At 47.1% G+C, this 143064-nt stretch overlaps 3 protein-coding genes across 3 annotated transcripts; 1 reads left to right on the top strand and 2 right to left on the bottom strand.

Annotated features, from left to right (window-relative positions):
* Positions 1-22285: 22285 nt before the first annotated feature.
* On the bottom strand, positions 22286-122198 carry PSMD1 (proteasome 26S subunit, non-ATPase 1). Its single transcript, XM_051999498.1, has 25 exons — positions 122043-122198; positions 112174-112217; positions 111328-111401; positions 111049-111218; positions 108365-108570; positions 104953-105096; positions 103643-103869; positions 101260-101320; positions 96157-96285; positions 94194-94282; positions 93395-93473; positions 91033-91206; positions 90111-90222; positions 88768-88964; positions 86683-86778; positions 86377-86441; positions 48796-48910; positions 47235-47351; positions 45956-46058; positions 43160-43329; positions 41799-41891; positions 40187-40273; positions 30474-30620; positions 25279-25438; positions 22286-22508 (listed from the first exon to the last, which is right to left on the bottom strand). The coding sequence occupies exons 1-24, from the start codon at positions 122056-122058 to the stop codon at positions 25292-25294; spliced, it is 2862 nt and encodes a 953-aa protein (XP_051855458.1). The 5' UTR covers positions 122059-122198; the 3' UTR covers positions 22286-22508; positions 25279-25291.
* On the top strand, positions 61572-76450 carry HTR2B (5-hydroxytryptamine receptor 2B). The gene is made up of 3 exons (XM_051999499.1): positions 61572-64731; positions 73067-73267; positions 75268-76450. The coding sequence occupies exons 1-3, from the start codon at positions 64404-64406 to the stop codon at positions 76158-76160; spliced, it is 1422 nt and encodes a 473-aa protein (XP_051855459.1). The 5' UTR covers positions 61572-64403; the 3' UTR covers positions 76161-76450.
* A 2688-nt stretch (positions 122199-124886) lies between the features above and the next one.
* Positions 124887-140868, bottom strand: C4H2orf72 (chromosome 4 C2orf72 homolog). Its single transcript, XM_051999497.1, has 4 exons — positions 140684-140868; positions 140043-140518; positions 133151-133261; positions 124887-129975 (listed from the first exon to the last, which is right to left on the bottom strand). Exons 1-4 carry the CDS (start codon positions 140866-140868, stop codon positions 129884-129886), a joined length of 864 nt encoding a protein of 287 aa, XP_051855457.1. The 3' UTR covers positions 124887-129883.
* Positions 140869-143064: the final 2196 nt, after the last annotated feature.

Below are 143064 nucleotides of genomic sequence, written 5' to 3'. Positions count from 1 at the left end.
CCCATCGCGTGCCATTCTTTTTTTCTGAGTCTCAGAGAAAACTAGACATTTTTGTGCCCCCTGAGAGTTGATTTGGCCGGGATCCTCGATCTCCCTTCAATTGTCCCTTCTCCTTTCTCCCCTTTCCTTCCTCGTTCCCTGATGAGTGAAATGTATTTCTGTATGCGTGTGTGTGTGTGTGCGCGTGCGCACGGGCAAGGGTATTCTTCCACCCTTTAGATGAGAATGAGGTTCCAATGTGGCAACCTCCGCCTCCTCTTCCTTATTTGAATAGATGTCTGCTGGTCCACTTTAATTACGTGAAATCATTTCCCCGAACTTTCCTTTCCCTTCCTTCCCCTTCCAGTGTTTTCCTTTTCCAGTCTTTTTCCATTCTTCTCCACATCATCAAGAAAGACATGACAGAACCACTCCCAGGCCTAACCTAATTAGAGCCTTTGATTGCTCCTGATCCCCGAGGACTGGGAAGCTGGGCCGCTCACGGCCTTCTGCCCCGGACTCGGCCTAGGTTCAGGCCTCGGGAAGTTCCCTTTTGAAATACGCTTCCGTTTGCTAAACCGCCCTGCGGCATCCTGGAGAACCGTGTGCTCATTGCCCTTGTGAAAAAAGATGACCACTTGTGTCTAGGGTTTTCCCAGAAAGGGAATGAAAAGGCAGCCCCTGCGTCTCGGAATCAGGTACGGGATGGGGCATTTATTCCTGCACACGGACCTTCCCGCAGATGCTCCCACAGCAGCCATTCAGGGAATGACTCGAGACAGAGCCCAGAACCTCACTTACTATGCCCCGGGAGGAGGCTCCTGGAACCCCTTCAAAAGCTCCAACCTTGTAGCCCTGGGACTTAGAGCATGTAATCGAAGGGCTTGTGGGCTCTGAGAGGCAGCTGATTGATGAGGATCCAAACTGGGGTTGAGACCTCCTCCTGGGCCTTGCTACATGCACGAGCTTAGACCAATAACACAAGAAATTTGGACTCCAATCCCTCCCCAACCAGGGTCCATGAGACTCTACCAAGTGTTTGTTGTCACTGTTAAGTCACTTTCAGTTGCGCTGGACTCTGTGATCCCTTTGGGGGGTTTTCCTGGCGAAGACACTAGAGGAGCTTGCCATTTTCTTCTCCAGGTCCTTTGACAGATGAGGAAACCGAGGCACACAGAGTTAATGGACTTGCTCAGGACACCGCTAGTAAGGACAGTGTCTGGGGCCAAATTTGAACTCAGGAAACAGAGCCTTCCGGTCTCCCGGCCCAGTCTTTTATCCGCTGGGCGGTCCTGGGCTCTGCCGCTCTGTAGGTCCCGGAACATTGCACAGTACCGTCTAATATACTATAATGTCTAATCCAGGGGTCCTTAAACTTTTTAAATAGGGGGCCAGTTCACTGTTCCTCAGACTGTTGGAGGGCCGGACTATAATAAAAAGAAAACCTTTGTTTTGTGGGCCTTTAAATAAAGAAACTTCATAGCCCTGGGGGAGGGGGATAATCGTCCTCAGCTGCCGCATCTGGCCTGCGACTGTAGTTTGAGGACCCCCGAAATGGAAGGACAGACTTGCTGGCTGGGAAACCTCGGACTTCACCTTTCTGTAGGGAAGCTGCCCCAATGATTCCCCCAGTCCCCTGCAGCTCTCAGACCTCACAGACCCAGTGGGACCGGCTGCAGCTGTTGGCACAGCGGCAAAGGCAAGGCGGCGGGGCCGAAGGCCTCTGGGACTGGAGGCACCGGCCGTTCACTCCTGCTGAGGGAGTCCAAGCAGACCCACAGGCAGGAAGAACTGGACTGGAGTCCTGGGGACTGGGGCAAGCGACTCCGCCTCAATGAGTCTCACTTTCCCTGATGATAATGAGGAGGTTGGATCAGGCCCAGACGACCCTTGAGGTCCCTTCCCTCCAGCTCTAAGATTCATTACTGAAGAAGAGCTGGAGGGGGCAGAGGGGCTGCTGGGTGCGCCTCCTTATTGACTCTGTGTGAGTGTATACAGCAGGCGGCTGGTCCCAGCGGGTGGAAGCGTGACAGCATGTGGAAGTTGGGACCAGGATGCAGCCCACCCCGCCTTGGGGGCCTACGTACCCGCTCAGCTCAGGGCTGCATCCAACCCACTCTCTCATCTAATAGTAATGATGGCCACTAACATTTCTATCACACTTACTATAGGCAGTGCAGCAGACAGAGTCTGGGGCCTGGATTCAGGAAGATCCGACTATAAATTTGGCCTCAGACTCTTGCTAGCCGTGGGATTCTGGGCAAGTCCCATAGTGCCTCTCTGCCTCAGTTCCTCATCTGTAAAATGGGGATACGCTGCAGAAGAAAAGGGCAAACTACTCCAGTGGCTTTGCCAAGAAAACCCCACAGACATAATGACAACTAGGTGCCCGGCACCGTGCTAGGGGCTTTTCCAGTGATCTCATCTGGTTGTTTCTATTTCTGCTCCTCTCTCCTTTGAACCATCCTGATGCTTTCCAAGTTTCCTTGCTTTAAAATGCGTCTCCACTTCCTCTCATCATTAATTCCCTCTCCACCCGCCAGGGTCGCCCTCTGGGCCTCCCCAAGCGGGGCTGCCCGCCTGCAGCAGATCACACAAGCCGCAGAGAACAATGGCCGGCTTGCCCATCCCTGGGTGGGCGGCTACTCTCCCTGCACATCGCATTCGGAAAGGGAGCTCGGCCCCATGTCCCATCCTCCCCCTGGCCGAGGCCCGTCTCCGGCTTCTAATATAGAAACGAGATAAAGTCACAATGGGAGAATTGTCGCCCTGGGATGGGGCCGTAGACAGGGTCTGACCCGGTGCCCGGCCACGGAGGAGCCCTCCGGGTGGAGTTCTTGGCTGACCGCCGCCCCACCTTGCCTCTGCTTTGGTGATCTTGGGCTCCCATTGTCTCCTTATCGATTAACAAGTATTTCCAAACCATATTGTAGAGAAAGATTGCTTAGGAAGAACCCCATCGGCACAATGAAAGTCAGGATTCAAATGGAACTCGCTCCCATTTCCCGACAGAGAGCGGTGATGAATGTCAGTCTGGGGAGAAACGGTCATTTCTGGCCGTGGTTCATGAGGGAATTGTTTTTTGAACTATGGAGATGTGGTCTTTGATTTTCTCAAAAAACTTTGCTCTTTGGGGGGAAGGTGGGGAGATGAACGAAAAAAGACCTTTTTACTTGGAAAATAAAAGCAACGAACTCTTTTGGAAAATAGCATGTTTTGTATGAGACTGCCTGCCATCTGGGGGAGGGCGTGGGGGGAAGGAGGGAAAAGTGGGAACAGAAGTTTCTGCAAGGGTCAATGTTGAAAAAGTCCCCGTGCGTGTTTTGTAAATAAAAAGCTATAATAAAAAAAGAAAATAGCATGTTTATATATATATATATATATTATTTAAAATAGTATATTTATAATTATATATTTGGTTTTTTTTAAAACTAAAGTGCATTTACCACTTTAAAATCATTTCCACTAATTGGCCCCAGTTGTGTTCACCAAATGGACGCAAAAGGAGCCCGATCGGTCGTCCACATGGAAGCCTTGACACCACGTGAGGGCAATGACGGCTCCTTCCCAGGCTCCTTCAGCCCTCTGGCGCAGGCCCTCCCAACTCCCACCTTGATTACTACTATAGGCTTCTGGGTGGTGAGTGTGGGGGGAAGTGCTCTGCCTGCTTCCAGCCCCTCCCCACTCCGTTCCATCTCCGGTCAGCCAGCAGAGAGATGTTCCTGAGGCACAGAGCTGACTCCTCCCCCTCTCCCCCCAACCTGTAACCCCTGGTGGCTCCCTGTCGCCTTAGAGCAAGTACATAATGCTCGTTTGTCCTTCAAAGCCCTTCATAGCCCAGACCCGCTACTTTTGCAGGATGCTCAGCCCTCACTCCCCAATTCACTCCTCTAGCTCTGGGACAACGGCCAGAAGAACCGCCCAGAAGGGAGAACCGGGGTGCCCTGTGGCTCGCGGACAGCGGCGGTGATGGCCAGAGTCCGGAGCTAGCGGCGGATCCGCACCCGGGCCTCGGAGCTTTGCGACCCTGTGGTCCCTCGGTCTTGGGGGTGAAGGATGAGACACTGATCAGGCTGTCACAGACCAAGGCCTGAAGGAGACCTCCTCCTCCTCCAGTGGCCTTAGGAACCTTGGGGACCAAATAATCCAACCCAGAGGAGACTTCAGTCTTAACCCTCATTGACAGGAGGAAACCAAATCTGGGGGGGACCGTTAAATGAGTGGTCCAAGCTCGGCTGGGAGCAAAGGTCAGATGCCGGATTCCAACCCTGTTCAAAGGGCGTTTTGGTTCAGGTACCACAGAGATAGAGGAGCCTTCACCAGTCAAGAAACACGAAGTTGTGAAGCACAGATGGCGGTTGTGCTGGGCCCTGGAGAGACTGATGATCAATTCTGATGGACGTGGCCCTCCTCAGCAATGAGAGGAACCAAATCAGTTCCAACGGAGCAGGAATGAACTGAACCAGCTACGCCCAGCGAGAGAATCTGGGAGACGACTAGGAACCACTCCATAGAATTCCCGATCCCTCTATTTTTGCCCGCCTAGACTTTTGGATTTCCTTCACAGGCTAATTGTACACTATTTCAGAGTCTGATTCTTTTTGTACAGCAAAATAACTGTTACAATATGTCTACTTATATTGTATTTAATTTATTTCTACCATGTTTAACATGTATTGGACTACTTGCCATGCAGGGGAAGGGGATGGAAAATTGGAACACAGGGTTTTGCAAGGGCTGATGTTGAAAAATTGTCCACGTGTATGTTCTGAAAAATAAAAAGCTCGAATAAAGAAAAAGAAAAGATTGAGTGATGTTGGCAGCCCATCTCTGGGCGTTCGACCAGTGTGGGGCCCCCAGGCTCTCCCTCACCTCGCCTTTCTCCAATCCCGCATTTCCTCGCTGCCTTGGAGGCTATTTCTTACCTCGGTGTCCGATCGGTGACAGGCCGGGCCGTCAGATTTAAAGGATGTTTTCGTTCCTAGAACCCTTTCCAGCCATGATCTCATTTGTCCTCCCAGCAGCCCCCGGGAGGAAGCTAATGTGAGTAATTAGCCCCATTTTCCATCTCTGGCTCTGGGAGTGATCAAATCAACATAATCATGACTGGAAAGAACATATCGATCAAGTCATTGTCTGCTGGCTCCCCGGCTGTGCTTGCCCAGCCCCGGATACCAGCCCCTCGAGCCCCGTGCCTCAGTTTCCCTTGCTTTTCCCTATGAGAATGGGAGCTTCTTGAGGGCAGGGACATTTTTACTTTTGTACCCTCAGCATTTAGCACCTTCCTGGAGCCTCTTGAGCCCTTAATAAACACTTGTTAAGATACATTTTCCAAATGAAGAAATGGGGAGTCGGACAAATCCAAAGGTTTGGTCCAGTCCACCCGGCGAGGGGCAAAGCAACGGCCCCGGGACCTCTGAGTCCCCTCCGGCCTTTCCTCCCTTGCGCCGTCCCGAGTCTACCCCCACGTCACCTCTTGTTGGAAAGGGCTGAAAACGGGCAGAAGCAGCGCCAGATTCAGAACCTCAGAGCAAGGGAAGACATGCTGAGCTAGCGCCCGGGAGTCTGGCCCTTCCCCGTGGCTCGGGGCCTCTCGGAGCCGGGAGGGGTCCCTCTTGTCCGCCCGGGCCTGGACAGGCTTTCCATGTGCCCCGTTTCCGCCCCTGGCTGTCCCGGTTTCACCCGGCAGGATCACCGGGGGTTTCCCTCACCCCTCGGGCTCTGATAAGCCACGGAAAAGAGCCACCCGTGAGGACCTCTCGGCGGTGGCGTTCTGAGGGCTCCCACCGCTCCCCTCCCCTTCAGGAAAGCGTGACCCTGGGGACCAGGCCTCTGGGCGCCCGCCCGCCCCACAGTCAGACAGAAAACATTCCCATTCGCCCAAGGAGAGGATAAATCTCTCACCAGGGGCCTGGCGAGACGGCTGGAGCCGGGCCCTGGCCCCGAGGCCCAGAGGAAGGCGGCCAGCCCCCAGCCCCCAGCTCCCGGGAGATGGTGCAGACCTTGGAAGGCTTCTCTGGCTCTCGCGGCCGCCTTGCTGCCCCGGGCGGATGCCGACCGTCTCCGGTTCAGAGCCCTTGGCCAGTCCTGCTTGAGGAGGAGGCTCGGGCCTGTGGGGCCGGACGGCGTGCTGGACGGAGTTTGGATTTCTGAACTAAAGAGACTCCTTCACTCTCCAGCCCCTTTTCATCTTTATCCCTTTCCTGGGACAGCGGAGAGTCACTCTGCACCTCAGCCCCCTGTCTGCAAGATGGGGGACCGGGAGGAGGGGATGGTGCTCCCCAACACCGTGGGAGCGCTGAAGTCCTCATCCCAACTCGCACCGACGGCAGAGAGCGGTCCGTCTGCCTTTTAGGCGTCCAGAGGTAGCTCCGGAGGGCTGTGGGCAGCCTGGAGCCCCCATCGGCACGTTCTTAATGACAGTCACCAAACTCTCTTAGAGAATTCCCTGCCATAAAATGGAGTCTCCGGGGCCTCTGAGAAACTCCCCAGCTTTGAGCCTGTGGTTTATGAAGCTCCCTGAAAGAGCTAACGTGACCGACAAGGTGCAGATCTGACAAGAAGAGAGGGAACAACGGCTCGCCCCGGGCCAGAGGCGCAAACTGAGATTCTCAGCCCAACCCGGGAGCACAGGGGGAGCACGGGGGTGGGGCATGAGGGGAGCACAGGGGGAGAACGGGGGGAGCACAGAGGGAGCATGAGGGGAGCACAGGGGGAGAACAGGGGGAGCACAGAGGGAGCACGGGGGGAGCATGGGGAGAACACGGGGGGAGCACAGGGGGCATGAGGGGAGCACAGGGGGAGGATGAGGGGAGCACGGGGGGCATGAGGGGAGCACAGGGGGAGCATGAGGGGAGCACGGGGGGAGCACAGGGGGCATGAGGGGAGCATGAGGGGAGCATGGGGGAGCATGGGGGGTGCACAGAAGGGAGCATGAGGGGAGCACGGGGGGAGCACAGACTCAGGCTTCGAGGGCCACAGGGCATCTGCGCCTCCCGTTAGAGCCACTGCCTGGTTGAGCTGCCGGGTGATTCACTGCAGCTCGACAGGGTGTCCCCGCAGTCTCAGGGCAGAGGGCAGCCACTACAGCGAAAAGTGCCCCTGGAGCTCTGAGGATCCTCCACAGATTCAGCCCCAAATCTCTCCTGAACTCAGGCCCTCCCGGCCAGCTCCACGTGCCCTGACCCCAAGGCTTCCTTCCCTTCCACACAGGGTGTCCTTCTTTCAGATCTCCCGTTGCAGGGAAGGAATTGAGACCCAGACGGGTCTTCAGGGCACAGATGCAGCTCTGGAAAGGGCCTAAGAAGCCACTGAGTCCAACCCTCCCATTTTACAGATGGGAAGACTGAGCTCCGACATGAATGGCCAAGGTCACCCAGAGGAGGATGGGAAGGATGGCTCACGGCTGAGGAGCTCAATCGGCCAATCAGTGCTGAATAAGCGTCCCCCATTGCCAGGTGGGGCCACACTGGGCTTAGTGCTGAGACTACAAAGGCAAAATCAGCCGACCGACCAACCAACTGACATGGATCATGTGGCCCCTGTGCCAGGCCTGCGCTGGGTGTTGGGGATGCTAAGAAAAAAGGAAAAGGGGGCAGGGGGGGATTTAAGGAAGAGGCAGCTTTGGAAAGAGACTTGATGGAAATCTTCCAGAGGGAGTCAGAGGAGACGCGTGGAGGAATGGATTCCAGGGACCGGGCAAAGGCTCGGTGGTTGGAGGCGGCAGTGGCAGAGTAAGAACGAGAGGAGGCAGACGGACGGGAGACTGGGTTTTGCGCCTGGCTAGGGGGAGACCCCGGCCTCTTCTGGGGGCCTCGAAGGCCGGGCTAGAGGCTGTCTCTTTCCCCTCTCCTCCCCTGGGGGCCCGCTGGTCCTGATCCTGCCCGGCCGTCACCCCAGACGCCGCCCGGAGCGTGACCAGCCCTTTTACTTTGTGAACGATCCCAGAAGCTTGCTGGGCACCCGCCGAGATCCAACCAGCCTGACCATCAGGTTAATGAGACCAAGCTAAGGGGGGCTTGTAACTGGGTCCGGGCTGCCCAGGGTGGGGAGAGGGCTGTCCCGGGTGCCTCGCTGCAAAGGATCGTGGGGGTTACTTGTCCCCCATCAGTCTCAGCTTCCCTCGGGTCAGCCGGGGATGCTGGGGAGGAAGGGCAGGCCCGGGGAGCCCGGACATGTGACCTGGAGGCCCTGGGCAGCCTTGTCCCACCAGAAGAGCCCCTCGCTGACCGGGTCCTGTCCCGGATTAGGAGCAGGATGCAGGGGATGCTCCCCTCTGAGAGAATCCCCCCTTTCACTGTCATTGGAGACCCCCGAACTACTGCGGCTCCTCAGGAAGGTGGGGGAGAGCGGGGGGAATCTCTCTCAGCCAAGGGGGAGGAAGAGGAGGAGGGAGAGTGGGGACGTCGGCCCAGAAGGCTTCCCTAAATTGGCTGATTCAGAGAGTGCTCCCAAGGCTCCGGTGCCGTGAGCGACCATGGGGCCCGTGGCCCGGCAGCTCTGGAGGGGCCAGCCCAGCCCAGGCAACTCCCAGGCAAGGAACTGAGGCTCAGTCTGGCCCAGCTCTTGTGTCTTCCCCGAGCCCATTTCCCCACCATTCTTTCATCCCGGTTTTCTCTTCTGGGCAGAGAGAGGCCCATCCCTCGCCCGGGGCTCCCAGCAGGGTCCCGGCCCCCCCGTGGCTACTGTCCCTGTTTCCTTCCAGGAAGGACAGGCCTTCACCTCATGGATGCCTCCCGGACGTTCTTCCGTTCAGCCCAGTCCTTCCTAACTGGGGGACCAGAAGGCCCACGCTCCCTCCAGGCAGACTCGAGCCCGGGCAGAACCAGGCGGGCTCCGGGAGCCTCGGCCGCTGGGGATGAGTCCAAGTCACAGCTGCTTCCTGACTGTCCCCCACACCACCCTCCTAACCCCAATGGCCCTGGCCGGTGACTCCGTTTTCCTGTCCGTTCTTTTATCTCCAAGACTCCTCAGAAAGACATCATCACGGATGGGGCCATTCCTCTGGGAAAGGTCGTCTCTAGTTCCCAAATCCCAAAGGGGCCGAGCCAGGAAGGGGCTTCCTCCCCACCGCAGACTCTCCCACCACAATCTTCAGACCAAGAGACGCCATTACTGAGCTCAAGGTGCCCACGGCAGGAGGTGCAGGGGGCCCATGAGAGCCCAATCATGCCCTCAGTGGGAGGATGCCCCGCTGAGGCTCAGGCCCACAGACGCCCGGCGCCCAGGATGCCACGAGAGAACTCGGAAAGCGCTCTGCCGCGGGCAGCCATCACTGCGTCGGGCCAGGGGGCTGGGGGCTGGCTGTGTGACTGCTGCCATCTGGCTGGGCACCCCCAGCTCCCGGCTCTCTCATCACTTCTCCCAACCTTGGCTGAGAAGGCAGTGGCCGGGCAGGCCATGGCCCAGGGAGGAGCCAGCCGCCAGCTCACAAGTCTTTCCTCTGGGCTCTCCATCTTCTCTCCAGGCATCTTCTTGGCTCTGTGAAAAGACTTTCTTTCTCTCTCTCTCTCTCTTTCTCTCTTTCTTTCTTTGTTTCTCTCTCTCTCTCTTTCTTTGTTTCTTTCTCTCTCTCTCTCTCTCTTTCTTTGTTTCTCTCTCTCTCTTCTTTCTTTCTTCTCTCTTTCTTTCTTTCTTTCTTTCTTTGTTTCTCTCTCTTTCTTTCTTTCTTTCTTTCTTTGTTTCTCTCTCTTTCTCTCTTTCTTTCTTTGTTTCTCTTTCTTTCTTTCTTTCTCTCTCTCTCTCTTTCTCTCTTTCTTTGTTTCTCTCTCTTTCTTTCTCTCTCTCTCCTTTCTTTCTTTTTCTTTCTCCCTCCCTCCCTCCCTCTCCCTTCTCTTCCCTTCCCTTCTCTTCCCTTCTTTTTTTTCTCTTCTCTTCTCTTCTCTTCTCTTCTCTTCTCTTCTCTTCTCTTCTCTTCTCTTCTCTTCTCTTCTCTTCTCTTCTCTTCTTCTCTTCTCTCCTCTCCTCTCTCTCCTCTCCTCTCCTCTCCTCTCCTCTTCTCTTCTCTCTCTCTCTCTCTCTCTCTCTCTCTCTCTCTCTCCCCCTTCCTCCCTCTCTCCCTCCCTCCCTCCCTTCCTTCCTTCCTTCCTCCCTCCCCCGCTCCCCCACTCCCGCCCCGCCTCCATCTCCATCAATCTTCTGGAGTTATTATTGCCCATCCAGGAGGGGGCGGGCTCCTCTGTTTTTGGGAAGTTACAAAAATATGACTCAACAAAATCTCTTTTGTTTATCTTGAGTTCCCACTGAGGAATGTCCCAGTGATTTAAAATAGAATCTCTGCCCCTCCTCCCCTATTTGCCCTTCCCCTTCCCTCCCCATTTGCCCCACTCCCTCTCTTTCTTCTCCATTTCTGCCTCCCCCCCAACTCATCACCTTTTCTCCTCTCTTCCTTCTCTCTTTCCCTTTTCTCCCTCCCTCATTTTTCCCCTTCTTTTCTCCTCTCTCTCTTTCTCTCCTTTCCTCTCTACCATCTCTTCTCTCCCCCTCCTTCCCTCCCTTTCTGTTTTCCTCCTTCTCTCTTTCCCTGTTTCCTTTCTCTCTCTCTATCTCTCTCTCTGTCTCTGTCTCTCTCTATCTTTGTCTCTGTCTCTGTTTTTTCTTCCCTCCCCTTCGGGTCCTCTCTCTGTTTCTCTCTGTCTCTATGTCTCTGGTCTCTCTCTCTCTTTCTTCTTTCTTTTTCTTTCTTCTTTCTTCCTCCTCCTCCTCCTCCTCCTCCTCCTCCTCCTCCTTTTCCTCCTCCTCCTCCTCCTCCTCCTCCTCCTCCTCCTCCTCCTCCTCCTCCTCCTCCTCTCTCCTCCTCCTCCTCCTCCTCCTCCTCCTCCTCCTCTCCTTCTCCTTCTTCTTCTCCCTGTCTCTCTGTCTTGGAGCACAGCCTCCCTCTCAGCAGCATGGAACCCTCAGGGACTCCCCCAAACAATGGACAATGTCCTAGAAAAGACTCAGTACAAATGGCAAAATAAAGCGGCAAACTCAGCTCCTCCAAGGAGTGGAGACTGGGGGGTGGGGAGAGGAGCCCCTGCACCTGGGGCACTCCAGGCCGAGCCTCTGTGGCCCCAGCGGCCTTCTCCAGGCACAGCCCGGGCTCCCCGCACTTTCTGATGCCGTAGGAACGTAAACATCTGAGCTCCTGCAAAGGGACGCGCCATCTTCTCTCGTTTCCCTCCCTTAGGAGTGGGGGCGGGCAAAAGTGGGGTGGCTCAGTGCTTTGTGCATAGCAACGACTGGAGGAGCAGGAGGTGGAGGGATGATGGAGGAGATGCGGGGGACCCCAGGGAGAGAAAGCCACCTCTTGCCCTTCCTGTGGGCAAGGAAGTGCCAAAGGTTGCCAAGGATGCAGGAGGCAGCGAATTTACAGGGAGACAGGGGGACAGGGGGACAGGGGGACAGGGGGACACAGGGACAGGAAGACAGGGGGACAGGGGGACAGGGGGCTTCTTGCTGGCCTGGGGCTGCACCAGAGACGCCGGCCTGGGTCTGACTGTCAGACTGGGGTGTACAACAGAAGGGTGGCTCTTTATCAGAATCCATCGACAAGTGCCCCCTGGGCCCAACAAACGGCGGGAGAGCTTTCCCTTGAAATAAAAGGGACAACAACGTTTAAAAAAGAAATCAAAGAGACCCAACTAGCCCGAAGGCCGCCCATCGCACGTTGGGACGGCGCCCATCAGTCGGAACCCATGTTTCTTGTCCTCAGGACAAAATCTGCCCCAGAATCTGAGCATTTCCTTTTGGCCACTGAGGGTGTGAGGGCAGTTCTTGGTCTCGGTCTTGGCAGATGCCCTGCTGAAGAGGGTTCAGTCCCTGTGAGCCCCCTCCCCAGGCTGGGGGGTTCGCAGGCCCCCGACTCGAATGAACCAGTGATCGCCATAGCCCAGCCACAGATCCCAGGGGTCACGGCGACCAGACGCTCGGCAAGGCTCCTGCCATTGTGTCCAGACTGCCGTGGCTGACCTGGCACTGTCCTCCGCGTCACCTTCAGTAAGATCCTGGCCAAGCCAGGTGCCTGAGCACGTCCGAGAGCTGGCTGCTCCTGGGGGCGAGAGGAAGAGGAAGAGGAGGAGGAGGAGGAGGAGGAGGAGGGAGGAGGAGAGGAAGAAGAGGAGGAGGAGGAGGAGGAGGAGGAGGAGGAGGGAGGAGGAGAGGAAGAAGAATAGGAAGAGGAGGAGGGAGGAGGAGAGGAAGAAGAAGAGGAGGAGAGAGGAGGAGAGGAAGAAAAAGAGGAGGAGGAGGAGGAGGAAGGAGGAGGAGAGGAAGAAGAAGAGGAGGAGGAGGAGGGAGGAGGAGAGGAAGAAGAAGAGGAGGAAGAGGAGGAGGAGAGAAGAAGAAGAGGAGGAGGAGGGAGGAGGAGGAGAGGAAGAAGAAGAGGAGGAGGAGGGAGGAGGAGAGGAAGAAGAAGAGGAGGAAGAGGAGGAGGAGAGGAAGAAGAAGAGGAGGAGAAGGAGGGAGGAGGAGAGGAAGAAGAAGAGGAGGAAAAGGAGAGATAGAGGGAAATACATGGCAATCATAACTGAAAATAAGTGGGATCAGCTGGCTCATATGACAGAAGCAGAATGGATTAAAACCAGAATCCAGCAATATGTCATTTACAAGAGAGGCCCTTGAAAAAGAAAGGCGCCCGTAGAGAAAAGAAAGGTCCGGAGCAGGATCCATTACGCTTTAGCTGAAGTAAAAAAGGCCGGGCCGGCAATTCTGACTCCAGACAAAACAGACGCAAAACCAGACCTAATTAACGGAGAAAACCAAAGAAACTACTTTTTGCCGAAAGGTACCACAGACAATGACGTAATATCAGAGATTTTATAGCAATTTTGAGAGGGGGATAAAGCCTCATTTCTCAAATCTATCCTCGAACCGAATCACATTCAAAAATAAGCCATTCCTGACCTGACAAATGGTCAAAGAGCATGAACAGGCGGTTTTCAGAAGAAGAAATCAGTTATCCATCGTCATATGAATAGGACGCTCTAGATCGTTAAGAATTAAAGAAAGGTAGATTAAAACCTCCGAGGCACCGCCCCAGAGGGACGAATTCTGGAGACAAAGACAGGTGCGTTAATGACCCGCTGGAGGAGGAGTGAGTGGGTCTGGCCCTTCTGGAGAATGATGTGGGACCTTGCCCAAAAGAACTTAAAACGGCCCATCCAGCAATCCCACCGCAGCCAAAGAGGTCAGAGAAAAAGGAACAGGACTTCTCCGGATCGTATATTCACAGCAGCACCATCTGGGGTAAAGGCCTGGGAATCAAGGGGAGGGCCGGCAGTCAGGGAAGGGCTGAGCGAGCTGGTTGCCTGAGGGGGTGGAGTACCAGGGGACTGTGGGAAATGATGAGGGGGATGTTCTCAGAAAGGACACGGCGAGACCCGTGGACAAAGGGCAGCGAGAAGGTCTGGGAGATCGCCACACACAGGCAGGGCCGCGCTCCAGGGACCGCCAAGAGCCCAAGCTGGGCTGCTCTGATCGATGAGGATCCCAGAGGTCCCAAGGACTCGTGATGAAAAGAGGCCCTCCGTCCCAGGAGGAGACAGAGGCTCGAGTGAGAGCTTCTCGTTCTCTTATTTTTCTTGTATTTTGTGAAATATGGAAACATGTTTTGCCTGATCTCACTTGTGTAACTGAGAGGTAGAGGCTGCGAGGGAGGGAGAGAATCTGGAGCTCCAGATTTCAAAGGGATGTTGGAATAATAAATTAAAATGTTTACTTCTCTATGTATATATAAATGTGGCTGTATCCATATATAGAGACAGGAAGAGATACACAGAGAGTGACAGAGACAGAGGGAGGAGAGACAGAGAAAAAGAGAGAGAGAGGAGGAGGGGAGAGAGAGACAGAAAAAGGGAGAGACAGAGACAGAGACAGAAAGAGAGATAGATGCTTGCCATCTGGGGGAGGGGGTGGAGGGAGGGAGGGGAAAAATTGGAACAGAAACGAGTGCAAGGGATAATGTTATAAAAAAAATTACCCTGGCATGGATTCTGTCAATATAAAGTTATTATTAAATAAAATAAAATAAAATATTAAAAAAAAAAAAAAGAAAGAGAGACAGAGAGGGAGAGACAGAAAGAGACAAGACACAGGAAAAGAGACATAGGAAGAGCAGACAGAGAAAGGAAGAGAGACAAGAGACAGACAGAGACAGAGGGAGTCCTTTATATAAGTCTTGGGTGTGAACGCTCGGTTCTGGCCCAACAGGTAGTTAAGCCTTTTGTGATCACCAGGAAACAAGGAGGGGGCCCTGCGGCTCTCGGGGAGGCTGGGAGACGTCCCCCCCGACGGCGGCCCCTGGCATCCTGGTGGGCAACACTGGGCACGGCGGCTCGTGCTGCGCTGAGGCAGGCGTCTGGGTGGGAGGGGGTCTCCGCCCTCAGCTCGGGGCTGCGCGAGGACAGACGGGCCCAGCCTTGGAGGACAAGGAGAGAGGAAGAAAAGACCCGGACCCCTTACACAAGTCCAAGCCAAAAGAGCCAGAGCAGCCTGCCAGGAAGGGACATGGGCAGCAGCTTGCCCCCCGGCCTCCCTCACCTTCCAGGCTCCTGGGAGACGTGCAGGGAAGGGGACGTTAAGGCTCCGGACTCATTCTGGGTTCCTCTCGTTGGGGCTGAGTTCTGTGTCTCTGCTCTAAAAAAGACGCCTGGGGAGCTCTGGCTCTCCCTCCACCCGTGTGGGAGGAGGGCTCAGGGGTGGAGAGGGGGCAGCTGCCTCCAAACCTGGGCTTCCTTCCATCTCCTTGGGAGCAGAGGCTGGGGGGAGCCTCCATTTTCCCACCTTGTGCTCAGAGTCAGCACCGATGGCACCCAAGGCCCCAGGCACCTCTTCCTTGGCTGGCTCCGTCGCTGGCTCCGTCCCTGGCTCCGTCGCTGGCTCTGTCGCTGGCTCCATCCTTGGCTCTGTCCCTGACTTGCTTCTGGGCTCTGTCTGTGGACAGTGGGGGCTCAGGGGTCCACGTCCAGCCCCAGGGAAGTCCCCGACTCAGTGACTGGCGTTCCTGGAGCTGGTTCTGCCTCGGGCAGGTGCAGGGGACGCTCTGACTTCCTCTTGGGCCCGGCCTGGGTTGGGGACCTCGTCCCGGCCCGTTCGGACTCCTGACTTCATGCCGGGAGAGATGGCAAAGCCCCAGCGGGAACAGGGAGGGTGAGGCGCGGTGGGGCTCAGAATGGCGCCCAAAGATCCCCCTGCCCACAGGCCCCGGAGCCACGGCTGGGTGTGGAGCAAGGGCTGGTGAGGGAATTGTGGCAGGAGGAGGGGGAGGGGACTCAGCCGGCTCTTCCCCTGGCCCTGGCCGGCCCCCCCACATTCCCCTTCTTCCCTGCCAGCCCCCGCCTGACTGGGAAGTTTGCTCTCCAGGGGCTGCAGAACCGGCTCCCCCAGACGGGCTCAGCCCTCCGCGGGGCCTGGTGCTGAGGGGGCACCTGATGGCTGGGATGGGGATGGGGAGGAAGCTCAGTGGGACAATGAATGGGACCCGGGGCCCTGCCGCAGCCGCCCCATTTATCCATCCTTCCATCCTTCTATATCTTCCCCAAGTCTCAGGTGGCAGACAGGACGCCGGCTCAGAGGCCAGGGTCTCGCCTGGGCCCGGGCATTAAGGCCTCGGAGCCGCCTTCAGCACCAACATTCCGCCATGCTGATGGTGGGGCTGTGTCCCACTCAGTTCTGCCCAGCCCGGGGCAGGCTCCAGAACCTGTTGTTTGTGCCCACCCGCTGCCCCCGCTCCAGCTCCCTCCGGAGCTCCCCTGGGCTCCATCTTCTCTTTCCCTGCTGCCAAACTGCCGGGCTGCTCCCCGCGCTCCAAAGTGGGCCCGTGTCGGGAACAGCCCCAGGCCCCTGGGGAGGGTCAGGGAGAGGCCGGCAGCCAGGGAGTGACCCTCGCGTGCAGGAGCCAGACCGGGCTCGGCAGAGACCTGCCCACAGGCAACCATTACTCACCGGGGTCTCTGATAGAAGATTCCGAGTGGGAGTTGTGGAAAATCTCGGTGGGGCTGCTCGGAGCCGCGATCCGCAGGCAGTACGGGCGGTGGTCGGGGCACCGGGGGCAGGGCGGGGAACAAGGGTCCCCCAGGCCGAGCCCCACCTTGTGCCATCCCAGATGCGGCTCCCTTTCCAATGAGCCCGCCCTTTGCCCTTTGGGTCCTTGTGGGTCAGGAAACGGCTGAGACAATGAAGCATCTTATCTTGGGTGAGGGAAGCTCAGGCTGGGCTCGGTCACCAGACTTGGTCCTTATCTGCCGGGGCAGCTTGGCTTACGGGGGCAGAGCCACGCTCGGGCCTTGTCTCCGTCTCAGTCAACCTGAGGACTCTGCTCCGTGTGCAAGGAAGATGCACGGAAATCTTTTATTTAATGTTATTTTTAGGTTATACGTGTACGTTCATTTTGTAATGTTTTTCCATATGAGTCAGGCTGAGAGAAAAATCAGAAAAACCGAGAAAAAGTGACAGTGGAGTTGCTTGATCCCCCTTCGGTCTCCAGGGCCTCTCTCCAACTGGAGTGGAGTCTCCATCCAGTTTCCTGGGATCGATCGCCCCATGGCCGAATACCTGGGAAGAACGAGTCCCTCAGCCCATCTCGGGGGGTAAATTCGCGCACTCCCGGGCACACTCCCGCCGTGGCCGTGGTGGCGTTTTCCTGGTTCTGCTCCTTCATTCGCCATCAGTTGGTGTCAGTCTTTCTAAATGGGGGTTTACCATTTTTAACAGAACCACAAAATCCCGTCCCTTTCATCGGCCCTCATTCATTCCCAAACTGAGGGGACCATAACTCTTCTGCACTCACCCCATTCCCAAATATCCAGAGCCCATGGTGGGGGGAAGGGGGAAGGAAGGATTATCCAAGAACTTGCCCCTAAACCTGGGGGAATTTTCGCCAGATCCAAGCTGGAATCCTGGTCCCACCTTTGTTGTTCTGTGGAGGAGGGAACTCAGCATGGCGCCCAGGACCCTGGAAATGGAGGCCAAGGAGTCGAGTGCAAACGATGGCTCCGCTACTCCCGTGACCTTTGCCAGACGGTGACATCTGCTCGTTGCAAATGGAAGGGGAGCCCCGGGTGACCCCCAAAATCCCAGGGAGCTCTCCTTTCACCTTTGACCCTTTGGTTGCTTTTGCAGGTGTGGCTTTGGGGCCACCTCCTTCCTAGGAATTCTAGGACTCCCTCCTCCTTTCCCCAACATCCTCCCACAGCTGTTACTGAGACCCCAAGGTGTGGCCATGGCTGCCATTCCCTCGAGCCCTGCTCATTAGCCGGGATCAGCGAGGAGCCCCACAGGCAGGCCCCCTGAAGTAGGACCGCACCCACCCCTTCCCACCTGGACCCCTCCCCGTTCCCCCACTCGTGGGTGACCCCGGGCCCGGACTCCGGCCTCTGGATCTGCGAGGACCAGGGCTGACCTTCTCATCATGACCCCAGGGTGTCCCCCCAACCTCAGAACACAACTCACTTTGCGCCCCCCAGAGTCTCCCCGGGAACCTTGAGACGCCACATCTGTCCGGGTCTCTGGAGATGGCCCCGGTGGCCGCCGACCTTTGCCAGCCCTGGGCTGCTCCTCCTTCCTTCTGGCCAGGCCGGACGGGTGCTCAGGGGTGGGTGCGCAGGGGTGCGCGCTCAGGGCTCAGGTCTGGGTGTAAGCGTGTTCTTAAACGCTGTCGGGGGCACTGGCAGACACGGACACAGACGGGGAAAACCTTGCCTCCCCCAGAGGAAGAAGGAGCTTACCCAGGGTGCACCAGCCGGCCAGGAGCTGACCTTCCCGAGGGGGAAAAGCATCACAAGGCAATGGGAGCAGCCGGGCACGGAGCCGGCGGGTGGCAAGGGATCTCCCCAGAGGCCCTCGGGGACTCCCGAGCCCAGGAGCAGCGCCCCCCCACCCCGAGTCTCGCTTCCTCTTCTGTAAGAGGGGGCAGCAGCACGTGGCCCCTCACAGGGATGTTTGGCAGGTACTTCGGGACCCTCCTTAGAAATGGGGGTTGTTGAGGCTCTCCCTGGGGCCTGGCAAACTCCCTCCCGTCAAGCCCAGGGGACGCTGACTTTGCTCTGAGTCCTGCCCTGGGCTCCCTGGGTCACTGCCTCTCCCTGCCAGGAGGTAAGGTCTGAACCGGAGCTGGGGCAGGGCTGCGGCCAGGTGCCCAGGAGGGAGGGGCCGGCCCAGGAGTTCCTGGTCACCTCCAGGCCGCACCTGCCTGTGCAGACACAGGCATCTCAGTATTCAATGAGTCCTGGACACATCCCTTGAGCTCCGGTCACCTCCAGGCCGCCCCTGCCTGTGCAGGGGCACCAGGGGGCTCCCATGACTCCCTGTGTCTCCCGCTGCCCACCTCCTTCCTGGGCCCTGAGTCCCCGGCTTTGCCCCGTCTCGGGTGGGGCCGTTTTCTCTCCACGCCCCCTCATCACTGCAGAGCCCCCCGGCTCCAGATAAGTAGGTTGGTGCCCCCCAGGTTGGGTTCCGGTTCCAGTGCCCCCCGCCCTTCACCATTTCCTCCGTACTCTGGCTTGTGGGGCTCTATTTGTCTGCCTCGTCTCCCCCACTAGGCTGTAAGCTCCCGGAGGGCAGGGCCTTTTTCTATCCCCTGAGCCGAGCACAGGGCCTGGCACACAGTTGGGTTTAATCAATGTTTATTATTGTTTGCTGCCTGAGGTCCAGAACTTCAGACCTGGTGTCAGAGTCAGGAACCAGGCACATCACATACTCCCCTCCTCCTCCCCCTTCCCCTCTTCTTCCTTCCCTCTCCCGTCACCCCCAAGGCCTCCTTGCTGTTATTCTCCAGCCCCAGAGCCCAGCCCTTCCCCTGGCTTTCCCCGAACTTACCTGGACCTTCTCCCCCTCCTCATTTCTGCCTCCTGGCCTCCCCACCTCCTTTAAGGCTCAGTTAACTCCCCCTCTCCCCACATGGAAGCCCTTATTGGGCCTCCTTGGTCCTAGAGCCTCCTTTCCGCCATCCCGCATGTCCACTTGTTGGCATGTTGCCCCCGCCCCCCGGGCTGGCAGCTTCTTGAGGGCATCCCCAGCGCCCGGCCATGGGAGCTGCACAAAGGTTCTGGATGGGTTGATTCAAGGGGTCGGCTGATTTAGACAGAATATCCTTTATGAGGTGGCAGGGGATGGCCCAGAGGGCGACTCCCACCCAGACCCTTTTTAGAAAGAGAATCGGGGCCGGAGCGAGAGCTGGTCTTCCTGTGGATGACTTGAGACACAAGCAGGTCCGATTTCACCATCCCCTCGGGTCACGGCAGGGCCCCTGCCAGGGGGCAAAGCTTGGAGGGGGGAAGGGGGAGAGGACTCCGAATTTCCTCCCGATTTCTCGCTCTCTTGAGGCTGAGGAGCTGTCCCCGCGGGCTAGGGCTGCTCTGGCTGCTGGTCTCCTCCATGAGTGTTCTCCGCCTCGCAGCATCGGCTTAGTTGTCTGTAAGAAATGCTGGTTTACTCGAAGCCTTCAGATAATGGAACAAACCATCATCTGTAGTTAATGGTGCTGTTCTGATTGGGAGGCATCACACACAGTAGGTGCCTAATGTTTGTGGCCGGCACGAAGCCGAGGCTGTTCTTCCCGCTTTGTGCTTGTGAAAGGAGTTCGTCTTGGCTGTTTCCCTCACATCTGACTTGTTTTACTTTTGTTCAAAGATTTAAAAAATAAACATTTATTGCTCAACAGCTTCCAGTGTACAAGCAGTTTCTCGATTCTGGGGACCCCAAGACAACCATGAAAACCAGGGCCTCCCTCCCGCTTATGCTGTCCTAGGGGAGAGGGAAGATGCGAACGCAGGGAACAGAGGAGGGATCAAGGAGGGCTGGGGAGGGGGAAGAGTCCAGAAGGCTCGCTAGGACATGGAAGAGGGGAGGCTTGACTCCACCCCTCGCACACGTGCTCCTTCCTAAGAAATCGATTCTGCCCCAATTCCGATCCCTGATCAGTGGCTCGTGAGCTCCTCTCAAGCTTATTTCAGATCCCCCGGATGATGGCAGGACAGAGACACAGCATCCAATCACCGATCTCCCCAGCAGGACGGAGATCCTCTGATGCCCGAAGCTGCCACGCCTCCTCGGCGCCAGGTGCGAGGATGGATTTGTTCCCATCGTTTGGCCACGGGGTTGTTCCTGTCTGGGAGGACTTCGTGCTGAAGGGACAGGTCATATGAAGCATCTCCCGAGGTCAACGATTGAAAAAGGAGCCCCCAGACCCCAAAATATCCACAGCAGCCATTGTGATACATGAATATAACGGGATATTACTGTGCCGTAGGAAATCATGAATAGGAAAGTCTACGTGGGAAGGCTTATGTGAACAGATGCAAAGGGAAGGCAAGAGAACCCAAAACAAGAAACACAGTCACCTCAATGGCGCCTTAGGCCAGAGGTCAGAAGTTATCTTCCGGAGTTCGGATCCGGCCTCACTTACTAGCTTCGCCCGGCCTGGCCTCAGCTTTCTCATCTGTAAAAATGGGCCGGAGAAGGAAATGGCCGCCGTGTGGTGTCTCTGCCAAGAAAACCCCAAGGGGGGTCATGGAGGAATCATACATGACTCAAGTGACCGAATAGTGTAAGTGGAAAGATCAAAACTGAAGGTTGCGAGGTGGAACGATCCAGCTTAAGGACAAAGAGGAAACATGAGGAGGCACCCGTCCCGACTTTTTTGCAGAGAGGGGGAACTCTGGGTGTGAAATCCCATACATTCATGTTTTTAGTTTCTTGGCTAGTCCAGCTGTGCCATTTCCCTTCCCCCCCTTCCTCAGCCCTTTTTATAAAATTCGTTGTCATAAGGGAGAGATCTCTGGGAGGGGGACGCCCAAAGAAATGCCAAAATACTCCTAGGCCCCAGTTAGACAGAGCTTTCAGACCTGCAAATGGTCTCATCGGCCCCCGTAGCAATCCTCTGAGTTACTATGATAATTTTACAGGTGAAGAAACTATGATGCTGGAGGCTCCCCAGCTCTTAAGTTGTGGGGTGATATTCAAATTCATCGTCCTGACTCCAAACCCGGCGCTCCGTCTCCAAGCCCCCCATAATGCCCTATCTGTTCTCTCCAGGACTGAAAAGTGAAATTTAGGCCCACATTTTCAAAGCCAGGCTCTTAGGGGTGGGGGTACTGGCTATTTAAAACTGTTTCCAGACGGACTGGCCCTGGAAAGCGAGACTGCACCTTATGCGACGCAGGGAATAAATTACTTTTGGTAGGTTAGTTCAAAAGGCTGCAATACAATCAACGGATTTTAAAAACCCCGAATGCCCCATTTCCTCCGCCTCTCAGTTCTGAATGGGGACCGTGTCAGTGGCTTCGGTTTATGGACGTGTCCTCCGCGATAACACTTTCTGAAGGGCAAAGGGGTTAAGGGTCTGAACAGGAAGGACACGGCTAATGAGCGGCTTAGGAAATGAGATCAACTCTTACAAAAATCATCTGATAACGGAGGAAATGAGGCTTTTAGAAAGAAGAGGTTACAATGAGATTAGCCAAGCAGCGGAGCCAAGTTTAGTCTCCTTTGGGACTAATAGGAACCTCTGGAGGCAGAGCCAACGCCATCCCCCGATGGCGGCCAGATGCGTGACCCACAGCCGGTCGTGCCAGGGCCTGCCTCAGACAAGAAGACCTGCAGGCCCGAGGAGCCGGGGGCCCGCTGGGGAGCTTTCCCAGACACATGGGATGTCTCCAAGTCCCAGAAAATGCCCACAGGAGCCCTGAGCTGTCAGGGCTTCTTGGCACACTAACCAAGCCACTGGGGCTGAAATTCTTCCTGCCCTCCTCTGTGCTCATGCACGGCGCCTCCATTTCCCCCTCCCCCCCCTTGCTACCGGCCCCTGCCCCTGCTTCTTCCTTTCCTGGGTCCTCTGAGGGGTCACCCCAAGCCTCGAGCTTAGTGGCAAACTCGGGTGAACTGATCGGGCCTGACCGACCACAACTCACAGTGAGTGAAGCAGATCCAGAGGCCGAGGGCAGAAAAGGTCGAGCTTTTACAACAACCCTGAGGCTGGCGCCCATGGGCAGAGGTTACTGGAGGAGCCTGACGCCGGGGTGCCGAGATCCCCCCATGAAAGAGACTAAAGGTCCAGCCCAGAAAATCTTGAACCTGGTGGGCTGGGAGGCGGGTTAAAAAGATAACATCCTGGGGCAGCTGGGTGGTGCAGTGGATAGAGCACCATGCCTGAAGTCAGAGTTCAAATCCAGCCTCAGACACTTAATGCTTCCTAGCTGTGCGACCTTATGCAAGTCACTTAACCCCAATAATTGCCTCAGCAAAAAAAAAAAAAAAAAAAAAGATAATAGCCTGGAAAACCCTAAAACAAAGCAAGACAAAAAGTGAAAAACAACAACAAAAAAACCCCAGCTGGAGATTTTGACGTTTATTTGAAAACCAACGTTTTGTTTGTGTAGAGTATACTAAAGAGCCGTCCAGCTTTTCTTCAGCCGAAGCCTCGGAGACTGGCTTCCCGAGGGCAGCACAGAGGCAACCATGCATGCAGTGAATGGCAGGTCTCGGCAGGAACTTCCTCATGGATGTTATTTCCAATATCAGACGCGGCAATCTTCTGGAAATGGGTGAGTGAGATTCTGGAGAGGGAAGGAAAAAAGACACATTTGTTCTTCTTTCCAGAAGAACTCTGGCCTGTTTGCCCAGCTGCGGAGGGCCAAAGCTGCACCGGGCTCCCGAGGGCCTCCGCGTTGGGGACTTAGCAGGTTTCGTGATGGAGTTTTGTAAGAGGAATGAAAAAAACAAACAAACAAGCAAAACATCTCAAGCCAGTGACTGCTGGTTATAGGGGAACCCCAATCAATCTCAGGTTAGTTTATACAGTGAACCTCGAAACTGCTGGACAGTCATTGCCCCAAGGGTGACTTTCTGAAGAGAGTTGGGTCACTGAAATGATGGGTCCTGTCATTTCTTCAGAAACAGGCTCATGGGCTGAGATCATTCATCACATTCTGGGTAAAGGAAGCTCAGGAAAACACAGCAGGAGAGAAAAGTTTCCACCAGAAACATCAGGATTAGGAAGCGCCCGTCTCTTCCTCACTTTATCTAGGGCCAGATCCAGCTGCGGTCTCCTGGCATGTATTTTTCTACTAAATAATCATATTCGTGTGTGGGGTTTATCACCACTGACAGCTGCAAAAAACCTCAAGCATGAACGCACGTGCGACAATCCCTGGTCTAGTTCTACAACTGGCTTTGGAAAATGCTAGATTTCTTATTTTCTCCTGTTAAAAAAAAATCCCTAACTTTGACTGGCGACATTTAAAAAAATTTAATAGTATTCTCTTTTCCCAAATACACACAAAGTTAAATTTTCAACATTCATCTTTGCAAAACCTTGTGTCCTTCCCTCCCAAAGACAGCAAACAATCTTATACAGGTTAAACATGTGCAATTTTTCTAAATTTATTTCCATATATGTTATGCTGCGCAAAAAAAAAAAAAAAAAAAATCAGATCAAAAGGGGAAAAAAACATAAGAAAGGAAAAAATCAAGCAAACAACAAGGTGAAAATACTTTGTTTTGATCCACATTCCATCTCCATAGTTCTCTCTCTGGATGCGGATGGTTCTCCATCCCATCCATCGGAATTGCCTTGAATCATTTCATTGTTAAAAGGAACCAAGTCCATTAGAGTTGATCATTACACACATTTTGTCGTTGTTGTGTACAAGGTTCTTTTGGACTTGCTCATTTTACTCAGTTTCAGTTCCTCCAAGTGTCTCCAGGCCTCTTTAAAATCACTCTGCTGATCATTTCTTACAGAATAATACTCCATAACAGTCATTCCCCAATTGATGGGCATCCACTCAATTTCTAGTTCCTTGCCATTACAAACAGGGCTGCCACAAACACTTCTGCCCATGTCCCTTTCCCTCCTTTAAGATCTCTTTGGGATACAGGCCCAGTAGAAACACTGCTGGATCAAAGGCTGTGCACAGTTTAATAGTCCTTTGGGCATAGTTCCAAATTGCTCTCCAGAATGGTTGGATCATTTCCCAACTCCATTAACAATAATGTATCAGTGCCTCAGTTTTCCCACATCTCCTCCCAATATTTATCATGATCTTTTCCTGTCATTTTAGCCAATCTCAGAAGTGTGATAGTCTTGATTTGCATTTCTCTAATCGTGATTTAGAGCATTTTTTTCACAATTAGAAATGACCTTTAATTTCTTCATCTGAAAAGTGTCTGTTCAAATCCTTTGATCATTTATCAATTGAGGAATGGTTTACATTCTGATAAATCTGAGTATATATATTTTAGAAATAAGCTTATATTAGAAACATTGAACATAAATTTTTTTCTCCAGCTTCCCTTCTACTCTTGGCTGCACTGATTTTGTTTGTGCAACCCCTTTTTAATTTAATGTAATCAAAATTATCCATTTTGGATTTCATAATGCTCTCTAGTTCTGCTATGGCCATAAATTTTTCCTTTCTCCACAGATCTGAGAGGTAAGCTATTTCTTTGTTCTCCTAATCTGCTTATCGTATCACTCTTTATATCTAAATCATGTGGATCTTATCTTGGTATAGGGTGTTAGAAGTTGGTCAATTCCTAGTTGCTGCCATACCATTTTCCAGTCTTCCCAGCAATTTTTGTCAAATAGTGAGTTCTTATCCCTGAAGCTGGAGTCTTTGAATTCATCAAACAATGGATGACTAATGTCACTGACCACCGTGTCTTTTGAACCTAACCTTTCCCATTGATCCACCACTCTATTTCTTAGCCTGTACCAAATGGTTTTAATGACCAGTTTTAGGTCTGGTACAGCTAGGCCACCTTTATTTGCAAATTTTTTTCCCATCATTTCCCTTGAAATTCTTGACTTTTGTTATTATTTTTTTCTAGCTCTATGAAGTAATTTCTTGGTAATTTGATTGGTATAGCATCGAATAAATAGATTCATTAAAGTAGAATTGATGTTAAGTAAAGTGAGAACCAAGAGAACATTGTACACACCAATAACAAGTTGATGTGATGATCAACTGTGATGGACGTGGCTGGGGATGGATACAAAGTGAAATGAGCAGAGCCAGAACATTATCATACAATAATCGTACAGCAATATGTACAATGATCTAACTATTCTCGACAACACAATGATCCGAGGCAATCTCCAACTCATACTGTGACATGCTATCTGCCTCCTGAGTCTGCATATGGATTGAAGCATGTGATTTTTCACTTTCTTTTTTGTTTGTTTTTTTGAGTCTTCTTGTACAGAGTGACTAAGATGGAAATGTTTCACACGACTGCACATTTGGGACCCGTATCAGATTGCTTACTGTTTCAGGGAGAGGGGAGGAAGAAAGGGACAGAATTTTAAAAGTTAGGCAGCCGTACCCAGCTCCAGTCCTCAGTCGTCGATGTACTCAAAGGGCTCCGGCGGCTCCGGCTCCTGTTCCTCTTCCTCGATTTTGGGGCCGTGGGCAGCCACCGGCTCTACCAATTCTTCTAAGTCCTCGCTGGTGTCCTTCATGATGATAATGCCTCCGATGGAGAGCTGCAAGGTAAACAGAAGGCTGGGCAGTGAGAAGGAAGCCCAAACTGGCTGAGTTCCCTCCCCCGCTGTAGAAGATCTCGGCTCAGGCTCTTCCCTCCCACCATCTGCAGCCTCGGCTCCTCATCTATATCACTGGTTTGAGACCTCCTCCCAGGCGCTGACCGAGCTGTGGCCATTCATACAACAGATACCCCTACCCTGCCTTGTCTGGGTCCCTGTGGGTCTGACCAGCCACCAGCCTACCACCATGAAGTCTTTTCTCTCATTCAGTGCTAACAATGGCTCCATCGAGACAGGAGAAACGGCTCTGGCCATGTGACCCAGGAGGGAAAGCCCAGTAAGACTACAGAGAGGAAACTGTTGTGACTACCTTAATACTGACTGAGGAAACCAGTCTCTGTTGGCCTTTCGTATTTAAATGTTTCCTCCTATGTGTGTGCACACACATATGTGCCCTGTGTAACATGGGAAAACCACTCTACAACCCCAGAGGCATCGGATATCTGCTTTTCTACTGTGGGCAGATCCCTGGAGATCCCATATTCTTACTTGCTCATCACACACAGTCAGCACACAGACTTTGGCAGGGATGGTGGGGAGGGGGTGCAAGGCAAAAGATTTTCAAAGAATCAAATTAAGAGAGAAATCAACCCAGCTCCCCATTAGCCCACTCCTGACAGAAGCTTCCAATTAAAATAACAAGCCACTCATTCACGGGCAGTCATTTCCCTAATTCTCTCTGCTTGCCTGTACCAGGGCACACTGCCTTTAGCAATAATAATAATTCATTCAATAGCTGCAGGCACAACTAGAGAAGGGAGAGAAAGAGCCAGAGGGTACAGCTGGGGTCCTATGGCCCAGCCACATGTTTCTGCCCCCACTTAGATGGGAATTGTGAGTATCCCTCAAAATCTGCCTTGGTCCCTTTCCCCAGAACACAGGTCAGCGTAAGGAATGGCTCCCAGCTTCTTCTGGAGAGTGGGACCCCGAGTGTCCTCACTGTACCCCAGTCCAGAACAAAAGGGGATTGGGAAAGTGATTGCAGCCCCAAACCAGCAAGGCCTCCGTGCTCACCGAGCCGCATCTTCTGGGCACAGATGAGGGGGTCTCCCTTGAGCTTCCCTCCCTAACCAACGAGTGGAGGAGGCTTCTAAGGCCGGGCAGGGAAATTTCACTAATACACAGCCCTTGGTGGGAGCCTCGTTGCACTGAACGGCCTCCTCTGTTCTGTGAGAAGGCTGATATGACTCCAGTTCCGAGTGAAAGAGGGAGGCCTTCCTGCCTCCTGGTTCCGCACAATTTCTTTCTGCGCTACATTTAGGATTGGTGGGGGAGTCCAGCAGCGTCGTCCCCCCTCCTGAAGCTTGGTGCAGTCTATACTGTTAAAAAGGCTCCTGGGGGGCCAGCAGGGCTTTTGGCCCAGGGCTCAGCCTCCCACACTGTCCACAGCACCCCGGGAGGCACAATGCACCTCAGAGAACGTTGAGAACAGCCACCAGCCCATTGCTCCCCTTTCCATTGGATAGACAAGTAAATAAATGGAGGGTCCAGCAAGTTAAATGAGTCAATGAAAGGGAATAAACATCAGGACTGGGCCCCGCATCTCTTGGGCCCTCCATGACACATCACTCATGAAGCTCTGCTACGTTCACAGAAGGTGTACTGTGCTGGGAAACACTGAGGTTGCTACTAGCCTCACCCGGCAACCCCTTCCCTGCTAGATCCAGAAGCCGCTTCTGTCTCTCTCTACCCAGAACCGCTCAGGGTTACTCAGCTACCGGGAGATCCCGGCAGCTCCCAACTCGAGGAGGACAATTCTTCATCTGCCCATCCTGTCTCGATCTCTGCTGACCTTTTGCCCCACCTTCCCACCATCTCTAATGGCCTTTCTGACATCTTGAACTGGATGTGCGGCAGGCCTCTTAAACTCGATGACCTACAACAGACTTCTCTCTCTGGAGCCCTCTTCTCCCATGCCCTCCCTCCACGTCCTTATGACCATTCAGGGCAACACCTTCCTCCTGATCCCTCAGACTCCCAGCCAGGTGTCTCTCTGCATCTGTCTCACACTTGCCCAAAGCCACTGTGGCACTAAGGCCTGAACTTTCACGTCTGCAGACTCTCAACAATGGTGCAGGACCCCACCCTCTCTGCAACTTGCTGCTGACCTAGTCCCCGGTGCTGCTGCCACGTCTCCCCTGTAATCCACTCCCCATCAGGCCTATGAAGTGGTTCTCCTAAAGCGCAAACCTGACTATGTGATACTCCTTCCAGCTCCAGTGGTTCCCGATTGGATTGTTTGGCATTCAAAGCTCTTCCTGACCTGCCTACCCCTACTTTTCCAGTCTTCTTGCACCTCATTCCCTAACAAGGACACCGGAGGTCGGTCTGCCAAGCCCCTCCCTCTGACCCTTGAGGCATTTTCTCTGGCTGTCCCCCTTCCCTAGAATGCTCTCCCTCTTCTACTCTGCCTGAGCTTCCCAGCTTTTTTTATAAAGTCCCAAATAAAATTCCACCTCCTCCAAGAAGCCTTCCCTAAGCCCTCTTAGTTCTAGTGCCTTCCTTTTGCCAACTATTTTCTAGCCATCCCATCTACAATATGTCTATTTATTTACTATCTAACTCCCTGAGGATCAGAAGCCCTCTGAGAGGAGACTGCTTCCTGCCTCCTTTTATACCCCCAGCACTTGGCACAAATCTGGCATGGGGGGCACTTACTACATTTTTATCAACTCTCATTTATGACTCATTCTTTGTAAATATACAACTGAACTGGGCTAGGCCGGACAGCAGAAAATGTGCTTTTGATGCTGGAACGGAGGGACCGCTCCTCCTGGTAGGACACCTGTTTTCCATAAATGTGTCGGCAGTATCCCCTGCACTGGCTGGAGGCGGCTGGCTCAGTCTCTCTTCACCTCCTACGGCCTTTCGCCAGCACTAAATGAATGGTTCGGAGCTGCTCTGGGGCCCTGGGCTGCCCTGAAATACCACTCCCTCGGCCTCTTGTTTTTCCCAGTTGGGGCAGCATCCTTCTTTGCTTGCTCACCCTCCCCGGGATTGGCAGCTCTGGCCGAAGGCTGATTTATCCACTTGCAGATGCTGCTGCTCTTCATCCATTCATTTCCCAATTAGGTTCCAGAAGCATCACTTTGATCGCGTTGATGCAGCTCACCTCCTGCCTAAACCCTTAGGCCCCAATTCCTTAGCTAGGGATTCCCAGAGGTTCCCACCAACTCTCCGGTCTTCCTGCTTTGCTGTCTCATTTTCTAGGCTTCAATTAACTAGAATTTCTCGTTGTTCCTCAACAGCACATCTCCCTCTCTTGTTTAGACTTTTACCTCTTTTTCTGGCTTATCTACCCCATCTTAACCATCCTTCTTTATTTTCTTCCAGTTCCTCAGTTTTTAGCAGCGAGGGCTCATTTATTAGGTCAGACTGAATGTCTTGTTCTTTCTTCTAATCCGATGTTGTTTAGAAGGTTTTTTCTGCAAAGTGCTGTAGAGGTTTGACTCATTAAAAGGGTCTCAGCCTTCACAATCTACAAAGGAAAAGCTGAATGAACGTAATAAGTCTATCGTGAAAGGGGATTACGTACGTCTAGTTGGATGGTCAGTGCACGGAGCTAAAAGTATGTGTGGCTATCTGGTCTGGGCCTGCGGACGGCTCCAGCACTGACTAGGAGGACGAGAGGGACTCCGAGAGGCTGTTTTCAAGATCCTGAGCTGCTCCTGGGCAAACGAACCAAACCCGGATCATCCTTCAAACACTAGGACTTTCTGGTGATCTCCCATTTCTCCTTGTGGCTGAGTAATCAAAGTGGGGATGACCCAGTGGCCAAAGGGCAATCATGCGGCAGGTGCCTTTTGAGCTGATTAGTGGGTAAATTGGATTTAAGTGGGGCAGAGTTGCACAAAGTCGTCAGCCTCGCTCTCTCTGCCAGAGCCACCACTATCCAGGACAGGACAGTCAAGATGACTAGTGATGGTCTGGGATGTAGTAGATGACCTTGACAGCTTCAGGGTCTAAGCGACTTCTCAATGCTCCACGGCTGAGTGGTCTTTAGGACAAATTGTTCTCATCCGCCCACTCCTCCAGAAGTTCTCAGGTGTGAGATGTAGACATTTCCCAGCTCATCAAGGAGTTTGAGAGCCTTTAATTGTTTAGCCCGTCTGCTGAAACCATTTACCAGAGGGTGGCCACTGTGCTGCAGCCTCTTGGAGCCAAAGATAGTAGATCAGCTGGACACCATAGATGGAAGGCAGTCCTCCCCCCAGACATACTAGTCTTCCCTGAATAACCCTCTACCCAGATTATCAACAGTGACGTGTGTGTGTGACATCACCGGGTAAGTATAACATGAAATAAGGAGGTGGGCGGGCCCGTGAGAGACAATCACCCTGGGTGCTCTTGGTAGGAATAGACTTCAAAGCTCCCCAGGGCACTGAGCAGGTGCTGGCTGGGTTAGGGGGGAAAGAACGTGCCCAAGAACTGCACAGGATGGGAAGGCATGGATGGGCTGCAATCTGTTTCTGTGGAGGCAATATTCACTGCCATGGAATTGCAGACCTGGGATGGACTGATGTGAGCCCACGGAGGGGAGGAGCAGGAAGACCACCTCTTGCCTGTGACAGCCGTGTCCTTGCCCCTCTCTGCCCCTGGTAATGCTGCCCTGAGACTTCCCACCCATGGACGACCACGTTGCTGTGCCACATGGTTAAGCCCTGGATAAGACTAAGCTTGGCAATAAATGAGGAGAGGGAAGGGGCTTTGGAGCCTAGCTACTCCCTTTGGAAGCTGGGACAGAAAAGGGCAGATTTTAAAAGTGGTTTAACTGCTTGAATTTCTTGGTCTTCCTTTGGGAACAGGAAGCTCCCCTCCATTCTCCCCTGCTGGCCACAACTTGGGGTTGGCCTCCAATCTCAGCCCCCCACAGTGGCCAAGAGGGGCCTCTGCGTACCGGGGCAGAGGCAGTTTCTCAGAACTCACCGGCTCCCAGCCCATCCCCCCACCCTTGCTCAGGGCCCCTGTGACTCACGGGCTTGAAGGGCTGGTAGCGGCAGGTGTCTGTCATGGAGAGGACCTTGAGTTGGGCAGGCATGACTCGGGCAGGGTTATCCAGCAGCTGGAAGCTCGGCTCAGGCTCCTTCTTCTTCTCCTTCTCATCCTTCTTCTCGGTTTCATCCTAAAAAACATAAAAAACCCAGGTAGATTCAGTTCTCAACCACAGAATCAGCCCAGGATCAACCTCTCACCACCCACTTGTCAAGCCTGCTGGGGCCTACGTGGGTGCCATGGGAGAGATCCACGAGGATGTGACTGCGCCAAAGCTCACAACGGAGCCAGCACATGCACAGCGGCCAAGAGCCCCCCAAGAGCTGGGGACATCTGTCATTATCCGCAGTCTGGGGTGGGTGAGGTCACGGCGTGCTAGGCTGGCCTGGTAAGGGGACACTGAGGAGGCAAAACGAAATGGGAGAGCCCTGGATAGGGGTGCAGGGCACGGACCAAAGGAGCTCGTGGGCTAGAGTGGACAGAACAATTTGGCTGCAGCATGGGGTTCAGGGGAAGACCAACAGGAGATAAAGCAGTGAAGGTGAGCTGGAGTCAGATTGTAGAGGGGTTTGGGTATCAAAGATCTCTTTTTTTAAAATTTAAAACAGAAATTTTACAAATCTTTAAAAAATTTTTTTGAAGATTAGTTTATTCTCTAAATACAAGTAGAGATAGTTTTCAAGATTCATTTTTGTGAGACTTTGTGTTTTTCTCACTCCATCCCTCACCTCCCCCCTTCCTCCCCAAGACAGCAAGCAATATCATATAGATTAAATATATGCAATTCTTTTAAATATATTTTCATATTTGAAATTCTTGTCAGTCCATGGCTTTCAACAATGAGATGCTTCAAACCAGTTCCAATTGTTCAGTGATGAAGAGAGCCATCTGCACCCAGAGAGAGGACTATGGGAGCCGAGTGTGGATCACAACATAATATTTTTACTCTTTCTGTTGTTGCTTTCTTGCATTTTTGTTTTGCTTCTCTTTTTCTTTCTTTTTTTTTTTCCAGTTTGGTTTGATTTTTCTTGTGCAACACGATAATTATATAAATATAGATTCACATATTGGATTTAACATATACTGGACTACTTGCTGTCTAGGGGAAGGCACGGGGGGCAGGGTTTCACAAGGGCTAATGTTAAAGAATTGTCCATGCATATGTTCTGAAAAATAAAAAATCTTTAATAATAATTAAAAAAAGAAATTGTTGTCAGTCACTACGCTGATCTGTGTTACTAAATTTTCCGTAAAGGATGACTTTGCAAACATTGCTGTTCTGGAGCTTGCTCTCCTAGTTCTTCTCACTTCATTTAAAGCTCAGATTTTGCTGAGATACTTCCCTTCATACTTCCAATACAAAACCATTTCATCACCCTCATATACCATACTTTGTTTAATCGTTTCCCAATTGAGGAGCATTTTCTCCGTTTCCAATTCTTTGCTACCACAAAAAGAGTTGCTATATTTTTATACCGATGGATCCTTGTCTTCTTTCTTAGATCGACTTGGGATACAGACGTAGTGTTGTTGGGTCAGAGGGCATACACGGTTTAATAACCCTTCGGGCATAGTTCCAAATTGCTTTACAGAAGGGCTGTATCAGTTCACAACTCTATCAACAGTACATTTCCCCACATTCACTGCAACATTTGTTTTTTTTTCTTCATCTCAGGCCATCTGAAGGACATGAGGTGAAACTAGAATTACTTGAATTCACTTTTCTCTAAATCATTAGTAATCCAGAGCATTTTTTCATAGAGTAATTGTTAACTTGGATTCCTTCCCCTGAAAACCGTCTTATGTGCATTTATCAACTGGAGAATAGCTTTTTTTTTTTTTTAAATGTAAATTTGATTCATTTTCTTATGTATTTTAAAAATGAAACCTTTATGTAAGACTTGAAGTAAAAACTCACTCTCCAAATTTCCTGCTTTTCTTATAATGTTAACTGCAATGGTTTTCTGCAAAACCTTTTTTAATTTTATGTAATCAAAATTTATTTATTTTACCTCCTATGGAACTTTCTATCTCTAGTTTGGTCAAGAACTCTTTCCCTACCCACAGATTGAAGAGCTAATTACTTCTATGCTTCACTAATTTATGACATCATCCTTTATATCCAAATCATGTACCTTTTATGAGCAGATTTCAATAGGCACATGGTACAAATGCTGATCTATGGCTAGTTTCTTCCAAACCACTTTCCAGTTCTCGCAGGAATTTTTGTCAAAGAGCAAGGTCTTTTCTGAAGTTATTTGAACTCATTAAACATGAGGTTATTATTAATGCTCATTTGTTTCTCTATATTATGCACCTAATTTGTTCTTCTTTGCCAATCTCTCTATTCTTATTATTGATATCAAATTATTGATAATCACAGCTAGTCATGTTTGAGATCTGGTAATGTTAGACCCCTTTGTATTCCATTAAAAATACTTGATATTCTTGACCTCTTGCTCCTCCAGCTGAATTCTGTCATTTTTCCTAGCTCTATTAAAGTAATCCTTTGCTAGTTTGATTAAAATGACACTGAATAGGTAAATTTATTTAAGTAGTATTATCATTTTTATCACATTGGCTTGGTCTACTTATGAGAAATTAACATTTCTCCAATAATTAAATATATCTTTGTGTGAAGTATTTTGAAATTGTGTTTATAAGACTGGGTAGATGTGTCTTGATAGACAGATTCTTAATTATTTTATACTGTTAATAATTATTTTAAATGGAATTTCTCCTGGATTCTCTGGAAGATACACTAATACTGATGATTTGTATACTTTTATTTTAGATCTTGCAACTTTGTTGAAATTGCTAATTCTTTCAATTAGTTTCTTAGTTGATTTTGGAGGGATTTCTTAGGTAAACTATCATATCATCAGCAAAAATGATAGTTTGGGGACAGCTAAATGGTGCAGGCCTTTCAGGGGGAGCCGAGTTCAGATTTGGCCTCAGACACTTAACACTTACCAGTGGTATGACTTTGGGCATGTCACTTAATCCCAATTGCCAAAAAAAAAAAAAAAAAAAAAAAAAAGAAAGAAAGAAAGAAAGAAAAAATAAAAGGGGAAAAAAGAGTTTTGTTTCCTCACTGATTATTTCAATTATTATTTTTTATCTTACTACAATACTGAATGACAGTGGTGATAATGGACTTCCTTTTTTACTAGAAGAGTTTTTAGTTTATTTCCATTAGAGATAATACTCATTCTTTGTTTTATAAATGGATAGAACTTATCATTTTAAGGGCAGTTTCATTTATTTTGGTGATTTTGTGTTCTTAACAGGAATGGATGTTATGTTTTATCAAACAGCCATTTCTGCATCTATTAAGACAATCATGTGATCTTTGATGTTTTTTTTATTAGTATGATCAATTATGATTATAGTTTTCCTAATATTGAGCCAGCCCTGCATCCCTAGCATAAATCCAGTCTGGTCACAGTATATGATCTTGGTGATCTTTTATTAAATTCTTGTTAGTGTTTTACTTAAAATTTTTGCACCAATATTTGTTAGAGAAATTCATTTCTCTATGGCTTTGTTTCTGTTTTGACTCTTTCTGATTAAGGTCTCAAGTTTGTATTTCTATCAGAAAATATTTAGTAGGACTCCTTTACCTATTTTTTCAAACATTTTAAGTAGCACTGAAATTGTTCCTTAAAGTTTGTGAGAATTGGTTGCCTGTGTTTGAAGAGATCATGGGCAATGCTGTAAGTGAGGCAGAGCTGCACAAAGTTGTCAGCCTTACTTTCTCTTTCAGAGTCATCCAAGTCCAGGGCAAAGTCAAGATGACTAGCGATGCACCAGAAAGCAGTAGATGGTTTAGGGTCTGTGTTGCCTGACCAAGCTCTCAGCCAGTGCCTGGTTCAGATGCCTTCATGGACGTTGGAACAAACTGCTCTCTGCCCATTTTGGGGCTAGACAAAGTCTTCACATGCTTATCTACCCCAAGCATGGTAGAATTAGCTTGTAAATACCTCTGGTCCTATTTTGTTTATTTTCTCCTGGAAGGGGCTCATTTATGGTTCATTCAATCTCCCAGCAGTTTACTTTGTGCTTTCTCCTGTAACTCATGTAATTTTTCCTTTAAAAATGTGGTTGCTTTAGTACATGTTACTGATATTAATTCACGGATTATAGTACCTTTTAGCAAAATGTTGTTTCCCTGTTAATCTCTTTTAATTAGGTTTTTTATTTTGTGTTTGTTTTGCATTAGATTGTGATGACTCCTTCTGCCTTTTTGTACTTCAGCAGAAGCACAATATGTGAGCCTTCTATTTTAACTATTTCCCTTTCTTTCTGTTTCAAGTGGGTTTCCTATAAACAACATACTGTTGGATTGTATTTCAAATCCATTCTGCTATCCACTTCTGTTTTGAGTGAGTTCATCTAATTTGCATTCACTGTGGATTTTCCTCCATCCTATTTTCTTCTGCTTATCCCTTTCTTTCTTTCTGTTCAGTTCTTCCCCTAAAATCTCTTTTACCTGTAACTACAGCCTCCTTTAATTTGTATTATTTCTCTTAACCCCTTTCTCACTTAAATCCCTATTTGGCAAGAAGAATTGTGTGTGTGTGTGTATTCTTTCTTCCTTGAACCACATTAGATGAGTGAGGTTCAAGTACTGCTTCCCCATACCCAATCTCTGCTGCACTGTATAAATTCTTCCTTGTGTGCCCTATTTATGTGAATAATTTCCCCCATTCTTCCTCTCCTTGCCCCTCTATCTGTATATTCTTCTTTCTCATGCTTCCATTCCTCTTTTGAAATCATTCCAACATACCCAGGCTCCTGGTCTAACAAGACTCCCTTTAAGAGTCCTGGCAATGATTAAGTTCTGAGAGTTTACATGTATCTTTTCTCCACATAAGAATGTTCACAGTTTAACTTTGTTTAGTCTCTTATGATTTCTCTGATCTTTATCTTTTTGTGCCTCTCCTGAGCTCTATGTTTTAATGTTAAAACTTTTATTCAGCTCTAGTTTTTTCATCAGAAACATGGGAAAGTTTTCTATTGTGTTAAAATTCATCTTTTTCCTTGTAGAATTTCTTATTAATCAGGGAGTTCTGAATTTTGGCCAATTGCTTGTGGGTAATTCGGTTTTTTTTTAAATAATTAAAGCTTTTGATTTTTCAAAATATACACATAGATAATTCTTCAACATTAGCCCTTGCAAAACCCTGTGTTCCAATTTTCTCCCTTTTCCCCTCCCCTAGATGGGCAAGTAGTTTTTGGGTAATTCAATGATAATATCGCAATCTTATTTTCTAGATCAGTTGTTTGTCTTGAGATATTTCATATTTTCTCCTATTTCCCCCCAATCTTTTGACTTTGTTTTTACTATTTCTGGATCTCTAATGGAGTCATCAAGCTTCCATTTGGAGTTGTTTTCCTCAGTAAGCTTTTATCAGTCTCTTTTACAAGTTGTTATTTTTCTTATAACTTTCTTACATAGCTCACTTTTCCTAATTTTTCCTCTTCCAATCTTATTCGGTTTTTAAACATTTTTTTTTTTTGCTGTTAAAAAAGCTTTTCTTTATTCTTTTGGGAATTCTTGTTGAGGTTGTGCCCAATCTGCCTTTTTCTTTAAAGTTTTGCTGGTAGATAGTTTCAAGCTACTGCCTTCCTTTTTCTGTGTCTAGAGTTTTCCTATCACCCAAAAAACTTTATGGTCGGATTCATTTTTTGTATGCTCACTTTTCCAGACTCCTTCTTGACTATGAACTTAAAAAATTTTAAGCTCTGCTTCCTTCTGAGGTGGATATCTAATCTGAGCATTTTTCCTAAGCTATTTTCACAGCTTAGTCTAGATCTGCAAGTTTTTGTGTTTGTGATCTGGGAGAGGACTATTTACTGCCCTCTTGGCCTGACTTCAATAAGTCCTAACCCAGGTTTGATGTTAGATTATGTATAGTTGAGTTTTTATAATGCTGTTACTCTGCTGGGAAACTGTGCAGGTTCAGTGACTGAAATGCTTAACCTTGTTTTAGTGCTGCCTTGTCACCCTGATTAGTCCACTGTTTGGCCTATGTATAGGTTTAAAAGTTAGAACTCTCTTGCTCTTGGGTTCAGAGGCACACAAGGTTTTTTTGGGGGCACACAAGTTTTTAGAACTTTTTTCTTGCTCTATACAGAGTCACCCTTGCTCACAATTGCTTCTCTCTAACCTTGAACTGGGTAACAGGAGACAGAGAGGCTGGATGGCATCTGTTCTTGCTCTCACACTGGCTTGAGGATTTCCTTCTGCCCCAGTGATTCCATCTCTCATGTTCAGTTTTAGTCTCATCACTGTCACTGAGTGTCAGAATGCTCCCCTTTCTTTGCCACTGCTGTGCTCCTGGCTCAGTGTTCCCAGATGTCTCGGATTATTTTCCTGAGCTGCCCAGGATCGGGACAATGACTTGCTATGATTTTTTTCTTGGCTTTTCTGATCAGAATCTGGCCCGGTGTGTCTCTGAGGTTGTCGTGGAAGAGATATGTGGGGCAGAAATGTTGACTCTCACTCTGCAATCTTGATTCGATCTACAGAACTACATTCTTCATCTAAACAGTTTGGAAAGGAGATGAGCCTCTAAATCATATTGGAGTTCTCATCCATAATTTTGTCCCTACGAATTTATTCTAGAAACTTTAAACATCAAAGAAATATTTGATTGCAGATGATAAGAGGCTATCCAGGAAGAAGGTTGCTAGGTAACTACGCAAAACATCCCATCAGGCAATACAACATCACAGGAAATAGTTAATTCCATAGGAAAAATGAGATAATGTGCATTGTGTGCAAATGGCCAAACAGGGACCAGAGCAGGCTTAGTGAGGAGTGACATTTGATTAGAATATATGAGCAACATTATTGTGAGATCACATTGATGGAGTAGGTCTTGGGCAAGGCACATCATAAATAAGTCAGCGAGCGGCGTTCCCTGGTTCAAGTCAAAGTCTCTCTCGGCAGAGCTGTGGGAACCAGAGCGCCAGATTAGGTAGCACCCCAAATCATTAGCGGCACCGCTAAGTGGGACTAAGTGGCCACGGGATACATGGCACAGTATTAGCAGGATAGAGAACAGATCTGATCTCTGGCCTAGTGAAGTTTATAATTGAATGAAAAAGTGAAGAGAGCCGAGCAAGTAATCAGCTTAGAGCACTCTGAGAGAAGACTGAACTGGAAAATGAATATGAGCTTGGCGTCTGGTTTGTATTAGTGAGTTTCTAAGCACAAGTTAGCCTTCTTGGAAGCCACTAAGCAACATGGCCACAAGTAACCGAATTAAAAATCAAAAGCTTCACAGTGAAAAAGATCAGCAGCTGTGGGTGCTGAAGACACAGATCACCATTCACTGCAAACATTCAAGGATTTTTGCAAAATGTGTGTTTTAGGCAATTCCGCCAAACTCGGAACACATGGATGTTTCCATCAGTCCTAGAGGGAGAATGGCAATGTAAATGCCCCGAAAGCAGATGCCATGCTTTGATTTATCTCGGTCTCTTTCTATACTTGCTGCACCCAGCAACAGGCAATGGCTGCCAGAATGAGCGACCTCTGCTCAGGGCTCCTCTGTCTTGACCCCCTCTGTAGCACTTCACCCAGATCACAGCCCGTTCCTGGACGCTCTCATTTCGGGGGCTCTGCCTGGCAGCCTTACTCTCGGTTCTCTGCCGTGCCTTCTCGAGCCCCTCTGATGGATTCTCATCCAGGCCGTGCCCATTCATAAGCCAAGGCTTCGTCTCGGGGCCTCTTCTCTCTCTCTTGGCGATAGACCTCATCAATTCCTAGGGGTTCATGCAGATGACTCCTGACCTAGTCTCAGCTCTCAGTCTTTTCCCTGAGCCTCTAGGACCCACATTTCCAAATGTGGTATCTTCAGCTCATGAGCTCCCAAACCGAAGTGAGTATACAACTTTCTCCCAAGGGCAGCTCCCGTTTCTGCCGAGGCTTTGAGCATCCTTCTGGTCACCTGGGTCTGCAACCACATCACTGGGATGCACATACAGTGTTTACTGCTTCATTAGCTCATCTGCTTGTCCCATCAGTGGCTGAATCTCCATTTCTATTCTGAAGGCACTAGAGGCACCTGTTCTTCTCCACTCACCCCATCACTGGCCGAGCTAAGGCCTTTGTCCCCTCATCTAGAGCTCTTGCCTTAAGTGACTCCCGGCTTTAATCAACCTTGCCCTCAGTTGGCGCTGACCAGCTCACCCCCTCTGCTACAAGGCTCCCTTCCAAAATTACCAGATGCCTCGGCCCATCCCTCCTTTTCCACCTTCCTCCCGTGGGTGACCTCTGGACTCAATGTCCACCAAGTTTGGAAGCCTCCCCTGCCTTGTCACTGTCTCAGAATTCCAGGTTTCCTTTGGTAGGAGACGACACCTAGCTTGTCCTCCTGCTGAGACGACCTTGTAGCAGCTTTCTATGCTGGGCCCTGAACCCAGCACCGCTTGGCTGCCAGTCTCAGCACTGAGGGACACTGGCCACGTGACACAATGCCCAAAGCCCCAGGCCACATATAACTGGCTGACAGAGGCAGGCCTGCATTGATGGGGGAGGCTTTCCTCAACTTGGAATTCCCTACAGAACAGAAGTCCCAAGGTTAGTTCTTACCCCCAGTCACACATTTCACACACATATTTCTCAGGCTGCCTCCCACTTCAGAGGAAAAGCTCCTTGAGGGCGGGCACTTTTGTTTCTGTCTGTGTTCCTAGAGCCCAGCACAATATTGGGTCAAGGCTTGATCGCCTGGACAAAATGAAGTGAGTGAAAGTTACAGGAAAGGGAGCTTTAGCTCCACGGCACTCTCAAAAGGCGGCCAGGAGCTCCTTGTCAAGGGAAACGTTCCAGGAGAGGATGGATGATCGTTTGTTAGGCAATTAGACCGGACAGCCTCTAGGGGGCCTTGGCAAATCAAAAATTCTTTGATCTTAGGAGTTTAAAAATCAAATTTTCATTAAAAAGAACTTTTAAAAATTCTTTAAAGGGAATGGAATAAATATTTATTGCAGGAACCACCTGTGTGACATGGGGGAAAGACACTGGCTCTGGAGGTAGAGAAGATGAGTTCAAATGGCCGTGTTTACCATGTACGACTGCCTTGGGACACAGGAAAACCCCTTAACTTCAATGGGCCTAGTTTCCATTTCCACAAAATGAGATTTCTGTGCTCTGGGCAGAGGATCCCGTGCTTTTGTTGGTAGTGAGCTGCCCATTGCAAGGAAGTGATATGCATGTGTTTCTAAATCCATCCCCAGCCCCCTCAAGATTCTTAATTAACAAGTAAGAAACTATGAAAAGTGTAACAGAAGAAGGAACAAAAGCCCCAACAATGGGAGGTGATAGAAAGCAGGGGCCAGAGGAAAATCCATGGCTCAGGTACCTTGAGAAAGGCCCACAGCAGAGGTCACTCCCACATAGGGAAGGCATCTTTGAGTGCCCAAGGGTAGCCAGGCCTTGGGAGCCCACTTCCTCCTCTATGAAATAAGGGGGTCTGGCTGGATAATATCAAAGTCTGTACAAATGTGGATCCAGGATAAACACATGTGGAAGTAGCTATAACCACTCTCTGAGACTATGACCATCCGCACTGGCACCTGATACAGGCAGGAGTGTGGGAGTGAGGGAGTGGGGGTGCCCAGGAGAGCCATGTAATTAGGGTTTGTTAATTCTATTCAGGTGAACAGAGAAAGAGTCGTACTAACCACTTCCATTTTCTCTTCCTCTTTCTTTTCTTTCTCTTTTTCCTTCTTTTTTGCCTTGGCGGTGATCGAGAGCACAGCAGTAGAAACCTAGTGGGATAGACAGACAGGATGAATGTTTTGGGGGGGATCCTACTGTGAGGACACTAGCTCCCACAGCCAGGCCAGATTCTACCCTGTCATGATCTTAGGCCACTGGAAAATGTGATGTTTAGGACCCCACAGAGCTGGGTCAGAGCAGTGGGAGGATACCCACTTATTGGAGTACTTTTAACTTCTTCTATGGAGTGCTTCAGTACCCCCAGTAATCCAATTAGTCTATAAACAGTGGTAGCACACTAAATAGTGCCTGCCCCTCCTTCCCTTTACCCCCTGGTCCCCTTTCTCCTTCCCTTCTGAGGACAAAATAATACTGATGGTTTAATCTGAATGAAAACTCTGCAGCCTTCCTAGAACTTCAGCACTGAAGTCTCTCTCCATTCTTATCTAAGGCCTATATAAGTCAGGACGTACTCTTACGAGACACAGAAAGTAAGCTTTGGATTAATTCAATTAACAGAAGTAGCTCTTCAGTTCTCCTTTAATAGGAAAAAAGGAAAACCCAGAGAAAGGGATTCCTAAGTGACTGAGTAGCTTTCAGAAAATGATTCTCCGTCAATCTGTGTACTAAATCAAAACCAAAACACACATTTTATCCTCCTTTTGATTAAGGAATTATTTTTGTTCTTAAAACCCCTATAAACTACAATTCCCAAATGGCCTTGCTGGAGATTTTCAAAGGCAGGATGCATTTCCGTCCCTGAGAATTTTCTCTGTCTAAGTCGAATAAGTTAGAATAATTTAATTAATAAGCTGTCTCTGGAATATCTGTGCCTCAATTCAGAGGACAGCATTTTCAGAACAGTAACTCTGCTAACAGATTATATCCCCATTCCATGTTCTTCCCAACAACCCTGTGAGAACCACTGTGTCACTGACCGCCCCGCTACTGAAAGACAGCTTCACAGGACGATCGGCTGTCATAGGTGGAGTACAAGAATCACTCCATCCATTCCAGGTAACAGAGCTTGTTCTTAATGAGGCAGATAGACAAAGACAGTTTGTAGGCGGCTGCTCTGAGCAAATGCCCACAGGGCTCCTCCCAAGCTCCTACCCTGACTGGAAAAGTGATGACGGCACTGGGAACAAGTGAGTGAGGAGAGACTAAAGGCAGAGGATGTGACTACCATGAGGTGTCCATCACACCTTGTAGGCTTTGTAATCTGTCTATCCAAACCCCACCGGGAGCTATCCAAAGATGTCTTGGTTTTGGAGTTGGCAGCAGCAAGATCTGGTTTCGAATCTCACATCAGACACTTATTAGTAATGTGACCCCGGGTACATCGCAAACTCTCTCGGCCTGTTTTTCTCATCAGCAGAATGGGAAGGAGGAGTGGGAGTGTGGTGGATCTCAATGTTCTCCAAGGCTGCTTCCAGTTTGAATTCCACCATGCTCCAGCACTTAGCAGGTGCCAGGAGCCATGCTCTATGGGATGATGGGGGTTCCCAAGCTGCCAACAGCTGTGCGTTTCCTCCCCATTTATTGAAGCACCCTCCCCCAGCTGAGGGCCCTCACCTTTTCCTTCTCCTTCTCTTTCGGCACCTCCAGGGGTGCGGGATATGCGAACGTGGACGGCTTGCAGTTGGACTTGTACTGGACTTTTGGCATCTGAAGAAATAGAAGAAACAAAAGAGATGCAGGAGAATTCAAATGAATTCAATAGGACTGAAGAGCTCACTTTCCAGAGATGTGGATGTGAATGAACACAAAAGAAACACATGAGTCTGCACTTGAGTTCAACACTGCCCAGCCATTTGGTCCACTAAACCATGGCCCAGTCCCCGCAGATTCAGCACAGAACTGCCAAGTCCCAGTGTTTCTACACATTAGCACGAGCTAAAAAACGTCTAGGGCCAGCCCAAGCTCTTCATGACTAGTGTCAGTTTCCAAGGTAGCAGAGGGACATCGGTCCTGGCCTTAGTCTCTATTTTATTGGCGAGCCTTTCTCCAATCAATCATTCACGCTGCACACAATGATCGAGGGCCATCTTCTACCCCTGAGTATAGGCCTAAGTATATAGCTAAACTTCTTTTTTGTCAAGTGGAAATAATAAGACTTAAATACACAGATTTAAAGCCAACTCTCGCTCCTGGTATTGACCAGCCAGTTCCGTCAGGCCAAAGGGTCTGGGATCACTGCCACCCTAATAAACCTGTGGCCTCTGAGCTCAGGGCCATGCCAGAGACCCCACTGCCAGCGTCACATGCAACAGCTGCTCAATCCACTCCCTGCTTCCCATTCCACCTGGGATATGTAGTGACAGACTGACAAAATATCCTTTTATTTACAGGTCCGTCACATCACCTGTTGCTCTGGAGTCTAAAGAAGTCCCACTATTTGTTCCATAAAATAGAACTCCTTATACTGACTACTCCTGCACCCGTGACTGCCCTGCCAGCCTTTAGGGACCCACTACACCCCATACAAGTGCAGCTCTCTCTTGGCCCCAGGATACACTCTTGTTCAGGCCTACAAAGAGTTTTTCCTGAAGGGCCAGTTCAGGTGCAAATTGCTTCACCAGACCTGGGAGCCTCTTTCCCCTTGTGCCAACTGGATACTCTTCATATTCTAAAGGACAGCACTGGGCACGTTTGTCTCAGCCCCAGGTCTCGTTGCATGATCCAGGCTTCGCCCAGGACCCTCTTCCTAAGGCTACACCTGTCTGAACCACTTCTATCCTAAACAAGGCTGCGATCCCACCTGGGGGCCTACTTAACAGCTGCAGCTCTAGTCTGAAGGCCACAAGCAGGAGTCACCAGCAGACACCACTTCCTTCTCATATCCTAATCTCCCAGGGGAAGAGAACTGGCCCCATGCCAACTCCAGGTTTCTGGGCTTGGCTCCCAAGAGATGTGGCCATGACTGGGAAACCTACCTTGAGGTCCTTGTTAAGGCCGATGACACAGGTAGGAGTGTAAGCCAGGGACAGGAAGTGAGATAAAGGGAACCAAAACCAGAACTGGGTGAAGACCAGGACGCCCACCACAGAAGGCATGTGGGTATGCCCGGTCCGAGACTGCAAGGAGATGGTGACGTTATGGCCCCCTGAGGAAGAGAAAAGAAGCAGTGAGCACTGAGAAGAGCGGGGAAGGCTGTGTGTGAGTGTGTTTATGTGACTGTGTGTGTGTTTAACAAAGGTGAGCTCACACTTTAACAAACCAGCCCCAGCCCACATGTTAGTGCTCTGACCCACACACTGAGAAGTCACTGTCAGACACAAGTCCAGAATCTGGTATTGGGGTAAAAATTTTTGTCCAATAAAAATTATTTTTAAAAAGCCTTAGGAGTAGCTCATGAGAGGGGTCATTATCAAGTAGGCAAGTGACTCAATATCTCTGTGAACCTGGAGGGAGGCTCTCAGTCCACATGTGTCAGAACAAAGACTCGTGCTATGACAGTCGGCCTATTGGGTTCTCCTTTCATCTTGTGGATTATCCAGACTTTTTATTTCCTTGATCTCCCCCTCCTGCAGCTGACCCCATGGGCAAACCCTTATGTAATATTTCCTCTAAAAAGGGGACAAGAAAAGGGAGTTTTTCAAAATGTCCCTGCTTATGAGCAGCCCCAGGCAAGGGATACTTAGGCTGAAGCTACACGATTCGAGCCGATCTGTGTGACTCACTTGGGCAGAGACGAGTCCTTTATAGGTTAAGGCAGCTATGCTAGCAAAGCCGTATCATGAAAAGGGAAAGGTGAAACTTCTGAGAAAGCAGTCACCTGATCCTCCACAGCCTGTGTCTCTCCTGTGTGTGCTTAATCCAATCTATCTGGAATTGCTTTGAGTTTATTTGTTTTTGAGTTTAATTAATTTTTATTTTGAATTCAATAAATACCAAATAAAACCAGCATTTCCATATAGAAGGTAGAGCAGAAAAAGGATTGCACAGAAAACTTCTAATCCTCTAGGGTACAGGATAACTCCAACATGTTCCTTTCAAAGCTGTCTTGCTCGATGGTGCTCTGTTGTCTTCCTCCTCTATTCTGACAGCCTGTTCCAGCCATCCCCTCACAGCCTCCAACACCGAGGGGACCAGACTACCAACGCCACCTTGCCAAACCAAACAGAGCCCGCTCGGCCCACCTCACCCATCAAAAAAAGGTCTTAAGCCCTCACACTTACAAAGTTTAAGGACTTCTTAAACCTTTCGAAGAGACTTGTTTTGTTGTTTGACATTCGGTTCCCTTGCCTCTATCAGTTCATAAAATGATCCTCGCTCTCTTGGAACCCTTCCTTGGGTTATTTCTTAGGGTGCTGAAACATTCTATCTTGTGCATAGAGATTTGTGGAACTATCCCCCAACTGCTGAGCCCCACCTTAATTACCACTTTTCTCACTTGCTATGATTTCAACAGGCAAGCTTTGCCGTGACAGGGATTGGAGGGGGCGAGACGGGGTTGGTGCTAACAGTACCGTGTCCTCTCTCAAATAAGGGCCTGTGGCCATCAAAGGGCATTTTTGTGTGTGTGGACTCTGCTCAGTCATCCGGCAAAGGCGTCAAACAGGGCGTCACATGCTTGGCGAAATGCAGCCCCTGGGCTAAGGAGGGACTCCCCATATGTGGGCAGCTCTTCACAGGCTTTAGCTGGCAGCTGACATTGTGCTGGTTGTACCAAGCCCCCTGGACAGAACAGCCTATTGGGAATGGATCTGTAACATTTTCAAAGACCCCTGATCAACCTTGCATAAAGAATATCTACAACATTTGGATGGAAAATGTATATAGCTCAACCTGAAGTCATCTTGTACACAGGAGACAAAAAATACAGATGATTGCGGGGCCAGTCCTGGAATCGAACATGAGAGCTGGATGCCCTGTCCACAGGAAAGGTCCCTTTCATGACCCCAGGTCTCCCATGGAAACAAAGACCTATCTTTTTCAGTTCTCACAGTCTATCAGTGTTGCTAATGGCTACAAGACATGCATAAATAACACCCACAGGGCAATGCAGCAATCAATCCCTGAGGAAATTCACAAAAAACAAAACAGGAGTTTGAAAATGGCATAAAGAAAACATATGATAAGAGGGGAAGATGGCCTTGTTACATGGGAAAGGTGAAGGATGGCAAGCTAACCGTCAGAATGGGTAATGGAAGGGAATAAGTATTTATAGAGCACCTACTATGGACCAAGCTTGTGCTAAGTGCTTTACAAATGACAACAATCCAGGGAGGTATTCTTGTTATTATCCTTATTTTAAGATGAGGAAACTGAGGCAGAGAGAGATGAAATGACTTGGCTAGGTAAATGCCTAAGTCTAGATTTGAACTCAAGTCTCCCTGGCTCCAGGCCTGGTCCTCTGGCACTGTAGTGCCCCCGGCTGCCTTGGTATCCCCTTGGTACCTTCACCAAGTTGGCAGAGAGCAAAAAAAGGTCTCTATTATACTAGGAAGATTTCCTGGCAAGCCCTGGATATGTTGTAGACCAGCCAGGTCTTGAAGAGTAGTGATCTGCCTTGCTGGAGGGACTCCTAAGGAGATGAGAGTTCCAGAGCAGGACATTTCCCATGACCCCGGCCAACCCTAGAGCTATAACCCTTGAACTCCCTCCATAGGGACCAAAGGTTGGCATTGACCCTTGAACCAAGCTGCCCCGATGCTGCAGCTTGCTGCAGGCACAGTGCATGCCCCGTGAGAAGGTCAAACTTCTCCAAATAATCCCAAGGTATTTACCTGCATCCAAGATGCCCTGGGCCAGGATAGCACCAAACTTTGCCATGACATCATCATGCTTGTCGTTGATGACTTTGGAATACAGCTGTCTGAACTGGTTGACCTGTGAGGAACACCAGGAGACGTTGGGGTACCTGTGCTCAAACCAGTTACCCCCGCAAGTCGCGTACCTTCCCAGCCCTAAAGGCATCAGTCAGGTCTGGCACAGCCCTGACCTCCTTCCTCTTTTGAGCTCCCCTGACAAGGCCTGGTCCTCAGCAGCCCAGTTCTCGCAAGCACACAGGAAGGGCTGCAGTCTTTGCCAAGCGCAGGCGCCCGTGTTCCCCTGCCAGCCGTCACTCCCCAAACCAGCCCACACTGCCGCTTCAGGTAAATGAGCCTTTCAAAACTGTATAAAGGCTGTCTCTGGATTAAATGGATCCAATTAGACTGCCAGCTTATATCCGTGTGGACACATACACACACACAGACACACATACGCACACTTTTGAGCAGCCTGACAGCTGAAATAAGGTTGATTCCATCAGCTGAATTGACAATTTTTAAGATTCAGGGCTGACCTGGCCCAGACTTGAGCTGCTGAGACCCCCAACTGTGCCTCAGTGTCAAAGTTCTTGAACATACACTCCTCTGACTCGCCCTCTCCTCCCCTAATGCCCTAGGACCAGCCTAGCCCACTTCAAGCTTGTGATGGCAAAGTCCTGCCAGCTGGGCTCTGGGCCTGCAGGCCAATCAGAGGACATCGGGCTCAGAAAAACATTCCCTGTATTATCGCCCTGCTCCCTCCCACCACCATCAAAAAAAAAAAAGAAAAAAAAAAAACTTGATTTCTTCTAATTTCCTGACTTTTCCTCACTCTCCCAGGGCGGAAGCTGAGAAGCAAAATTCCGTAAAAGCTAGCGGCTTGGGGGCCCACATTATCAGCGTTCACATCGATGAGCAAATGTATTGGTATGACTAAGTTTCATTTACAACCAAACATCCCAATATCATTTTCTCCTACAAAATCTATATAAATAACTCTTGACACATCCTGAACAAAACTACTTTTTATTTTTCAAGACTGCTTGAAAAATCCTGGATGCTTTCATTGTCCCTAAATTTGCACATCTCTTCTTCCGACCTTCAGAGCATGTACTTTTCCTTCCACTCAGTTCAGCATGTTCAGAAATTTTCCCTCTGACGCTGAGCTACGCCGACGATGAAGCTCGAGGAGGACGAGCTTCAGGTAAAAATCTCAGCCCCCCTGCTCGGGTGCCCTCCCTCTGGCCCCGCTCACCTTGGGACAAGTGATTTCCGTCTGCTGAATCATGATGAGAGCTGACGCGATGAGCGCGCCTTGCCGCACGTAGTTCACAGGGTCATTGGTCATGGGCTCCAGCAAATTGATGGCTTCCTAAAGACATTTTCAAAGGAAACTTTCAGATGAAGTAAGCCTCGGCATATGTTATTCCAACACCAAGCAACTTCTGACCAGACCTCAGGGGACGGAACATGGGTCGGTCGGTGCTTTCACAGAAATCTTGGTTCAGCGAGGAATCAGGAAGCAGAGACAGGCTTGGACCAATGTGCAATGGCACAAACATTATTCAAATGTCCTCTGATGCTATTTACTCAGAACGGAGGAGCACAAGAAGCATAACTCGATTTCCAATTTATAAATTAAGAAATGAGCATCGCTCCCAGGCACATAACCACGTATGTTAGAAACAGATGTTTCAGATCCCTAAGAAAGAAAAATCCTTCAAGCACAGACCCCAGGGCCAGACAGGCTCCGTTATCTAGATCAACCCAATGACTAAGAAAGCAAGCAGACCGGCCTAGCACGAGCAACAGAAAATTTCCACTGGATGTGTCCATTGGAGAAGTCTCCAAGAACGTTACTTTCAGAAGACCATATGGAACATGGAAGAATTCGAAAGGAAACCCCGGCCCCCCCACCTCATTTGCTTTCAGTGTACGTAAACGTAAATACATCTACTAAGGGTGTCAGGGCAAACAGCCCATGTGCAAAGCCTCCTTTTAGAGCGGACGTGCTTCTGGGCAGCCACAGGCTGGAGGGGATTTTCCAATAAGTTTTCTCCCAGATGCTCATAATAAAGAGAATTAGCATGAGGGTCCCACGGAGCCAGCCAGGCGCACATGGGGCCTGTACCCTCAGAGAGATGCCCAATCCTGAATGCCTTCCATGCCATCAGCTCCTGAGGGGCAGGGATAGGGCTGGGCACACAAGGTGTCACAAATGCCTGGAGATGGCTGGCTGCCCAGCAGTGTCCTAATACAGGGAAGATCGGTATTCAAAATGGGGAGTGTGACTTTGAAGGGGTCAGTAAGAGCTGAAGGGCAGCAGGGCTCCCAAGCTTCTGTCTTCTCGGCCTCTTCCTGTGGGTGACCGTGGGCAAGGAAGGGAGCCTCCTGGAGCTGGGGTCTGGATGGAGAGGGGGTTGTGGCCAATATTGTGAGGAAGGAGATGGAGGCCATATCCCCACTTGGCATAGTTTCCCCTGTCCTAATTTTTTTTCCTTGATGTCCGCAAGTCTAACGACATTTAAAAATATCCAACAATGCCATGCTTTGGAAAACCTGAAGGGGTGGGATCAAAGCCAAGGAGAGACTGCACATCCCTTAGATTCCTAGAAATTAGTTAAGCAAAGAAAATCTCTTTAATTTTACTTGAACATGAAAAGAGAACTCCCAGCGCCAAGCCAGCAGCCATTTCACAGGGGTCATGGGGAGAGCCAACCAAAGGGGACCTCAGGGAGGGGGACGAGGGGACGCCCCAGGGGTAGCCGCCACGGCCCACATGCAGGACAAGCAGACCTCCGGCCACGGGAATCTACCTTGTTTCCTGTGCCAGCACAGCAGATACCCAGTGCCATTGCAGCTCCATAACGAACATGAGGGTTATAACTCTCTGACAACAAGGAAACCACGCTTGGGCACTGTTCAGGTGTCCTGGTCAAAAAACAGAAGAGGAGAAACACATTTTAAATACAGTGGCTAAAAAGTCTCCATATGGCACTATTTAAGATAAAAAAAATACTGTTGTAGACTTCAATGGAATCCAATAGACAGTCCACACCAAGCCCAGGAACAGAGCATTGGCAGTACAAAAGTAAAAGCTAAAGGGAAAGGACAGGTCATTCCCCTGCTCAACAAACTCCAGTGGCTCCCGATTACCTCTGGAAACTGAGAGAAACTCCCCTGTTTGGTGCTTAAAGCTCTTTGCAATCTCACTTCAACCTTCCTTTACGTCATGCATTTTCCCTTTCAAATAAGTGACTTACAATTCAACCCAAGTCACTCCCCATGGTCCTTATCAGAGTCTCCCAGTATGTTCCCTGTGCCTGGAATGCCCTTCTGGTGTAAAGCTCCTTGTGGAAAGGATTAGATTTGGTCCTGTTGGTTCTAGAATAACTGGACAAAGGCAGAGAGCAGTAAATCTGGGCACGACCTAGGGATAACTTGCCCAAATGAACCAAGATGCGCCCAGAAGTAGTGGGGTCCAATGTGCAAAAAGGGAGGCGGTTAGTGACTAGAGCCACTGTAGCAACCTGTCTTGTTCTGAACTAGATGGTCCCTAAAGATGCCAAGATCCTGAAATTACACTCTAGAATTCTGTGAGTCACTCATATTCCACTTGGTCCCCAGTCTCCATTTAGTCCAAAGAGGAGGAAGTCACTTAGGGAGCGACTCGGAATCCGTGTGACTGCTCTTAAGATAATTTCATTCCCCTTGGTTAAATACCCTGGTTGCATATTAGCCAAATAAGGGTAGGCAATGAGCTAATTCTTGGTTTTAATTTTCATGGAGATTTTGCTTTGACACAAGAGGAAGGTGAAAGAATGCTAATTTTTTTTTCTTCAGTAAAGGGAAAAAAAATCGTCCCCAGAGGCAGCGGACGTGAATCCTCTCAGACAGGACTCAAAGCCGAATGCAGCCCACAGAATTCCTTAACCCTCAGACGTTCTTGGGGAGCTGCATTCCATCCTCACCCCTCAAGTGGAAAGGAAATTCCTATTTCAGGGGGACTCGAGCCAAATTTATGAAAACTGGCCCAGAGACCTGGAAACCGGGGTAAGCCTGCCAGTGCCTTCTCACAAAGCCTTCAACGTTGGCTTGGAAAGCAAGCTCGAATGGGTTAAGACCATCTCTTTTAGCTTGGCTAACACAGCGATACTATCAACAGCAACAGGATCCTCAATACTTCATGGGGGGTCGGGGGGAGAGGGAAACAAACCAGGAACGTAGGAGTAAAAGTGACAGGGGGAACTACGTTGGATGGAGGAGCTGGGAGGGCAAGGACTCTTGGGATCATCCAACCCACTAAAGTTCATTAACTCTGTAAGGAACAAATTGACACTCAGAGAGGGGCTTTGATCCATCTCCTCTGCCTTTTCCTAGCTCCAGATAGTCTGCCTTGCTTTCCCTGAGGAGGGAAGTGGTGGGGATGGCTAGGTGGAAGCAGGGTCAGTGATCTAGCAGAGGGGGCTATTTGTGGGCTTGTGGCGTGGGTGATGGGGAGGAAGGAAGGCCCTTCTCCACACTGACCACTACCCTCAGCGACAGCTGTCAGCAGCAGAACCACAACTCCGGCTGGTACGCTCACCTTGCCTGGGACCAGCGTCCATGACTTCCTAGACCTTTCCCAACCGGGCTGTGGCACACACCCTGGCAGAAGGTGAGCTTCTTGCAGGCTTGTTGGCCCTGAAATCCCTAGCACTCAGTTCAGTGTCTGGCTCTTTCATCCAAACATTTTCTTAGAAATGGCTGTGGCTCTGCTACTCGGTAACTGGCTGATGTGGGAAAGGTGCCGTCAAGTCGGCGGCCTCCCCCAGGTGAGCTGCAAGGCTCCTCCTGGTCCTAAGCTCTAGGATAAGCTCTGCTACAAACAGAAGCTCGCAATAAGATGAGAAAGGCCTAGCCAGCTTGGCTCAGCACTGGGCTGAGCTTATGTGCTTCCTCCATGTCTTACTTTAGGAGAAACCTGTTAAGTCCAGTTTCTCTTAGACCACTAGTACCAGCAATCCCTGGGGAAAGCACGGCCCTCACTAGTGGGAGAATTGTAACGAGTCTCCTGATACGAGTCTCTCGTGAATCTGGCTGAAGAGACAAGGCCTGCCCAGTGCCATTGAGGGAATCTATGAAAACAACAATCGTGCCCATCACTGTAAGCCACCAGGTCTGACCTCTGGACGTGGCTCAAATCACTCAAAAGTGGGATGACCGATGCTGTGGGTGGTGGCTAAAGCTAAGGGCCTTTGGTGAAGGCCAGTGCCATGGACACACAAAAAGGAGTGTCTGGTTATACAAGGCAGTAAATGACAGCTTGGAGAGGGATGTGGGCAGCGAGGTGGCACAGGTCTATAGTTAGGAAAACAATTTCCTGTTCTGTAAAATGAGGTGGAGAAAGAAATGGCAAACCGGTCCAGGAACTTTGCCAAGAGAACCCCAGAAGAGGTCACAAAGAATCAGACATGACTAAAAAACTATTGAACAAGAACAAAGTAAGCGAGGATGAAGATAATTGGCATTTATGTAGTATTTCAAGGTTTGAAAGGTACTTTGTACAAATATTATCTCATCTGATCTTTGCAAACTCAATAACCCATTTTACAAGAAGCAGAGGCCAGTGGGGGAAGTTTCTGAGGCCAGATCAGAACTCAGGAATAGGTCTTCCTGACTCCCAGCCCAGCACTCCTCACTGTCAAACACGAGTGCCCTGTTCTCTAGAAGGCAGAGAACAGCCCAAGGACTGGAGTGATCAGGGGCGATTTGGAGAAGGGAGATCCAAGGTGTTCCAGGTAAGAAGAATGGGGAGAACATAGACATAAGGGAAATCTGGGGGGACAGTACATCTACTTGTCTCACTGAAAAAGTATTCTGAAGGATGGACTTGGCCTTGAACGTAAGATGAGGTGGGCTGCTCGATGGGCGATGGGGAATATCCTTGCTACTGTGACTCATGGGAAGAAGCTGGCTAGGAGCCTGATTTTCCCAGCCCACCTTTGCCCTGAGGCTTGCGGAGGGATCCACAGAGGACGGAGGTCCCCGTGTTCTTCCTCTGCTTGCTTTGTGTTTCCCTGTCTACACGAACTGACCAAAGGTGGTCGGCAGCAACATTCCTGAATCTATTAGCCCACGTGTGAAAAGAAAAGAAATACAGACCAACATCACAGCGGCCTGGAGCGTAAGGAAAGAAGGAGCACTACAACGGAGAGCACGACGGGTCAACGAACTTACTTTTTTAATATGAAGAAATTGCAGCATTTTTGCTGAAGGCAACGTGAAGTAAATCTGCTGTTACCGAGACGGGGAACTCTAATTTACTGTCCCCAAAGGATCTCTTGGCCCGCTGAGAATGGCCATGGGGCCGAAGTCTCTGTCAGCACAAACCTCCCGCCAGCAGGAACTGGGCAAGGTTGTAAGCATGGGTTGCAGACTCCAGGTCTATCACCCAACTGGAAACTGCACAGATGATTTCCTCCCTTTCAACTCAGAGCCTTCTCCCAATGTTTCCTTCTCTACCAAGCAGCACAAAAGCACATATATCAATCAAGGAGGCCTCACAGACCGTGTTCTCTGAGCGCCAGCCTTTCCCTACCTTTTCCACTTGAGCGAAAGTCCTGGAAAACAAATACAGCTAAATAAAGATACCGAGTGGGCAATCTGAGGGGTTCGGGTCAGCCTGACAGGAACCAAGAAAGCTGAAGGAAAGGAAAAGCACTAAACTATCCCTCAGACAAAACTGCAAGAAACTCCCCTGCTCCTTTAACATTCTGAATTTCTGAACTCATAAGATTCGGAATTAGAAAAGGCCTTAGTTCCACCGATTAATTTTATAAGGGAGAAACTGAGGCTCAGAGAAGGAGAAGTTTCCACACCAAAAATCATCAAAGAGATCCCAGATAATCTGCCCAACGTTACACAGCTGAAATCAAATGGATCCAAATGTTCATTTGGAACATTTCCTAGAAATAATACCAAGAGAACAGATAATGCTAAGAACCAGCACGTCCACTGAGTATGAATTTGGAAGAGCAGCATCAAATGAGGTCCTGGGTAAGCCTAAGGAGCTGGCGCCTAACCCCTCTTTAGTAATGAGACAACTTGGCCTAATGATGAGCTGCCATGCCCAAGGTCACACCACAAGGTGGGGTAGGCATTGTTAGCAAGAGATCTTAAACCCCCATACACAGGAATGGCAGCCCTGCTTCTGTGTCCAGTGGAGCGGCCAGACCGCAGGCTCCTTCCCATGAACTTTCGGGAACACTCGTCATCTTGTTCTCTGGCTGTCTGAACGCTCATTCTGGGCATATGTACCAAGGCTCTCAGCTGGCCAGTCTTGTTTTTCTCTTTTCACTACCCCTCCTGATGACCCCATCAGCTTGCACTGGCTCAGCCCCTTTCTCCGTGCAGATGACCATCCCAAGAGAGTTACCCTTCCTCTGAGTCCCATTTCTGTGCCCCCGACTGGATGTCTTTGCCACTAGATGTTCCACAGATGAAACTCAATCCCTTCTCTGCCCCTAAACAAGCCCTCTTTGTGCCAAGAGGAGGGCCATCATTCTGGTCATGGAGGTTCACCAGCCTGGGGTCCTTCTGCACCGCACCCCATCTCCCAGATTGGCTTAGCTGCCAAGTCTTGTCCATTCTACCTCTTCGACACCCCTCCCATTGGCCCTTTTCTCTCTGCTCCCACAATCTCTCTCCTGTCCTACAATCCATCCTGCGCTGTCAAGACGCAAACTCCAGCAGCTCCCCATCACCTCTGGGGCAAAGACCAGCCCTTCCCACCTGTGGTTCAGGGCAGGAATGACTGTTCCCGGAGTCAGGCCATCCAGCTGTATATGAATACACCTCCATTCTATCATCCTCTCATAGCCTGTGAGACAAAGGGCGCACCAACTCCTGTGATTTGGTCTGGCTGCTTCTGACAATGTTTTCTGGTCCATCGCTATCCCTCGAGCCCCTGGACAGCCCAGAAGGCTGCGAGCTCCTGTAGGACAGGCTGCCTGCTGCTGCTTTGTATTGGTAAAGGGGGTGGGATGGGGTTCACAAACACGCACACTCACACATATGTGAGCGCATGTTTGCTCTGCTGAGTCCTATAAACCAAAGCAGGTAACGACCCTGAATCGACCCAAATCATTCTTCAGCCCTTCTCAGATAATGTTATGGACTCTCCCCACCATGTCCAGCGAGTATTAAAAGCCCACTCCTAAATCTGCCCTATTCCTCCACACATACTCTACACTGTGAACTAAAACTCTCTGCTCTAATTCAGCGATATGAGACGCCACATGATGCTGCCACAGATAATTTCCATTAAACAGGGATTAGTGAATAGGGAGTTGCTTTGTCCCTCAGGTTCCTTGAGTCCTGAATAATATCTGGGCAATGACCCACCAGTTTATAGCCTTCACCTGCCCCAAATACTCCCATTCTCAGCAGGGAGGAAATCAATATTCAGCTCATTTTAACACTCTCTACTCTGACCCCCGGGACTCTACTACAAAGCTTAGAAATGTTGAAGACACACTTTGATGGAAAACAGGACAGTATAATATTCTCACTGCAACCCCGAGTCAAGCCTCTAATTTAGTGAAAAGGACTCCTAAAAAGAGGAAGGAGAATTTTATTTTAAGGTTACTAATGGTTCCTCAAAGTTTAGGAAAAAACCTCTTTGGGAATGTAAATAGTGGAAAAGCAGAGTTCTAGAACAGTCAGGCGGCTGTGAAGCCCATAAACTCCAAAGCGCACATAAAACTTCTTGTCAACTTCTTATTCAAGGAACAGACCGAACACATTCTTCAGGAAGAAAGATGGAGCTATTAGGGAGACGAGCGCTAGCAAATGTTAGTAAATTAACCTGTTTTCACCAGCGCCACATCTGTATGCGTTTCCTCCAATGTTCCAGTCAGTGACAATATTAAAAACATAGAAGAATCATCTGGGGAAACAAATAATTTCAAGATTCTGTGAACCTCCAAACCCTTGCAAATCAAAAGTGCCCAGCAAAATCCAGGGGGGAGGGGGAGGGCGGGGGGAGGGAAGAACGACACTGAATTTCTAAAGGAAAAGCCAGAAATCTTAGCAACAAGAACCTCAGGGGAATTCAAGATGAGAATATGACGTTCCTGTAAATTTTCACCCCAGAAATCAATATGCATGTGTGTGAGGATTAGAAGCAGAAGGGGTCTGATGCCCTCACTGTACAGAAGGAGGAAACAAAGTGGGGACTAGTCGTGACCTGTTGAGGGTCACTTGATTACTGACTGGAAGAGCCAGAAAAGGGCCTGATGCTATCATCAATACTTGCTACTATCTTAAAAAAAAAAAAAGTCAGGATAGTTGGGGGAGGGTGTTTCTGAAAATGTTTGGGGGCTCTCTGCAGCTCAGGTCTGTTCCCTCTCTAACAAGGCTGGATTACAGGCTTCATCCTGGGTCCTCTGGAGACATGACTGATCTGTGCTTGGATAAGGTTCCTAAGTCTTTAAAAGGTTTTTTTTTTCTCCCAAATCATGTTACTATTACATAAATTGTCCTCCTGGTTCAGCTTACTCAACTGCATCAGTTCCTAATTCTTCCCAAGTTTCTCTGAAATTCTTTCTTCCATTTTTACAGCACAATCATATTCCTTCATATTCATTTATCACAATGTGCTCAATCACTGCCCACTGGAGATATGCTCTCAAGTCAGTCCTTTGCTACAACAAAAAGTGTTCTGCTAGTTAATTCTCACAAGGCTTTTCCTTTCATCTCTTTCCTTTATCTCTTCTTATCTTTTATGTCAGAGAATAGTATTTCTGGGATAAAAGATAGAGTTTTGTAATTTTGGCGGAGTGTGGTGGTGGAGGGAACTCTAAATTTCTTTCTTGAGTGAATGGATGAATTCCCAGGTATTTTCCCATGTGCCCCATGAAAACTGGTATTAAAAAATTTCCCCCCAATTTAATAGGTGTGAGATAGATCCTTGGAGTATTTTCTTATTACTGTGTAGAACATTTTTCATGTTGGTGTGGAGAACCTAAATTTCATGCTGTAACCACGGTACACATGTGGTGTCCAAGAGAGAAAGAGGGTGTGTGCTTGTGCACGTGCATTTACACACCAGCTGAACGATATTTAAGTGCTTAGAAGCAACATGATTGAGCCCTTTACTTTTAAACCACAATTTAGTGAAACAGAGAGAGGCAAAAGCCATTGTCTAGATGCACTTAATAATATAATTAAATGGACGCATAGGAAGGCATCTGACTCTCTCACCATATAGAAGGAAGAAACAAAGTGGGGACTGGCTGTGACCTGTCCAGGGTCACCTGATCATTGACTGGAACAGCCAGGAAAGGCCCCGATATTCGTTCTGCTAGCATCAATGCTCGCCCCCATCTTCTCTCCATATTAAAAAAAAAAAAATCCTGTAACAAATTGGGATAATTTGGTTATCCCGATAAAGGGATAATAGATCTCTTAGATCTGTTATTTAGATTGAGTAATAAACACTGCCTTCAAAATGATTTATCCCCACATCACTGGAGTCCTGACATTTTTTTAGCCCATCCATCATTCTGGCTCTGTTATCCCAGTTGCTGATCTCTTCAACTTCTAGAATTTGTTTGATGCTATAATTGAACGACAAATAAAATGTTACTACAGAATAATATAATTTTAGGCTCTCATAGAACTTTAGAGATCGCTTAAGACCACTCCTCTTTTTCACAGATGAAGACACCCAGTCTGACAATGTACACACCTTTCAGGAGATGGCTATAACCAAAAACCAAAACCAAAACCCAGTCTTGTTGATGTCAACAGCACTAACGATATTAATTTACATGAGAAATACTAAAAACCATGCATGTATGCTCTGACATATACCGATATCCTCCCTTGAGTGAAAGTAACCTTTCTTTTAACACTGCCCCTAACTGTAGTTTATTTAAAATGACCAAGAGATTGCTACAGGGAATTTCCTTTGGGAGGTTTGATTTTGCAGCTGATGGGCATGGTTGTGGTACATAATTGTGGGTATTTATGAAAGGAAAGGATGTGTCGGCCTTTAATGGGGGAGAGCCGGAGTTCTGCTAGGATCTGAAGTTCTTTTTTGTAATGCGGTGGGAAGGGCGCAGCACAGAGGGCAAAGGAAACAGCAAAAATGAAGTTGGAATGGGGGGGATGCAATGCTGGTTAATTTTTCAAAGGCTATTACATCCTAACCCTCAAGAACATCCCTCTAAAGGGCCAAGCTATTGACAAACATTATTGTGCTTTACAACAGAATGCCAAATCTAGAGATGTCTATACACCCAAAAGGCATCTGGAAGGAGAATAACCAGGACCCCTGTGGGCCACCTTATTAGGAAAACTTGTAGGCGCGAGTCAGACTGAAAGAGTGGTGGGACCCCAGTGAGCACACAACACATCTAAGCTCTTCAAATGGCAGAAGCCATCCCTGCAAGGATCGAATGAGGCTTGAGGAGGTGGCTTCCAAATACTGAGTGAGCCGTTTCTAAGCAATGAAGCGGACCCTAAGCGCCTCTGACTCGAACCCCAGCCCTAAATGAATTATGCCCCAAACTCACCGTAATGTACATTCTGTTAACCACTCAATTACAACGTGGCTCGTAAGGAGCAAAGGCCTCTGGTTGACACTGTGTCTCTGTGGAGCTGTACTTTTAAAAGCTATATTTAAGGGAATCTCACAATCTCATGCACAGTCCTCTTTTCTGCTTTCTGTTTACAGAAGTGCTCAGACCCAGTAAGAGATGGAGAGCTCATTTCAGGTCAGGACTCCCTTGGTTTACCTCTGATGGCCTCTGAGCCATCCTGACCCTGGCCAAGTCCCTTAACCTCAGAGAGTTCCAGGCAGGCAGAAGGTGTTTAGCAAACTTTCTATTCTGATGCAATTCTGATGCAATCACAGGGCTTTTTAAAGAAAGAAAAAAGATAAAAACGTTTAACTTCTAAGGGCCCCACTGCCAACTCCCATTTCCATAGTAGGAAGTTTTCTACGGAAATGCCCCCAAATCACATATTACCCTGGGTTACTGGAGTGCAGGAAATGGATGCTGGGGGCCTGGACTTCCTGCCCTGTAAAATGGAAGGTGCTGGAGAACCAAGAGCCGACTTCCTTAGGGGCAGACTCCACAGCTCAAGCCCTGCGCTTGACAGAATTCGTCCATTCTGTTTCAGTCATCTGCCCAGATGGGATGTCACATCACACACACATCTTTAACTCTGTACCAAGTCTCAGCTTCTCCAGCTGCCTACGGCCTATTCTACTCTAATGACAAGGCAACATGTTTAAAACCAAGTGGGTCATTTTTCAGTCTTCTTTCCTCCCTCCTTTTCCTAGGGCTTCCCCATATCTGGGAACAAAACATTCATTCCCTTGGAGTGATCCTTATCAATTCCCGCTAATTCCTACCCAAATACGCAGCCTACCATCAAGACATGTCGATCCTTTCTTTTCTGCCTCTTTGTGCTGTCCCCTTTGATCCACATCACTTTAATCCATGCCGTCATTGCCTCAAACCTGAAATATCACTCAAATCTCAGCCATGTTCAGGTTAATCATGATGGCAGGGGATTAAGTTAGAAAAAATAGCTAGAATTATGCTCTAAACAGATACTAACTAGTTGGAATGGTGGTCCAAATCCAACAACATTTAATAGCGATGAATAGTCACATCCTGTAAAAGCTGTCAGATGGTTCTAGAAGAGCCAACTGAGACTACCAACCCAATAGAGGAATAGTCCCAGAATGGCCTGCTTCAAGAGATAGCACACTTGCCCAGTCTGCCACTGGGATCTGCCACTGACTTCAAGACAATCCGCCCAAACCTTTGAGGTCATTTCCAAATCCAAGCTCCTTCAATCTTCTGGATTTCCAGAACAATGAATGTTGGAAGCAGTCACAAAGGTAGCTGAGTTCATGCATCTGTGGCAACTCTCTGTGACCAACGTAAAGGGCAGTGACTCTCATCCCCAGGATGGTCAGGTCCTCCTTGTGCTCTTTTTTAAGCCAGGCAAGTTAAAAGTAGTGGGACTTTTGACAAATGCCTTCATTAACCAAGAGACTTAAAAGAGAGAAATGGAAAAGTGGGAATGATGGTTGCCTTCCTATATATTCTGGAAGGAGCGAGAGAACACTGACTGTAAAATTCTTTTGGGGTTCCCAATCCTTGGCGTGACCTTTGCCTTGGAGTGGATGTCCAATGAGGAGGGCACACTGAGGCTCTGACACGTCATCTCTTCTTAATATTCAGTTCAACAAATACTTGCTATATCCATGAAATAGACCCTGGCTTCAAGGAGCTTATATTCCCCTGGGGAGATAGGATCCCAATTACACATAGACAAAGGTGCTCTCTTAAAGGACATGGTGCTGCAGAGGGAGCTCCCACCTTGGCAAAGCTGGAGAGGGGAAAGGCTAAGATAAGGGGGGGATGATTTTCAAGCATAGGGGCAGGGGACCTGTCAACTTTGGGCAGAAAGAAGTAGGTAAGTTTGGTCTGACTAGGGAATACAAAAAAAGAGAATATGAAATAGAGCTCCCCAGGTCGGCGGTCCCTTCTCACCCATCAAACTGGCAAAATGAAAGATTGGAAATAAAGCTGGGCCGACCTGAGAAAGGCACACCAATAAATCCCAAGAAGAGCTGTGAATTCATCCAGCATTTGGAAGTTTATTAGAAAATGACTCAATTGTACCTTCTGACCTGAAGGTGCCATTGCTGGCCATAAGCAAGAAGGTTAAAGAAAAGAAAAAGTCTTAAATATGTCAAAATATTTATAGCAGCACCTCTTCTGGTAATAAATTGAAAATAAGGTGGAAGAAGCGAGACTCCACTGACTAGGGAGCTGCTGAACCGTTATATAAGGATGTTTAAATTTTTTTATTTTTCTTCAATTAAAATGCTATTTTTCTCCTTTCCAAGCACTCCCTGTAGGGAGAAAAACCCCACAAACCCTTGTGGCAAATATGCATAGTCAAAGGACAAATTTCTGCACTGGACATGCCCCAAAGTTATATATTATCTATAAATAAAATGCAATTACCGTTCCATTGTTTTTCAGTCATGTTCGACTCTTTGTGACCCCATATGGTGTTTTCTTGGCAAAGTAATACTGGAGTGGTTGGTCATGTTCTAATTCAGCTCATTTTACATCTGAGGAAACCAAGGCAAACATGGCTAAGTGACTTGCCTAGAGTCACACAGCTAGGAAATGTGTCAGGCCAGATTTGAACTCAGGAAGATGAGTCTATCTGTCTCTAGGCCTGGGCTCTCTATCCAATATGCCACCTAGCTGCTGCAAAATGAATTATATTATATATATGCTTATTTTTTATATCATAACTTTCTATGTTCTATGACATGCTATTTAACTTACATTAAACATACAATAGTTAATCCTATGCCATATAATTCATATATAAATATAATATAATCACATATGTATATGTAATTTTGAACTTAGCCAATACAGAGATTGGTGCAGTTTGTTAAGAATCAGTTCTCTTAAGGGAACCCCAGCTTAGTTCTCTTACTTGGAGGAGTTGGGGGACTTCCCCAACAATTATTTCCTTCCTCTTTAGGGAACCTCTCCAACTCCACATTTAAGGAGCTCCGGGCGGACCCCCGGACTTGCAGTGAGTCCTGTATACTTTGCCTTTCACCTGTAGATTTCCTGACTTAAAGCTCCAAGGAAAGGCAACTTTCTTTATTCCTAAGATGAGAAGGCAGTCAGCAAGAAAGCCAATTCCCAAGACAGATGAAAGATAAGGGGAGGGGACAGATCTGGGAGCGGGAGGGGAAGGGGATGACAATGGTGGCAGGGCCGACAGGAGGAATCCCATAAGAGTGCGTAGCAGGCAAATGCCAAGATCTAGAGGCGTTTCTCCTGAGACTGGAGAGGAAAGAGGGGTGCCATGGGCCCCCCGACGGCAGACATGTGGAGATGGTCCGGCTAGTCGCTGTCCTCTCTGGCCTGGTCAGGGCTAGACTGAAGCAACTGGGGAAGGTGCAGAGGAGAGTCCACAGCTGGGATTGGGGGGGGGGTGGGGGAGAAAGGAGGGGCGGGAGGCTACTGGATGCCAAACAAACAGGGCCGGCCTCTGGTCTCTGCAGGGAGCCAGAGGGAGAAGCAGCAGAGTCCACTGGGCCCGTTCATGTCACCCTGAGCCAGGCAGCCTCTCAGAGACACCAACAATAAGACACCGGCCTTTCTCTGGCTGGACAGACAGGTGTCACATCAGCAACGATTTTGAGGAGCACATGATACAGAAAAAGGAAAAAAACAAACCCCAGGTTGTCTCCAACTAAAGGGAATGGGGAAAAAAAAGGGTAGGGAGGAAGTCAGAAAATAGCACTGTGTGCAGAAGAAACAAGCTCAGGAGGACGCTGCCCCGAGTTCAAATCTGCCCTCAGACACTGTTTGCCTCAGTTTCCTAATCTGTAAAATGAAGGCAATGGGGTCGTTGGGAATCCTTCTGCTGACCGCAGTGCCTCAGATGAGGGCCAGCCACCTTCTCCTCCCCAGGCTGGACGGCGGCCCAAACCGTGTCCGGAGCTTGGGAAAGGGCCTTGGCCGTCAGGCGGCTCCCTGCACAGGCTGAATGGGGTTGGCCTGCAAAGGGCCCTTACCTGTTTGACAATCAAGACAAATCAGACCATTTCCCTAAGTCACTTAAATGATACTGGAATATGTTGATCTAGAAGACTGTCTTGGACATTCACACTTCAATTGCTTTCTCAATTAAACAAAAATTAAGCCAGGATTAAAAACAATAAACCAAGGTAGACACTGCACTCTACGCGAAAGAGCCTTGCAAATCTCAGGTGTGCCTGGGACGGGAAGGGAGCCCAACTCAATCCCTCACGTCTGAGATTCTTCCTGATTTTCTGCTTCAGAGGGGTGCGTCCAACCATGGCACGGAAGCCATTAGGGTGAAAGCACAAGCGTGAAGGCGGACAACCCTCCGCCGGTCCTGGGCGGTGGGGGTCCGGCTTCACGTTCGATTCTTTGGACATTATTCTAAATTCGGTTCTAGCAACAAACTAGTCTCTGAAATGCAGAAAGCACCCCTCACTGTATTCTACATCAAGCTCTGGAACTCAGGCCAAAATCTATTTCCTCTCCCTAGATTATGCTCTTCCTCCATGTAAATCCTGTGAACAAGCTGATAAAACTAGAACAAAGAGACAAAAAGCTTCCCCAAAAGCATGTGTCTAAGTTAGCCTTGCTGGTGCTCCATATAAGGCTGTAATTCAGAAGGCCTGAGCCAGGAGGCTTCACGGGAGAGCTCTATGTATGTATATATATATCATATCATGTGGATGGGCCACCGGCAGGGACGTGGGCCCTCCAGGCCCCCAAGGACATGGGGGAGAACGCTCAACAAGTTTCCCCTTAATTCAGAAACCCAGCCTTTATCATTAGTCCCCCTGGAAACATTCTCCTATCCCCCAGGAGCCCGGCATCTTCGGGAGCTGAACTCTGAGGACGTGTAGGTACCGGGAACCTCTCAAGCCATGTTCTGAAAACGTAGGAAAGCAAGCCGGAGCTGGCCTGATAAGCTTTACTGAGTTACTAACAATTATGAAGGATGCCCCAACTCTCCCACAATGACCAGATTCAAAAGGAAATGACCTTGCTGGCACTGTGACAAGCACACACAAGATTCATTTGTCTTCTAGCTTTCAAGCACTGCACCGAACACCCCAGAACGACTCCATCGGGGAAGGAATTCAGCTGCCTCGGTGAGCGTGACCGCCGAACCCCAACTAGCCCAGGATGACTCGCTCTAGAAGGCAACGAGCGTACAGAGGAGACGTGTAAGTCAGCTAACGAAGGACGGAAACTGCAACCGACACTGAAATTCTAATTTGTTAACAATCCTTTCGTCCCATTCTTCCTTTTCCACGGTGGTTTTAAAAAATACAAAAATTCTACACTGAATGACATTTAAAAATTGCAGAGTTCTATGCTGTGAAAAAACCAGATTTTAAAATATCAAGGTTGTTATTCTGGAGGCTGAGGGGAATTTTAGATAGTTACTTTTTTTGTGGGGGATAAAACTTTCAAGTTCAGACAAGTGAACATCTTCTATATAGTGCTAAAATGATTTAAAACACTCCAATGCTATTTAAAAAAAAAACTTAATCTGTAGTTCTGGTTATTTGCTTTTCTTTTAGTTATCTCATATTAAAGACGATCTACAAAATTCAAAGAGAAAATGAAGGTGTTTCCTTTCATATCAGTTCTCTATAGCAAATGAACAAATCTAAGAAACACACCCAAATCTGCATGTGGTTTTTCTGCCTTTCTGAGACCTTCTTTTAGAGCCATTTATCTATTAATATCTATTGATGGGTGGGTTTCTCTTTGGACGGGCCAGTGCACAAAAGCTCTGCTCCAAGTCAGTAAATAAATTCTCTGGGATACTTCGGACTTTCCTATTCCCCTAAAATAATACTCAAGCTTCATCTCAATTTTATACTTAGACACGAAGGCATTCCAATATCAAAAAACATCTCTAGTTTTTTTCTTGAGCCAGTTGCTAACATTTTGCTAGTCTGAAAAATTAGAAATTAATAGCTTAATAAATCTATTTAATTTAAATTAGGGTTTCTTTAACCTTTTTTTTTTTTTTTTTTGGTATCCTGGACCTCTTTCTTGGTTTATTTTTAAATCAGCATGAGATAAAATAGAATTACAAAGGAAATCCTAAGCCAGTAAAATTTATGTACGTTTGTGAAAATTCTATATTTTTTTCTCATCTAAGTTCATGAACCTCTGACCCTAATCAACTGTCCTATTCATGTATCTCTGACCCTAATCAACTGTCTGACTACATGATGATTATTAATAATCTAGGTCCTGCCACATGACTGACTAGCTGTGTGGCGTTAGGTAAGTCATGTCCCCCTGTGGGCCTCATCAGTAAAATGAGGGGGCTGGGCTACACGAGCCCTTCTAACTCAAAATGCGTCTGCTCGGAAAGTCTTCAATGCAGACCAGAGCTCTGGAGCAGGGAGGGGCTGGGGCTGCACGGCTCAAGTATCTGTTCTGTTCTTTGTAAATTAAAATGATGTAAGCCCCATATTTTGTATCAAGGGGGAATCCTTTGGCATTCAAGTTCCTCGACCACTCTGGGCTTGATACAGAAACCAGCCGACTGCCTACATGTCCAGACTGCGGGCTCCTGTCCTCAAACTTGGGGAAAGCTGAAGTTCTTCCGAGCAACAATCAGACAAAAGGACTTCACCAAACAGAGATGGCCCCAAATTGGTGAAAACTGATTTTTTTTTTAAAGAAAGGGGTCTAACTTGGCTCGGAGTATTTGGCACGGGTACAATGTCTTAAAAAAGCCAATGACTAGCTGAGCGACTGACCATGTTGACCATTCTCCAGAAGCAGGCTGGACCACAGAAAAACAGCGAATGGCTATTTCGTACAGACTTCTGGAACAAGGCACAATTCCAGATTACCTTCTGCAGGGTTCTAAAATGTCTGATCGCTTACTCTCATCTAATGGGTCCGGACTGCCGACTGACCCGACACCAGGGGAGAAGAAACTGCGCTGGGCAGCCCTCCTGATCTTCCTGGTGATCATCCCCACAATTGGGGGCAACATTCTTGTAATCCTGGCAGTGTCCCTGGAGAAAAAGCTGCAGTACGCGACCAACTACTTTCTGATGTCTCTGGCGGTGGCCGATCTGCTGGTCGGGCTGTTTGTGATGCCGATCGCCCTCCTCACCATTATGTTTGGTAAGTGAACATTGCCCTTTGACCACGGTACTCTGATGGGTTAGAGCCATAGTCGTTCCCATATATTTTCTATTTGGCCTAAAAGAAAAGTGAACTAAAAATAGTTACAATTTTTTACTGCTCTCATTTCTGCTTGTGCGTCCCAGCCAGAAAGAGTAAAAATGATCTAGATAATGATGGTAAAGACATTCTCCAAAGTGAATAACATTTAAAGATGCTGTAAAGCCGAAGGATCAAGAGGGCTGAAACTCACTTTTGTCCATCACACTGAGTAAAGGCATGGTTTTGGGGTTTTTTTTTTTTTGGCTAGTCTCTTTATCATGGATGATATGCTCTCCTGATTTGATACCACTCCTAATTTAAAAAAAAAAAAACAAACAACTTGTCCTACCCAAATTCTTGTAGTTTCCATGCATTTTAGAAAATTTCCTCAGCTAATGAACTCAATTCTGTTCATGGTACAATTATGAAAAATCTTCAACTAGAGAAGGAAATGGTCCATCTGTTATTCAGCTTCCTGATTTCTGATCACTGGTACCTGGATGGGGGGAAATTCAGAACTTCTAACTGACTAAATTAAATGGAATAATACCCAGGTTACTGAGATTAATAATTAGTTTTCTGTTGATTTAAATCAGTCTCTTAAAAAAAAAGATTTCTTAATAACTTAACAATCTTAAAATAACTCTCACAAATATTTTAGTTATAAGGAGGAATTTTTTTGACCCATGGATTCCACTCCTCTCTCCCTTTTCAGTTTCTTAATCTCTTGTGTAATCTAGCTGTAACCATGGTTAAAATATTTAAGGAATCTTAAGTTAGAACAGAACACAACAATAATACCTTTAATACTGTACAAAGTTAAAAGGACTCATGGGATCAGATTTATATAGCGCTAACCTGTGGGGAGGATTCAAGAGCGTTTCGCTGACACTTGACACAATTCAGATCAAATACCATAGCACGGAGTCAGAAATTTAAAAAAAAAAAAAAACACAGAATAAAAAATCATCATCCTAAGAAAATCACTGCTGAGAAGCTGAATGTATAGACAGATGAATGAATGACCTTCTCGGTAACATGGTTTAAATATTTACCCGGAAAGCATTCCTCCTCTCCAGAACTCTTGCATCGCCACCGATCAGCCCCAGCCAAGGAACAGTCACAAATGAGCAGTTCAACATTACACACCAATAAGGCCGAGTAAATCTAACTCACACTATATTTCAGTGACAGACAGGCAGGATGCATTTCTGATGACGAGGTAGCAGAGAGAGAAAGAGAGAATGCATATAAAAAGCCAGCCATGGCCCTGCTCTCTGAATTGTAAGGGAAACAAGTGGCAGAGGGATGACCCCTTGAATTCTCCTAGATCAGAGTGAGCACGAATGACATGGTCTTAAGTTCAGTTCTATTACTGATAGAGGCTGTTCCAGCCATAGACTGAAGCACAGAAATAAAAATCACTGAGGCTCTTCTCTTATTAATATTGAATAAATTAAATTGCTGAAGATTGGGCAGTTAACTTCAAACTAAATCAAATAAGTATTTCCTGACTGCTTGGCATATGGGTCAGCTATTAAAATTACATTTATCATTTAGAATAAAATAGGAAGGTTCCATGGGCTTAAACAGACGACAGCCATGAAAGGCTGCTGGGTCCATGTACTTGCAAAAATTCAAACGGCCTAGCAGATGGCCAAACAGCAGCTAAAGCCATTGCCAGGCTTGCATTTATCAGTCTGATATCTAAAACTCAAGCATTCAAACTTCAAAGGAGGAAGCTCAGAGAACACGCCTTGATATTTATGTCCAACTAAATAACAAAGGCCATTTAGCTGCCGAAACAGCGAGGTATCTAGTCATGGGAAATTCAGTCACTCCCGCTTTGCCGACATGTAAATAAAAAACCTAAACAAGCTGTCTGAAACGTGCTATATTTGGTCATAAAAAATTCTACACATAAGTAAAGAAAACCAGAGAAGTGGCTGGTTAAGAGGCAAGTTTTTAAATGAAATGAAAGATAGGAATTTATCCAAGCCTTATTCACTCCTACAGAAACATCAAATGGTAAAGACCATTACATTTCACATAACAAATTTCCCACAATAAATTTCTTAACATGATACCCCATATTGTGCAACGTATTTGAGAGAAACTTCCTGGAACTTTTCCTTTATCCCTTTCTGCTTAAAACATAGGCCTGATTACAATAAGTAGAATGTTTAGTCCTCCAAATAACTTCCAAATCTATTTTATGTTTCAAATGAACATTAAATGAAAACAAGTATTTTTTAAAATAGAAAATGGAGAAATCTATCACCTCTAAGACAGACAAGGCTGCCAACAGCAGCTTTTAATTGAAAGTGTAGCTACGTGAGGGGAAAAAAAAAAAAAACAAAAAACAAACAAGCTGCTGGTTTTGCAGATACATTTTTTGAATTAATTAATAATTTATTATTAACCACCTCCTATGTGCCAAGCACTGCAGTAAATATAAAGAATGAAATAATTCCTACTCACAAGGAGCTTATAGAACATCACAACTCTGATCACTCAACGATGAGCCAAACAGCCCCACTCTGATGTGTGGACGATGGAGAGAACTCCTAGGAGACAAACTGTTTCAGCTGTATACGGGGACGTGAAGTGGCCACTACCAACTTCTAATAATGTTTCTACAGCATAATGTGTGTTGAGTTCCAAATAACTGACTTACATGTCGACTTCTTGGAACCCTACCCTGACATCCAAGCTGTCTCTACAGCATATTTTCAAGCCTTAAATAGAGAATCACATTCCTAGCGCTAGAAAATTTGGGCCTTCTACACTGAAGCCATTCACAGTACCCTTAGGAAGCTTAAAAGACTAGAACCCAAGTGTTTTATCTGGTTCTAGGTATCAGGATCCAAATCTAGGAAGTTCCACTAATATGTCAGTTACACTTTTGTCATAGAGTGTTTAAGTCCCTAATATGAACTCTGTAAAACAACATGGGGATGCAATACTTAAATTTTAATATATTTTAAATTAATTTCAATACTTAATATTTTACTAATGAAGGCAAACATAAACAAAAAGAGTAAAAGGGGGGTAAAGAATTATTGCATTCTGCATAGAAGAGTACCAGCTGTGGTGAGGGATGCCCAGCTTCCACCGACACAACTCATTTGAAATGTCCAAAGCAGCCTTCCTACAGGGGAGCAGTGCATGTGATATTTATTCCCATTGCACAGCTGTAGAATACGGGTTTTTGTAATCTGTCCAATACACCTCAGGTTCAAAGGTCTCTTCACTATACTAAGTATTAAAATTGAGTCTTAAGTCAAAAGTACATTTTGGATACCCTATTACAGCTTTAGTCACTTTAATGACTTTAGTCATTTAAGTGAAAAAACAGCTAAGAGTTTTTCACAGTATCTCTTAGCATCACTTTCTGCCTGACTGAATAAGACAGGAGCTCGGAACAGCCTGAAGAAATGGAATAAAGACTTCTTCAGGCTCTGTACCACAATCCTGCCATGAAGGCAGACAGTGGGAGGAAACATCACAGCATCACATGAGATTTAATCTCAGTTTCACAGTATCAAACAGGGCATATTTTCATCCCCATGAAAATGTTTAATGGCTCAAAGTGTTCTTCCAATGTCAGTTGTTATAATCACCTCTATCTAAATCCCAGCTTCTCAAAATAGTGAGTCACAATCTCATATGGGGTCTCATAACTGAATGTGGGAGGTTGTAAAATTATGACTTACCAGTAAATGTTTTTATTTACATATCTAGATACCCAGAGTCATGCAAAAAATGTCTTGGGTGAAAAGGGTCATGAATGGGAAAAGTTTAAGAAACCTGATCTAAATAATGTGGCGCTTTTTGGTAAATTCGATCTGTGTCCTTGTACTAGCATAGTAAATAGGAAGACAAATATCAATATCACAGTTGGACTCTCTGATCTAAATGGCCTTTTGGTCTGCTGATTGAAAGTTCAGTATTGATCATAGCAAAATATCAAAAATAATATACCAATGGGCCTAAAACAAATCATATTTGGTAGGTATTTCCTAACAAATTACAAAATGCATCTCTCAAAGCTGAAACTCTATGGCTGAGGCTGTCAGTTGAGAGAAACCCGAGGAACGAGCTGTGAGGCAGCTGTGTCTGCCCGAGGCTGGTGACTGGGAAGTAAGGGGCGCTGGCCACAGGCTCTCTGGCAGCCCCAGCCCATTCTGTTTCAGATACTGGGCAAAGTGCTCTCAGACTTGCCACATCCCCCCTACAGGGAGCCACAAAAAATCTGCTTTAACTTGAAGAAATGATTTGCTGACAAATTTTGTGCCCTGACTCCAAATCCAGGGCTCTTAGCTGGCTTTTGAATCATATATAGGGGAAAACAGACAATAAATTATCCCTGTAGATCAGATTATAGAAATTAATATAAAGAAAATAAAAGCTAGACTGACCTAACCTATATATGTATTTAAGGCATCTGCACTCACATAGGCATTTAGGTAATTTTATTTAAAGTAATACCCTATTTCTTCCTCACACAAATGATATCAATGCATCAACCTGGAATATTCTTGAGGCTAGAGTCGGAGGGCCGAAGTGGCTGCTTGCAAAAGTCATTGCATTAGGCAATTTCAAAAAATCTGGGATCACCAAGGCTAGAAAACTATGTCTTCTAGAGAGCTGTCTCTCTCAATCTGGGCCTCAATCATTTTCTCTTATTAGTAATAACCAAGAAGTCACATCACTAAATTAAAATGATATCTTTGCATTAATGACAATTTTCTATTTCTCTTCAGTTATAAAAATAAACATTCAAGAATGGAGGTTGTTAAAATCAATTCACTTTCACCACTGGTTAATTTACCAAGTTAAGAAGCTGTACCTATATCTAAGAACCAGGTTTCAGGGGTCATGTGATGCTAGAATTTCTGTTGTGTATCTGCTCAGTCCAACATATTCATATTGCCCTAGACAATTTGAACGAGTCGTAATTTCATCAGTCTAGGGATGAACAACAAAAGCCAGAACATGTCAGCAGAGTTAGAAAGAAAGCCCGAGCCTCTGATTTGCCACCTCCCCTGCTGCCTGACCTTGAGGAGTGACTGGAGCATTCTGAGCCTTAATTTCTTCACCTTAAAAAAAGAAGCGGCATTGCAGTTGACATGAGGTCGCTGTGGCTCTCGCTGTTACCCTATAAATTCCCCCACATAAGAGCCGTTCAACACACTGAAAGCTTGCCTTGTTCTAATAATACATCAGAGAAACCAATCTACAATTCCCATTGGCCCTCCTTGGGACGTCCAATTCTTTTTCCAGAGCTTTTTTGCAAAAAAGATAAAGCTTCATAGAATACCCAAAGCTCTGGGGGAAAAAAATCCAATGAAGTGAAATATAAAAGCCAATATCTGCTCTTCTGGCCCTTGACCAAGGAAGCCCTCGGCCCAACTAAACCCTGGTCTCCTCCCTAGACTTGAATTAAAAAGAGCTCTATGAACAGCAAAGAGCTATCTGGATATAAGGGAGTTGCTGCTGTCGACACTGACGTTATTAATCCTGAATCCTACAGTCAGATCCTCCTGGGGACTTGAACACTGTGCTGGAGACTTAAGTGAGTGTGGTAGCCTGCTTGTCCAGCACAGAACCCTTTATTCAGATGTCGACTAATGCTCAGAGCCAGAAGTCTGATGGATTTCTCCAACTTAAGACTGTTAGACATACTGAAAGGCTAGCTTTCATATCTCAAAGGAGCCCACGTCAGTTCTGACTGTCTTACATGTAGCAGGGACTGTAATAAATTCCAGATGGAGCAATTGCTTAAATATAAAAGAACATTCACTAAAAGAAATCAGGAGATGATTCAATAATAGACATATTTATTGCCATAGATTGATGCATTTGTCTGAAAGGATCAAATATTGCTATATTAATTGTGGACCATTAACTGTCTGATCTATTTACTGAATAAAGAAAAGAGACATGGGAGACAAAATATCTGCCTGACCACAAATAATTATGACTCATGTTCATACTGTGTTTTGTGGTTTGCAAAATGCTTTCCTATCAACAATCAAATATTAATATCCCTGTTTTATAGACGAGAACACTGAGGCTTTGAGTGGTAGCATATGCTGGCAGAATTGCCAGTCAGGGTCCATGGCTTCACTCCTCCTTCCCGTAGGCTCCAATATATCTCTATCATCTTTTTTTTCCCTTTTGGCCATGGACACTGAATCAGAAAATCCTTTTTCTCCGGATTTTGGCGTGGTCTATGTTTTACTGTGTGTGTTTGTTTATCTAGATACATGGTTTAGATTAGCCAAGATGACAAGGTCAGAGACCAGGTTAGCCTATAAAAAACTGACAAGGAACAGAGGTGCCTTTGTAAGATGATGATCTACCCTTCAGTGGATACATGGTGCAAGACCAGATAAGGAGGGCCTGAAGTTTGGAAAAAAGAAGCTTTGAGTAACCACCGGAAAAACTGTTCAAAATTGCCAATGATCAGAAAAAAGTGAAGATCGTTAAAAAAAAAAAAAAAAGTCACACCATTTCCTGGGGTAAGGGCTGACTGGAGAAACAAGGCCAAAGGCCGAGAGCACCGCAGCACAGGGCCGGGTAAGCAGGGGCTTCTCCAGCAGCCACAGAGCAATGAGGGACATGTTTTAGGGGTTGGGAGAGAGAGACCTCTTGCTTCAAAGGTTATATGTGTGTGTGTGGTGGGTGACCCACAGATATACTATACATGCAAATAATAACTTGTCTTTCAAACTATGAGTACCTTAGCACCAGTTTAATATTCCTCTCCCTTTCAGACAGTTTTATAAGAATCAAAACATTTTTAAGGCAAACTTTTCTAATCAAGTTTCTATTTCAAAGAGTAACAAAGAATAGAATGCTGCTCTGAAGAGCACCATTCATTAACCAAACACCTAAACTCATGCAGGAAAAACTTCCCTCCGCTTCAGGCTAGATAAGGACTTATTTAATTTTAATTCCCCGAGTGTCTTTTGTTTTGAGATCCCTTGGTTTTTGATTCCAGCCCTTCCCTACCCAGTGAGCCGCTCCGTATAGCAAAGACTGAAAAAGAACTGGAATGCTGCACACTCTCCAATGAAAAAGGGAGGAATCTCTTGCTTTTTAAAAAGATAGAAATATGGTTTGTATTTTGAAGAGACATTTATATTACTTTATGACAAACATTTCACCAACTAAATACTACCAACGACCTCCCAGATAGAGGTCATTATGTAGTAAATTATCATTTTTGCCTGCAATATCACATCCAAGGTCAAGTATGAGGGGCTACAAGACACATCCCACACTACTTTAATTGGTCCATTTTGCCACAATGCCTACCAGTGCCCATATACTGGCCTGGGTTCCATGCTGGCATTCTAAAATTATGAGACACAGGCAGGCAGCTTTTTTCCTGTATCCAGAAGCAGACCTTTCCCCATCATTGCCAACTTGAAGCCAGGCACCCATAGGAGAGAACACTGGAAAAAAGCATCTCCAGCAGGGCAGACTAACTCCCTCTGTGCTTTTACCCGACCACTGGCCCAAGCCTGTACGGCACTAAACAGCTCATCACGATCGAGTAACGGTGAGGTCTACAAAAGAATGTTGCTCTGCTCAAGAGACTGCCCTAAATTGTGGTGATTTGAGCCAAAGGGATCCCCTGAACTGGGGTGGATGGGAGGATGCTGAGTTCTTCCCATTCAGACTCCTTTAACATAAAGAAGATGTATGGCTCCTGTCACTTGAGAATATAAAGGTCATCCATTAGTGATATAATTCTTTTTTTTTTTTTTGGGTGTGTGTGTGTGTGTGAAGGTTAACTTGTATCCTTCCTTCAGAAAAAGATCCAGAAATGGCATTTTAAGTACCACTGTAAAATGCAAAAGAGGGCAAGTTCTTCCCATTTGGGTTATTGAACATAATTAATACCTATAATTGTCTTTATGTAACATGTTCCTTGAAGTTAGTAATTTTATCTTGATAAACTGAATTGCATTTTAAATGTTCTGGGAGTACTGAACATTAAGTACATTAAGTACTTTGGGAGTACACATCTTTCTCCATCACGGTGACAGAGACACAGGACAGGGCCAGAGCCTGGCCACCTCCCCAGCTAATGGTTCGTACGGCTGCATGGAGTCTTCCCTGAGCTGGGGTTTGTCAGGGCAAGCCAGGAAAAGGTCCCTGGCATTAAGTCATATTCGCCATCTCCCTGAGATGAGTTCTGGAGGTTACAGGGTTAGCAGACACATTAAACACAGCCAATGATGCAGGAGAAATGACTGCCTTGCTTTCCTTCCCCCAGAGCCAGTGTGGCCGCTTCCGCTGGTCCTCTGTCCCGCCTGGCTGTTTCTGGACGTGCTCTTTTCCACGGCGTCCATCATGCATCTCTGCGCTATCTCCGTGGACCGTTACATAGCCATCAAAAAACCCATCCAGGCCAGCCAGTACAACTCCCGAGCAACAGCCCTCATCAAGATAACAGTGGTCTGGCTCATTTCCATAGGTAAGTGAGAAAGGGCGGGTTCTGGGGATGGAGGGATCCTCTTAAGGAGTTCATCACCAGGTCCCAACAGCCTCATCATCATGTCTGCAGACATTTACACATCCCCATGGACATGCACATATCGCAACCCTGAGCTCCATCACAGATGATTCTGGCCTTTCCAGTAAATACCAATTCTAGGGCCTTGCAGTGGGATGGAGACCCAGGGTAGTCAAAGGCAACGCCAGCAAAGGTCACGCTCTGGGGGCTCCAGAGATAGCCTTGATACAATTCTGTGCCTCCTGCTCGCTCACTTAGGGAGAAGCAGCTCATGACCAGGTTGCTGGAGAGTGGCAGGAGTGAACTTTAGCAAGCAAGTTCAAATAGCATCTCAGTGGGGGGAGGGCCCTCACTGAAGAAAACCCAGATCTTTGATATGCTTATATGTGATACTAATTTTTGTTAACCATATTTAAAAAAACAAAACTCACAAAGAGAAAGGCTCATAACCAAAGGGGGAGGAAATGCCCTTCCCTCACTGGAATTTTCATGGTCTTTACTGATTCAACATGTGGGCCAAAGCCAGCAGCACTACTGAAATAAAGGTCTTGCTCTGAAAACAAATTCAGACTCATTTTAACTCAACAAGACCTGAGAATTAATATGCAAAAGCTTACGATCACTTAAAAACACCAAATTTTATTGAGATCAGCTGTATAAGCATCTCTAGGGCGCTCAAGAGGCAAATGGAACAAATTGAAAGCAGTTTTTAAAAGCTAACCAACCACACCTCACCCATAAACCTTGAACAGAAATTAGGCTACGAGACTACTTTAGACGCCTAGATTCCAGGGCATGGAAGCTATTCAAGTGTCCACGGCACATTATTCAGTTTTTGGTTGCCTGATAATTTTCAGTGGAAGAGTGAGAGTGAAAGAAGACAATGTTTATAAATGATGGACAGTTGCCTTTCTTCTAAACGGTTTTGATGGCCCCGGTGCCATCTTTGAAAAAAGTTTAACAAGTAATGGAACAAAGCCAGCAGACTTTCCAATAGAAGGTCTTAGTACAGCTAAAATGGACTCTTGGAAATTGTCAGGTGAGGATGGGGCACATAAGCCAAGTTGAGGAGGAGACCCAGATAGCAGCCACCAACCAAATGCTGGGATTTAGAATTCTAGCAGGAGAACCACTACCCCATTATAAGAGACGTGCAAATTTAAAGAGAAAAAGATTAGATGAAAGGGAACTGGGACACTTAAAATAGAAGCGAGACATGTTTCAGGCACAATATTGCCACATTTTCCTTTCTGAGGAGCTCTAAATCATTAAGATAATTAAAATTTTAGAAAAGCCTAGCTCAGATCACAATATCCCTTCTCTTTGCTTAACCTTTCAAAAGAAAAGTGAAAAACTCCACTTACATGGGGGAAATACTAAGTGACACTGACACAACTGACCCTCAGAGAAGAGAAGGGGGAGCTGGCAGATGTCTCTGGACTTTTACATCACTCCTACCTTTCAGGAGGTCTAAAAGTTGTAAGACACAGAGGCAATAATTAGGGTCCTCTCCCTGACATCTATCATCCTGTGTGGCCCTGGACTCTGGGCAAGTTATTTAATCTCTGCCTGCCTCAGTTTCTTTAACTATAAAATGGAAGGAATAACCTCAGGGTTGTTATGAGAAAAAGTGAGATAATATCATATGGGGTTTTGGGAACCTTTAAAGTGCTCTACAAAATTTGTGATGATGGCGATGGGGACAATGACAGTTTCAGGGATGATAAGTCTCAAATCCCTCAGAAATCTCTTTAAGCTAGAAAGCCGATCATTATTAAAAAAAAAAAAAAATCTCTTAAGCTACAGCCCTGTTGCTTAAGGCATTCTTATCAGATCTGCCCAGGACCGGCATTCCCACAAGCAGCCGGCAGAGGCCCAAGGATGGCGGCCGGGAGCCCCAATTCTCCGGGGAGGTACCCACAGAGAAGCTGAACTCAGTTTATTTGGGGTTTTTCTTCTAGGCATCGCCATCCCAGTCCCGATTAAAGGCATCGAGGCTGGGGAGGGGGACCCCAACAACATCACGTGTGTGCTCACCAAGGAGCGCTTCAGTAACTTCATGCTCTTCGGCTCCCTGGCGGCCTTCTTCACCCCGCTGGCCATCATGGTTGTCACCTACTTCCTCACCATCCAAGCCCTTCGGAAGAAGGCCTACTTGATCAAGAACAAGCCACCTCAGCGTTTCACGTGGTCCACGGTGTCCACGGTTTTCCAAAGGGATGAAACACCTTGCTCATCCCCCGAAAAGGTGGCCATGCTGGACTTTTCTCCCAAGAATAAAACCGTGCCTAACGCAAATGAGGAAATGTTTATCCGACGGATGTCCAGCATTGGGAAAAAGTCTGTTCAGACGATCACCAATGAGCAAAGGGCTTCCAAGGTGCTAGGGATTGTGTTTTTCCTCTTTTTGTTTATGTGGTGTCCTTTCTTTATTACAAATGTAACTCTAGCTTCATGTGATTCCTGTAGTCAGAGCACCCTCCAAAAGCTTCTGGAGATCTTTGTCTGGATAGGGTACGTTTCCTCAGGGGTGAATCCTTTGGTCTACACGCTCTTTAATAAGACCTTTCGTGATGCATTTGGTCGTTACATCACGTGCAATTATCAGGCCACCAAGGCAGGGAAGCCCCTCCGGAAGTGCTCAAGCAAGATGTCCTTCAGAAACGCCATGGCAGAGAACTCCAACTTCTTTGTGAGACAAGGAGTACGGAATGGGATTAACCCTGTCATGTACCAGAGCCCCATGAGACTCTGCAGTTCTCCCATCCAGTCCCCATCTACCATTCTACTGGACAAACTACTTCTCACTGAAAACGAAGGGGACAAAACGGAAGAGCAAATCAGCTACGTATAGCGGAATCCGTCTTATCTTCACCTGAATGATGCAAAGTGCGGAATTAAGAGTAGGCGGATGAACCCTTTGGGATCGTTAAAAAACACTAGATAAAAAGAACTGCAGAACCCATGATACTTCATCTTCTTGAAGACCAAGATTAAATATCAGTATTGTCAAGTTTTCTTCCATTTGGCCAGACAATTCCATGAAATAGCTAATTTGCACAGAAATAAAGAACGTGTAGCACTATACGGTAATTAAAATGTCAAAAGATTCAAATAAAGTTCAGTCAACTATTTAATCAACAACTTTGGCCCTGTCTTCTTTTATGAAACCATTAAAATCTGGACCATTTATTAAAAAACTAAGGTATAGAGCGGTTCTAGAGGGAGGTTCTGACAAGAAAGACTTTCAGGGAAGTTCTACAGGGAGGACTCTGTCCTCAACTCCGGGTAGTCATCATTTTCATTGGTCATCTTGGGGATACAACATCAATGACACACTCATCAAACTGGCAGATGCCACCATACTAGACAACTGCCAGGGTGGATCATGGAATCATGAGGTGATTTACATGACCTCCTAGGATGGAGAGCTGTAAGAGCTCTGGAAGAGCCCCTGGTTCACCCCCATCACCTTGACAGATGAGGAACCTGCCAGGGTCCATCCATCCAGCGAGAAGCTGAGTGAGTGATGTGGCCAGGGTGATGAAGGGAGCGGTGAGGGCTCTCATAGATATGGGTCAAGTCTTATGTGAAAGCCTTTAGTTGACTATTAGCTTAAAGATCCAACAGTGAGGAGGAGCCACTAAAAAGCTGTCATGGTGGAAGGTTGGATTACTCCAAACAGAACATTTGGACGAAGGAAGTGTTGCCCACTATACTAAGTTTGGATTTGGTTCTATACCTTGCACATTAGGAAGAACATTCAGAACAGGGCAATAAAGACATCGAGAGCATTCAAAACCAGTCCATATTAATATTCACTGAAGGAATTAGGAGATTTAAACTTAAGAGGTTTAACATCATTATTGCAGACTTCAAATTTGCCCAAATCTCTCGTAGAAAAGGACAGAAGACAGTATTAGGGACAAGGGGTCGATTTATGAGGAGCCAGTCTTAGACTCAATTCATATATAAACTTTCTGACAATGACATCTAGCCCGAAATCGAACAAGGTCCTTTGTGAGATCACTGGTCACAGTCTCCATAGTCACTGCCCAAGACTTGGTCTTTCGTTGTCTATCTGCTTCTGTGGATGTACACAGACACAATCAGATTCACACACACACACACACACACACACACACACACACACACACACACGTGAGTGATGACCAAACCTAGACCTCCAGCCCTAAGTTCTCGCATGAATCTCCAGGCGTACATTTTCTCTATCTACTGACAAAGAACTGCCTGCACATCTACAACCAGATTTAATCTCTATTCTGCTTTACTGGGTACACTCAAAATAGATCATTTGAAAAGTAAATAATAGGGATAACAATAAATAACAAAAGGAGGTAAAGAGGTTGGGAAAGTTTTAGTCACAGTTAACACAGCACCTCCTGGGCACTGCACTTCACACTTTACAATTATTACTTCATCTGATCCTCACAACAATCCTGGGAGTGAGCTGCTACTATTATCTACATTTTATAAAAGAGAAAACTGAGGTAAACTTACAATCTAATGACGGAAGTTGTTTCTAGTGACTAGATCAATGAGTTCTGAGGCTGGATTTGAATCCTGCTCTGACTCCAAGTCTAGTACTCTACTCTCTGCACCACCTACTGCCCAACTTTAAAACAGTTAAGTCAATAAAATAATTTTCAATGAAGAGTTAATTCTTATCAACATAAATGAAAACAGATTAGGAATTGCTTGGTTCTGCTTCCTCTCGACTCCTCTCCCGAGAGCACACAAAGACCCGTTCCTTTGGCCCAGAACCACACAGGCCGCAGTCCGTAGTAACTGCCAAAGTGAGCATGGTCACCCAGAGGTCCCTGGGTCACCTCCCCCAGTCCTCGCTGGAGAACTCCCTCCACTTTGCTGTGGATCATTCTTCTTGAATGAAATCCTGCAAGCTCCAAAGGGTTCTTCCAAAGTAGGAAATCTCTGAACAAGATCCAGGGACAAATGTGGCCTCTGCTTCCTTAGTTAAGCAGAAGGTGGTCCTCCAGTGAAAAGAAACCTTTCTAGTCTCTTAAATCATTCCTTTCTGACAGTCTAAGCCTCATTCTGGACCGAGCCCAACATCTCCTTTACCATATTTCAAAATGTCAGTTACTTTCCCCCAGGTTTCTATCACCAGTTCTATCCAAACACACAGACCAAGTCCTCCCTTATCACTCACAAGGACAATAGGTGTTTCCCTCACTGCTTCCTCAGACTTCAAAGAGAAAACTTTAAACAAATCAAACATTAGTGAAATGAAATGGAGCAGAAACGGAGCTCCTTGGAGTTCCCTGTCACTAAAATCACTCTCTTGTGGTCTCTAATACAGCAAAGCTCTTTCACCATGCTCTGTCTGCAGATCTGCCCCTCTCATCTTCCTTCTTCCCTTTCTTCCTCGCAGTGATGTTCTCCTGAAAAAGATTAGTTCTTTCTACCATTTAAAATGGGACATGTTATCTTGTAGAGAAGCTGATTTTTCAGATGCAAGTAAGGGCTTTCATGTCATTTCTCAAATTCTGGTCTAAAGCCATACTGATGAGGTTGGTCAATCCCGTACCACAATACTCTTTCCAATACTTCCCGAAAGTCAGACATATTTCCCCCAAATCTCCTTATTCTTATCCAAAAAACAAATCTCTATTACTTGATACCATCTGATGACCCAGTTATCTCCCTAGTTGCACACATTTTTTTTTTTTGGCCACATGTCTGTCATCTGGAAAAAATGAAAGCATGTATTTGTTCCCCCAAGACCTTTTAGCTTCCTGTGTGGAATTGAAGCTACCAGAGAGCTACACCATCCAGGTTTCACGCAGTTCAGTCATTTTCACATGACTCAATTAACATCCTTTCCACTAAAGGACTCAAATGAAATTCTATTATCATATCAGAGCAGAAAACCTGTGTTTCTGCTATGATTCTATTCAGCATGAAAGGAAGACCCTTCAAACAAGCTTGAATTTCTAGATTTGTCACAGGCTCACTAAGGAACATTTAGACAAGGGCTCTCAGTTCAATTTCTCAACTCTCTGGGAGCTTAAATAGCCAAGTTCCTTTTTTCTAATGCTTCTGAAAGTCACTTCTGTTCATGATACAATAAGTCAAGAGAATTTCAAGTTTTCAAAACTTACTTTTTTTTTTTAAATTCCAAGTTTTCCATAACAATTTGTGTTTAGATCAATGAAAAGAGAGATCACTGTGGCAACAAAAGAGAGGTGCTCCTAGGTTTTCAAAGACTATAGATATAGCCTGTGTTGTTCCAGCTAATGGAAGGTGGCCCTCATTGAAAACAATTGTTGTATTTAACATATCTAGGACTGCTTGCCATCTAGGGGAGGGGATAGAGGGAGAGAGGGGAAAAAATTGGAACAGAAGCAAGTGCAAGGGATAATGTTGTAAAAAAATTACCCTGGCATGGGTTCTGTCAATAAAAAGTTATTACGAAATAAAACTTAAAAATAAATAAATAAATATTCCCCGGCCTCAGAATAAATAAATAAATAAATGGGATAAAGTGTGGGTAAAAAAAAAAGAGAGAGAGAGAACAATTATTGCTTTTTAAAAGATATCTACCAAAAAAAAAAAAAAACAAAAAACAAAAAACAAGAGAAAAATACAAAAGGATCCTCAGTCCAAAGCAGCCCCTTTGCTTTGCAAGAGACGGCAGCAGAATGATTGAGAAAGAACAGAGGGCGCTAAGTATCATACAGCTCTTAGACCATAAACAAAGGTTAATGTTGCTGACGGAAGCTGTCTTTGTGGTAGCAAAGAATTGGAAACTGAGCAGATGCCACCAATAGGGGAATGGCTGAACAAGTTATGGTATATGAAAGTGATGGAATATTATTGTTCTATAAAAAATATGAACAAACTGATTTTAGAAAGGCCTGGAAAGCTGTACCCAAACTGATGCTGAGAGAAACAAGCAGAACCAGGAAAATACATTGTACACAATTGTGCCATGATCAACTAAGAAAAACGTGGTTCTTGTTGGTGGAGTTGTGAACGAATCCAACCATTCTGGAGAGCAATCTGGAATTATGCCCAAAAAATTATCAAATTGTGCATACCCTTTGATCCAGCAGTGTTTCTATTGGGCTTATATCCCAAAGAAATACTAAAAAAGGGAAAGGGACCTGTAGGTGCCAAAATGTTTGTAGCAGCCCTATTTGTAGTGGCTAGAAACTGGAAAATGAATGGATGCCCATCCATTGGAGAATGGCTGGGTAAATTGTGGTATATGAATGTTATGGAATATTATTGTTCTGTAGGAAATGACCAGCAGGATGAATACAGAGAGGACTGGCGAGACTTACATGAACTGATGCTAAGTGAAATGAGCAGAACCAGGAGATCATTATACACTTCGACAACGATATTGTATGAGGACATATTTTGATGGAAGTGGATTTCTTTGACAAAGAGACCTGAGTTTCAATTGATAAATGACGGACAGAAGCAGCTACACCCAAAGAAAGAACACTGGGAAACGAATGTGAACTATCTGCATTTTTGTTTTTCTTCCAGGGTTATTTATACCTTCTGAATCCAATTCTCCCTATGCAACAAGAGAACTGTTCGGTTCTGCAAACATATATTGTATCTAGTATATACTGCAACATATCCAACATATAAAGGACTGCTTGCCATCTAGGGGAGGGGGTGGAGGGAGGGAGGGGGAAAAAATCAGAAAAGAAACGAGTGCAAGGGATAATGTTGTCAATATAAAGTAATCATTAAATAAAAATTAAAAAAAAAAAAAAGAAAGAAAAAAAAGAAAAACGTGGTTCTTCTCAGTGGTTCAGTGATCCAAGGCAATCCCAATAGACTTTGGACAGAAAATGCCATCTGCAGCCCAGAAAAAGAACTAAGGAGACTAAATGTAAATCAACACATGCTAAGTTCACTTCTTTTTTCTGTTTTTGGGTTTTTTAAATCTCTCCCAAGGTTTTTCCCTCTTGCTGATTTTTCTCTCCCAACGTGATTCATAAAGCAATGCGAGCTAAAAATAAACAAACAAACAAATAAATAAAGTTGCTACTGGATCTCAAAAATCATTTTTTTATCAATGCTCAATAAGCTGATACATAAGTACAGGGCCCAAACCACATTATGCCATATAAAAATAACCTAGAGAACATAAAGCTCCACCAAGCCTTTTCCAGAAAGAATTTGGGAGTGTGAATCTATCACACCATTAAGACAGAAGGAATTTGCTTTAACAGAGCAGGAAAAAGTAAGTCAGAGGGACTATTTCTTCAAAGTCCAAACTGAATCTGCCGCCCCCTCCTAACACCCTACCCCTCACCCTGTCAACCAAAGACCATGTGGGGATTGCACAGGCTAACACAGAGGCTGGTATAATCACAACACCTTCCTCATGCTCTTGTTTCTAAAATTTTTTACACTCTTTTGCCCTTGGACATCAAATCTTTTGCTGGCCCATAAATACGAGTCAATCTTTTGTCTGAAGATTTTTATCCATTATTAGAGTCAGCATGAGTGTGACAGTAAGAACACATTAAAATGTTTCATGGAAAAGGCAAGAGAAGGAAGCCACTGGATTGGCAATCAGAATAAGGAAACTGCTGTCCTTTACCAATGGAGTCCTAAGGCAAATGACCATGATACATAGGTTGCCCACAAGCCCAAGGTTTCTCTGATGCTACCATCTATCATGGCAGCGTACCTGGCACTTCCTTGACGTGAGCCGTGTATTTCTTTGTTGGCACAACAGGGTCCAGCACATTGCCTTAGATATAGTAGACCTAATAACTTCGTTGAACTGCTTAGTGTCATGGCTAAATATGGCCCCACTAGGTTTCAAATATCACAGTAGGCCCCTAGGTAGCAAAACAAAAAACAAACAAAAACCAATTTCATCACTCCATCTTAATCTCCTAGAAAAATTCTCCTTGGATAGCCCTCATCAGCTCCTTTTTTGTCCTCACTTGGAAGCCCAGGACTGGGAAGTGTGGTACAGGAGAAGGAGAGAGAAGGATTGGATCAAAGCCAGGGTGGGGGTGAAAGACAAGGGCTGATCAACAGTCCCGTCCTTAAACTGCACGGCTTCTCCCACAATTCCTGCATAGGAGGCAGACGCTTCAGTCCATCTCATCTGCAGAGGGCAACAGGCCCTCAACACAGGGTCCAACTGCAAGTTCTTCCTCATGGCATAGAGACCGAATGTCTGTCTTCTCTATATCCTCTCAGGTAAGGTTGATACATAGGAATCTATCTCCACATATAGATACACATATATCCAGCTCCTGCCTCTGCCCTGAGCCAGTGCCACCAATTATCTACAGGTTGTCCCAGAGAAATCTCAAACTCTGAATTGAACACATGATTTTTCCCCTCATTCTCCTTTTTCTTTTTTTGTTGATGATAGAATTTTATTTTATTTTTTAATAATAATAGCTTTCTATTTTTCAAAATATATGCAAAGATAATTTTCAACAATCATCCTTGCAAAATCCTTGAGTTCCAAAATTTCTCCCTTTCTAGATAACAAGTAATCCAATATAAGTTAAACACGTGCAATTCTTCTTAATAGATTTCCAGACTTATTATGCTGTGCAAGAAAAATCAGATCAAAAAGAGGAAAAAATGCTCACTCTCCTTTCTTAATGTCATTATTTCTGCCCAAAGCTGGTCACCAGCCTTGCATTTGCTCCCATGGCCAAATCTTGCTGTTTTCCAGCACAATATGCCCCGCAGCCTACTTCCACTTTCCATTCCCCCAGAGATATATACAGGAAAGTGCTGGTAAATACTTAACAACCAGCTTTCTAGAGGGGGAAAAATGTGTACATGACACCTTTAAAATCAATCGGATTATTCATGTTTTCTCCATCACTAAGGCATGACAAAAATAAGTATAATTAAAAAAAATAAAACAACAAATCAAGTCCTGATTTTTAGGATCGCCAATTTCTGAGATGTAAACACAAACTGTAAAAATTTGACAACTGGCTCTATCTCTAGTATCTATCAGTGCTTAGCACACAGCAGGTACTTAAACAAAATTTTGTGATTTAATTGCATAAATATGAAAGAGGCCCAGAAGAACAATCATAACCCAACTATCTAAAAAGGTATTTTAGAAGACACACAAAACCAAAAAAGTAACTGTAAAAAAGTTACTTATTACTTAGTTGTGTATTAGAAGCTGACAAAAAGCCGACACAAACCCAAAGATCTGGGCTGGCGGGATGGAAACTTCCCCACGTGGAGAGGGCAAACAATGATATGTGGAAGGAAAAACATCCTGGAGAATCCCCTAGGGAAGCCAGGGCCTGCAGACTATGGGAAACACACTTAGCTCCCTCCCTCTGACGACAAATGAGGTCACAGGACCTCGCCAGCATGACCTGGCATCGGAAGGCCTTGAACAGAGCAGCTCTAGGGAGACATCTGCTGACAGGGAGGGAAGGAGAGAGAGAAAGAGAGAGAGATAGAGACAGAGAAACAGAGAGAGAGACAGAAAGAGAAAGAGGGAGACAGAGACACAGAGAAGGAAATAGAGAAAGAGACACAGAGAGACAAGATAGAGACAGAGAGAAACAGAGAGAGACACTACAAAAGCCAAAAGCAGCAACGACTCCAATAGCTCTCATCAGTCTAGTGTCAAAATAAGAATCAGGGAAGAAAATGAGAGCACCCGACATTTTCCCGGAGGCCCTGGGGCCACACTCGGCCCACTCACCTAGAATTTGTAAAAACTTAAGACAAAATTGCTGGAAACTCCTTTTCTTTCTAGAAAAGAGCCGGAATACCTCCCCGAAAGCAGAAGACAGAGCTCTGCTAGCCCCACAACCCGACAGCCACAAGGAGAGATGGGGGTCAGTGGGGTTCATTGCTGCTTCAATTTGGGGCCCTATTCAGGGCAGAGAACTCCATGGGAGGGTACCCGAACAGCGAAGGGTTCCCAGCTCACCCTGGAGAAGAGTGGCCTGGGCCCATCTACTTGGGAAGGGCTGGGCCCTAACCTTGGCCTACCTAAATGGGCGGCTACCTTCCCACCTGTGTCGAGTGTCCTCCCACTTCCCAGGTGCTTGCGCTCCAGTTCGCGGTCCCAAAGACTCATTCTTTCTGCCCACACCCAGTGAGACACCCAGGCCTGAAATCCCTCCTCTCGATCCCCCATTTCCCTGCTGCCCCTGTGATCTTCCCCCGGCTAAATGCACCTGTTCAGTCCCCGCCAGACTGCTCCTCACCCAGGCTCTCTTGCTTTACACTGGCTCCCCACGTTCTGGGTGGACATCCCTTCTTCAGTCTCCAAGCCTCCCTTCCCCCCCTCCCCACACACATCCTTTACTTCCCCCAACAAGCCCAGAAAGCTGGGACCCTTTTGGGTTTCATGTCTCTCCTTTAAGAACCAGAATAAACATCACTTCCCAAGACCCCCCAGCAGGGGCTGTGCCCCTTGGCCCTCAGGAAGGACTCAACACATAGGTATCCCTCGCTCACTGGCTCTCCCACGGTGGGACTTTAGTAAATGTTCAGAGTTGAATACAAAAAGGAAGAGGGTTTGGATGCTTTTGCCTCCACAAGGGAACCAGGACCCATGGGAGAAGTTGCAGGAGTCAGATCTGACCCCAAACTCTGAGGACTTTCTTTTACGCAAGGCAGCGCTTTTGAAGCAGAGTCAACCATGGCCTGCCTTGGGTGGGAGGTCTGGCCCGAGAATCCTGCTTCCTTTCTCGCTTCCTGCTCTTGGCCCCTGTGCCCAAAGGCTTATGCTCTCTCAACTCTCCTCTGGCAATCCCTTCCCCCCACATCTAAAGTGTCCCACCTCCCATGTGACTCTCCCAGAGGCCTCCTCCCAAGCTAACTACAAAATACATCTCCCCCACCATGGGCAGCAGCAGGCTGCTCCCAAACTGGCAACGGCTCCCCCTGTTCAGTGCCCCGGACCCACAGGATGTGCCCCTTCTGCTCTACCCTCTGCCCGAGTGGGCCCTTGCTCTCCTCCATGCCCGATTTACTCAGGTTTTCCTTCTGCCAGGACAGGGTCCAGAGCAAAGGAAGTCCTGCTGTGCCTCATTCATCTCCACATCTGACTTTTCTCATCTAACAGGGGTGCACTCCATCCCCACCCTCCCCAGCAATCTCAGCCTAGCCTGGCTCTGAGGTATCCTGACCAAAACTTGGGCCCCTTCCCCCTCTGCCCTGAGACCACAGTGCTCACTGTCCTGATCTGTCAGGGCCCCCCTTACAGAGGTCACTTCTTGTTCAGGCTCAGACATGCTCCCTGCTAGAACACCACTGATGGGGAAGCCGAAGCCCACAGAAAGTAGGGTCATGTCTAGGCTGATGTGGGCACTGGTGCTGTTCTGCGCCAAGGGCTCCAGGGAGGAAGAAGAAGACCTAACCCCTTGCCCCCATCCATCCCCTGCCAGGAGCACAGGCCATGCCATCTGCTGTCTCCCTGCTCTAAGCTCCATCAGTGTGGGGGCCACAGACCAAGATTCATGGGTACTGAGGGCACCGCGTAAAAAAGAAGAGCCTGGCCTGCAGCAGGGCCTCCAACTGGCAAGAGGGGGCCGGGCACCGGCTCTCCAGGCACGGAGAGGTCCACAGGGACCCCCAGGGATCCAGCAAAGATATCAAGGCAAAAGGGAATGTGTCTCCATCTGTTTCTAAGACCAGAAACGTGAAAGCCACTCTCCGTGGAACTCTCGCCCTCCAGGAGAACTGCTCCCCTTTACAAATGTTCCCAGAAACAGAGGCTATGCTGTCCTAGGGCCTGAGTGTGGCCCCCCCCATCCACCCCCATTTGAGGCTGCTGTGGGCCTCCACTCAGGAGGACGTGGGCCCCAAGCTCGTCTTGGACACTGCCGCCTGCCTCAGTCTCATCTCTACACTGGGAACAGCAACAGCGCCTCCCTCTTCAGGGTCGTGAGTGTCTGAGAGATCCTGGGCACAGGGGCTGGCCCACAGTAGAGATTGTATAGGTATTTATTCCCTTCCTGTGTACTTAAGTGACCCAGGAAGATAAAAAAGCCAAGTAAGTGAGCGTGAAAGCCAAGGGTAGGAATCAGGCAGCCTCCTACCTGAAGAGGATGAAGCCCAGGGACTCGACCGCAGCCCTTCGGACATCGTCGTTGACATCACTGACCTGCGGGGAAAGGTAAAAGGAGGTGACGAAAACATATGACCCCAAGCGACGGCAAAGACCGTGTCACCAAAAGTAATGTGATTGGGAAAGATCCTCACGTAAATGGGGCTTTCCTGGGATGAGGCTCTCTCCATTGCAGACCACGAGTGCCTCTCAGATTCTACGTACATGCACACAGATGCATCTTCTCCCCTCTCCTCCCCTCCCCGACACATGCACTCCCACCTGCCACAGTACTTACTGCCACGTGCAGCAGGCGCCGGATGGCCTTGTTGTTCCCGGATCCACAGTAAGCCATGGCCACAGTGTACATCCCAGAGCGACGGAGGATCGGGTCCTGAGAGGGGGGAGGGGAGGAAGTCACCATTTGTCATCCATGCTGAGTCCGGCCAGGGCCTGATGGCCAGCCTGGTACACAGGCAGAGAAAACGCGCACTCGGACCCACAAGTCAGAAGGAGGCCAGTGGAAGAGTGGAGCTACCCTGGGGGGGACCGGAGGGGATCAGATCAATGCCACTGCCCCCCTCTGGCTGGGAGAAGAGCTCATCGGGTAAGCCAGCAGCTAGAGGGGACAAGACGAAAGGCTGGGGGAAGGAAGAGCCTGCGCCAAACCTGCTCTGAGACGCTTCCTAGCTGGGCAACTGTCTTACTCGGGATCTACGATTGCTGCCAGCCTTGGAAGGTATTTGTGATGTACCAGGGCAGTGCCTGGCCCAAGGGGGAGAGCGATAAATGCTTGTTCCATTTTCCTCTGCCACCCCCCACGACCCCAGCCCACCTTTCTCAGCCCAAAGCTCACTGTGATCCCCCCTCATAAGGGAGACCTGGTACTGACCACGCTCTGCTCCGCCATCCCACAACACCCCAACAACTTGGGCCAGAACAAGATGAATTTGGGCACGGGAGCTGGAACGGGTCCAGCTACTCGAGAACACAGTGGGGAACTAGAGTACCAGTCACTAAACTATTAGCCTAAGTCTAACTGCCCAGCCAGACCATTCCAGGGCACCCCAGAAGGCAGGGACGGAGAGCCAGGCCGTGCCACCAGAGCCAAATGGCAGAGAGCGAGAATGGACGCAGGTGCCCAACGACGGGCAAACAGCTAAGAATTGTGTGGTATGCAAATGGTGTCAGTCATTTTCTTCCTAGGTTCATACCCATGGCCATTTGCCCAGGGCGCTGCTAGTGAGAAAGCTCCTGCGACTGAAACAGCAAGTGCTGGGCAACCTATCATATCAGTGAGCTGCCTGTGCCAGGGAAAAGGGGCGTGCCTGCCCCAGGGTGAGCCTTGCCCAAGGCCTATCAAAGGCAGGATCTGACTCTGGCTTTCCTGACTACACCTCTCCATCACGTGATGTTGCTTCACATGGGGAATTGTGACACTGTGAGAAAATGACAAGTTTAAATAATTCAGAGAAATGGGGGCAAAAGTGGGGGAAGGACCATTGCCACGTGACGCCGGCAGATCCAGGGCAACAATTCCCAAATGGGAAGGATAATGTCAAGGAAAAAAGCAGGAAGAGGCTTCTGAATCCTGAACAAGACAAGGAAGGGATGAAGAGGAGGTGACGGTGAGGGGGAGGAAGGAGCAGGCCCACCGCCGTGCTGATGAGGTTGACTTGGAGGTGCCTGTGATAAGAGTGAGCATGTAGAAGGAGAGGAGATCAGCCCGAGAAGTGAGACCGTGATGGAAGAGCGGTTAAGGGCATCCACACAGCAGCAAAACCTCTTACTTAAAAACAAGAGCACGGCTTTGTATTTGCTGAAAACTCAGGGAAGACACCAGTCCTTCATTCATCCCCGAAAGCTGGGCTCACTCTGTCTGCAACATGAATTCATAAAAGGCCACCAGCCCAGCGGAGGAGGGTGGGACCTCACACTCAGATCTGACCGATGGCTGATTAGTTTTGTTAAACCAACTTTGTCTCTATTTTATTTTCTGATTCAGAGGTGGATTTGTGGGAAAGGGAGAAGACATATGATAATAATATAGATGATTTTCTAAAAAAAATACTATAATTTCCTAAAAGGTATATTCACCTTCTTCCCTCGATCAATTTGTGGATTCCCTAGAAAGCCTGCAGAGGCTAGTTTGTAAACCACGGATTCTCTCCTTTTATCCAAATCAATTCATAGACTTGGCAGAGGACTCATGGGAGCAAATGTACATTATCATAAAAGATAAAAGACAAAGGGAAGATAAGGCAGTACTAAATGGAGAATAACTCAGGGGAGAGGAGGAAGACGAGTCAGCAAAGCGGGAAAGCCTGTGAGAGGTGACTACAAGGACAGTAAGGAGGCCATGGGATGCAGGAGATGCTGTCACCTTATCCCGGCACAGAGACTCAATGAGGGCGTCAGCTTCCTCCATCCTCCCGTACATCACCAAGGCAATGCCGACGGCCAGCCCCCGCAGGATCTTCTCGTGCTGGGTCTCCTGGGCGTAGCCAACCATGTCCTCGATAGCCTGGGCATTTTTGGAACCCAACATAACCAGGCCCAGGGCAAGGCCGGCTGCTTCTCCTGGACATTGAGAAGCAATCTGTTAGTAACTTACATTTAAGAGCTGATATTCTTTATATCAACTCAACAAAGCATCACGGACTACTCGAGACAAAAGGTACCGTCAAAAACCAGGATGGAACACCCCCATCACCTCTAACTGTTGCTACTTTCTTTTCAAACATTCTGCTACAAAGAAAAGGGCTGGACCATCTCTGTGGCGGGATCCTCGAGTCTGGCAAGTTCAACTTTTAATTTTAAATTGGACCCTACGTTTTGACGACTTCCAAAGCCTATATGGTTTTCTGAGTTGAGGAGATTAAACTATTTTCGAAATTCCCTCTTTTTAATTAAGTCATCAAAGGCAAGCCAGCGAGAAAATATCCCAAGAGACAACGATAATAAAACCCCATCCAGCCATGGCCAGTCCAGCCAGTCCAGCTGGCCAGGAGACAGCTAGGCCTTGGCTATTTTAGACAGATTCCTTGCCATGTATGTCCATGACAATGTGGCATTAGCCAGGTCTCTAAAGTGAGCCTGAGAAAAAGGATCCTTTCCCTTTTCTAATACAAATGGAATGGGAACAATGAATTTAGAAATCACCTTGATGTTATATTTCCATGCAACTGGAGGAATAAATTAAAGATATTTATTCCTTAATGTTTAAAAGTTTGTAGAGAAGCTGATGAGACGCTAGAGAGCTGGCCTCAGAGTCAAGATACAGGCCTGCTTCAGCTGGATCCTGCCTGGGGGATTCTGGGGATGCCCCTCATCACCCCTCACTGTACCCGAAGGCTTGGGGCTACTGAGAAGGGGTGAATTTGCACTGGCGAGAACCTGGCAGCTCCCCAGACTTCCTGACACTAAGGAAACGATGGGTCTGACTTAATGGTTACTGGTTTCAGAGGAGGTTGTGTTGTGTGTGTGTGTGTGTGTGTGTGCTCTTGAGTGTCTGTGTATGAGCTAGATAACAACCTCAGGGAGCAGCAGGATAAGTTTGGGAACCCCTCTCTGAACCATATTTCCAAATGCAAGCACAGAACAATTATGTTGAGATCTAGTGATCCAAATAATAACAATTTCAACCTTGAGGGGCCCCTGAAATCAGTTCAAAAGTACACCCAGCTAAGAGCCCCAGCTCTGCTACTTTGGGGAGAAATGCATCACCTGTCACAGCATCATCCTGGTACAGATTTGTTTTCAGCAGATCGTAGACATCCTGGCGGGCAGTGCCCATGGCAGCCAATCCGAGGCCCAAGCTGCCACCGTGCCGTACAATCTAGGGAAAGAATAGCTTCTGTTCACACTGGGCCCTTCTCACCCAACCTTCGGAAGACCCCTGGCATTAAAACAAACATGAACAGCTTATGCTGTGAGATGGACAAAAAACCCAAGGAGGTCAGACTCTAGAAGTCTAATGACAGGTCCTGAGGGAGAGCTCTCAGACCAAAAGGGAAAAGAGAATCAGACCGAGTCACTAAAAGCGGCTTCCTAAGAAGTGCACAGCCAAAGGGCAGCGTGGTGTTGCTGCGGTCCCATGAAGGAAGGGTTTACCAGGGAGTCAGGAAGCCCTGGAGCAAGTCCAGCGTCAGACATCTTTAGCTGTGTGGCTCTGGCTGACGGCCTCAGTCTGCTCATGAGCAATAAGAACTGCATCTTCCCACTATGGTAAGACCCAGTGCCTTGTTTGAGGGTCACAGAGCCAGTGTGTGGCAAAGGCCGGGCTTGAACCCAAGAGTTCCTGCTTTGGGGTCAGCGCTCTAGCCAATACATTCCACTGTGTAGGAAGGGGTAGCTTTGTGCACCCAGAAGCCCACCCCATACACCCCTTTTTAGTTATACGTGTGTGTCCCCACGTGTCCACACATCCCCGTGTACACATAAACTACCCAGGGCCTTGTTTTGATGGTTAAAGGGATGAGAAATGAATTTTTGAGTTTTATAAGAGAGACAAAGACCGCCAGGATCATTGTTGACAATTTCATGAACAAGGAAGTTAGTCTATTCTGGGAAATTGAAAACTTCCATTTCCTAAGACCAGTTCATAAGGAGCTGCCATCAGTCACCCCCTGTGCTTTCAGGTACTCACATCATTGCTGGCGTTCTTGAGCTGGTTAAGCAGGTAGTCAATGATGTCACCACCATGATTGGCGTGAATGAGACCTAATGCATAGAGACCTCCGCCCTCCTGGTAGGCTGACCCCGGTGAGGTGTCCTTGGGGAGATAGGTTGCCATTAACTGTAATGCTTCCTTCTCATGACCCTGTAAATTAAACAACAAAAACATAAGGAAAAAAACATCGTATTTTAGTGTGTTACTATTACTGACATCTGGCAAAATGAGCTCATTCTGGAGAAGCGGGGCCCTTTTTCATGAATTTAACCAATCCTCATCAATAAGCACCTTGTCCTACATGTTAAGTATACTGTGCTACACTCTAAAAGAACTATACAAAAGAAATGAAAAGCTGAAAGGGGCTCTAAGATACAGACTTGGGGCTGTGAAGGGCAGGGAGGACCTGTGAATTCATGGGTGCAGGGGAATTCCTGGGAAAGCAAATCCCTTTACCAGTGCAGGGGGTTACTTCGGCTCTTGGGAGTTGCCCGGGACACTGAGAAGTTAAGGCTTTTACTCAGAGTCATACTCCAAGAGGTTTCATAAGCCAAGACCAGGTGACTCGAGGCTGGGTGTCCACGCACTCTGGCCCGAGCCTCTCACTCAGAGCACAAATCGAGACTATATGATATGCATTAAGTGGAGCACAAAATGTTCTAAGATCTAATAAAGAACCTTTTCACCAATGTGGAGGCCAAAAATAAAAGTTTCCTTCTTTAAAACTTTTCTCTACAAATAAAGACGGGAGTGCTTTTCAGGGAGACTCCTGAGGTTCCAGTGTGCCTGGATATTGTTTCTGTCTCACTACTTTCCCAAACTTTCTTCACGCTATGCCAGTTTTCTCATCTTGACCCAGCTTTGGAGTAAGGAAATAGGCCTTCATCTTCTTGGGAAAAGGAGATCTGTAGAGAATTTTCCAAGAGTTCAGAGGCTTTATCTGGTACCTTATCCCTATCCCCAGACCCAGAGTTCAATGGAGAGCATGATGACAAAAACCAAGGACTTGAAGGGCAGAGACACCCAAAACTCAACCCAGTGAAAACTAAATTATAACCAAATAACCAAAAACCAAAATGCTGCAAATCCTCTTGAAAGACAAGAGAGCAGATCTGCAGAAGGAGGGGCTCCTGGAGCTGACCAGCTCACAGTCCTTAAGGCAAAAAGGGAAACATTTCGTTGTCATTAATTGCACAGTTTTCAATTCCAGTTAAAAGGGGACAGAGAAGTTAAGCTAAAACAAACATTTCCCTGGCCCTGGATTTGAGGAGGAATTTCCACCTGATGATACTCCCAAACATTCTCCAAATGGATGTTTCCTCTCCAGACCCTTCAAAAAGGGGGAGGCAGACTGACACTGACTGCTCATAAGGACTTTGCCAACCTTGGAGCTTTATACAGATGGTTCCTGGTTATCGCTCCTCTCTCTCATGCTACTGCCAATGAGATTTCTCCTATCCTTCAAGGCCATCATGCCCACCATGCAGCTTTCCCAGATGCCCACCAAATAGAAATGCCTCTCTCAGTCTCCCTGGGGATGAGCTCCTAGTGCACGAATGTGTATCACACCTCACCCCTACTGCTGGCAAGCTCTGACTGAACCTAAATGGGATACCCCCAATGCTTCCTCACGATGTGCATGGCCCCCTAATGAGGGGAATTCCTGTCCTTCTGCTGAGCTTGCTGCGGAACATGTACCAGTGAGTCCTGCAATCCCACAGAGCCTGGCAGGAAGAGAACCCTTGGCATGGCACCGGCCCCAGAGCTGTAATCGAGCTCCCAGACATGGAGGATGCCAACCAAAGGGTGGTAAGTCCAGGCTGCTTGGTGAGATCAAACAGAGCGACTTCGCTCTGGCAGATGCTGCTCCGTGCTACCCATGTGCCACCCTTAGGCATCTTCTGCCGGGAGGAGATGGAAAGGCCAGAAAGGCAGGCTATTTACTAGCTAAGGCAAAAAAGTGGGGCAAAGTTTGGAAAGGACATCAAACAGGAGCTGTCTCAGGGTGAGCCCTTTCAAATTCTGAGCTCCTGGCTCACGCCCGGCATACAGTAGGCACTTAACACATGTTTGTTTGGAGAGTTTAACACAAAACAGATGAAAATACTATTCTCTGGCAGACTACTCTTTCTGATGGATGGATCTGTGGAGAGAACGAAGGGAAGCTATTCCCTAAGGACTGGAGCCTACCACAAACACTTCTGGCGCCCAGAGGTCTCCTGGGGCCTTTAGCAGTTCCAAACTGTGTGGGTAACTAACTCAAATCTGCTTCATGTGCATTCTCAAGCAGAAAACCTGAAGAACAGCTGTTGGAGATTATTTCCCAGCCTGCAGTTACCTTATGAATCACACCCAGGCTGGCAGTTGCAGTAAACTTTGCCCAGTTCGTGGCTCTGGCGAGCCACTCCAAATTATCTCTGCAGAAAAAAAAGAAAAGTCAGTAATGTTGGCTGAAACACAGATTTAGAGAGATTTGTTCAAGCCAAGTTCAGGGCCATTGGAAAGCGGCTCTCAGCGGCGTAGAGGATAGAGCCTCGGTCCTGAAGTCAGGAGGACCCGAGTTCAAATGTAACCTCAATCACTTTACACCCCTGTAGCTATGTTAACCTAATTTGCTTCACAAAAAGAGAGAGAGAAAACCCCAACAAAATGGCTCCCAAGGAAACTCCAGTCTGCAAAAGTGTCATTTTCCTTTCCAAGAATCATAAACTCAGATCCTTGAGTCAAAGCTTGCTATTTTATCCCCTGCATTTGGGAACAGGCTGTTCATCTCCTACTCTGCAGTTGCAATCTTGTGCTTAGGATAAACATCCAACAACAATTCAGTCATCAGGACAGACTCTGGCGTCCTTCACTAAGTATTTATTTTACCACATGTCATGTCACCCTGGAGGTCACAGTCACGACCTCAAATGGTACTATTCAATTCACGCTTCATGGAGGGTTGTGTTTTCATGACAGAGAAAACATCACATGATTCCTTTACAGATAAACTCAACCCCATCAGCATATGAGAGTCTCATAATTTAAGAGCCAATAATTCAAATGGGTTTTCAAACATACAATAAGCAGCTTTTGTTCGTCTCCTTTTTTTTGTCCCTCCAACAAACACAGCAGAGTCAGGTTCCCATATTTACCTAAGGAACTGGTCACTGGTCGTCCCACAGTGCATGAACGAGTTGGCTATGACTGTGGCCGTGTGACATACGGAATTCCTCACCGCATCCTAGAAAGGCAAAGCCAGAGCTTTATCCAGGACAGTCAACAAACAGCAAAAGGGGGAAAAACATTTCTTTGACCAAATGAGCCAGATGGTTTAGAAAATGGAAATTTTTTTGAACATCAGAGCTGAGTATATTAATTATGATGTGAAATAATTATTTTGTAGTTATAATTACTTTTAAGGTTTGCAAAGCACTTTCATCACTATCCTATGAGGGAAGGGGACATCTTTATGTCTATTTTGCAAGTGAGGAAACTGAGGCTCAAAGAGATTAGTCATAGTCCATAGTCAGGATCTCAGACAACCTGACTGTCCAGAGAACAGACCCTCCCCCCCTTCTAATTCAGGGAGGAAATGTCTAAAGATGACAAACCCAGGACTGTAAGCCATAATTGCGCATTTCTAACTCGCTGCCTCGTCATCAAAAAATATGCACAAGGCATCAAAACAAAGCAAAATTAAATTTTGGTCCCCAGTTAACCTATTCTGACCCATTACAAAGTCCCTTGACTTTAGTTAAAGCCAGAGGTTGTATTACTTCTTGCAATCATATAATATTTTTAAACTGCCATAACATTTAGCTAACTGCACTTCAATATTACTGGTTTCCTTAGTAATCCTTTGCGTTTTATTTCATGTGTTTAAAAACATTATTTAGAGAAAGGAAGGTTTCAACCAGAGGGACCTGTGGCATAAAAAAGGGAAAGGATCCCTAAACTGAGATGATGGCCCAGAAGGAGAAAGCCTATTCACAAGGTGAAAGGCCATCCAGCCAAGGCTAACAAGCCGTGTTTCCTACCGTTCAGGATGGCTGGCTATAAGCCAATAATCAACAATTATAAATTTACACGTTGTCAGAGAAACCTAAGGACTACATGTCACATGTCATAGATCAATGCCATAGATCACCTGGAAGCCTCAGGTGAAGGAAGGCCAATGAACCACCCCAGAAGTCCTCAAATATTTAAACACTCCGACTATGACTAATATATCAGGACAAATACATGCATGAGTCCTCAGAGGCAAAAATTCAATTCTCCAAAAATAACCCCTGGATGAACAAGTTATTACTATGAAGGGACTCGGTAATGTCACTCCCAGAGGATGTGGGTGAGAAGCTGGTTTAGGCATGCGTGGCCAGCTTTAAGAAAAGATGGGAAATAAAAAAGAATGAATTCAGCTAAGAGACTGTAAATGAAAGCAGTTCTTCCCAATTATAGACGGGCTGTTTAAACAGTGGCCTCTCCTTTGATTATTTATGTGATCACTGTGAAAGAGCACAGACAGTAAAAATGAAAGCTAACGTAAGAAACACTGCCAAAGGGTAAGCAGAGGTAAAAATAAAGCAGTCTCTAAAATTGGAAGCAAAATAGGAAAACAACACCATACTTACACATATAACTTTTCAAGAACAAGCACACCAAACAACATTCAACGTGAAGAACACTATGAGTCAGGCATTTAATAAAAGAATCTTTTTCTTTACATTTTCATGAATTTAGGTTGTTCTCCCACTGTAATTTGTTCAAATTAATGAAGTTTTATTACATTCATTATTAGGGTGATGATAAAAAAGCAAAGTACTTTTGAAAAAATGACTAATTATAACAGAACATCACATGTTCACATCATTCTGTGCATATGGACCATTAGTATTTTTATGTCACTGCAGATCACTAAATTCATAACAAAAAAAAAAAGAAAAGAAAATGCTTTTAAAGGAGCAAGGTGACTGGACAGCAACTATTCAGCAGCCTAATCTTCACTCTTATGAAACATACTCATCTCGGGGCTCAGGAGTGATATATGACATTTAACACAGAAAGGCATCTAAAAGAAAACATGGTTTCCAAGGAGAATCACATGATATTTCCTACCTTAGTGTTTTTTAGAATCATGAGGTCTGTGTTATTATTCCGTATTAAAAACTGAAGATGTAACTCAATCGCCATTTCACCACTTAAAATTTTAATCATTTTTGATATCTGGTCCTTGGGTTCTGGATTCTGTAGAAAGAAAGGAAATGGGTGATGGAGACCGCACCTTCCTCTACCCTTGAGCCTCCAATACAATGACCACAGGAAGTACCATCAGCCCAGCTAGGGATTCCTACAGACTGACCCCACCACAGGGGAAGAAGCACCATGTGTTAAACCTCAGAGTACAGATGGCTCATCCCCCACCTCCAGCAAGATGGCCTGACTCTATCTCACAAGGCTTATATCCCAAAGTGGTCAAAGACAGACAGGAGAGAGCTGTAAGAACAGAAATGTTCCCAGCCTAGAGGGCTTCCTGTCCAGCTCCTGCACTCTTAGCTCCAGCAAAAACTTGAAATTCATACCACAATCAATAGTGATCAGGATATTCAATGAGAAACACTAAGCGACTCCTTCTATTCCCAGAAATACAGAGAATCAATCTCAGGCACGAGGAAAGAGGGCTGCTGCCAAACTCCCAGCATGACTAGAGACACCCTTCCCCTTCCCTCTAAGAAAGGCTCAGAGTGGGCAGAAAGGGCCCGGACTTTGGAAGCCTCAGAGTGGTATTGCACCGAGCAGATCAGAACACTGGGGTTCTGAGATGCAAAAGGAGACTCTAAAAGTCCAGAGCACTGAACCCAAAACACAGTAATGCACTTTGGTCCTCTGAGAATGATACCACCCACCCACCAAAGCAATTCTGCCCTCTGGACCAACATATCAGGGCATTCTTGCAGCTGCTGTCTAGCCCCTTTTATTGATCGTGTTTTTCTGGGAGTCCAATAATTTTAAAATTATCTCTCTTGATCTGTATCCCAGATCGGTTGTTTTTCCAATGATATATTTTACATTTGCATCTTTTTTCCCCCATTCTTTTTGTCTTTGATTGCTTCTTGACGTCACATGGAGTCTTTAGCTTTCAAACGCCCAATTCTAATTTTTAAAGAATTATTTCTTCAGTGGGCTTCTGTATTTCTTTTTCTATTGACCTATTCTATTCTGCTTCTTACTTTATGGTGGTCTTTTCTTCAGTGAGTTTTCCTGCCTCTTTTACCAAACTGTTCATTCTCTTTCCATAATTTTCTTGCATTATTCTCATTTCTTTTGCTAATTTTTCTTCTACTACTCTCACCATTAACTCTTCCAGGAATTCATGTTGGCTTGTGTCAAGTTCTTTAAGGCTTTGGCTGTAGTTATCGTCACATTGTTGTTTTCTGATTTTGTCTTCTGGTCTCCCCCCTCCACCCCAACCATACTCCAGATCCTTTTTTTGCCTTTTGCTCATATTTTCCAGCCCATTTCCTGATTTTGAACTTTAAAATTAGGCTCTGCTCACCTGGGGATGGGAAAACAATGTCCCAAGCTTCAGCTTTACCAGCGATGCTATTTTCAGAACTAATTCTAGAGGTGCTCCTAAGGCAGGGCAAGCTTGGGAGGGGTGTGGTCACTACTCTGCTGGTCTGCGGTCTGGGATTTACTCAAGAAAGTCCTCCTCCTGGCCCTGGTACTGTGACCAGCCCTCTTCCAGCCGCAAACACTAGCACTCCTCTGCCTCAGAACTACAACTAGCGCCTCTGCTCCCCCTGTGACCCATCACAAACACACCTCTCCCCCGGACCTGCAACCTAGACTGTATTTGGGCGATAAGACTGCCAATCAGTACCAGCTGCACCCAGGGCCAACAAAGGATCCCCTGTGATCTCTATCTGGTCCCCTTTCTGTCTTGGACTGAGAGCACCCAAAACTGCTGTTGGAATTGCTACCACCAAATACATGAGGTACATTCAAGCCTCCAATCCGGTAGCAGTGACCTCTCCTGCTGATTCTAATTTTTCCTTAGGTCAGAAAAAATGTCTCACTCTATTTGTTGGCTCTGCCACTGCAAAATTTGATCTGAGGCCTTATTTTAAAGTTATACGGAGGGGAATATAGAGAGAATTCAGCTGAGTTGTGACCATTAATATAATTCTCTAACCTTGGTTCCACCCTACCAGGCCAAGTAGATTTAGAAAGACTCCAACAATCACCTCATGAAAGAAACCCAAAAAGAAAAACCCCAGGAACTGTAAAAGCCAAAACGAAGATCTACCCTATCAAAGACAAAATATTGCAAGTGTGCAGAAAGGAGTCAAATAAAAGGGAGCAACAGTGAGGATCCCAAGAGCCCAGGCAGCTTCTATTCTAAAAAAGATGAGAATCTGAAACATAATATTCCAAGATAGGAGACAGTTTTACAACTAAGAGTAACTAAGCCAGAAAAGCTAAATATAATCTTATCAGGGGTGAGGCTGGAAGTGGAATAAATTGCCAATGAAATAAAATTCTTGTGAGCACTTCTGATGAAAAGACCAAGAACTGAGCTGGAATTTTTAAATACAAACACGAATTCAGAAAAACTTTGAAACTGAGCAATTAGAAGGAGCTATCTGATGATACAGCGCTAACACTCTAATAGGGGGAGATGATTCATGTCTCCTTTCACAAACTATCTCTTCAAAAATCTACCTATTGAGTGAAATTTTTTAAGAGCAGAGATCCCAGTATTGGGGGTAAAGGAGGAGATGGGCTAGTTCTGTTCTGAGGGCCTGAAGAGGAAAGAAAGAAGGGAGGGTAAAAAGTGAACAAATCTTCTATAGAAAAGAGAAGCAGTGGGGAATTCTGCTGTTTCTCAAAATTGGGGAGTGTGAGAAGATCATACAAAGAGGAAGGAGTGGAAGAGCTCCTGGAAATCAGATGGACCTCATTATATGAAATAAAGGAGGTTGAACACCCTGTTGTTGGGTCATTTCAGTCGGGTCCGACTCCCTGTGATTCCCCTTGGGGCTTTCTTGGTAGATGCTGGGATGCTTTGGTATTTCTTTCTCCGGATCATTTGACAGATGAGGAAACTAAGGCAAATAGTCTAAGTGACTTGCCTGGAGTCACACAGCTGGGAAGTGTCTGAGGCTGGATTTGAACTTGGAGAGGAGCCTTGTTGACTCAGGCTGGGCACTCTGGGTGCCCTGTACATACAAACACATGCACCCACAGTTCAGTGTAGAAATACACCAAACTCAACAGGGAATAAGCAAGGATCAGAAGCGAGGGACATTAAACGTGAGGGAATGGTCACAGGCAAAACAAATTCCCTGATTATAAAGAAAGGGAAAAAAGACGTCAAGAACTAAAATCTAAGAGATGATGTTAGCTGGGGAATGGCTGACAAACAGTGGCGTATGAATGAGACAGAACAGTACTGTGCTGTGAGAAATGGTGGGAGAGATCATCTTAAACAATTCTGGGTGGTATGGACCAGAGGAGAGTTAGAAGAGCCAAGAGAGGGATTTAGTACAACATTAAAAGAAATGATGAAAGGGAAGAATCCTGAAAAACCTGGGAGAAACCTGCAGGACCTGGTACAGATTGAAGTGACCCAAACCACAAGTGATTAAAGGACTACAATAACGGTCCAGAAGACCAAAGATGAGACCCACCACCCACTACTACGCAGACACTTTCAGGACTAGGAATGGAAGGAAGCACATTTTCAGATACAGCCAGGAGATGATTTTGTTTTACTGAATTTATTATATATGAGAGAGGACTCAATGGGAATGCCGTCTGTCCTGTGATAAGGCCTCTCTAACTCATCTCCCAGATCCAAGTCACCCTTTTTTCCATTCCACATTCTTTGGGTACTCTCACATCCCTGTCATGGGCACAACCAGCACATTATTAATATGTGTTGCAGATTACCTTATGCAGTTTTAAAGTCTCAAAATCCCTTCATTATTAGGGCTTTCCTATCAGCTGACAACGACAAAGCTCAACTGTTAATTTTTTCCCTTAATCTCTTTTCACTAACCAGTATCTATGACATTGTTATATTCATACTTTCTTTTATATAAGATATTCTCAGATATTCCATCTTAAAACAAAACAATCTCCGCATCTTCATCCTGTTCTTCGTGCACCCTCTTGATATTCAGACATTTCCAAAAATCCATCCCTATCTAAGGAGATCCAGGGGAACCAATTACAGAGTCAAAAGGTGAAATTATAGACAGTGTAGGAGGCCCACTTCTGGGAATCCCATTTGTACACTATTTGCCTCCAAGCTGAAACAACTCTGGCTGTTCAAACGGTCTAGGTAGAATAGAAAAGTTTATTAGAACATTGACTTGGGAGCTTCCTGGCACCTTTGGACAAGGTGGCTCCTGAACACCTCTGAAGACTGGTCGATGTGGAAAGTCTAATACTTGTGGTCCTTCTTTGGGTACCTTAATAGCTTATTGCTCTTTTCCTGCAGATTCTCAGACATACTCTGGCAGAGCTGTGCTTAGCCATCCCTAATAACTACGTTCATTACTGCTCTGCTGATTTATCTAAATACTATAGAATATTCACAGAATCTGCATCATGTATCTGCAGCCATCTTTGGTTTTCTGTCCATCTCCACTTCCCCTACAGGTTATTAAATAGCTCAAAAGAAACACGAGATGTGCAAATTTGGGGACATCTCCACCCAAATGTTCACAGGGACTATTGTGCTCATTTTGGTCTGACTGGCCACAATTGGACACATTGTACCTTGGCTCTATCATGGTGATATCATTTTGGTTCTCTCTGAGAATGAAGGTTAAGTGGGACACTTCCATTGGCTTCTAAGATTTACCTCAGTCTAGAAGGTGTTCCCTGAATGGCACCTGCACCAAAACATTATCCCCCTCCCACTCAGACCCCCAAACCAACAGCCATATTTCAGTGTTTCGTCACCTCCCAGGGAGTTGTCACTTTGCAATGTAACCTGTGGATTATGTATAAATCTCTTCTCTGCAAGGAAACAGACCCAATCTTCTGGTGGGTCCAGAATCATGCTGTATGTCTACTTGTAAAAACATAACATTCCTCCACACAAATTATCTAGCACTTAAGAGATCTACTGAAGGCACAGAGCATGGGAGACAATTTCATAAATAATGCTCTTTCCATCCAATCTAATGTCTCAGAAAAAATACTCACCACTTCCGGGGACTTCCCAGCAAATGTGTGGCTTGGTTTTTCATCTGTTTCCATACTCTCACTGAAAGAAAGGATAGAGTAACAAGTCACTCATCTGAAAATCCAATAAACAAAGAAGAAAGGGACAAAGAGAAAAGGAACACTCCCGTAAATCATAATACCAAGTGTACAAGACACATCTGACATGTCTTAAAAAACGAGACTCTACTGCCCGAATCACTGAAGAAGATAGGAAGCAAGTGTTCCATTAGGATAGAGCAGATGTGAGAGCTCCAGGAGTCTATATAATGAGACTGTGGTCAGTTCTGAAATCTTAGGATAAAAAAGTGTGTTTGAAGGCTGCAGGGAAGAGAAGAGAGCTTATAATTATAATTAACTGGCTTTACATTTTTATTAATTTAAAATTTTGTTTTTTCAAGTTATACGTAACATTCGATCTTTCTTTATTTTTACATATTTTCATATGAGTCATGTGGGGAGAGAAAAACTAGAACAAAAAGGAAAAACCATGAGAAAGAAAGAGAAAGAGAGAAAGAAAAAAAAAGGTAAAAACAGTATGCTTCAATCCTCATTCGGTCTCTGTGTGTCATAATTGATCATCACACAATCTTGCTGTTGCTGTATACAGTGTTTTCCTGGTCCTGTTCTATACACTCATCAGTTTCACTTTCTATAAGACACTTCACTCCCACTCATCCTACAAGGCAGAATACTCATTATTAAATCATTTTCCAGATAAGTAGACTAACAGTCAGAGAGGCTGGTTTGCCCAGCCAGAGTCACAAGGCCAATAAATGACAAAGGCAGGACTAGAAATCAAGCCTTTTTAGCAAATAACTATAAACAAACCTCACCTATTTAAACAATGACAGAAAGGAGAAAAGGAATTGATAATAGCAATTTAATAAAAGGAATGCAGAGAGTTAGAATGGGGAAATTTAATATGTGGTCAATAACTGTTTTCCAAATGGGCTCTTCCCTTATGACTACCATTTACAGAAGTCATGGCTGACCTCCATCAGGACCACCTCCCAATCTCCATTTTCCCACTGTGGGAAAGGCAGTCCTGGGACTAGGTAGTTTTGCTTCTGACTAGGTGATCTTGGGAGGTTTAGTCCCTCTAATTCTCCAATTTGCAAGAGATTCTTCTGTCAACTCAGCAGGCTCAGAGTTCCCTTCTGCCTCACAGAATCAAGCTTGGGAAAACGGCTCTAAACAGCTCTTTTTGTGGTGGCCAAAAATTGGAAAATAAGTAGATGCTTATCAATTGGAGAATGGCTGAATAAGTTGTGGTATATGAAAGTAATGGAATATTATTATTCTATAAAAATGATGAACAAGCTAATTATAGAAAGTCCTGGAAAGATTTAGGTGAACTGATGCTGAGCGAAACAAACAGAACCAGGAATATATTGTACACAGTAACAGCAAGATTGTGTGATAAACTATGAAAAGCTAAGTTCTGCTCAATGGTTCAGTGATCCCAGGCAATTCCAATAAACTTTAAAAAGAAAATGCATCTGCATTCAGAGAGAGAACTATTAAGACTGAATGTAAATCAATAACATGCTATGTTCATTTTTTCTTTTTCTTTCAATTTTTTCCTTTTGTTCTGATTTTTCTCTCCCAAAATGATTCATAAAGAAATGTGTATTTTAAAAATTAATGTACATGTAAAATCAGAAAAAAAGGGGAAAAAATAAAAGGAACATAAATAGATATATTAACTAATTAATCAATTAGTAGATAGGCAAGTAAATAAATGAGCCCCCTGTTGCCCCAGTTCCATCCACACTGCCTTCTCCCTTATATTCTAAAGAAGGCTGAACCACACCCTGGACATATCAATAAGTCAGAGCAGTATGTGGTGAATGACCTCCTGTACCTCGTTAGCATCCCTAAACAGAGCAAGCATCAGGGCCCATTCCTGTTGTGTCCTGTTTTTCAGAGCTCCCAAGTTGAGGGGATAAAACTTACTGTGCTTTCTAGAGTCCCCACGCTGGGTTGATTAAAATATACTGTCCTAATAGAAAAGTGATGAGGTAGGACTCTGAGAATGGCGGAAAAATTTATTCCAAGTTCTTTCTCTCTTTTATACCCTCTTACCTTTATGTAACCAAAATAATACTGGGCATGTGCTAAGTATATACTGTGTACGAAGACCACATAAACAACTTGCTATTGTATGTAGCTCGCCACCTGGTATCACTCTGCTTCAATCACAACACAGGTTGTCACTGCCTCCTGACTTCTCAGGAAGGCCAAGAGCCCTTAGGGGAGATGGGAGCCGAACCAGACACTGTCAGCAGGTTCCCTCTGGGTGAAGAGTTTTACACCTCACCCAGAGCTCCCCCACTGCCTGTGGCCCTCTGCACATTCCTACCTCTCTTTCTCAGCCCCAGGCACAGTCCCTGTATTGGTAGAGCCAGGCACTGAAGCGATGGGGGTGCCGACAGTACGGAGGTTCTGGATGACGGAGGACAGGAACTGCTGGCTGGCGCTCTCATAGAGGTCAAAGCAGATCTGATATGCCATGAGGAGGTTGTCTTCTTTGACCAGTTTCTCCAAGATGTCACTCACAGCCTGAGGATCATCTAAGAAAATCAAGCACTAAAATGGCAGAAAGAAAAGAAACGAGAAACTTAACAGGATAAAAGCAAACTTGAGCCACGAATCAACAGGAGCCATACTCAAACCCGATCCTTCTGGGAAGCTTTCCCCTTGTTCTACCCTAAAGCCTCAAAACTGGGGAGAAGGCAGACTCTGAAGAATGTAAATTCTTTGTCTATCTCAACAGTGTGGGCATTCTGAAACAGTTAAAAAGAGCTGGCCTAGGGTTCCAAAGAAAGTCATTCAACCTCTCAATGACAAAAGGTCTGCAGAGAAAGAGCATTCAAGCTGCCTGCCCTGGCTTAGAGCTACCTGGCCCAGTCTACACCAGTTCCCAGGTCCAAGTCCTATTGTTCCTTTTCTGCCTTAATACCTAACGAAGCAACCCAAGAGTTGACAATATCAAAAGGCCCTTGAAAAAGGTGCCTTTAAGAACACATTAAAAGGAAGCATCCAAAAAAGCTTATTTTCCAGGAATAAAATTAGATGCCACCTACGGGGCAGCTGCTTGTCTGTGGTTCTCTCTCACCACCCACTCTGGCACCAAGATCACCTAAAGAGATTACTCGCCATTTTGCTTAAATGAAATTTTCTGTGGTAGCCCCGTGATTACTCCATGTCTCCCCTGCTTCCATCTAACTTAGATTTATTTTTTTCATACAAAAACATGGGCCAATTGGGCTTTAAATTCCTAGATTAAAGCACATGAGCACCTCCTGTCTATACTAGCAGAAGAGACTGCTATTATCAAAAAAGCAAAAGTCACTTCTTTCACGTTGGCTATGGAGACAACAGGGGCCACCAATTGCTTTTTCTGTGATCATATGCAGCGAGCTATAACGGCAACACAACCAAATGTGCCTGTGGTTCTCAAGATCAAGAAAAAAGTCAATAACTTTAACCTTTAAAGAAAGCAGACAAGATTAGGATGTTTCAGTTTCGGCTGTACAATACAATAACAATCATTAGAGAATTAGCAATGCCCAATCATGGACACTGGGAGACCTTCCAATCCACTACAGGCCAAAGGGCACGTTGGCTTTCAATACAGCCGAGAACAGAGAGGTAAAAACGATCTCTCACCTGGCAAACATTGATGAAGTCCGGCTTCTCCAAATTCATGTAAATTTTAACCAGAACTCTTAGGACTCTATTACGGAACTGCTTATTCTGCATTAGAGACATACAAAGCTTGAGACTGTAGGCCAGCATCCCGGGAACATCATTCTGAAAGACACCATCGAAACGCTGCATCTTTATGGGGCTACCAGTGAAAAAAGTTTACTTGGAGCTAGCTCATACAATCTCATATGACTTCATTCAGATCCTAGATATATTAAAACGGCGGCAATGCAAAGCAGATGAGTTTTCTGGTTTACTTTTATAGATACTGAGGGTTTACATTACTTTAAACACTGAAAGTTTCATGTAATCATTATAAATGAAAATCTTCCCTCACCAATTCTACCACTCCTGGTGCCAGGAATACACTTTTCTTTGTGATCCAGAGATTCCTTTATGCAGCCCATTGACTGAATGGTGGTGACATCCAACAATGCTGCTACTCACAGGGCTGGAGGATGGGAAGCTTTGGGCTTTTCCTTTCATTTTGCTGAGCTCTTTTCTCGCCCCTCCGAGGCCTCTCAGACAGCAAAAGTCTGGGCCTTTTGGTGATTTGCAAGCTCCCTGAGCCCACATTGAGCTGCAGCAGCCTGATCCTGCCTTGGGGACCTTCAAGGCAGCTTAAAGAATATGGAGCTGAGAGTCTCACTGCTTTCCCTATGTCAGACCTTATGTGGAGGTGGACTGTGCTCACTTGTGGACCAGAAGATGTTTAAGGAGGACATTTACTCAGACAAAATTTCTGCCGGGTCATCTGGTGGCTGCTGAGGCAGCAGGATGAACTAAGCAAACTTCTCATTAGGAATTCTTCTGCCATATACAAGGAAGCAGAGCAAACCCATCCAAACCCATCCCTCTTCCTTTTGTTCCTGTTTCTTTCTGCAGAAGGGATCCCAGCCTCTCAGGTCCTCCTCTTTGACTCTCCTCTCCCGAGTGACCAATGGTGTCTTTAGCGGCTGGCTCAGGTAGCCACTGCTCAGGCATCAGCCTTCCTGGCCTCTCTAAGCGGAGGACCCTGCACGGGGCCAGGCCTCCTCGCCGCCTCTGGGATGCTAACGAGACAGGAACGACTGTCTCCTCTGGGAGGAGGGGAAAGAAGGAATATAGGGGGAGGCAAACGTGATGTAGAAACAAAAGATATCAAAGAAAATTTATTTTAAACAAATCTTTTATCTGTATATGTCAAAAACTTGGAAATTTTTCTAATCATTTAAAAACTGTCCATATGAAGAGTTTCAGGGAGTTCTGAACCTATTTCTTAAAAACACGAGGAAAACTGACATCAAGAAAGATGATGAAGTTGGACAAAGGCCTTTTGCATGATGAGTGGAGGGGATTACAAAAGGAGCAGTTTAGGAGGCCCCATCAATGATGTGCTGGCTCCATTTAGAGCCAGGTTATTTTTATGAGGCATAATATTCAACTGCTACAATCATTAAGATCAGGCACGGAACTAAAATAAAATGAGAACCAGGCTTTGGGATCCTCGGAGCAAAGTGTGAAAACAAAATCTTCAAAAAGAATGGAAGCACTTCAGACTGACAGTTCTCATCACCAATATCATTATTAGTTATTAATTAATTAATATCATTATTAATAATCTTAGAGTAATAATAGGGAACAAAAAGGGAACTGTATCACTTGTAAATAAAATATTTTCAATAACCAAATCAGGTTTACTTCAGCCTTTTAAAACTTGTTTTACAATGTACACGACAGCTGGAATAATGGTAAGTGAATAACATTTAAAAGAAAACATGCATTTCTTCATTGTTTTTGTGATGCTGAGGGGAAGGGGCACGCATGGATCCCCAGACCTTGGGGAGGCTGAGCTAGTCAGAAGTGGGAACTAAATTCAGCACTGGCAGGGTCAGGCCCCTGGCAATGAGGGCAGGGGACACCAAGGGCAAGCGAGCCTAAGCCTCCTGTGCTGCCTGGACTGGGCCAGGTCGGGGAGTGGTCCCTGCAGCTGCAGCCGAAGCAAGATGGGACAGCTAGACTCCCAAAGGAAAAAGCCTATACCCCTGGGGTTCTGACCAGAGAAGTCTCAAGAGCCTGGTGGAGAGGCCCCTAGGTCTCCTTTCTGTGTCTGCCCTCTATCATGTAGTATCCCCCAAAGAGAAAGAAACCCTCATATCAAAATTCCCAGGTTCCCAGGCTAGGGACCTAGCCACTCCCTGTGGGGAGACCAAGAGGTGGCTAGACAGCAGACCGAAGGTCCAGGAGGGCTCGGGCCCAGGGCCTGTCTTCCCTCCTAATTCACCAGTGACCTGTCCTCTTGGTGCCTGGGATCCTCCAAGCTTGGGTCTCCCATGCTGATCCTTGCACTTGGCTATAGGACCTCGGGTCACTCCTGACTCCCTTTAGTCTCAGGCTTCCTCTCCCAATGGAGGCACAGGAATCCCTGGCCTCCCTACAAACACATGGCGGACCCCCGGCACTAGGAGGGGTGCTGGGCAGGATCCAGGTCACACTACCCAGGATCCAAAAGAATGACTGAATTCTAGGGCCCAGGGGTGAGACCACAAAGTCCTGTCAATAATTTTATGGAGGAAAGACTGCCCAACCTGCAGAGATGGGCACAGTGGGAATGGCATCTGGCTGGGAAGGCCAGGCCAAAAAGCTCAGAAAGGAGTCTGGAAGGCACAGAGTGTGGTGGACAAAGGTCAAGTGCACGAATGATGAGACACTGCGCCAACTGTGGAGCTGGCTCCTTCTCAGGGAGACCCTGTCCAGAGGACAATCCCCGGGGGGGCAGAAGCTTAACGCCTAGGACCAGGTCAGAGGCCACGGCCAGGGTGCTGACCTGTGTGCTATCAGTCTAAGGCCACAAACAGCAAATGCTTCCAAAAATACAAATCCTCTGGTAGTAAAACCCAGCATCCTTAGGGATTTGCCATTCTTTCTCAAATACATCCCAAAGAACTTGTTCAATTTCACATTTATCTAGGGCCAGGGGCTCTGCAGGACCACCTAGAAGCTGGGGACCTTCCTGCCCCCTGCCACTGGGCTCTGGATGAAGCCTTGGCTGAGCCAGGGGGTTTCCCACAAAGTCTCCCAAAATGTAATGAAATCTTCTTTGAGAGAAATGCCAACTGAACTTGGTGCTGGGGACCAGTGTCTTCACCAATCCAGCTAAGCCATCTGGCCAATTACGAGATGACCGACCCACAATGCAAACCAGAACTGGCTCTTTAGCCCAGACCTACTGTGCAAGTGGACCCACCAGCTGTCCCATCCCCAAGCTCACAGGCTGGCGTGTTCTAGGACAACCCAACCAGGTGCAGGTCAGTGCGAGCCTCAGAGGGGCTGAGAATGAGCAGCTCTTCCCCAAGCCAACCCCCCTTATCCCCCACTGAGGATGGGTCCCTACCGACTGCAGGATGGTCTGCTCGAAGACGTCCAACCGGCGGGTCTCCAGGGCGATGCCGACGGCCTGCTTGTACTTGTGGTCATCCAGACACCTCTGGAACATCTTGTTGACGATCCCCTCCAGCCTCTGGTCCACAGGCTTCCTCTCCCCCTCGGGCAGCTCGGCATTCTCCACGCACTGCTTGGTGTAATGGTCGATGCACTTGGCTGGGGAGGAAGAGAACCACGTGACTGAGTGTCAGCGCTGCCTCTAGAGCTCTTGGGCCGGGAGGGGGCTCCTGTGCGCAAGCCTCCACCACTGGCCATCTGCCTCCTCTGGGCCCTGCTCTGGGGACATTAAGCAGAAACATCCCACATGGGCCCTGGAGAAGCAGAAAGAAGGGCAGAGGCCGGGAGCCAGAGGGAGCCACCCTGCAGAATGCAGCTCTATGCTGTTCGGCCAGGATTGAGACTGGAGAGGGTGAAGACCTTTCCAGGGCACCTGCAAGATCAGGCTGAGGAGTGGCCATAACTTCTGTGAGACAGGCCCCAACGGCTCCGGAGTAAAGAAGTGACTCTGGCAGCCGGGAGCAGGGAGGCCAATTCGGAGGCTCCTGCCATGGTCCAAGTGATGGAAGATGCGAATAAGGGTGAAGACCCCAGAAGAAGTCCCAAGACTTGACAAAGGCTCCTAGGGGCAGGGAGGAGAGAGAATGGCTGCCCAAGACTGCTAAACTACCAGAGTGGCAGGGCTGCCAACAACCAGGGCCTAGGGCCAAGGCGAGGTTATCACGAGCTCCCGCTTTAGACAGTGTAGAGCTCTGCCCTTTGAGCCAGTGACACCCCCAAAGAGATCAAGGAGAAAAAGGACCCATGTGCAGAACCATATTCGTGGCAGCTCTCTTTCTTACTGCAGAGACCAGGAAACTAAGGGAGTGCCCATAAGTTAGAGAATGACTGAAAAATGTAACAGAATATCATTGGCCCATAAGAAATGATGAGACAGTTTCAGAGAAACTGGGAAAATGTTTGTGAACTGATGCAGAGTAAGTGAGCAGTACTCAGAGGCCAATGCCCAATGAGAAAGAACCCGTGACCTAGCCCTGTCATGACCATGTCACTAAAGACTTTACGTGTTGACAAATGCCCAACACAGGCTTTTGTTCTGCCCGATTATAAAGAGATATTGCCAAGGTTTTGTTTATCCTTTTTTTTCTTTTCTTTTCTTTTTTTTTTTTTTTGAGAGGGAAAGGAGGTAGAGAAAAAAAATCACCTTAATTGAAAACAATTTTTAATTAAAAAAAAAAGTCCAACAGAAAACATCTGGAGTTTGAGAGAGAGAAAAGGCCCGCATGTGCAAATGCACAAGTCACCTGCGCAGAAATCACAATGAAAGCACCAAGAGAGAGAAGCAAGAGGAAAAAAGTTCTAGACTAAGTACTGGGGTCCAGTCCACCTTGGAGAGGAGGGAGATGATGACTCAGCAAAGGAGATGGAAAAGTGGCTAGAAAGACAAGAGTACTGGGAGTGGCGGAGGGACCTGTGGGAGGCCGGGCTGTCTATAACAAGGTGGGAGAAGCCAGGGCCATGTCTTTCTGCAATGAAATCAAAGAGCCAGAGGTCTGGGAAAGGCTGTCTGACTCAGCAGCTAAGACTCTCTGGAGTCTTAGCAACATGGGAAGAACCATTTTAGTGGAGGGCCCGGGCTAGAAGCCAGATTCCAAGGGCCGTAAAGAGACTGGGAGGGGAAAAAAATCAAAGGAGGGAGTGTAGGTGATCTTGCCAGTGTCTAGAGCACGTTGGAGAATTCATATAAACTACGTTACGTGTGGACATTAGTCTCGCTACTTTAATCATATAGCAATTTTAACAAAATACAACATAAGACTTGTTCTGTTTGGCCCGAGGCAGAAGGTGTAAATGACAGGATGGGTGGAAGCTATACAAGGAAGTACTTTTAAGTTAATAATAGGAAAAACTTCCTAATAATGAGTTATCCTAAATTGGGGTGGATGGTCTGCCCCATCTGCCGATTCGAGGACCCTCACTGGAGAGTCTCAAGCAAAGGCCATATGAGTTACCTTCTGTAGTGCTACAGAGACTGATGTGCTTCTCTCCCCCAAGACTTACCCCAGCAGAGGCTGGCAAAGCTGGATAATAAATAAAGTTCCTTTTAAACAATAAGTTTATGGGATTATCCTGCCTGATTACCTGTCATGTTATCCAACAGACCAAACTGCAAAAGACTTTTATCCATTTCAGAAAATTAAATCATCCTTTGGTGGTAAAATCCTACCATCATTTAGATACTCAAATGAAGGACTCTGAACACAATTCCAAAAGAGAAAATTCTATTTGCCACAATTTTCTGGTTTGTTTCTATGGCTCTATCCTAGTATAATTTGAAGCAAATGTGTTCTGATATGTACTCCCAGATTTATCCTTATATGGATGGTGATGCTGCTTATGATTAAAGAACCCAAATAGTAAAACAAGGTATTGGAGGGAAGCTCTAAAACTCTGACTGATGCAAATAAAATATAGAAAGTATTTGAATTTCCACACTTCCCTCAGGAAAGAACACCCTCCCCTTTCCCCAGAAAAGGCGGGTGCTGTGTTTACTCCAACTCCCCGTACTCAATAACGGAACATTCTCAAGACAACAAAACAGAGGAGAGCATCAATGTCAGAGAAAAGGCCGGTCACCTATAATGGTCTCCACGTATTCGGAATTGTCATTGACATTGAAGAGGTCGCCTGCTCCCAGGGCGTAGTTCAGAGACTCCTCGAAAGCCCCCAGGTGATAGAACACTTTGGATGCCACAAGGGCAGCAAAGTGCCGGCTCCGAAAACCTTCATCTTCGTACAAGACTTCTCTGAAAGAAACGCAAAAGCAGGGAGGCCACGTTAGAAAGCGCAAGAGACGGAGCCGCATGCCCCCTGCGGCCCAAGGTGCCCTCCGCCAAAAACGAGAAGACTCCTTACATCTTGTCCACAGACTCCGAAATTTCTGCCCAGAAGTCATTGACCACTGCATTCAGTTTCTGTAGTGCGAACTCCTGGAGAAGAGAATTAGACCGACGTTCAGTCCCAGACAGAGTCATCTTTTTGTTTTGTTTTAAGAAATGCCACCCAATAGTGCTGGGTCTAAATATTCCGTAGGCCAGGACAGTCTGGACAACTACAAGCCCTTGGTTGTCTTCTCTCAAATCTCCCCATTTCTTTCCCCTTTTTGATTCTCTACAGCTAGAAAGGGTCTCTTTGGGGGAAATCTGGCCAGCAGCACTGCTCAATACCGCTTCTTCCTAAAGGGAACTCAGATTTGCATGACCAGAAACTGGGCAAGGCACTAAGAGCCCTTAGCTGGGTGTGATCTAACTGCACAAAGGCCAATTTTAACAACTGCCAAATTTTCATCAAATTCAATTCAAGAACCATTTATGAAGTAGATTGAGGTAAAATCCTGGCTCACTAGGTCCTGGGGCTACAAAGATTAAAGAGGAGTTTAAAATTTAGTGGCAAGGGGGGTGCGTCTGGGAGACTTGCACGTAAATGAAAGAAGTATGTCTGAACATGATGTTTAACCAATAAATAGGTTTTTTTCCCCTTAATGCTCCTAAAGAAACTGCCTTCTCTCCAAGCACTATCTGAAGTTTGCTTTTTCCTTGGCTTTGAATGACTCCAGAGGGGACGTTTCCTTTCCTCTAAGGTCAATGGACAGTGGGAGAAGCTGCAATGAGAGAAGGCTGCAGTTGGACCTGGACCTGGACCCTCAACTCGAAGATCCCCCTTCTGATTACTGAGCTCCGGCAAGAACAAGAACAGACCTACCTTAAGCTGTGGTTCATCTTCATCCAGAAGAGAAATAATTCCAGCTGCAAAACAGAAGATTGTTGTGGTTATGAGCCTGAAATTCATTAAAACAGGAAGAATGCTTGACTAGAAATATGAGGTCTGGGACTCCTGGGCAGTGGGGCAAAGGTGGCCTCTCACCCAGAGCACAGCCTCCAGGTTCTTGGCCATCCCGGCTGTCTGTTCCCAGATACTCTCCGGCCTCCCCCTGCACTCCAGACAGGTCAGAACCGAACACAATGGGTCGGGTGGGGTCCGAGCAGTGCAGCAGATGCCTACCTCTGGGCAGCTCTGCCCCGAGACTGCAATGGTTCACCTTACTGGACTTGGAGGCCACTGAACCCCCCCAGATCTTTGCTATCTAACCTTGCCTTCTCCATCTTGCACTTTTCATGTTAGTTGTTTGTGTCCAAGTGTAAGATTTCACATTTGTCCCTCATTGATTTTATTGTATTAGATTTAGCCCAATGCTGCAGCCTGTCCTGGCCAGGCCCGCCATCACAGGTCTTGGGTTTGATGATCCTGGACATGTCACTTAAGGACCCTGAGCCTCGGTTTCCTGATCTGTGAGATGAGAAAGATCGGCCTAGACAGCCCACAAAGCGTTTCCTGGCTCTACATTGATGCTTGCACATCACAATATCATTTTTTAATGAGAAAAATGAAGCATAAGAAACACATGAAGGCTTCTAAGAGGGATTTCAGAATAAAATCAGCAGAACCTGAACTCTCTGAGCACCAATTACAATGATGTTTTTAAAAGAGAAGGGGAAAAAAATTAATGAATAGTGAAAGAACTTTAGGTCATCCTGGAAAGGCCAAAAAACCAGAACCCAAGAAGGGCCTATGTTCATGAACTTGGTCCTGCCTGGCTCCCAGCAGCAGAGCTGGGAGGCGCCCATTTATACACGAAGTAGCCGAAGCCCCAACAACTTGGCGGCTTTGCCCAAAGTCCCACAGGTAAGCCATGTCGATAGCAGAGTTGCAGGCAGCTCCTCCGGCTCCAGCACCAGCCCTCTTCACCCAACTCCAATTCTACTCTGCTCTGTTTGACTTTTCCAGCCCTTCCCCACGCTCGTCACATTGCCCTCCAGACAGAAACAGCCCCTTCCGCATCCCTCTGGACTAAACGTCTGCCTACTGTGGATACTGCTTTCTGTGTGAAGGGAGTTCCTAGAGGGAAAGGACGGCTTCATGCTACTCTAATTCCCCAGCACTTAGTGTCCGGCACATCATAAGTAAATGCTCGCTACAGGCTACAGTTTTGTTGTGGATTTTTTTTTTTTTGTAAAGAGAATTGTTTGTTCACTTGGAATCAATTAACATGAATATGATTCTTGCTACTTACCAACAGCTTAGATCTACTTTTTTTCAGCAGAGTCAACTCAATAAAGCAGAAATCGGAGTTGCTCCCTATAATTTGCCCAGCTCAGGCTCTGCTCAGAATTCAGGGACAGGCCAGGTCTCCTCCGGTGGCCAGAGCCTCATGTTGAAGGTTTAAAAGACAATGTTTGTCTGAAAAAGAGCCCTGACAGGGATGCTGTCTAAGAGATCGTCCCCGCCAGGAAAAACTATTGCCGAACAACAGGAGGAGAACAAAGCCTGGCCTTGGCTCTGGAAGCTCTGGGGCTGGACTTGAGTGGAGCTGACCACGGGGGTTAGTGCTCCAGGACTCTCCTCCCAGCAGCATCAGAAACAACACACTCCCCCCAAAGACCAGGCAAGAGGAACTAAGGGAAGCCCAATGAGAATATCCAAAACTTTTGGCAGGCACAATCAGCCTCTTGTCCTGTCAGACAGACATGACTAGAAGAAGAAATGAGGGTCTGCTTAGGCTCAAGGACCAGAACACGGAGATCAGCTGAGGGGTCAGAAGAGTTCATACAGACTTGCAGCCAAGAAGGCTACACTGCTCAGTAGGCAGAGGGACCAGTTCCCACAGATTTACTCCAGACAAGACAATCAATGAGAATCCAATAAGAAACACTAGAGATTTTACCCATCACAGAGCAACATGAGAAGCCAGCCAGAAGCCTAACAAGCCACCGACCCCGGTGTACAATCAGAGGCCATGAGCAGCTGCCCGGGGATGAGAGCCAGAGCCCGGAGACTCTCCTGAGATGCCAAAATGCTCAGGATCTTAAAGAAATAGCAGGACCTAAGCCTGGGGGGAGCTTATCCCAAAGAGATGGAGTGGGACAGGAAGCAGGGCCACCCATCCTCCTCCAAAAGTTCATCAAAGGGGTAGAGCCACGTTCTGGCACAGAGCCCCAAAGGAGAACTAAACCAAAGAGATAAATGAAGATCAAAAAGATAAAATGGATGTTCCACAAAGACTATGGCACACAATAAGCACTTAACAAATGCTTAGTGACTACTGACTACATGAAAACCTAGATGAAATGAAGCAAGAGATAGGAAATAAAATTAAAAGCTCTGGAGAAAAGGCCTAGAAAGAGATTAACTGGCTTAGAACAGAAAGTGCTAAAATTTACTCAAGCAATGAATTCTGAAAATGCGAATGGACCAAACAGAAATTAATGATTCCATGCAAATAAAAAAATGTTAAACTAAATTAAAAGGTTGGGGGGAAAGAACATGCCAGATCTAAAAAGCAACAGATCTGGAAATCAGCTCAAGGACAGAGAATTCAGGGATTGGACTCCCTGAAAACTATAATTTTTGTAAAAGCCTGGGCACTACATTAAAGAACTCATAAACGAAAATTCCTACAGCTACCAGAACCAGAAGGCAAAGTAAAGGTAGAAATAACCACCAATTACAACCTGAAAGAAATCCCCAAAGGAAAAATTCCCAAAAAATCAGACAAAATTCCTTGCTCCACTGCCAAAGAAAAATGCGGCAAGGATCCAGAAAGAAGTTCAAGTACAAAGGGACATGCTGTGTACTCAGGATCAGAAAACACCTGGCAGCTTCCCTCTAAATGACAGAATGCAAATGAGACAGACTTAAAACCAGGAATCACTTATACTCTGCATAGAATGTAATTCTATATAAGCAAATTAAAATTCTTTGCAGCATCTCCGATAGAAAAAAACCGGCATTCTGAAATACAGCACTCCAGAGAAACCTAGGAAGTTGTTTGATGATGTAGTGCTAACATTCAAATAGGTCCCTCCAGATTCATAAGACTTTCAAAGGGTACAGAAAGGATTATCTAAGACAAATTTGGGGGGGGGGGGGAGAAGAATGGGAGAGAGGCTGGATCTCATGATCTGAAAGGAAGAAAAGGGAAGCTGAGTCAAAATTCTTTAGTGTAGAACAGAGATAAAGGGGTCAGAACTTGTAAAATGGGGTACATGATAAGAGTACACAAACATGAAAGAAGAGAATAGCCAGCAAGAGAACCTCTGCTCTTGTAATGACCACGCTAGCACCCAGGACACTCCAGAATCAGCCGGAGTCAGGATAAGCAAAAGTCCTTAACCTTTATTCGTGGCCCCCGACGCAGGATTGAACAGGATGGAAGCAGAATCAACACGACTGCCTTCCCCCTCCTCTACTGCCAAGAGTGTGTTCCTGGCTAGCTTTACTCTTCCCCCTCATCCCTCCTACAATCCTCTATACACCAATCACTGAGCCAGTATGGATAATGGAAAGGACCATTTTCCCAAGCATATGCCCACAGAGTATTGTCCAATCAGTAGTTAGCCTTAAACGCTCAGCAGTCCTGATCTCAGTGCATTGATTACATAGTTTCAGCCCTCTACATGCTCTTATCTGAAAACACACACAAATACACACACACACACACACACACACACACACACACACACACACACACACACACACACACTCACACACTCAAGAGCCAGGGTAAGACTCTCAAATGGCAGGGTAAGAGGTAGCATTTTTCCTTTATCTCCTCCACAGTAAGAATGCCAGACTGATTTCTAAGTTAGAAAGCCAAGAAAAAAGTCATAGGGAAGTGATTTTTTTCCCAGCTCAGGGAAGCTTGGAAAGTGGACACTGGGACAGAGGCTAGCCAGTACTGTGGCACAACAGCAATATTCTAACACCTAGGAATAGTAGGGAGACTGAATGTCAGGGAGGACAGAGATCCCAGGGGAGTGGCATTAGGTACCATCTGGCAATGTCACCAACTGCCCAGTGCCAGGGCATAGAAAGAAACAAAGATGAAGCCCTGAATGTAAAAGTAGAATGATACCTCCGGCCTAACCTTCAGCACAGACCACCAGCCAACAGCAAATAAACAAGGGAAGACTCCCAGACCACGGGGGAGCCAGCAGTTCAGTCTCTCTGAACTGACAGAATCTCCCAATAGAGCCTTATCAGGAGTCTACTGAAATTCAACCACACAAGCCAACAGGCCCAAATCTGGGTCAGGAATCTGCAGTGTAGGAATTGCAGACCTCTTCCCAATCATGGTACTATGAAAGCTTGAAGTCCCCCTCTCCAACTCAATTGTTATTAAAATAGCAGAAGGAAATCAAAGGACATATGCTCAGGCTAGATATCTCCCGCCACTAAAATAAATAAGAAAATTTTAAAAATTGAATACATCCTGACACTAATGTCCAAAATCAAGATGAAGGCTGAAAAAAATGACCAAACAAACAAACAAAAAAGAACCTGATGATAAGGAGTTAATATGATGGCAAGGAAACTCAAGATACAAGATACAGAAGTTTTCAATTGTCACTTGAAAATATCTATAAGCAAAGACTCCAAAAAAACAAAGTCAGATTGGTTATCTATCCAACAAGAATTCTAAAAATATTAAAAGATTTTTTAAAAAGCACCTGATAAGAAAAAAAAAAAAGAGCCACAGAGGAAAAATTGGGAAAATTGCAAAAAAATTATGAAAAGAATTAACATAAACAGGGAAACTATGTTATGATAAAAGGTACAATGAAGCACTATTAATACTAAACTTAAATGTGCCAAATACCATCTAGTATCTAAATTTGGCATCTAAATCTAAAATTTTTTTTAAGTTAAATGAATCATAAGTGGAAATAGTAATAGATAGCAGGAGGATTTTAATCTTCCCCTCTTAGAACTAGATAAATCTAACCAAAAAATAAATAAGAAAGTAATTAAGGAAGTGAATACAATTTTGTATAAGCTAGAAAGGATAAATATTTGGAAAGAATTGAATGGAAATAGAAAGAAATACACCATTTTCTTGGCATTAGATGGCATCTTTACAAAGATTGACCATATATTATAGTGCAAAAATTTTAACGCTAAAAGCAGAAATATTAAATGCTTCCTTTACATATCAGAATGCAATAAAAATAATATTTTAAAAGGGATTATGGTAACATAGAATAAAAGTAACTGCAGACTAAACTACCTAATGTATGGGTTAAAGAACAAATAACAGAAATTATTAGCAATTTCATTAAAGAAAATTACAATTAACAAAAGAACATATCAAACCTCATGGACTACAGCAAAAGCAGTAATTAAAGGAAAATTTATCTCTAAGTGCTTATATTAATAAAAAAGAGAAAGAACAGACCAATGAATTTGGTAAGAAATAAGCACAAATTTAAAATCCCCAACGAAACACTAAAATAGTATTCCTAAAAGTAAAAATGAAATCAATAAAATGGAGCGTAAGAAAACCATTAAATTAATAAATAAAATTAGGAATTGGTATTATAAAAAAAAAGCAATAAAATAGATAAAACGTTGGTTAATATGATTTTTTGAAAGGCAAGAAAATTAAATTAAATTATCAAAAATGAAAAAGGGTAAATAAAGAGTTATTTTGCTCAGTTAAATGTCAATAATTTTTTATTTTCAAAATATATACACAGATAATTTGACAACACTGACCCTTGCACAGCCTTGTTTCAGATTTTTCTCCTCTTTCTCTCCACCCCATCCCCTAGATGACAAGCAATCCAATATATGTTAAACATGTTAAAATATGTTAAATCCAGTATGTACAAACATATTTATACAATTCTCTTGTTACACAAGAAAAATAAGATTAAAAAAGTAAATAAGCAAGAAAAAAAAGGCAAGCGAACAACAACAAAAAGAGTAAGAATGTTATGTTGTGATCTACATTCAGTTCCTACAGTCCTCTCTCTGGGTGTAGATGGTTCTCTTCATCACAAGATCATTGGAGATCAATGACAATAAATTTAACAAGTGAAATGGAATATCTATAAAAGCACACACTCCCCACCTAGATTAGCAAAAGTAGAAATAGAAAAACAAATTTAATAGACCATAAATGAGTTTTCTAAGGAAAAAAACACCAGGATCAGACAGATTTAGCAGTGAATGTTATCAAACATTTAAGAATCAACTAATTCCAACATGAAATTATCTGAAATTAAAAGGCAAAGAAGGCGCTCTACCAAACTCCTTTAATGAAACAATGTTACTTAAAACTAAACCAGAAAAAGTATAAACAGAAAAAAGAAAATTATAGATTAATTTTATTCATGAACATGGATATTTAAAAAAATGAAGGAAAGTGGTTTAGCAGTACCAGTAAAAAATCTGGAAGGGGAAGATCCTCAGGGTTTCTGGCCAAAAAAAGAAACAATTGCTATTTCTAGTCACTTTGAGCCAATCAGGAATCAGGATTCGAGTAGGACTTGGCCTGGGAACTATTTTTGGCTAATCAATAAGTCAGAGTGATTTAGGCTTAAAGTCTGGTTCTAGCCCATAAACCCCAAGATATCTTGCAAAGTTTCAGGGATCAAAATTTACTTCTCTTTGGCAAAACACCTGCAAATAGGGGGGGAGTCTGGCAACACCTGAATCACCACCTCAACCGAATTGGTTTGTGATATTAAAAATAATTTAAAAATTCACAGAGGAACCAAAAGTCAAGAATAGTAAGAGAATCAAAAAAAAATTTAAAAATGAAGGAAAGTGGTTTAGCAATAGCAGATTTCAAACTATCCTACAAAACTGTCATCATCAAATTAATTTGATATCGGTTAATCAATGGAATGGAATATACAGGAGCAAATGAGCACAGTAATTCCAGTTATGGGGGCAAGAACTCACAAACTGATTAAAGCAAATTAGTGGAGCATGAAAGAAATTACCTGTCGAGATGGCAAACAAAACAAAGAGGTTCACTGAATGCAAAATGGATAATTTGATAACATAAAAAGTTTTTGCACAAACAAAACCAAAATTGCGAATTAGAAGGAAAGCAGGAAAAAAAAATCTTGGCAGCAAGTTTCTAAGGGTCTCATAAAGGTCTTGTTTCTAAAATATATTAAGAAGAGAAGCAAATGAATAAGAATAAGAGTCCTTCCCCAATTGACAAATGGTCAAAAGAAATGAACAGGTAGTTTTCAGAGAAAAAAAAATCAAACTCAACAGTAGTCAGTAAAAAAATGCTCTAAATAATAGAGAAATATCAATTAAAGAATCTCTGAAGTATTATCCATCCAATTGGCTAATATGAAAGTAAAGGAAAATGATAAATGCTAGAGGGGATGTGGGAAAATAGGGACAGTAAATGCATTATTGATGAAACTATAAGCTGATCATTTATACTGAAGAGCAACTTGATAATTATGCCCAAAACACTATTGATGTAACTGTTCCTATCCCTTAAGCCAGAAATTCTATGACTTCATCTATATCTCCAAGAGATCAAAGAAAGAAGAAAAGAACCTATAATGTACAAAAATATTTATAGTAACTCTTTCAGTGATGACAAAGAATGTGAAATCAAAACGACACTCATCAACTAGGGAATGGCTAAACAAGCTACAGTATATGAAGGAGATGAACATTTATGTGTAAGGAATGAGCAAAGTGACGACTTCAGAGAAACCTTAGAAGACTTCGATGAACTGATGCAAGGTGAAGTGAGCAAACCCAGGAAACCAGTAATAGCAATGATATCAATACTCAACTTCAAAAACGTAGTAATTCTAGGAAACAGTGATGTTCAGTTCTGAAGAACTCATGATGAAAAATGTTCCAGAGACAGCTGGTGGACTCAGACCACAAATGGACATATTTTTCCCCTCTTTCTTTTTCTTGGGGGGAATGGGGAGGTTAGGGGAACACAGGTAATATAAATGTGTTTTGTGCGATTTCCTTTTTGTAATAGGTTTTGTATTTTGTTTTCTTTTCAATGGATGGGGAAAAAAACAATTTGAAGCTAAAAACAAAATAAAATTGAATTTTAAAATATATGTATAGAATTACATTAAAAATTAGGGAAATGGGGATAAGGGGATGTAATTGAGGAAGGAATGTAAAAGAGGGAATAATCACAGAAAAATCAAATTTCCTAGTCCAGAATGAGGGATTAAAAGAGGAAAGAAAAAAAGAGTGAAGAACCGGAACCTGAGGAGCGAGGGATTGCCTTAAATCATCTCTCGGACAACTAGACCTGAACAAATAACAGTATTTGTATATAACAGGGGTAAGAGATGAAAAAGGAGACTATGTCAAAGAATCCTGGGTATTAGGAAGTGATACATAACGAAGTAAAGAACCAGGAAAATTTATACCAAAGCAAGATTGTAAAGAAAAACAACTTTGGAAATTTTGGAATTATGGTCAATGTGATAAGGAGCCCCGAGTCAAAGGGCCTGTGATGCAGCAGACCGCTGCCAGCTCCCACCGGAGGGGCAGAGGATGGCCAGAGACAGCCCTTTTAGGCCAGGGTGTCTTGTCTGCTCGTACTTCTCTGTGCACTTTTAACTGGGAGGAGAGGGTCCTGAACAACAGTGGTACCCAAAAAGGGAGCTCCTGAGCACCTCAAAAGGCAGCGGAGGAAAAGGAAAGACAGGACTTTTTTTGAAAGTATCTCCTAAAACACACTGCACGCTTTTATTGGGAAAAAAAACAAAAAGGAAGTGACTAAATGCTTCCCAATGTCCTTTCTCTGGTCCCCTGCACCCGGCCATCCCCGCTGGACAGGTGACCGGCCACCCAAGAACAGGCCAGGGCACAAAAGGTCCAGGGAAGAAGGTAAAACAGGTGAGAAATGAAAGTGGGGGGGAAAGAAAAGGGGAGGGGCATCCTTCAGAACCCCGCCTCCAGTGCTATCCAGCTCCATCCTTGGGGATAGACCGCCGGCTTTGGGACAAAGATGGACCTTCCGCGGCCTGATGACTCGTGTCCGGAGTGCCCTGACATGAATACCCGGAAAAGTGAAGGCAATGGGCACAAGGAACTCTGGGACTCAGTTTACCCTCAGAGCTGCTAGGAAGGAGACCCTTCTGTTTCTGTGGAAATGGAGGCAGGGTCGCACCTCAGTTTCCCACAATGTCTTTTCTCCTTCGGTCTGGGGGACTTGTGCTTATTTCCAAGAAATGAGACCGGGCAGCAGCGAGGCCCCGGGGTCCTGCGTTTCAATCCCAGTCCTGCTCTGAGTCAGCCTGCCAGGAGCCTCGGTTTCTCCATCTGTAAAGCCAGCACTGTGACCCTCCCCACTAGTAGGGCTCGCCCACCTCCCCATCCCAGGTTCGAATATGTCCTTCTCTGCCAGGTCTCTGCCCTCGAGTGGGGGCCACAGCTTGGGCAAAGGCGAGGATGGCCCCAAACAGAGGTCAGGTAGGCCTGGGTCGGAGTCCCGCCCGTGGGGCCGCGGAGGGCTTCCTGCCTCAGTAGAGGGAGTTTCCTTTGATGGGAGTCCCCTCAGGAACGCCCGCCCCCCCAATGACAGAGGAGGAAACTGAGTCCGCAGGCCCCGCGGAAGCCTCGTGCTGGCCTGGAGGAATCAGAGAGGAGAAGCTCCTCGAACGGAGCCGGGGGGAAAGGTGGGGGGCCCGGGCCCGGATAGAGGCACGCAGGCGGGAGCGCAGAGACGGGCCGGGCCTGACTCAGCGCGATAGGCGCCCGCGCCGGGCCGCACTCACCGGCCGAGGTGATCATGGCGGCGGCGTTACTCAGTCCGCCGCGCGTCGCCGAGGGGTGGAGTCAGGGTCGTCGGGATCAGAGGGCTCGGGGTTGCCGGGGTCGCCGGGGTCGCCGCTGCCGCCGCTGCCGCCGCTCTCGCCGCTCCCGCCTCAGCCGCCCCGGCCTGACTGACGGAGCGAGGCCACCGGCAGGGAGGACCCCACGCTCTTAGAGGTGGCGACCAAGAAGCCTGACGCTTCACGCCACCTGTCCACGGCCCCCACCCCGTCCCGCCACCACCGCCCCCGCCCGACCCCCTAGAAGAGACGCGGGCCCCTCCGTACGGCCACGCCGCCTGAGCTCGGGCTCTTTTTTGGAAGAAACACGGAGTCCTACAGTCAGGCGGAAAGCTGGACAGCCTGAGGGCGAGGACCCCCGCCGGTCCAGGCTGGTGCCTTGTCATGGCCCGATTCTTGGTGAATGGGCGAGGTGGGCGCCCCCTGCAGATCCGGAGGACTCCCTGCACCTCCAACTTGAGTCACTGAATGGGAGGAGCCCAGAGACCATTCGGGCCCCAAATCTCTCCTCTGCCACCTGTCACAGGGGTAAACTGAGGCCCAGAATCTGGGATCATAGAACTGAGGCTGCAAAAGACTTCATGTTACAGAAGAGGAAACTGAGCTCAGAAGACACTCGTGGGCTGCAGGGCTGGACACGAGGGACGCGTCCAACGGCCGGTTCTGCCCCGTCAGGACTCCTCGCCTTCCCTCTCCGGGACCCCCGAGCGCTTAGAGCCGGGAGGGGCGTCCCCCAGCGCCGGAGCATCCCTGGTCAGCGCTGGATCCCTACCCGGCAAGGGTCCGAGCAGGGCTGGGATCCTAAGCGCGCAACAAGCCTCCTCCTGCCTCAGTTTCCCTGTCTGTCTTCCTGGGTCCCGCTCACAATCCTGCCCCTGGCGGAGCCCGGGGCTTTGGGCAGCACGGAAGCTCCGCCCCCCGGAAAGCAGTGAGGACGCAGAGCGCAGACGGCGCAGATTTCCCTCCCGCTGGCTCCTCCCGCACCGGCTCCGGGGTGGAAAGGTCCCTCAGCTCTTCCGGGGGCTCCCGTCCCTTAAATGGCTGTGGCAATGGCTCTGGCCAACGTCGGCCTTGATGCAAGGAACCAGCCGGCCCGAAAGAAGAAAAGTTCCCTAATCATGGCGGGGGCCTCTGCCCCCTCCGGGCCCCGGGGTTGACCTTCTGTGAGGACGGGAGACCCTTTCAATTCTCCTTTGTTGCCAGAAAGCAGGACATTCCCCCCCCCCTCCCGGGAGCAGTGTGCGGTGCCCCCTGGCCCGGCGCCCCCTGGCCCGGCGCCCACCAGTTCTAGGGCGTGGTGGTTACGGTTGGGACCCCCCTGCCCTGCCAGCGCCTCTCCTGGCCCGAGTCTGCCCTTGGAGGCCGTGAGAGCCCATTTGATCAGAGAGGGCCAGACCTGTACATTTTGGGCCCCGTACATGGGTCATTTCTCCTTGAGGAGAACGGAAGCCCCTTGCGGGCAGGGACCTCATTCATGTTGTCCTGCTCCCGCGCCTGAGCGGGCTGTTCTCGGCACACGGTGGGGGCTTCAGATAGGCTTGTCCAAAGGAAGGGCCTAGAGTCAATCGATGCATTCTGTGTCCCAGGCGCACTAACTAAAGAGGCCGCAGAAGGGGCAGAAACCCCACCGAAGTGCAAAAACACGGAGCCCTCTCCCCCGCTTCTGCTCCGCTGGGATTCCAGAGATCTAGGGCCCAGCGTCTCAAACTGGGGGTCCCCCACAGAGGGTCTCGTAATTGAACGTGAGGGGATGGAATCGTGATTTATTATCAGTAAATGCTTGGTTTGTATAACCTGTTCTATCTACCTGAGCTCATGTAAAACCTTCTCAGGCACAAAAGGGGTCATGAGTGGAAAACGCTGAAGAAGCCCCGGTCTAGGGAGGGCTCAGTGAGGAAACTCCTTCCACCCAGAAGCTCTGCGCCCTCCCGCAATGGGTTACCTTGGAGGGTTGCCTAAAAGCTCACTGAGAGGGGTAAGGGGCGTGGGGAAGCCATTTAACCTTGAATACGTGCAATTCTTCTATATGTATTTCCACAATTATCACACTGCACGAGAAAAATCAGATCAAAAAGAGGGGAAAAAAGGAGAAAAAACAAAATGGGTTTTCCTCATCTGTTAAAAGGGGGGCGGTGCTAGAAGGCATCTGAGGTCGCTTCTGGCTCCCCCTTCCCATCCCTCGACTCTGGCATTTCTCTGGGTTCTGCCCCAGGTCCAGAATTCTTTCTCCTCTCCCCTTCCCTCCATCACCTCTGGGAAGAAGCCTTTCCCAAAGCCTTTCAGTGCTGGGGATTTCCCTGGGCCGATGAGCTCCAAAGTACAGCCTGCCTTTATTGCTTATTTGTACAGTGTTTGCATGTGAGCAGAGGGGTGTGTGTGTGTGTGTGTGTGTGTGTGTGTGTGTGTGTGTGTGTGTGAATGTGAGTGTGTGTGTGAATGTAAGTGTGTGAATGTGAGTGTGTGTGTGTGTGAATGTGTGAGTGTGTGTGTGAATGTAAGTGTGTGTGTGTGTGTGTGTGTGTATGTGTGTGTGTGGTATTGTTGTTGTTCCCAAAACTTAGCATCGTGTCTGGTACATAATTGGGACTAAATAAATATAAATAAAAAACAAATATTTATTGACTTTCCTGTGGTTCCAGATTAAGTGACTTGCTGTATGGAGGCAATACGTGTAAGAGCTACAATTAGACCTGGATCTTCTTGGTTTTGAAATTGGCTCTCCAACCACTAGACTGCACTGCCACTCTTGCTCAAACGAATGATTAATAAATGTTAACAAGACAAAAATAAGGTATTATCTAATTTTTATTAAATAAGTAGGTTCTTCCTTCATGTTGGAAAAAGTTAAACATTGATATATAAAAACCAGAAAATAAACCAGAAAACAATGGCACCAGAGCTTCCCAGAAGACCCTCGTCATCCCAGCCTGAGAACCACTGGGATGCTCTAGGAATGCTTCCCATTTTTAAAGATCTCCGAGATGGTCAACCTCAAAAAGGAAGCTCCTTCTGAGTTTAACAACCATCTCCTCGGGGTGGGGGTGGGGGGAATGGGTACAGCAACCTTGGCGAGTTTATTATTTTGGAAAAGACTCAAGGTCAGGAAGGTTGGGAGGAGGCCGTTGGCCTTCATGAGTCGGGGAGGTGAACAGACAAGAGCGATAGCTTGGTGCTCTGACGCCTGATACTATTAGTCGCCAAAGTCTCATGCTCCCCATTAGCCCTAAAAGGTCAGTGCTAATGAAAGTGTTACTACCTCTCTCCACCCTTTAATAAGATGAGGAATAGAAGCTCCAGAAAGTTCTAAGAGCAGCTGTGGCTCAGAAAGGGCAGAACCTAGACCCCATCTGGTATTCATTGCTGAGCCTCAGATCAGCAGGAGTCTGGGAGAGCTGGATTCTTATTCCCAGCCCAGTTTTCTGCCCGTAAGAGACACCCCATGAGCAGCCACGGATGGCGTAAATTTAAAATGGCTTCTTTTCACAGAAAATACTGGAAAGTATTGGGGAACTATGGGTATGGAATATTGTGGACATTGTCAGCCATGATCAATATCTCAGTTAGTTTTGTTCAACTTCCCCCCTCTCCACACACATACACATCTTTGTTAGAAGGGAAGGTTCGCTGGGGAAGGACGGGAGAAGTCTTATCTAGAAAGACTGATTTTGAAGAAGAACTTTAAAACAACAACAAAAAAAAGAGAGCAAGAGAGAGATTGGAGCAGACAAGTCTCCCCTACTCAAGACGTAGATCAAGAAAAAAGGACGGAAAGAGCTCCCTAGAAATATCTACCCACCACCACCTCCTGGGCAATCTCAGAGACACCAATCGTCCCCATTTTAAAATAAGATCCTGAAAACTCAGCCCCAAAGAAGAGCTGGATGATGCCATCCATTCATTTTTCATAGAGGTAGAAGACTATAGTGTGCAATTCCCTGTGAAATGTCAAACATTTGGTTATTTTTGCTGGATTTTTTGCCTTTTTTCCCCCTCTGATAAGGAATGGCTCTCGAGGAAGAACATATTAGGAAATAATAGGAATAGGGTCTACATATGATTTCACTGGTATAAGGAACAGCCAGACAAGGAGACGGTCCACCCTGAACTTGGTAAGTGGGTAGGTCAGCTCCCAATCTGCCTCTCATCTTAAAAAGTGTTGCCTGACCCAGGAAGTGATTTGTCCAGGGGCATGAAGCCTGTGTGGGTCAAAGGCAGCTCTTGAATCTTGGTTTCCCTGATTCTAAAGCCAGCTCTCAATCTACCGCGTTGCCTCGTTTCCCACGGGAAATGTAAAAGCAAAAGATCTCAGCCACAAAAACTGAACACACACCAAAATGCCGGGCTCGGTTTCACTCAAGCCGCTCTTGTGTGTGGAGAAATCGCTCGGTCCCCAAGCCAGTCCTGGCACATGCTCTTTCCCTTGAGACAGCTTTAAGAGATGGAAGTTGGTTTCAATTCATTTGCTGAATGGGAAACCCAGAGCATTGAAATGCCTTGGCAGAAGCTGCCCATCCTTCCATCAGACTGTGTCTCCTCAGAAAGCTGGATTTGGACTCTAGCCCGTTTCTCTTCCTTCTAAACTGGAGGGCAGGGCAGAGAGGAACGCTTCATTTCCCCGGGGAAATGGCTCTCTTGGCTTTTCACAAAAGGCCAGCTCCGATTCTTGGACACCGAGGAAAAAATTCTGTCACTCTGAACAATGGCTGAAAAGCCCAGATGATAGCTCCAACCCGGTTCCTGTTTCCAATTATCCCCAATCACTTATCTCCTCTTCAGTTAATCTGCTCCATGGGGAGCTTGACTCTCGGGCCCACCATTTCCAGATGATGGGCCATAGAATGGAAGGCTCCCTCCTCACAAGGCTGCAGAGTCATTCCCCTCCTGAGTTCTCAGTACAGCCCCATCTTGACTCTCACCTCCAGAACGCTCCCAGATGAGTTCCGTTATGCTCCAGAAGAATCTGGGAACTGGAGAGCTGAGATTACCTTCAGTCTCTTTTCTACAAAGCAGTCTAAGTAGAGCTGCTCCTTCAGGAAGTCATCACAGTCGTGATCATTAACCAAGCTTTCCCATGGAGAAGAGATGAGAAGATGTACCTCCCTCCTATCTTTTCAAGGTGGGGGCCAATGGAGGAAGAACATCGCATACACTATCGGACTTGATTTGATGGGCTGGTTTTGACAAATCTGCTTTATTTTTCTTTTCTATTTTGTTGTCATTGGAGTCTGACACACAGACTCCATCAGTTCTTTGGCTGATATAACCTCTCCACGTGGAAGGTATTTAGGGAACTTGTTTCCTGGAGAATTGTGATGATAGGAATGGGAAGTCTCTCGCAAGAGGGTTGGGCAGGTATAGACATCTTGCAACTGATTCCAGTGGCAAACTGAATGCAGAAAGGGAGGTTCCTGACCTGTTGCCATTGGCCACTTGCTCTTCATCATTTTTTTTGCTTTATTCAGAGGCTGCTTTGCTCACAGAGTCCATGCTATACAGAGAAAGACCTTGGGACCCCTCCAAAGCCATGGGACCCAACAAACAAACATCTATCTTTGGCTTTTTCATGTGCACTTTTCAAACTGGGATGTAGACAGCAGAGACTTCAACCATGGGAGTTTCAGAAAATTGGGAAACTGAGTCACACGAATCCAAGTTCAATTTTTCAGTCAGAATTGAAGAACAAGGAGAGGAATTGATCATTTTTAGAAGTAACTTTGGGTCCCAATAGACATGTGATGGAGAGAGCCATCTGCACCCAGAGAGAGGACTGTGGGGACTGAGTGTGGACCACAAAAGAGCATTTTCACCTTTTTGTTGTTTGCTTGCTTTTTGTTTTTTCTCATTTTTTTCCTCTTTTTGATCTGATTTTTCTCACGCAGTGTGATAATTGTGGAAATACATATAGAAGAATTGCACATATTTAACGTATATTGGATTATTTGCCATCTAGGGGAGGGGGGAGAGGGAAAGGAAGGGAGACAAATTTGGAACACAAGGTTTTGCAAGAGTGAATGTTGAAAACTATCTTTGCATATATTTTGAAAATCAAAAGCTATTAAAAAAAGAAATAGCTTTGGGGTTCTGAGACAAGGATCATTCAGCAGAGATAATGTCATTGGATATAAACCTGATGGTACCAGTATTATGTAGGAATTGATCTAATAAGGAGAAGATGCCAAAGGAGCTTTGGGGGAATGTTTGTACATTCTGTTCTGGCTATATCTTTGAAGTAAAAAGCCCCTTTGTAAAAGCTAAAAGATTTTAAGTGGTTTAATGGAAATAGGGCATTAGCCTTAGATCCCTACTAGTAGGGAAAAACAAAGCTGGTGGGGGCCCAACCCAAAGAGATAGAAAAGAAATATCTCAACCTCTCAGGAACTTGGAACTCTGAAGGGGAAAGGTCACTTGCCTGACTGGGAAATTCAGTCAGAAAGTCACCATAGAGGAGAGCGTCTGGGTAGGGAACAGAGTGGTGGGCTAGCCTCTGAAATGAGCGAGACGTAAAAACAAAAGATTCTCCGGATAGGGCCTCAGAGATCAAATCCAAACCCTCATTTTACAGAGGAGGAAGTTGAAGTTCAGAAAAATGAGGTGCCAAATATTTGTGGCAAAGTACAGCTTCGAATCAGCTATGCAGTATGGGGTTCGTACCAGGACTCTTTTTAAAAAACACATTTAGAAGCGTGTGCTATAGTCTTTTAGGAGTCTATTCAGTAAAAAAAAATGAATGAAATTACAGTGACTGCAATCAGGGAAAACACTTGTAGACCCTAAAAGGCCAGCAGGACCAGAAGAATTGCATAAGACATCTTATTAAATGGCTCAGGGCCCAAGAGCTCTGCCATGGGGACAGCTCCTGGTGCTGATCGATTCCATGACAATATTTTTTCTCGGTTAAGAGTGAGCTAGCAGGCTAAAGAAAATGACTGTGATAAAAAAAAAAAACAGAGGGCATCAATTAAACATTAAAACAACAACAACAACAAATTATGGATAGACTTGGCTTAAACTTCCAGTGCTTATAAGAATCTTTTTTTAACAGTATGTTTATTTATATTGTATTTATTTGTCCTCAAGGTATATTTATTGATCCTCAAGGATGCAATCTAGGAATGTCAGAGTTAGAAAAGACTTTTTAAGGTCATCTGGTCCATTCCTTTCACTCTACGAATAAGGCAACCGAGGCCTCTAGTTTTCTAGTTAGTGAGATAGGATCAGAGCCTTAAATTCTAGGCTAATGCTCTTTCCACTACATGATAGTGGAAAGGAGGAATGTGTACGACTGTGTACACACACCAAGCCCATCATGCATATTAACCAACATGGAGGATTGCTATAACACTGTAGATCTACAAAGTCCTAGGTTACCCTTCCCAAGGCAGGGACTTCACATGACACCACTATGAGGTGAGTGTGTCTTCTCAATTTACAGATTGGTAAACTGAGGCATAGAAAGATGAAGTAACAGCCTTGATCACAAAGTAAGATAGCTCTGGATTAGGAGCAGATCCCAGAGAGCCCATTTTTACCATCTGCTGCTCAGGCCAATGAGACGTATTTCCTCTTCGATCACCAGCCCAGTCTCACCGCATTAGTGGAAGGTATAGAGGTGACAGATAGCATCACCTTCCACTTGACATGGGGATAAGACTAGAGCATGGAACAGGGAAAGGCCCAGCTTCAGTCCTCAAGATGAGGCAGAAGCAGGAACAGAACCCAAGTGTCCTAGTCTCACTGGTGCTCACAACTTGTCAATCCAGGATCTGGGCGGTGGTCTAGGGCATTTAGGCTCCTATCCTTCCCTCGATGTCCTCACAGTGTCCATTGGGAGATAGAACTGTCAGTGCCAGCTCTTCTGAGGGGTTCTGGAAACCATCTATAGCAGAGAAAAAGGGAGGGGATTGGCCAGGAGGAAGAAAAAGAAAAGAGGATCAAACAGTAGACAATGGGCAAGTGACCCAGTGAGGAAGTTAGGAAGGATGTGAGGCCCAGCTGGATCTAGAAGTATCTGAACCTTGGGCATTTTGGGGGGAGAGGGGAGAAGGGTATTATTAATGAACTGAAAACAAGAGTTCTGTATAATCTTCAGTGGTATTTCAATAGATTGGGCATTCCTAAGGAATGGTCTGAGTGTCATGCCCTCGCTCAAGGGCTCTGGTCTTACAGACAGAGAAATCTTTCAACATTCGTCTGTCTTTCCTTCTTGGGCCCCTAGGAGAAAAGTGCGCAATGGCATCAAAATCAGTGAGATGCTAAGACATGAAGGGACTTCCATGCTACTTTAGAATGCACCCCCTGGACATCAAGAAGCCCGCCCAGACTCCCGGACTTCAAGAAGAAGGCAATGTGGCAACTAAGGTAGTCTTCACATTAAGGTCTTCAAAGGGGGTGGCTCCCTTTGTAAATCTTATGTCAGCAGGTAGGTCAGCTGGATTGTCGGGTATTATTAGGATTATCTTAAAGTCTTCTATCCAAACATCAGTTATTACTCTCTTGAAATACATCTATATGATAATGCTATATAAACATCACCTATTATTATCCCAAAGCATCACATGTATCAGGCATTATTATCTCCTGGCATGATATAAAGCTAGCTCTAAACATCATCTTTTTTTTAATTTAAATTTATTTTTTTAATAACTTTTTATTGACAGAGCCCATGCCAGGGTAATTTTTTACAGCATTATCCCTTGCACTCACTTCTGTTCCGATTTTTCCCCTCCCTCTCTCCACCCCCTCCCCCAGATGGCAAGCACTCTAAACATCATCTTAAAACTATATCAATGACAATTAGGAAGAAAGAAAAAAGAGAAGGGGAGGAGACAGAGACTCAGAGAGAGAGAGAATGGAAGAAAAGAAAGAACAGAAGGAAGGAAGGAAGGGAAAATGGAAGGGAGGGAGGAAGGGAAGAAGGAAGGGAGGGAGGAAGGAAGGAAGACAGGAAGGAAGAAAAGGAAAAAGGAAGAGATGGAGGGAGGGAGGGAAGGAGATGAAGGAAGGAAGGAAAGAAGGAAGGAAGGAAAAAAGAAAGGAAGGAAGAGAGGAAGGGAGGGAGGGAGGAAGGGAAGAAGGAAAAAAAGGAAGGAGGGAGGGAGGGGGGAAGGAAGGAAGAAAGGAAGGAAAGGAGGGAGGGAGACAGACAGGAAGGAAGGAAGGAAGGAAGGAAGGAAGAGAGGGAGGGAGGAAGGAAGGAAGAAAGGAAGGAAGAGAGGAAGGAAGGAGGGAGGGAGGAAGGAAGGAGTAAGAAAAGAAGGGAGGGAGTAAGGGAGGGAGGGAAGGAGAAAGAAAGGAAGGGATGGAGGAAGAGAGGGAGAGAGGGGGGAAAGAGAGAAAGGAAGGAAGGAAGGAAGGAAGGAAGGAAGGAAGGAAGGAAGGAAGGAAGGAAGGAAGGAAGGAAGGAAGGAAGGAAGGAAAAAAGGAGGGGGAAGGAAGGAAAGAAGGGAGGGAGGAAATGAAATGTGTGTGTTCGTGAGGTGGGGACAGAGCCTTTCCCTTGTGATGCTCAGGATCAAGGGACTCCCTTGATGAAATCTCAAAAGTTTCTCCTCTGTGTTCTGCACCTTGTCTGGGTGGTCTGGGCTTCTTTTGCTCTGAACTACTAAAAGACCTTGAGAAACTTGAGGAAGGAAACATGGAAGAATCTCAGAATGTCAAAGCTGGAAGAGATCTAACCCCACTTCTCATTTGAGAGATGAGTAAACTGAGGCCAGGAAAGGAAGGGACTTGTCCAAAGTCACACAGATGGTAAATGACCGTGTCAGGATTTGAATCTAGTTCTTCTACTCCAAGTCCAGTCCTCTTTTCACACTGTAAGAAGCAGGAATTCAGCTAGTCCAATTGTTTCATTTTGTAGAAGGGGAAAACTGAGAAGGGAAGGGAAACTGATTTGCCCAAGATGATTCAATAAATGTCAGAGCCTGAATTCAAGCCCATTTCTCAGATTCCAAAGCCAGTGATCTTTCCTGTGCCACATCTTTGTTTCCCACCCCCCACAGCACTTGGTGTTAAATCTCTCATCTACAGATGAGGAAACTGAGGTCCGGGGAAAGGAAATGATAGATCAAGAGCAGGAAGGGACTTCCAGTCTAACTTATATGAATAAGAACCTGTTCTCTCTAGACTATCCTCAATCTTTGGCACTTAGTCCCTGCTGGAAGACTGAGTGACGGTGAGCTCAGCACCAGGCAATCGGGTCTCTTTTGAATGGCTCTGATTACAAGGAAGCTTATTTTCCTTCCATGACGCCCACCTCAGCCCTTTGGCTTCTCGTACTTTCCTCTTGATTCTGGCTTTCCAAGTTTTTGAAGAAGATACCAAGAAACAGAGGAGAGATGAGGCACAGAGAAAAAAAGTGAGGGGTGTTCAGCCAGTTTGGAAGTTATACTTCTGATACTCTTGGGATCGAGTTCCATAGAAAGATGCCAAAAGAAAAGTTCTGAAAAAATGACTGAGTCAATGAATGAATGAATGAACTTAATCCAAGGCTAATAATAAAAGCAACATCATGCTTACTCCCAGAAAGGGCATGTCAATCAACTGCCCTAATAAGACAATATTTGTCAAGCATTTAGCGTGGTGCCTGGCAGACAGTAGGCATTTAATAAATGCTTATTTCCCTTTCTAAGGTTCCATTCAACACTCCCCGGACTCCCATTACCACCATTCCCCTGTATGCATTCTCTTCCGCTACTAAAATGTATACTCCTTAAGTCAAGAGTGGGTCTGGCTTTAATGTTTGTGCCCCCACTCCCCCAGGGCTGGGCACAATACCTGGCACAGTGGATTACTAATGAATATTTGGTGTTCAGTTATCCACTTATATTCAAAAAGAGACAGAGAAATGTCCAGAAAAGGAAACTGAGGTCTCTGCAGAGGTCAGAATAGAAACCACTGGGGGGAAGAGGTAGGCAATGTGGAGACAGAAAGGAGTTAGGCAGGAACCTAAAGTCCAGGGAGCCTGAAGCCAGATGGGTGGACCCCCTGGGGATGCCCCAGAGAAGGGAAGGCATTGTTCCCTCCAGATGCATCATGGGATGGATCACACTTACCCTCCTCTGGGCTGTCGGTGGGGCTGTTAGCCCGGCCCTTCCTCCTGCTCCACGATGACCAGGAAAGGCATCTTAGCAGCCTCTGGAATCCCAGCCTCTCTCGCATCCCCTCTGTTGGAAGACAGAACACACCAAGGGACGTGAGGTCACTTTTCTAACAACCTCCGTTATCTGGAGTCTGCCCAGAAAGGAGCCGATAAACAAAGGGCCTTGATGGTTAGATTGAAACTAGGGGGATTTGTCCAGAGCCTGAAGGAGGCAGCAGATTCAGAATTTGACCAGAAGCTCCAAGTCCGGGGCCAGTCAGTTGAATTCAACAGGAGGCCCCTGCAGTGAAGGAGCAGGGAGGTGCCCAGAGCTCCCCTTTGGGCTCCCCACTAGGCCCACCAGCCTTCTTCACACCCCCAAGCCTCGTAGCTCAAGCCCTCGGCTTCTCAGGGAAGCTCCTTTGGTCCACATGAGACAATCTGTACAGAGCTTAGCCCCTAATAGGCCACTCCTACCTGTGTGTTTCCTCCCAGCCTCTCTAGGAAGGAGTCTGTTCACTTAGAATATATTTATGATGCATTTTATTGGTGCCTCTGTATCCTGTATTTATCTCACAATCATTTTCAATTTTTTCCTCAATGCCGATGGAATCAAAGGAAAATGTGTCTGAGAGAAGCATTTGATGATCTCCCCGGTGTTCTGCCCTGGTCATCTGTGACCTTTCTGCCAAAGGTGGGATACAGGATTTCCTTCTTTCCTCCCCAAGGCTTTCCAGGATTTTCCTATGCTCAAAATCTTGTTTCCTTTAGAATTATTTTCATTCTATTGTTGCAATTACTGAGCAAACTGATTTCTTGATTCTATTTTTAACCTTAACATCAGTTCCTATCTATCTTCTTATATTTCTCTGAAATCTCCAGATTTCTCCCTTTAAAAATAAAAGGGCCTGGGAATTCATTGAATTCACCTTGAGGAATTCCCCCTCTCCAAATGTACCTTAATTCATATTCTGCATCTAACTGGATCAGGAGACATTTATTAAGCACCTACTATATACCAATCCCTTTTTCTAAGTCCTCAAGGAGTTCACATTCTAGTCGGTGGCGGGGGGAAGGGGAGAATTTATAAATAAATGTTCAGAAAAAATAAATAGGAAGTAACCTCCGAGGGAAAGCAATGGGAACAAGAAGGGAAGACGGGGGGGCATTTATGACAGACAACCAGTACGACAGGGAGCATAGATTTAGAAGATGGAGTGAGGAGGATGAGAAGCGGCTGAACAAAAAATGAAACATAAGAAGCCTGGGAAGGTAGGAAGGGGTCACATAGGGAAAACTTTAGCTTTATGTTTGATCCTGGAGGTAATAGGGAGCCACTGATGTTTACTGAGCCAGAGAGGGATATAGTTAGAGCTGTGTTTTAGGAAGATAGGCCATGGGGCAGGAGCATGAACTAAAATTCGCAGAGACTACAGGCAAGCCGACCTGATCCAGAGAGGTGGACTGCCATCCCTCCAGGTGGGAGGTGAGGAGGTCTGGATGACAAGAATGGAGAGAAAAGTACGCCTGAGTTATCCAAAGATCGAAACAAAATTTGGCAGCAGATCGGCTCCATGGGATGCGTGAGGGGTTACGGATGAGCAGGAGGCGAAGGCGATGGAGAGCCGTGGTGCTCAGCGACCCTGAGGGGTCACATCACAGACTAAGGCTTTGGGTCTTCCAGACTGTCCTCTATTCCCTATTTCGCGCCTTACTGTACAATACCACCCCATTGTTCACATAAAACAGCCATTTCTTTGCAGCCATAACCCAATCTGTGGGCACCCCCCTCATCCCCAGTTCTTTCAGCCTATAGCAGGTCTATCCTGTTTCTGTACTTCCTCGACATTATGACTGCCGGGTCAAAAAATATATAGACAGGGGCAGCTAGATGGTGCAGTGGATAGAACACCAGCCCTGAATTCAGGAGGATCTGAGTTCAAATCTGATCTCAGACACTTTGACACTTCCTAGCTGTGTGACCCTGGGCAAGTCACTTAACCCTAATTGCCTCAGCCAAAAAAAAAAAAATATATATATATATATATATATATATATATATATATATATATATATATATATATACAGCTTAAAGTCTATTTTCTCTCTATTCAAATGTAATTTTTACAAGGTTGGTTATTTCATTCCCCAGCTCACAGCAGATCAAAAGTGGTCAAGGTGATGGTTGTTACAGGAAGTGAGAGAACGATAACACCTGGACATAAAAACGCAAGGCTATCGCTTTATCTCCAGATGTCTGGTCTCAAGTCAGCTCAATTAATCGGCCAGCATTTATTAAGCCCCAACTGTATGCTAGCCACTGTCCTAGGTACTTACCCATGATAGAAAATCAAACAGCCCTTTCCTCAGGGATTCTTTAAGTTGATCAGAGGAAATGATAACTGGGAATGGATAACACTGGCCCCATTTATAGAGCACTTGAAAGATATTATCTCATTTCATCTTCATAGCAATCCCGGAGATAGGTGCTGTGATTGTTCCCATTTTACAGGTGAGGAAACTGAGGCAGACAGAGGTGAAGTGACTCAGTTATACTATTAAGGCCAGATTTGAACTCAGATTTCCCTGACTCCAGGCCCAGCACGCTATCTGTTGGGCCATCTGGCTGCTTATAACTCAGATGCCTGTTAAATATTTACTAAATTTTGTACAAAATCAGTGTCTGGGGGATCAGTCACTGGCAGTTGGAGAAATCAAGAAAAACCTAGTGTGGGCATAGCGTTCAAACTGAGCTTTGAGAGATATTATGGACCCTGGGAGGCAGAGGAGAGGGGGACGATGGGATAGAGGTGGGAGCTGGATTCTCATGCACTGGGGATAGCAAGCAAACTCATTTACCTGAATGGTAGAGTGTGTTAAGGGGAGCGCTAGGAAACAAATCTGGAGTCTGTGAGAGGCTATCCTAGAGGTAATCAGGAGCTACCCCGAATGGTGGAGGCTGCCATTTCACACTGCTAGAAGATGATCTGGTGAGCCCCTGATTTTAGGGGGGTTTCTGTTCTACTAATAAATCAGCAATCCTAAATCTGCCTCAGACTCCATAATCTAGGAACAACAATCTGTCTGATTCAGTCACATAGCCCCTGGCCTCCGGATAACCCACAGAACTGAGACTGAAGTGCACAGACTAGTCCTCAGATCGTTGCCGACTGTCACACAGAAGATCCGTCGGTCGGTGAGAACCGAACTCATTGCTGACTGACGGTCTGGTCAGTGATACTCTGCTCCACAAGAACCAAAGTCCAGAGACCCTCCTCCGACCCACGGGCTACACAATGAGCCTGTCAGTGACTGAAAGCTGGATAAATGGGTCTCCTTGCTTGTGTTGCTGCTAATTTCGTCTGGAAATTCAGCCAGTTTAATAACATTTGTCCTTTGGCTAAAGAAATAGATTCAATCCTGCAAGTTCTTTTGAGACACGTGGACACCGGTCTATGGCCCCAAGCTCTATCCACTGCGCCACCTAGCTGCCACTGGATTTTCTTTTTTCTTTTCTTTTCTTTTTCTTTTTTTTTTTCTTTTTCTTTTGTTTGTTTGTTTGTTTGTTTTGATTTTCTTTTTTAAGAGGAAGAGGGGATTAAAGTGGGTTCGACCTAGCAGAAAAAGGGGTAGATGTAGTAGAGAGCAGGGTTCGCAGTTAGGAGAACTAGGGCCGCAGACACATCGGCTACATTCCCCTTTCACCTCCTAGCCCTAAGCAGTTTCCTAAGAATTTAATTAACAAGTTTTATTTAGGGCTTACTAAGGGCTGGAAGTCCAGGTGTGGAGGCAAAAGGGAAATTCCGGCTGCCCTCAGGGGATTTCCATTCCACATTAGGGCTGGGGGGGGGGGGGGGGGAGTAAAGTACAGAGGCTCTTCTCTATTGTTAGAAGGCAATTCCCCACAATTATAATAATAATAGCTAACATTTATGGACTTTCTTAGACTTGTACTTAGATGCTTACAGGGTACTTTCAGTTTCCCAAAGGCCTCTACAATTATCTCATTTGATCTCAGAGTAGCCCCGGGGGGAGATGCTATTATGATCCATTTTACAGATGAAGGAACTTGTCCAGGATCACAGAGCTGGGACAAGTCTGAAGCCAGAAGTGAGGCCGAGTTTCCATGCTTGTGTTCTCCCTGGGGTGAGGATGCTCTCTGGGCTTCCATTCCAGTCATAAAAATCTCACAGGCCCCAGGCCAGCTTGCGAGGGCCCTTCCCCAGCTGCCATTTACTGACTCAGCGTTCTTTGGGTTCAGCCATTTACCCCCCACGGTTCTGAATCTGCCGAATTGGATTCTCACGGGGCCCTCATCATTTCCACCAGCAGAGAACGAGATGCTTTATCAAGCGCTTTGTGAAGGATGATTTCGCTGGATCATAGAGAATGAATATTGCGCCCCCCCTGGCGGGCTAAAGAGACCACCTGTCCTTCCCCATCCCAGAAAGCCGCCCCTGCTGCTGCTCAGTCACAGCCCCCTGTCTCCCAGAATCCCAGCCTGTCCCAGCCGCAAGGGATCTCAACCGCGCTAGTCCCACGGTGCCAGGGCAAGGCTCCCCGGTCCACCACAGGGCAAACGAGCCGGACAAGCGGGTGAAGTGCCAGTGCGGGCCGGCTCTCCGCGGGCTCCCGGTGCGCTCACAAAAGCTCAGAGCTGTGGGGTTTCCCTTGACCCCGAGGCCACAATTTCCCTCAGTCTGACAGGAGGCCCAGAGTAACAAAGCTAATCCTGGTCCCCTCTGTGGTTGGTCCAAGGTCCCTCCCATCATGAGCATGGGAGGAAGGCCTGGGATTGGGGTTTCCCTGGCTCCGGGGCCAGCGCCCTCACCATCAGCATCAGGTGCTCTAGGCCATCCTTGCCCTTTTTTTTTTTTTTTCTGGGCTAAAGTCGCCATCCTCTTCCGCTGATCCCTCATTGCATGGATGTGAACCTGCTTCTCCAGGCTCCCCGAGCCTCCCAAATCCCAGAGTAGGAAACCCATGCCCTATGGGCACTTTAGCATGGGGGAGGGGGCAGACCTCAACACTTCTTCAGCCTCAGAGCTGGCTCCGTGCCTCCCTGGTCCTCCTGTCTCCGGACGCCTTCCCTCTCCAGCTCCCTGAGTCCCAGACCATTGGAGCTGGAGGGAACCTCCCCCTCGCTTCATGCAGCCCCAGCCCTTCCACTTCCAAAGAAAATGGTTGATTCTAGAGCGTGTAAGAGCTTAGACCCAAGCGAGGAAGGATCTCGGAGGCCGTTTAGCCCAACTCCCTCCTCCTTATAGATGATGAGCAAACTAAGGTTAAATAAGGTGAAAGAGCTAGGAAGATAGATGGAGCTCAGCAAAGGAGTTCAGAGTCCGTCTATCTCAATTCTCTCATTTTACAAAGGAGGAAACTGAGGCTGGGAAAGGGGAAGGGCTCCGTCCAAGGTCACCCAGGCAGTAAATGGCTAGGCTGGATTTGAATTTAAGTCAACTGAGACTCATCTGCTGTATCATGCACAAAGGGACTCATTTCCCCCAACCATCCCTCAGTTGCTCTCATTTCAGCTCCTTTTCTCAGGAAATCAGGGGCCTCTGGGATACTTAGCTACAGGGGCCTCTGGGGGCTGTCCGAGCCCTCCCAGCGTCCCCTTCCATTCCCCGCAGTCCAGCCCGCATTTCTGAATCCCTGCTCTACTGGGCCAAACCCCTTGAGGAGCCGGGGACTGTCGCTGCTTTCCAGGGTTTTCCGCGGCAGAAGAGCCTGCCTGCGCCCTGAGCCTTTCGCCTCCAGTCCCCGGATCCCAGAGCGGCCCTCAGTGCCGGAGACGTCCCCCTCCTCCCGCATGCTCCAGGCCCCAGTCCCGCCACGTCTCCGGAATCAGGGAGCTCGGCAGCACCTTGGATAGAGCCCGTCTACTCCAGCCCCCGCACCGATAAGAGGGAGAAGGGGACAAACTAAGGGAGTTTAACCCCGACACACTGTGGTGAAGCCACGGCCGGAATCTGGGTCCAGGTACTCATGGGACCGGATCTCAAAGAGCATCTGATCCATCCGCCCCCTCATTTTACACAAGGGGAAACTGAGGCCCAGAGTTGGGAAAGGACGTGGCCAAGGTCACACCATAAATGACCGAGCAAAGGCAGGTTTCTCTCCACTCTCCCAACTTTCCATTTCCTGAACATCCCCTATCCCCTCACCCCCCACCTTCCTTCCCTCCCTCCCCGCAACCATACACACAAGTTCATTCTCAAACTGGCCGCTTGTCTCCTGGGTCGGGGCGGCAGCTTTTGCCGGTGGGAGGTAGAGTCAGCGAGTCACAGCCGCGAGGCCGCATCGCCCCAGACGCAGCCATTCCGGGAAAGGGCTCCAGCAGGGAATGGGGGGGCGGGGGAGGGAGAGAGGGAGAGAGCCACCATGGCCACTGGGCCAGAGGGTGGGGGCATAACTGGGCCTGGAGAGGGGGGAGATATTGGCCCATGGGGAGGGGGAGGCACTGGGCCACAGGGAGGGGGCGCTACTAGCATGGAGGGGGGGCGTCCGGAGCCCGACACTGTCCCCTCAGTACCAAAGGTCCAGTGCCCAGCGGCCCGAGACCCGCTGTAAATGTTGGAGCCCCGAACTTTAGCTCCCCAGGTTTTGAATCTCTCTAGGCCTCAGTTTCCCTTTCTGTCAAACAAGCTGGGGGGAATTCTAGGAGCTCTAAGACCCCTCCTCACACTCTAAGAGGGCTGGGTTAGAACCGGGTCCCGGCCACCGTCTCTCTAGCCGTGTGACCCTGGGCGAGTCCGCGGCTTCCGCCGGGCTAGCCCTCCGTTTCCTCCCCTGCAGAAGGAGGCTGCCGGCCAGGCTGGCCTCCGGGATCCTCCTGGCCCGCCCCTCCTCCCGGCCCCGCTGACCTGGCGGCCGCTGGCCGGCGGCTGCTCGCAGGGCCCGGCAGGCTGCGTTCTGCACGTCGGCGGCGCTGTCCGGGCGCGCGGGGCAGTAGCAGGCAGCCTGCACCGGGCCGCCCGCGTCCCGGCCGAATACGGAGCGCAGCAGCGCCTCCAGCAGGTGCATGGCCTCGGCTCCGCTTCCCTCCTCCGCGCCTTGGTTCTCGCCGCGGCCGTCGCCAGGCTCTTCCACCAGCACCCCGACCAGCGCTGCGCCGCCCCCTCCGCCGCAGTCCCCCGAGGGCCCCCAAGGCGGGGGCCGCCATCTAGGCCGCCAACGAGGCCGCCGCCGCCTCCGGGCGCGCACGTCCCGCAGGATCTCCCGCAGGCGCAGGCGCGGCTCCGGGGCCCGCAGGGAAGCTTCTCGGCACAGCACGAACACGAGTGGGGAGCAGATGGCTCGCTCCGGAGGCCCGCGGCCGGGAGCCCGCGCTGCGGCCGCCGCCTCCCGAGGGCCTCCGCGCTTGCCGCCCGCCTCCCAGTCCTCCGCCTCCTGCGGGCCTCCGGGCTTGCTGCCAGTCGCCCGCGCCTCCTCCTCTTCCTTCTCCTCCTCCTCCTCCTTCTCCTCCTTTTCCTCCTCTCCTGCTTCCTCCTCCTCCTCCTCTTCCTCCTCCTCCTCTTCCTCCCGCGGCTCCGGGAAGACGTGGCGGGCGAAGTCCCTCATGAGGCTGCGGCTCTGCTCCCGCTCCCAGAGCTCGGCCACCAGCAGCACCCGGCCGCGGCCCCCCGCGCCCTCCAGCAGGGCCTGCAGCAGGTCCCCGGGCCCGGCCGCCGCCGCCGCCCCCGGCTCCATGGCCCGCTCGCCCCGCGCCCGCCGCCCTGCGCCGCGTCTCTGGCCGCCGCCGCCGGCCCCTCCGCGGCCACCGCGCTGGCCCCTCCTCAGCCGGGCCCGGGGATGCCCGCCCCGGGACACGCCCCCGCACCAACCCCTCGCCCCCTCCCGAGCGGGGGCTCACGTGCCACCCCACTTTGCGGCCGTTCCCGGGGCCCCGCTCTGGAGGGGCGGGGGAGGGACCCGGCAGGCGGGGAAGCGGCCGTGCGAGGGCGTTGCTGGGGCCCCTCGCGCCTTCCTCCCCAGAGGCTCGCTCATTCATTCTCTCCATTTCCCCCAGAGAATCCCGGGAGAAAGCGAGGCACGTGCCTGGTCCGGGGTTCCCTCGAACCCAGCCAGAACTCCCTCCCGCCCCTGCAGGAGCACTCAGGGAGGCTCGGAGCCCCAAATCGCGGGCTAGGGACTCAGTCTTCCTGGATGACGCTGGACTAGCCAGCTCCTGCCCCGGCTCAGTTTCCTCATCTGTAAAATGAGAGCGCTGGAGAGCCAGCCTGCCGGGGGGGAGGAAAAGAAGGGGGGAAGGGGGACTCTGATCTGGCAGATGAGCCACTCTTGGGTCCCCAAGCCCTTCTGGGGGGGGGGAGGCCGAGCCTGAGGCATTTCCCATTAAGGGGAGGGGAACCCTCCCCAGCTGCCTCAGGACTAGGACGTCTGCCCCTCGGCCCAGTCCCCAAAGAGGTGCTGCTGTCTCCCACCCGGGGCTTCAGCTCCTTTTCGGGGGTCTCTCGGGCAAATCCCTTAACCAGGCCGGGCTTGGAGGCCTCTCCTGGCCCCTTCTGCCAGCCAAATCCTGTAATCCGGGGAAAGTAAACACCCCCCCTCCTCCGGCCCTCCTTCTCCTCCTCCCCCTCCCCAAATGTAGGGAAAGGGTTAGGAAACAGCACCCTTCGCTTTGAAGCCAACAGCCAGTCAAGCCCGATGAATGCATCCTGGGACTGCGGCTTAAACTGCCGCTAGGGACGATTTCAGGGGCTCCTTGAACTGCAGTGGTGAAAATAAAAGAACTACTTGATTAAAAAAAAATAAAAAAAGAACTACTTGATAAAGAGAGAGAGAGAGAGAGAGAGAGAGAGAGAGAGAGAGAGAGAGAGAGAGAGAGAGAGAGAGAGAGAGAGAGAGAGAGAAAGAAAGAAAGAAAAAAAGAAAGAAAGAAAGAACTACTTGATAAAAAAAAATTACAAAAATAACTTGATTTTGAAGTAGTCTTTGGTTTCCTTTCTAATGTGATGGATTTATTTTATGTATTTCAAAGCATGCTTCTGAGAAGGGGTTCCCACTGCTGCCCAAGGGGCCCCTGGAGAGAATCTTGCCCAAACGTGGGACCTAGGACAACCAGAAAATCAAGTGGCCGCCCTTGGTAACAAGCAGGAACAATCTGGGTCCGATCCCCGCGGCTTCGAGGCTCCTCAGTTGCTTTGGGATTCTAGATTTCTGGCCCGAGGAGACCTTAGAGGGAATATGGATAATGGAATCAATCAGTCAATCGATGACAAACAAGCATGGAGCCCTGGGCAGGGCACTGGGCTAAGGCCGGGGGAGATCCAGAATGGGAGAGCCTGGGAGGCTGCAGACACTTCTGTGCTGGGTCAGTCCCAGGCCCCTGGGAAGTCCCCACTGGGTTCTAGGTTCTGGAGAAAGTAAAATAGTCTCGGAAACTGCTGCCCCCAGGACCCTGCCTCAATCTGGGAGACAACAAAAGCCCTTTAAGTTTATGGTGTGTGTATGTGTGTGTCTGTATCTGTGTATATGTATGTATAGGTATATATAATATGTATGTGTGTACATATACAGATAGATATCTCCAAGGTAATTTAGAGGGGAAGACACTAGCCTGAATTCAGCCAGTAACCCGGTAACAAACCCCATTTCTGCTGCTTCCTGCGTAGCCTCCGTTTCCTGAGGTGGAATCTATACCAAAAGTAGGCTGCCTTTGGGAACACCCCCCCCCAATAATAAAAATCCTCTCTTCTCAGCCCCAAGCTCCAGAAAAAGCCTAAAGAAAACAAGTGTGTTCTGGGGGCAGGGGGCGGGGGTCACACAATCAACAACCAGTTCCCCAGCCCAGGGAGCCTCGGAGAAGGGCCCAGCCAAGGCCTGGAAGGGGCAGTCCCTGTTGCTAGAGAAAGCGGGACGGTTCCTTCCACCAGAAAGGCGCTG

Source organism: Antechinus flavipes, chromosome 4, assembly GCF_016432865.1.
Source record: "Antechinus flavipes isolate AdamAnt ecotype Samford, QLD, Australia chromosome 4, AdamAnt_v2, whole genome shotgun sequence".
NCBI classification, from domain to species: Eukaryota; Metazoa; Chordata; class Mammalia; order Dasyuromorphia; family Dasyuridae; genus Antechinus; species Antechinus flavipes.
The sequence above is the reverse complement of the archived record's forward strand: the minus strand, read 5'-3'. Positions and strand labels throughout refer to the sequence as shown.

Coding starts and splice junctions, on each gene's coding strand:
- PSMD1 (XM_051999498.1), bottom strand. Junction 91,207..93,394: donor GCCTGGGTGTGATTCATAAG/GTAACTGCAGGC, acceptor TTTAATTTACAG/GGTCATGAGAAGGAAGCATT. Junction 86,442..86,682: donor GGCGCCTGCTGCACGTGGCA/GTAAGTACTGTG, acceptor CTTTCCCCGCAG/GTCAGTGATGTCAACGACGA.
- HTR2B (XM_051999499.1), top strand. CDS start 64,404: ATGGCTATTTCGTACAGACTTCTGGAACAAGGCACAATTCCAGATTAC. Junction 64,732..73,066: donor CCTCCTCACCATTATGTTTG/GTAAGTGAACAT, acceptor TCCTTCCCCCAG/AGCCAGTGTGGCCGCTTCCG. Junction 73,268..75,267: donor GGTCTGGCTCATTTCCATAG/GTAAGTGAGAAA, acceptor TTTTTCTTCTAG/GCATCGCCATCCCAGTCCCG.
- C4H2orf72 (XM_051999497.1), bottom strand. CDS start 140,868: ATGGAGCCGGGGGCGGCGGCGGCGGCCGGGCCCGGGGACCTGCTGCAG. Junction 133,262..140,042: donor CGCCGGCCAGCGGCCGCCAG/GTCAGCGGGGCC, acceptor GTCTTCCAACAG/AGGGGATGCGAGAGAGGCTG. Junction 129,976..133,150: donor CACCGACAGCCCAGAGGAGG/GTAAGTGTGATC, acceptor TCTCTGCTATAG/ATGGTTTCCAGAACCCCTCA.